Source organism: Erithacus rubecula, assembly GCF_903797595.1.
Source record: "Erithacus rubecula genome assembly, chromosome: 3".
Lineage (NCBI taxonomy): Eukaryota > Metazoa > Chordata > Aves > Passeriformes > Muscicapidae > Erithacus > Erithacus rubecula.
Genome location: NC_136689.1, coordinates 30,930,524 through 31,052,419, shown reverse-complemented (window position 1 = coordinate 31,052,419; position 121,896 = coordinate 30,930,524). Strand labels below are relative to the sequence as shown.

At 37.0% G+C, this 121,896-nt stretch overlaps 1 protein-coding gene across 1 annotated transcript; it reads right to left on the bottom strand.

Moving 5' to 3' along the window:
* Window positions 1–268: 268 nt before the first annotated feature.
* MEOX2 (mesenchyme homeobox 2) lies at window positions 269–53,417 on the bottom strand. The gene is made up of 3 exons (XM_079302921.1): window positions 52,453–53,417; window positions 13,576–13,748; window positions 269–1,580 (listed from the first exon to the last, which is right to left on the bottom strand). Exons 1-3 carry the CDS (start codon window positions 52,961–52,963, stop codon window positions 1,356–1,358), a joined length of 909 nt encoding a protein of 302 aa, XP_079159047.1. The 5' UTR covers window positions 52,964–53,417; the 3' UTR covers window positions 269–1,355.
* Window positions 53,418–121,896: the final 68,479 nt, after the last annotated feature.

The window sequence follows — 121,896 nt, the reverse complement described above, 5'->3', positions numbered from 1 at the left end:
TTTGCTCTAAATCTGGAAACATGGTTGAACAGACTCCTGTTGGTTTTGGCTGAAAACATCATTAGCTGCTAGTTAAACTTTTCCTGCTAAAAGAAAGAGTTTCCCAAATGGATCAAGGTAGAAGGTTTATCCAAGATTAAAAGCCTAAATCTGAAAACAGCTTTGTGTTGTCCCCAGACGAAGTTCCAAAAGACTTTAAAAGAGACGGAGCTGCTTAGGCAAAAAATCACTTTGAGAGTCCTATGAAATCACTGTAGAGAGACCAGAGTTATTTAAAAAGGATTATTTATTAAACATATTTCTTTACAAAGTACAATCAATAGTTTGCATTAAATTTTGGGGTTTGGTATTTGCCTGTATGTACAGAAAAGCTTAAAACAGAAAATGTGTCTTGATTTTACACATGGGACACAATATAGAGTTTCCTTCATATTTTGATTCCTACCAACATAAGCAGTTGGTAATAACTTTCAGTTTATCTGCTGGTTTTTTCAAACTGAACATGAAGCAACAACATTTCTGCAGAGTGTCAGCATTTATCTATGTACTCAATTATGACAAAATAGAAATGAATAATCTTTGGAAAGTTTCCACTGAGCGTGAGTGAAACATGACATTTTTGGCAGGTTACTGGACTAGCCTTATGATCATAAAAATCCCTTTTTGCAGTTATAAGATAGGAAGAATTTAGGAGCTAGGTAAATTTAATAATACCCTATTAGCAGCAGTTGATAGTAAATGCAACATAAGGTTTGTTTTGTCTGTCATACAAGGATGTGTCCTAGCAGACACTATTGTATTGTTCTCTACTCGAACAAAAGTATCTGCATGTATTGTATGTCTTTGGAAAAACAAAACAAAGATATAGAGACAAAAAGCCATTTATTGTCATGAGTGACTATTGCCATCAGCTAATATGAATGCATTGCTAAAAATTAGTGAAGACAGGAAAATGCTGTAAGGTAAATATATACAGAGTTAAAATACATTTCTTATCCACTAGATAGTGATTTTGTGGCACTGTGGTTTTCAGAATATAATGTCTTTTGAGAGCAATGTAATTTTCAGTGCAAGCTTAAGCAAAAATACCTGCCCGCTGTCATAAAAAACGACAAACAAATCTGGAATGTTCAAAGTAAGTTTGTCTTCCACTTTTCCACTCTTGAGGCACCTTTAAGACATGGCACTTACTGTAAACCATCTAAGGATCGAGAAAAGCAGACACATTAAGCCTGAATTTTCCACAACAACTTTAAAGATCACTGCCAGAGTCACTTGCATAAGTAAACGATGCCTGTGTAAGGCTTGCCAGCAAAGCATCTTTCCTGAGAAGGGAGCCGGGCGCTCTGCGGGTATCATAAGTGTGCGTGCTCGGAGCTGTGGTCGCTGTCGTGGCTGTCGTCGTTGGCTAGCGAGTCCCCCGTGTGCTGCAGCCCGGCGGCGCCGATGCCGGACAGCTCGGAGGGCAGCAGCGTGCCCTTTTTCACATTCACCAGTTCCTTCTCCCGGGCTGCTGCCCCTTGCTGGCCCCCTTTTACACGCTTCCACTTCATCCGTCTGTTCTGGAACCAAACTTTTACCTTCGCGGAGGAAAGACAAAACAAGAAAATAAAGATGGGGTCACTGAAGGTAAAAATGAACTTTCTACCTGTAGTGCAGCACTTGGGGATTGTATTTTTCTATTGTGCCTCTCTGTCTGGATGGAAAAAAGCTTAGCAAGCTTTCCCCGAAGATCAGGAAATTCAGTTTTGAATAAGATGTGAACACTGGGAATAATGCAAAGGAGGAAACAGGGTTACTCTAAGACAGCTGGGCTATCTGCTACAGACAGTACCATAGGAACATCTCCAAGCCCTTTAGAAAACATTAAAAAGATCACACACTCCTGAAAAACATATTAATGCCATTTGTCAGGGTGAGAAACAAAGGCAAAATGTTTCCCATCAAGGGACTGTGCAAAAGAACATACATTTAGAGTAATAGAGAATCCTTCATCAGAGGGTAGTTACTCTGCAAAGCAACTTGCCTGGAAAGTTGGAATTGCTTTCTGCTTTTTCTGTAAGCTGGTGATGAACTTCAGGTGCAATGTTTTAAAGGTGCCTTTCTTATAATTTGCTGAAGTATCTGAAAGACCATTTCTTACTATAAGAGCTTAAGACTTCCCTGTCTATTTCACAAATGTATTTAAATTATTCTAGTCAGCTGATCCTTTAGTCTACTACACTTAATCATAGACTCTCATCAAAATTTTTAGACAAATAAATACCCCCAAAGTCAGAAGGCAAGGCATTTATAAATTTGAGTCCAAATTAGCAAATAATTTCAGATAAGAGTGAAAAAGAAATTCATAACATGGAAGACTAAAATCGTATCTGTGTTTAAGTCACATTAAACCCCAAGATTTTATTCCAGCTGAAACTCATTTCCCCTCCTCCCCATCTCTGTATGGAAATATATGAGGGAAAAGTAAACCTAAATTATTTGCACTGCAAACCACAATATTTTTCAATAGCCAAAAGAAAAGTAAAGAAAAAAAATATGTGCATAGCAGCTGTCAAATATATTAGACCAGATTAAAGGCTGATTTCAGATCAGCTTCAAGTACTGTCACTGAGAAGAGTATGAATAGAATATTGTTCAGTTTGATTCATTTAGAGTTAATGTTGCTGAGAAGTCTCGTGTGTGTGTGTGTGTTTGTGCAGCTCTTCAGATGAAGGTTCCACAGAAAAATAAACAATGCCTGCAACATGTCACTGGGGAAAAAAAGCAAGAAAGTTTGCAATGCTGGTATATCCTCTGCTGTGTTTAGCAGAATGTGTTTCAGAGTTTTAAAAGAATCAGCAAGCAACAGGCACAGCAGGATATATTGTACAACATGAGTAATAGAGCCACAAAAATGCTGTTTTGCTGAATCTGTCATACACATCCAGGAAACCTCACGGTTTTTAACCTTTACTATCGCTTTTGAATGTTACATTACAATTTTACTACAATTGAACTGATAGAACGCATCACTATCTTTGTATATGCATATAGGAAGTAAGAGAGGTTATTTATTTTTTTAAAATAGTCTATACTCCTTTTAAAGCCAAAATAAGCTGTTAAAGCAGATCACTTGGGAACAGAGCAAAATAATTCCAGGTTAGTTAAGAGCTGTTAAAGCACAGCACATCTTTTCCTCTAGTGAACTCATCACAGCCAAAAATTCTAGCTTGCAAAGTGAAATAAGTGTAAAAGGGAAGGTATTTATTACTGGCTGCTGTGATGTTGGAAATTAAAATACTCAGGACTGGTATCAGAGGTGTCTGTGGAAACGATGTCTTCAAAAGGGTACAGCATTGGCAGCTTTCTGGGAGAAGTGATAATGTTACTTCATTTCAGTTCTTGGGGTTTTTTTAAACAGTGAAGTTTCCCTTGCAAAAGGCACTGTTCTGCTTGTGCCAGATAGTACTGTAGATACAACTGCAATCATTACCTAAGCATCAAAAATAATACAATTTGGATTGGACCCATTATCATAGGATATTATCATACTTCTTATGAAATAAGGGCCAAGAGAATTTTCTGTGGTAAGAAGAAATTACAGGATTGGAGTAATTGTTAAAAGGTCCAAGCAATTGTCTGGATATTTTTTATGTCCTTGAACATTCACAGAATAATTTACAGCACTCAGAGCATAGAACAGAGTAACAATGTATAGAAAATGTGGTTTCAAGAAAAAAAATGACAATGATGTATCTGAAGTAAAAGTTTCAGTGCACAGCCTGTATGCAGGCTGGAACAGGAGGCATCCAGGCCTTCTGGATGTGGTCAGTTCATTTGTGGATACTTGAGAAACTGAAGCTAATATTCCTATGACCAGTCAGAAACTGTTCTGGATGGGACTGAGTGAGCAAGAAGATCACTGCCTGGCTTCTGTTAAAGGTGCTCATTTCTGTTCTCTCACAGACAAAACCACTTCTCATATCTGCTGAGCTGACATTTTTTTACCTTTCTCTACTGTAATATAATAAATTATTCCAGTTTTCATTTTTTGTCGCAATACACTTTGGTCTGCTTGTTGTAATTCAGGCCACTTCACAACAGCAGAGTTGAGAGGAGTTTGTTTCCTTGAGCTTTAAACCCAAAAGATTGACACCAGGTTCCAGGTAATGAGTAGCTGAATCCAGGCTGGGAAGTGCTTCTTCACTCAGATCATCAACCCTCAGATCAGCTCATAAGATGATGCCTTAAAATGCCTCCACCAGGTGTTAGTGGAGCTCTGCATCTGCATACTATATAAATATATAAATCAGTTGATATAAATCAGTTAAGGGATAATGACTTCCCTTTTCAATAATAAGCACAAGATACATTTGCATATTCCTCCAAGGACCCAGCATGCAACGCTGTGAATGCATGTGACCCATTGTAAGGGAAACATGGCATTTGGGGAAAGTTGGGCTGAAATTACTCCAGCTACCTTTGCATGCACTCTCTTGAGTGTAGAAGGAAGAGAGCAATCCTGACAATCTTGTAGAAGGAAATATACTACTGATGGACATATAGCCTTCCCATAAAGATAATATGGTAACAATAGTAAAAAAGGGGGGGAAAAAGGCTTTTTTGTTCATTACTTTAAATAAACTGTATCTGATTTACTTATAGAATATAAAATAAGCAATTGCCTTTTTGTTATGTTTTGATTATTCTCAGAAGCCAGAAGTCATTTATAATGAAGTTTATAATTGAAAATATTGTTAGTTTATTTTGATGCCATTTGTGTTAATGTACAGCAGGGGTCTTATATAAGCAAATACATTACACATATGCAAAGTATTTTTAGTATATATTTCTTCATCTCCTCCATTACGAAGTACTGAAGTCCTCTTTTGATTTGATCCAAAGTACACTAATGTCAATATGATTTTTTTTTATAAATCTCAATAGACTCTAAATGAAGACTTTAATGCTCATGTGCTAATAATATGAGACAGGTACTTCACTTGTTATTTCCTCTAGAGATCAAATTTAGATATTGGAATTCTGAACTTCCTTTGGAGCTGAAGGGTGAGTTGTAGAGGGTGTAATTGTTACTGATATGTGATCCATCGGTATTTTAGTAATGGAGAGGAAGTGAAGCAAACTTTGTGTGATGCAATTCAGAGCATCAGTTTATCTTGGTTCATGGAAAAATATGCTTTTTAAACACAAAACTCATTTAAATCTTTCAGGTCTTGCATAAAACATGAATCAAAACAAAACACCCTAAGAAAAATAATGGAGAGAGGACAAAGAAATAAGATAGAAAATAAAAGAAGTAGAATAGAATAGAATAGAATAGAATAGAATAGAATAGAATAGAATAGAATAGAATAGAATAGAATAGAATAGAATAGAATAGATCAAGAGTGATGGAGAGTGACTGAATGAATAAAACAAAAATAAAGAAAAATTAAAATAGAAATGAAGGAGAGAGAAAAAATCCTTACTGAAGTAAACTTGAAATTTTTTTTTTAAATATCCCCAGCAAAAGAACTAATAGTGACATTTACAACTTTGGCAAAATTTATATCCTTTAAAGAAGCTTAAAGATCTGCTGTGACAAACTTAATAAGATTTACAAAACTTTCAAAGCTATTTTTCAAGGCTCAGTTAGCTCCAAAAGGGTCTGAGCATGCTCACCACCTCCCAGAATCAGGTCCTGATTGCCTACTGTTTACTGAAATGCACTCCCTCTTCTCCACCCTTTGACTAGCACAACTTGACTGTACAGAGCAAGCATATGCACGCACAGAAAACAAAGGAAGTGGCGGGAAATGAGCCATATTAAAGATGATGGTAGCATTAACAGCTGTTTCTAAATCAGCGCTTATGAGCCAGTCTATTGAGCACATCTGCTTACTGGCACGAAAGCCCTGCTTCTTTTCCCTTAGTCAACAAGTTGTTTAGCATCTGCATCTCCACATCTGATGATTAGACTGTTACTTAAGATACGAGTAAACTATTTCTCCTCGCGTATCTCGTGATGTACAAGATAAATGCTTTTGCTGTGACCAATTTATTTTAAGGTCTGCTCTGTAGGAATCATAGGAGGGGAGTCAAAACAAGGAGGTTGACATTGTTAGTGTCTACATTGCCAAAATAATTATTTCATACTTATGGTATATAAGCCCTTAGTAGTCTTAAGGGCCACACAATGTGCTGTGTTGTATGTGTACCTTTAATATAACTTCCTGATGTGGACATCAGCAATCCTTTTGATTCAAAATGTAAATATTTCCTAAACTTCTGATTTAGTGCTCCTTCTTCAACAGAGCCTTTCAGTCATGCTAGCTTTAAGAATAATTGACTGAATTCAAAGTACCTTAGTTGCACTATCCGCTCCCTTTCTTCTTTTAATAAGAAATACTTTCTCTTTATAAAAACTATTTTCTAGAAATGAAAAATTATTTTTTAAAATCAGGTTTTCTACTTCAGCTTTTAGTGGTCTGAGTCCCAAACAAGATTAAAATTTGAGGCCTGATATCTAGAGAGCCTTAAAAATTAGAAACAAGAGTACTGCTCCAGCTGCAACTGGTCTTTTGTTTTAAGGGGTCTATATTTCCAAAAAAGAGTCTTTGCAGTCAGTATCCTGAATTCCATGTTTTAGTATACCTAAAGGATATGTCATGAAGACCAAAGCATCAAGCCTTTAAAGCATTCTGCCTTGGTCAGCCACTCTCCATTTCCTTTTGTTTTTATTATTTTTAAATATTCCAATTTACTTTCTTCTAATACAGAAAAACATGTGAATAACAACAAATAATTCTGCGTTTTTGAAATTAGAAAAAAAAAAAGAGGTTTACTTCTAAACTTTCTTTGGCCTTGAAAACATTCCTGCTGTTTTTAGATAGTATGGTTATGCTGCCAAGTTTTAAGGAAAGTCAAACTCCTGAAATTTACAGAAATACCTGGCATTATACAGTTGAAGCTTACCTTTTATTTGCATGTATAGAGATAGTTTTTAATGATAATTTATTCAGAAACTTATAGAAGTAAATAAAAATGTACAACCTATTAATAAATATAAGTGTTCATGGAATATGGCTGAAAGGAATTCCATTTTCTATTCCAAAGAAATTCTCATGAAAATCTCAAATATATTTTAGAGATTAAAACTAGTTTAAATAAATTGTAGTATTAAATGTCTTAGTTGTTATAAATTATTTCCAAAATCCATCACTTGAAGAAAATTAACTTATCTTTGGAAATTAATAAGTGGTTCAAGAACCTTGTTATTAAAATTACTTAAGTCACCTGCTCCCTTATTTAAAATGATCAGCTCTGTGTTACATTACGGAACTTTGCACTGAATGTGTACAAGTACTTTGCAGCAGCTGTTGAGAAAAAGGGGAGCTTTTGGCAGGTGCACAAAGGACAGCTGGAGCTTTTGGCACCCAGGAAGGTGTAGGAGTTCTGGTTTATCGTTACATAAAAGTCAGTTGAGATTTTGGTACTGCTTAGGTGATACATTCTCCTTTCTACCTCCCACGTTTAAACAGGGATGGAATAGACATTATATTTCAGAGGACAGCAGTACTTCATTCCAGTTCCAGGAATCTTTGGGGGCACTCAGTTTACCTCCCTCTACTCCATCCAAAGAACAGTTGCCTTCTCCACTGATGGTCTTCAAAATTGAATTAATGATCAAACAGCTAATCCTCCTGAATCAAAACCTCTCTAAAGCAGATTTCACAGTTAACATATCTTAAGGAGAAGTATGTACACTATTTCAGGTACCTTCTTCCTACTGACCTGTTTTATATAAAACCTTTTTTTTTTTTTTTTTTTTTTGGTATAATTAGTCTTTCTTTTTTTTTGTTAAAGACAAAAAAAGGTAATCATGGGGCTGCTGGTCAAACTCATTCTACCTACCTTCTACCTATGACTGTGTGATTCCAAATCTACAAAACACGCAAATGGTGGAAAACTTATTTGTGGGGACGATGACTTTTAGTTAAACTTTCTTCTTATTGTAGGCATTTACCTCCATTAATTACTCACATATTGAGTATTTTACTTTGTGATAAAATGTTATGTGCATCACTTTGCACCATTTTGCACAGATCAACATTTCTCAATGACCTGCATTTAAAAAAATCTCCTTTATTCTACATGTTAATTTTTAACTCTCCAAAATAATTTGTTCTCTGCTGATTTCTTCTGTTTCATAAAGTGACTACAAATGACAAATATAATAGCTCCTCTCTCCCTAAACAGGTGACTGAAGAAGACACATCTTTCCAACTTGAGTCTAAGAAAGAGCAGGAGTTGGTAATGGCAGTGCCTCCCACACTTTGTAAATGCAGCTGTAGGAGCTGCTAATATTCCTGTCTATATCATATATGCTTCTTGGCACAGGTAGAGGTTTCTCTCCACCCAGAACCTCAAAGGGTTTCTCTGCAGGTGTAGGGTCCATTCACAACTAACAGCTTGAAGTTCTTGGATATTTGCATATGAATTGTTTGTTTGAATTCAATCAATACTGCAAATTAAACATGCTGATTGAATTTTTGCCATGTGATTTTTAAAAGACTTATTGCACAAATCAAAATTATACACTAATTATAACCTAAGTTTTCTAGCTGCATTCTTTCCTGAGAAAGAACAGGAGGTAGCACAGTAACTCTTACTGCTCGTATTTATACTGCTCAAGACAAATATCAAAGCTTTATTTTAATAAGAGTGTTACTTTAAATAAACAAAATATCTAAAGGATTTCAAGCCACACAGACTCATTATTATAGTGTGGATCGAGTGTGCTTAACACATGGAAGTGTGGAATGAGCAGCTGCCTTTCAAGGATGTGACAGCATGACAGACAGATATGGCCAAGTCTGTCCTATCAATACAGTTTGATTTTTTTTATTTTTGTTTGAAAATATTCACCACCTAACCTCAGAAAATTAGCTTCTTAAAGTAGAAAACCAGCTATGCCATGTAATGCATGAAGAGACATTTACACTTCCAGAGGCTGTACAGAACAAACACATGACGGTGGAATATTGGACTCCCTGTTTTCTTGGGTGATCAAGTGAAACCACTCTTACCTTACCAGTAAAATCTAAAAATGCAGTAGTTAGCCTCCCTAGACCTTTGTAATGCTGAGAAGTGTTTTAATCAAGTCACTTGTGATGAAACTTAAGGGAACCAGGTCTGGAGAAAAATTTTCTAATGGTAAACTTCATGTAGTATTTGCACGGTCTTAACAATGCAGTGCTACAGTGTGGGTTATGGTACTATAACAAAGTATAATTTAAATCATTGTGCTGCTTGTTTCATTTTCTGGCAGAAAAAGGCATCACAAAGCTTCTTTCTTTGTGACTCACTCCATGTTGGTACCACATGCATGGAAGTCAAATACTGGATACAAAAGCATTCTTCACTTGAACAAAATTTTGTCCTTTGCCTATGCAAAATCAATGGTTTTAGGCCTTTTATAAATGATTGCTAACTTCTAGGCAGATATTGGAAATTAAAGTTGAGAATAAATGAACTTCTCATTGCCATCAGCAGAATGTAATCTGACTAGGTGGGATTTTCTGTTTATGTTGGCAAACTGCAGCATTACATATTTGGACTGTTTATTCCGGTAACCTTAGCTAGCCTGAAGAGCTGCAACATTATTCTTTTGATTAGCTCCATGCTAAAAGAACTTGTGAGATGGAAAGATCTCCTACTCTTTCTATATTTGGCAGGATCAGCTCCATAAAAATGTCCATTTTGCCACTCCTCTGATACCCCACTGCAGCTGCTTCCTCCCCTCATCCCACAGTGAGATATTAAAAAGTCTGCATGGAACCTTCTCCAAGTTTATCTGGAGGTACAAAAAAGCCAAGAATGCGCTTGTCAAGTTTACAAATATCTGGGGAGCTCAGATAATTTTTAGTCTAACTAGCTCTTCAGAATATAATAGAGGCCTGCCAGCTGAAAATTATTAACTGCTGCCTGATCTGGGATTGTGAGTGCACTCTATAGGAGAGGGAGCAAGAATTATATATACCTATATTTCTGGAATTCTTACAATACCATAATAGAGCCATCCTACCACCAGATGTGCTTATAATGCTCTCAAAGTGCACTCTTAATATCTAGGCAATTGAGGCACTTATTTAATTTCATCCTCCTGTCTTGTAACTCAGGTTTCCTTTTTAGGGAGTGATGGGATTACTTCCTTCTCCTGAGCCATATGTTGTTAAGGGTTTTTTTTTTCATTATTATTTTTTGTGAAATGGCATTCCATGAGTCATTTATGTTTGAACTGATCTTGTAAGTTATTTCAAAAGTTGAAGGAAGCCTTACTTTGATGACTGCAGAAAACTTTAATACCCTTATATAGCTTTTAAAATATGGTTAGACATATGTTATTTTCTGCAGCTTGTTTAAATGCCAGAAAGGTAATTATGAAGTGTTAGTTGGTCAGTGCCTCTTTTAATCTGTGGTGTATGGTAGAAATTATCACTATAGTCAAGAGGAAGATAGAGATTTTTAAAGATAATAGGCTCCATGATTGATCACACATCTTGGGAAATAACTGAAAGTTGTAGCTTTAGGATGACCCAACAATACTTTCACCAGATTATATTGTTGTTCTTCTGTGTCTGAGTAATACATTTGTCATTTTTAAAAATTTCTAGTGAAAAAATAATGCTAAATAATTCCATGAGGTCTGCTCTCAAACTTATTTTCCAAGCAGATGCATTAGTTCACCCTACAGCCACTGCTACTTTTTTGCCATTGTACTATCTAAAGAAAGTTTCAATACTCTGTATGCAAACTCAGTGTTTCATGACAGATCAAGAAATCTTCCAACACCAAGAGGTCTACAGCATGTGATGAGATGAAGGCTATCACTTGTGTGTTCACTTATTTCAAACAAAGGAGCTACTACTACTTTGAAATGAAGGAACTATCAACTATTGCATTTTCTGCAATGCAGCTTTGGGGAAAAATACTAAAGAAAAACAGTATCACAAAAAGTGATTTTCTCAAAATGCTACCTCATGGAAAAGGGAAGGCATGGTGCATAATTCCATCAGTGTATTTTAGATAATTTTTTGCACCTGTTTAAGGCAAGTATCAAATATGATCTCATCTGCAGGGGCAACTAGTTTTAAAAAAGTAACATCATTAGTAAGAATGAAAATAAGTGCTGTTATCTCACTCAAGAGTAATGATTCATTTTGGTAATTACAGAAAGACAGGTCCTTAAGGAGAGTTCTCTCTCTTAACTGAGAGAAAAGAAATATTAGTGTCACACCATGCTCACCCTGAAGTACATTTTTAAGTCACTGGAGGAATACTGAAGTAAAACAAGTATGCAAAAAGAGCCAAGTCTTTTGATTTATGACATTCAGCTTCTGAAGTCTGCCATATACCATGGAAACCCATACCTAGGTCCATGCTATTTACACCATTTTTCTATCACAGCATTGGTTTAAAACAGACAATTTTACTTTACAACATTACTTAGTTTAGTATGATTCAGAAACTGAAAAATATGTCCAGAATTTCCCTCAGTTTTCATTTTTTGATTAACAATACATTTTTTATGCTTCTTTTTTGTTTTTTCTTTTTTCAGACCATTTCATTGTGGTAAGATACAGAACTGGATTCTATAAAACTAAAAATATGAGTGCTTTCCTTTTCTGAGGTGGTGTTAAACAGGAAGGCAGGAAGGAAGGAAGGAAGGGAGTTATCTCTAGGAGCTCAGTTGTCACTTTGTGGTAATCTGGGGAAGCAGAGAAGGATTAGATTACATAATTAAATAGACTAATGACAATTCTATAGAAATTATCACATTAATCAGCAGAATGCTTAAAACTGATGCTGTGTGACAGCTGGAGAACAGTAAGTACTGCCATGACTTAAATAAATTATCTGTACCTATGTACAAAAACGGGCAGCCTTTTCTCCTTCAGAAACAGTATTCAATATTTATCTGTCCCTTTTCAGTATGCTTAAGGCTTTTATATTAACTATTTCCTTTATGATAGTGAACTGTCTCTTCATTGATCAACATGATCTTTGATGAAAAGAATACAGAATTTATGGGGGAGAACACTCAAATTCTAGGCCAAATTCACTGCTGTTAAATGCAGGGATATATCCAGGTGACTGATTCCTGTCAGATTGACCAACAGATCATTTTTAAAATTTATTTATCATTGTTCAGTTTCATGATGACTGCACCTTTGTCACCAAGACAAAAATTCATTCCTTCTGCACTTAGCTGTCAAATTCAGGTGTGAATCTAAATAAAATAGGCAGTGGAAATGAAAAAAGGCTAAATTTTATCCACTGTTTGATACAAAATGGTGTGCTTCACAAACATAACTACCATACTTAAGTAACTGAAAATTACCCCAATGAAATCTGGAAATGTAGTCAAATCAAACAAGATATTGCTGGGTTTTTCTTGAGAAGCTCAAAGGTAAAGCCATTCTGTAGAAGCTTTCAAAGCAAAAAGCACTTGCATTTGCTTTTGTGAGCAAACATGCCCTTTTTTTTAGAAAAGGCTGGATTTTTGCTGGATTTGATATATGCACCTATGGCAGGTGTTGATGAAACTCAAGAAAATTGCAAATCATTATGCTATTTTGATATCTACTTTTGACTATATTATCATCTTACTGATTGCAGCTAAAGCAATCCCTCAATCTCGTACTGATTCCTGAAAAAAAAAAAATGACTGTCTATCAGTGGCAAAAAGCTTTCCTTTTTAATATTAAAACTGTAGGAAATATTACATCAGATTTTGTGTACTTGAGGCCAGTATTCTAAACTTCTTTACTAAAACACATTTTCAAAATGTGTACATTGATGTAATTATTATTTGAAATATGACTTCATTACCTATTTAGTGTATAGAGATGAGATCCTGAAACACTTGAAACACTTTAATACATGTGTAACATGGATATTTCCATTAGAAATCAATGTGACAACATGCATGATGAAACTTAAGCACATGCAGAAGTGTTTCCTGGACCAGGGTTTGGTGAGCAGGAAACCAATAATAGTGATAAGAAATTCCATCATCTCCTCTCCTTTCTCAGAGCAGGGTAAGATAAAGGGGTTTAAAATGCCTGTATCCCAGTTTTGCTGGCGTTCCCATTTTTGCTGCCATCTGGAAACAGGATGTTCAGAAACTCTGCATTAATGGCCCCTGCATATACTTAATAGACAAGATGCTTGTATTTGTTGCAAGCAGGCAAACTAGCAACTTGTGTATACAGTGTTTGGGACCTACCCCCTCTTCATTGTCATCAGTGTGGACAGATTAGAAAAGGCATGCACACATCTAACAGATCTGTTATTCATGCTTTTATCTTCCATCTCTGCCTGATAGATGAAATTAATCTGTAAGTGGTGCATATGAACATATAACTCACTTTCATACAAGAGAAATAATAATATGCATATAATTTTGCTGAAAACATTAAATCTGATGTATCAACATAAATATTATAAACAGGAACTTTACTGTGAGGAGCTACTAATCAGTGGTACATAATGGGCAGGCATTTAAGGTCCATTATTTTTCATCAGTACCTGTCTTTCAGTGAGGTCAAGATTTACTGCTATCTCATATCGTCTCAGCCTGGTCAAATAGTTATGATGAGCAAATTCTGCTTCTAGCTCTCTGATCTGCTCCTTGGTGAAAGCTGTTCTTTCCTTCCTGGGTTTACTGTTGACCTCTGTCTTGTAGTTTCCTTCTTGAGAATCTGAAAAAAAAAAAAAAAAAAAAAAAAAAAAGATGTAATGACAAGTGTATAGCTAAATAGGAAACAAGCCCAAAGACAGCAACAACCTAAAGTTACATTTTTGAAACTTTCTTCTCTCTGAAACACACCCTTGCCTTCATTCCTATGGATCCTTTGCTGGAAATCAGGAAAGCAGAAGTAATTCTGACAGACTTCAGCTGCTGCTTCCATTCACGCACATCAAACTTTAGCTTAAAACATTGCAGTGTGTCATTTTCTTACAATTCTCTGAAGAATTTCTGCAAAGCTTCAATTCCTTCCCACTGTTGGCAACTCTCAGTGCATCCAACCAGTACAGGATATGTATCATTTGATTACTATATAATGAGTAATACTTCAAGAATCTCTCCTATCATTTCACTAATACCTTAAGCCAAAGCTGTTTTACAGCAGATACTTTAAGGTTTTGTCCAGCTACACTTTCAGGGAAAGCTAACAAAGCATAGGTCAAAAAAAAGTTGGTGAGCATGTCCCATGGGATCTTCTCCTACTCATGCTATGGTGCAGGTAGGAATTTGTTGCCACAGCTGGTGTCAGTATAGGAAATTTGCTAGCACTGAAGCTCATTACCTAAGGAATACTTTGGCCACAATCAGAGGAGCTTTACTGAAAGTTTCATTATCACCCTTATAATTCATTTTACTCTCAGAAACAGGTATATTTGGTCCTGACCCAAAGTACTGAGCTCAGTAACTCAGTGACAGCCATTCTATTGCTGTCAGTGAAGTCAGTTTAAATACATGAATGTTCAAACTATAAGGGGGAAAAAAAAAGAGAGAGAGAGCATAAAGAAAAAAAGAAGGAAAAAAGAAGAAGATGAAAAAAAGACCAGACATTTGTAAGTTTGGGTATGATACAACACCTATAAATCCAAAATTAGCAGGAGATCAGTATGAGTATCATTAGTCAAATTCTGGCCTCACGAACCATCTTAAAAATGTCACAGATTAATTCACACTTCAGCTGCTGATTTAAATAGAAATGTGCATCAACATCCAAATGAACTGGCTCACAAAAAAAATCACTCCCTGGGACTCTGTGTCAGATGAATCATCAGCATGCCTGAGCCTGTCCAACTGGCCAGTGTGTCTGGTTTCAAATCTACATTTTATAAAGGTATAAGACTGTTTTCACTTTTTATCAAGCACTCTGTTACTTGGAACGGAACTTTGGGGATTTTTTTAATAAGCACTGTTGATGCTTGACTCAATGCTGTAGTCATTAATTTAAAATATTTTAAAGCTAATGGCTACATATCACTAAACCTCTACTTTTGCTGACATGACACACAGAACTTCACTTCAAATGTGAAGTGCAGTCCTGGCTGCACTGAGGGTATCCACCAAAGTTGTTGAGTGGATTTGGGAGCTGTTCAACCAAAAGTGGAGTAGGGATTTCCTAGGGTAGGACCACATTAGATGGTAGGCCCATTGACAATAGTGTGGGGCCAGGATCCATTTCCAAACTCAACATGGAAAACTTTATGTTTGAAAACCACCTTACACCTAGAAATGCACATTTCTTCCTTTATACTAGTAGAAAAACTAATGTTACTGTAACTTCTCTCCATGTTTTTCTGCTTCAGAAACATGAACATCATTTTTTTTTCCTTTAGATTTCCTTGTCTGCCATCCCATTATAAGGTCCAAATGCTAGTAGATCACCTGAATTTAAATACTTAAACCCCTGTATCCCCATTCCATTGAATCATTGAAGAGAAATATCTAAATCATTATTCTTGCCATTTTGGCTTACCATTCTTATAGTGCCAGATGTGTTTCCTATAGGTTTGAAAGCAGATGGGTGTGCATAGTCCTTATCTGCACCATGACACAGAAATTAATTTCATGCAAGTAATGTCTAAAGTCCTCTTATAACTGTTCTGGTCATGTGTGGCTGTGTGAAGCTGTGAGCCAGGAAGTCTTCCCATGTCAGTACTGTAAGAAAGAGCCATGGCTCACTGCCTTCCAGACTAGAGGTTTTGTCCTTAAATAAAATAATGTGTCTACATATGACACTGATACCATATTGAAAATTAAATACCAGAAATGAAGACATGTCTAGATTCACAACAGAAAGATGGGTCAAGGCTACAAAACCTTGGTAGCTACTTCTGTTGAGAATATTTGAAAGGAAAAACTTGAGAAGTACCCATTCAAACATCTCCCAGGAAGACATTGATGTCTTTAAGTGGCTGAGACTTGTAGCATGAGCAATTTGTGCAAGCAGATGTTTCCATGCTTTCCATGCTTTCCATGCTTTGCTGTACAGCAGCAAAAGGGTTTTCATAACATTCAGAGCTAATGATACTTGGGATACTGAAAAGGGAAGGGATACTGGGATAAGGAAAGAGAAATGTAACTGCATGAGTAGCATATGTCTATCATCTTTGCCAACAGAGAGGATTCAGAACCCAGTGTTAGCCCACACTGACCCCGTGCAAAATATAAGCATTCTTGGACAACTGATTATTCAGACACTGAATTGCTAGATATTACCTTTAATTCAATGCTGGATTCTAAATGCCTGACAGCCATAGTTTTGCCAGCAGTAAGATTCCACCAGCAGACTGACTGTGGAAAAGTTGCAGGGTTTTATTTGTTTTTGAGAATATCATTGCTTTGATTTGTAATAGTTGAAATACACTAAAGACCACATAGTATATTCAAACACTGCTGAAAGCAGAAGTTGGAGAGGTACACAGAAACCTGGGACAGGTACAGAAATCTGACTCCCTCTCAATACTGAGGTTAATGCAACAGAGCAACTGGAGTCTCAGGAAATGTGTTTCAACAAAAATATGGCCAGCAAGTCAATGGTATTTTGCTTAATGCATTTGAGATACTGAAAATATATCTTAAAAGAGACTTAAATGGATACTAGTTAGGTGATCCTGCATCTCTTGCTGTTATCTGACCTGCTTTCTGCAGTGTTTCTGTGGTTCATGTACACGTTGCCTTTTATGTCCTATCAATGTTGCACTGCTTGGAACTTTAGTTTTAAAATTTGGGATTGTTTTAATGTCCAAGGAGAAAGAATCTAGGTTTACTAATCAGTTGTTTTTTTAACAGTCTTATAAAGCCAAGATTGGGAACTCCCATCTCTTTCTGACCTTCAGGACTCTGTTCATATCACCTGACTAGCTTCTCTTTGGTGGAAAATGGGTGGGAGACTTGGAAGAGATTCTTGGCAGAACTCACTACATCTGTTTCGCAGCTGTTGCAACTAAGGCAAGAAAAAGGTCCCAAGAACCTTAGCTTTCTTCTACTGGCTACATCTTATGCCAAGTGGTAGGTGTAGAGGCAGAGAACAAAGCCTAGGGGGAACTCAGTTAGACTACTTGCCTCTCAAAAGGCACACATAAAATACATACAGATGGTACAAACCACTTGATGAAAAATACAGTAATCTATATTGTCTGTCTTCCGCCTCCTGCCAGACAAATTCTGGCCCACTTTCAGAAGATGTAGCCTACATGCAGGTATTTGTACCTTATCAGTCTCTCTTCTGGAAACCTTTGTTCTTTGGATGTCAAGTAATGTAGGCAGTTAAACACTACTTTGAGGGATGCAGGTCATGCCTTTTTCTTAGAACTGTTTTTATCACTTTTCAAAAACTCCAGGCAGCATCTTTAATATCTCCTGTTAGACAAAAATGCTTGTTGGTAACTGATGTAAGAAGGTACCGTTTGAAAAGACATTCAGATTTATAAATGGCAGTTCTACAAATCTTTGAAGACTTAGATTTTTGCCAAGTTTAATAACAGCTCAAGATTTATTTTTAAAAAATCATTTCTAATCACACTATACCCCACCCTTCAAAGCTACTTCTGCTTTACTTTAGGGAAAGGTTTCTTCTTAATCCCAACATTTGTATTATTACACCAGAGTTCCTATTTCCTTGTCTCTACATTTAGAGCTGAAGCATGCCAAGCAAACCCAGGATCTAACCCCTGTGTATAGAATATGAACAATGATAATTTTGATATTTTTACTTCTGATACATGCCTAGGGGAAAAAAAAGACTGACCACAGAATATGGAAAGAGACTGGTGGGGATATCTATGGTATAAAGATCTGCTAGTAACCAGGTAAAGTCATAATCAAAGGTAAAATGTGCTATTTTTTTCTTGGATTAGTTCAAGAGGCTGACATAACTTCATTTCTCAGACAGAAATGTACATTCAACTAATACCAGTAATGTAAATCCCCAGACAAAATTATTCAAAAATAAATCAGCTTGCTAGTGTTCTATTGGTAGTTACAGAAGGTTTTCATATCCTGACATCCACACTGTGAGTGAGTAGTGACAATAACTGCTAAAGATTTGTATCAAAAAGGCCATAAGAATTTCACCTTTATTGTTCAATATTCAGGTTTTCAACTTTCACTAAGTTTCTGACACTTGCCCTTGAAAAGCCCCTAGCATTAGCAAGCTATTTCTAAACTTGTTTCACTATTAATTTATAGTGAAGTTGGAAAAATCAAATAGTTTTAATTGTATATCTTCCTATAAATGATGACCGAGTGTTTGCAGAAAACTACTACACAGACATCTACTTTAAAATGAAGCAATCTATGCAAAGTTATAAAAGCAAAAATCTTACTACTTCTGAATAGTTTTACATGAAAGAATATTGCTTTCAAACAAGTCTTTGACATTTGTTTGAATAACTAATATGCAACAAAAGCTTCTAGAAATCAATAGAACACACTAATGATATATGATTCAACTCAAAATGCTTGTTTATTTTTCTTTTTTCTTTTAAGATATGAGCAACATGAAGTAAGAGAAAAGTAGCAAGGAGATGGCTCAAAGGTCTCCACATGGTTCCTATTTTTTGCCAGAAACTACATGTGAGAGCAAGATTTACCCAGGAATAGTCGCTTTCAGATATTTTTCACATTTAATATGCAACATTATGAAGTTTTTATATGACTTTTCTTAAATTTCAGTTCAAAGTTACTCAGAAAACTTATGCTCATATGAAAACTTATCCTGTATCCAAAGCACAGCTCTTTGCTTTGCAGGATCATAAGTTAAATCCTTACTCCCTACTTTTGTGTATAATCTTTGTACAAAAGAAAAAAAACATGACGCTACATATTTATGTTTACTTTGATTCACCTACTCTTATTTGCATGAAATCTTGAAGACTTTATTAATCTATTTTTTTCATAATTTTCCTTCTCTTCACGGTCATTTAAATAATGTTCTTAGAAGATTTTTCCTAGTGAAAAAATATACTTCCAAATCACTGAGCACCTTCAGTCTGAGTGCTTCTTATGAGAATGTCATTAAAAATATTTCTCGAGCTGCAATTCACTAAATATTGGAACAAACAACATCATCATCTCCAATTCACAACTCTGCATGTGCAAGTGGGCAAAACTGCACAGTAGCACAGGTACAATGTCAAAGCTACATGAATCCTTCTTTTCAGTCTAATGAAAGCAAATTTTTGTTTGCTTATTGAGTTAATGCTTTCTAACAGTCTGTGACAATTAACAATTTAAAACAGCCTCATATCCGCACCCAACAAAAACACTGACCTGGCACAGCAAAACCTGTGAGTATTCTGAAACACACTATACACTGTCCTAAACCATTACCTACTAGCTGCTGCTGCCAACATTTTGTTATTATTGCCTTCTGAAAGTAAAAGTCTAGGAATTCTACTGCAATATCGGAAACATTGATTCATAATACTGTAGCAGCTAATGGTGCAGGTTCTTGAAGAGACTTCTGCTTAAAAGGATATTCTTGTACCTTCTAGCTATATATCATGTGCAGGTCACTGCTTCTTCAAACCATGCAGATATGGAAGACAACTTATGTATTCTCTTTAATATGACTAATTATCCTAGTTCTTCACATGGCAGACACTACTCTCTGTCCAAAGTGTGTGTATAATCACAGCTTATTATAGGGAAGGAGACACAGGGTTTCTCTGAAAATAACTACAGGCTGCATTGTAATATAACATTTTATCTACTGGGATTGACAATTCCCATTTGCAAATACATTCTGCAGATCCATCTCTTACATGCAGCATCAAATAACACATGTGCTTTTTTTTTTTTTTTTTTTTTAACCAAACGAGTTTTATAACTTGCTTTCATGTAGAGGAGTTTCATTAAAGGTGTTGAGACCTGCTCCCCAGTGATTAGGAGTGAATCTTCCAGGGTAAAAGATAACCCATAAAATTAAACTAAAAGATTTTCCATACAGAAGCCTCTTAGAACAAAGATCGAAAAGTTAAGAAAACACTAGTTGAAATACAAGTTTATATAATTTCTATTTTTTTTTTTTGAGTTTCACCTCCTAGACATCTCCCACAGAGACTCTTTCCAACAAGAGGAAGAGAATGAAAAAAAGAGCAACTAAACGCATTCCAAGCACTGTTCATACCTCAGTCATTATTGCTCCCATGATTCTGATGGAAGTTCTTCCCTGGAAAGGAGCTGAGAACTCCAAGTAGGCACTAAAGTATTCTTTTTGGAGCTATGTTATCACATTAAAATGCTTAAGAAGATGGTATTTGAAAGATCTAAAGCACTACAAACTGTAGGGAAGTGGTTGCTTGAGAAATGAAGAATGTAAGACACATAGAACTTACTTAGATAATCCCCTCTCAACAAGTCATACCTCCCTAAAATGATAGGTTGTTTTTCACTTTAGCTTTGCAAATCAGAGACCCTTGTCCTGCCAAAATTACTAAGCAGTGTCTTGGGACTCAAAAAGCCATATATAACTCATATCTAAAAAAAAAATAAAATTTTATATATATATATAAAGGAAACCTAAAATACTTAAGTGATAAAAAATGTACCGTGGATCATTTTTGAGAAAATGCTTTCTCTCAAGTATGTGTAGATTTGCCTCTTTAGGCAAAATATAGTTGTGGTCGCTCTGCTCCACTTTATATGACATAAAATCCTATAGATCTAGCTTAAGATATTGCCAGCAAGAATTGAGATGTGGGTAAAGAATTGAAAAAAAGTTTGCAGTGACTTGCTCCTAAGAAAGTCAGCAGTAATATGCCAAAATATACCAGGTATGCTTCCTGCATGTGCTACCTAGAATTTAAACATCATGAAAATAGTTTTTTTTTTTTTTATGGGTAAAGCCAGACAGGCACTGTTAGTGTATTAGAGTCCAAGTCACAGCAGGATGGGAACATACATCAAGTGATGCATTTTACAAACCTTTTTCTATATATTGACTTCTTTATATAAATGGCCATTAGTTTTATATGCTTTCACACTGACATTAAAAGTCTCTTATATTTAAGCAGCAGTACATTCCAATGCAAAACTAGCCATGTTTGCTTCCCAAATGGCAGTCAGTGCTTGATAATAATTCTGTTGCTTGCAAAGTGCAGATCTTGTGGATACTATTCTTTGAATCAGTGAGTGAAACATTTTTAATGTGGTTATTTACTTACTCCATGGAAATATGTCAATTATTTAATTTTCTGCTACCACTATAATAAATCTGCATTGTGAAATTCAAATTATACTTTTAATAAAAAATTGTGTTCTACCTATAAGCAAATAGGCTTTGATTTTTTTTTACACTTTATTCACATTATCTATAATTTGCAGAAATCAAGGTGTAATTTGATTACAAATTTCACCAAGTGTATAGCCTAGAGCTTTCTTCCATAGTTGGTGTGCTGGAAACAGGCAATGCCATTGCCTCCACTTCTCCCTCATACACAAGACCTTACATTAGAGAAAAGTAAAAACCAGAATCTACAATAATCCTTGCAGGTCTTGCAACAGACCCCATCCTTGTGCCTTGATATATACCTTCACTAGAGCAAATGGCCTAGAGGGAGTGTGCCATCTGGGCCAGTTTCTGAGGATGGGCCAAGTTCTTCCCTATGTCACAGTGAGCAAACTGGAGAAGCTCAAGAATTTCAGTGGAATCTCTTCTCAACCGCAAAGGTATCAGAGCTGATTTTGCTCCCATTATAAGTACCAGTTTACTTTGTGTAGGATCATGAAAAGTCTTGAGTTGAGTAAAGAAGAGTATTTTCTTAGGCTCTTTCATATACATTTTTTCAAAATATACAGGCAGAACTTACAGTCAAAAAATGCTGACTTCCAAGTTTGCTTTCTAAATAAAGTTTATTGCAATTGCATAACCTCCTGCCTGAACAAAAAAATAAATACTTTGCACATAAGCCAAAGAATCAAGGATTTTTAGTTTTCCATACTTAGCAATAAAAGTTGAAACACTTTACAGCAGTTTAATACAGTTTCTTGAGGGCTCCATATTGCTTAACTCACTCATCTCTTTAAAGCTTCAGGATACAGTTACACAAAGGAAAATATAAATGGGTACCAACAATTCCACTTTAACTCTTTCTAAGAATTATTTTGCTGCTACAGGAAACAGGAAGCCATTTCACAGTGGTATTTTTAATGTAATTCTTCCACGTGTGTTACACTAGCTAATTTTTTTTCCCATTCATCACAAAACAGATTTATTTGGGACCCCTTAGTGATGTAGTGAAAATTTTATATATGTTGAACATATGACAGAAAAAAGCCGTGTCTGGAGAAAATCTAACATTCAGTACTTCTGTTTAATCCTATGTTAGTGTGCCCTTTCTCAATTTTTTATTTTTTAATTCGGTCTGCTTGAAATGCTTTTACTCTTTCTAAAACCTGTCCTTTTCAAACACCCATAACTGGCCTCTAAAGTGTATGTAGCACCTTGCAGAGCTGCAGGATCACAAATCACTTTCCATTACACAGTCTTGATGAGTGTCACAACCCCCACAAGCAATTCCATGTGGTCATTCTCTGCCTTAGTGGCTGTCCCTAGTGGACATGGCTCAGCTAGTGTGGCATTGCAGCTTTCAGCATGAGGCACAAATGTAATCTCTGTCTGGGTCTTTAAGAAATATAGATTTCTGTGCAAATGTATTTGCCTGCACATGTTTTAGTGACATGTTTTGTAAATCTTATTATCCCTCAGAAAGCATTAAAACGAAGCAAACAGGCCCAGCTGTGCTCATAACTTACCTGAGCAGATATCCAGACTTTTTTCAAAACAGAAAAACACACACACAACACGCTCTCTCTTGTACCCAACAGGGTTGCTTTTGGGGATGTCTTCTATTATTTCATTCACAGTTTACTTTACAACACTGTACTGAAGTGTATCACTAACTATAAAACTGGAAAAAACAGTGAAAAGTACTTTCCCACATACAATTAAATGGAGTTACCTGTCTTTCAGGGAAAGCCAGAATAAAAAAGGTTGTAAAATAATATTTTTCAGATGTTTTAACTATTTATACCATTGGCTTTCAGGCCAATGAAAGTTTCATTTTTAACTTAAAACTATTACTGTCTGTTAATATGAGATAGAAACCCTACTAATGACTGCTTTGGAAGTTCTGAATATCAGCTGGTTTTGACTTACCCTAATAGCTCCCCTGTTCAGCACCATGCCTTTTCCTTTATTTTTGTTTTCTCGAATAATTATCGTAAGTGGCATAATCCATTAAAAATACCCATAGGATTTGTCATGTTTGACACTAACAAAATTTCTTTTCCAACCTATAGTACAATTGTAAAGGGTGGAAAAATGCTCACATAATTAAACTGAAAACCCAAAATGCTTCTCTAAATAGTATATTGGGTGAAGGAAATAAATCTGTAAAAGAAATTCTAGCTAAGAATGCAGGTTTAAGTTTTTTTCTAGATATATTTTACTATATACTTTACAGTCTGGGAGGGCTTTTTGATGACTAATTTTTCTTGATTGCTAACAATCAACTTACATCATTAAAGTCTGTGATTCATAAATTAAAGCTTTGGCAGAGTACAATTAAAAAACACTTCAACTTTCATGTGAGCAAAAAGATGTAGCACAATTTTTTGAGACCTTCCTATATTTTAAGATTAGTGTGCAAGAAAATGTTATATATCCAAAAGGGGAAGTTACTTCAAGTATGGGGTCTAGTACAGCTTTTGAGATGGCAAACTTTGATGCCATGCTTGTATACTGTTCCCTTTTTTATAATATAGTGAGACTAAAGCTACAGTAAATGAAAATTATAAACCTTCTTTTAACTTTTAAAATGGACTGCTACTTCCAAAAGAAAGGATATTCACTACAAAGTCTTAATTTTTTATTTAGAAAATACAGAACAAGGGACTGGTTGTGCAAACATGTCAGTGTGTACATAAAGTTCTGGTCTCAAATGAGCCTACTGAGAAGAAATATGCTTAAAAAAACTAAAAAAAAACTTAAAAAAAAAAAAAAAAAAAAAACTAAAAAAAATTTAAAAAGAGAAAAAGAAAAGAAACTTCCACAACCCAAAAGCACCAATAACTAAACCTAATGTCCAAAGTATTTTAGTTGAATGAAAAGGTAATTTTTTCTCCAGCTTTATTTCTAACTCCTAGTCAGTAATGCTAAGTTTTTCTGTGATCACCAAACTCATACAAAAGTAAAAACTATTGAAACTTTAGTTTTCTCCAATCAGGGAGACCATTTGGCAAACAAATGTTAAATAATAGGGCCTGACTCTTCTATCACTCACCTCTCACAGCTTGCTGCCTACAAGCTGGAGAATAAAAGCCTTCCTGGTAAAGTACTGTGCTAATGAAATATTCTGACAGTGTATGTCAAAGCCATGTAAATTCTACATATTTTTTACAACTCTAGACAGCATTTGTTTTACTCTTTTTAAAAAAGCTAATTTAAAATACCTACCTCTATTGGGATAAAAAAATTTAAAAAACATTAATGAGTATTGAAGATAAAAGCTGGATAGTTATAAGTTATTTTCTTCATCCTAGATGTTGGAATACCAAAAACAAATTAAGAGATTATTGAATTGTACAATTAAACCATTTCAAATCAGTACCCAAATTCTCTCAGGTGATCAGTTGTCACCTCCAGTAACAATTGGCAGCTGGAGGTAACACATTGTCCCACCTTTTGTCTTTGATAAGTGTTGAACTAAATCTTTCTAGGAAATTAAAACTGGTGTTACATTTCTTTGCTCTTCTTCCCATCCATATAATATAGGGTTGTATCTATGCAGTAAGAGTAGACACAATATTTGAGATAATCAGATCCCAGAAACGGGGGGAAAATGTCAATAAAATTATTAGTGTACCTACTTGAAGGATGTAGCAGCAATGAAATCCCAGTATGTATACTGGTAACCAGCAATTCCAGAGAGGGACTTCATGCAACAGTAATGCATGCTGCATTTGCCCATGCTAACAGTGTGAGGAAGGGAGGTAGAAAAATCTGCCTCTAAACATCAAAAGGTACCTCCTGAACTCTGATCAGGCAGATTTGAAAAAAATAACAAAAAAGGTAGCAGCTTTCAAATTCAAGAGGAATAAAGTCAGAAGCCTTTACAAACAAACAAACAAACAAACAAATAAAAAACCAAGTTATAGCAGTTAGGCACCAGCCCTGGGGCATTACTCCTTTCAACAAAAAACTTTATTTCATCTATTTTTACACTACTCAGTCACTGAAAATCCACCCAACTGAATAAAATTATTAGATATTACACTATTTTTATAGAGGGTATCTTTGCACATCTTTGAAAGACCATTTCCAATCTCTTTTTACACATTGATAACCACCCTCAATATGAGCCTCTTGCTTTTGCTGCTCAGATCTGGAGGTGAAGGGGACACCTACAAACAAGGGACTGTTTGCTTCTCATACTCACCCCTGCAATGTACTGGCTGATAGTTTCTATTGATACAAAACAAAACTTGAACCATCTGATCTCAACTGTCTGCTGCATGACAAAGTGTCAAGAGGCAGCTGTAAAATGTTCAACAGCTTCATTCCCTCTCTTACCCACTGTTCTGCTTAGAGCTCCTTAGCAGCACAGCACGTTTAGGATTCATCTGCTTGCTGTCTGGCTATTTAAAGTGCTCAGCTAGCATGACTTGCATCTCCCTTCCTTTCTGCATTCCCTAGTGACTCTAGTCAGTAGAACAAATGTCACCAAGGCTTGGAGTTATTGCATAGGCTGGACTGAGCATGTTCTGGTACAGCACAGCCCCACAAAAATGGCTCTTGCTGAATAACTGCACTGGGTTGTTTCACATTGCTGTGATGTTTTTCAGGGGATTTATAGGCCTCCAGGGCACTGAAAACATGGAGCAATATCTACTTTCACAGATACAACATCGGTTTGAGTAAATAGATAATTTTTTCGGGTGTTAGAGCATTTGGCAGATGTTCCTAGTAATAAACAAGAAGTCTCCATCTTTCAAAACAGAAAGAGAAACTGGGTATTGACTTTCTTTATCATCCAAAAATCTAGCCTTCTCCTTAAACAAAATTGGATCCAGTTCAGTTCACAAATCCAAGTCAAAAATCAAAAGGAAAGGAAGTTAAAATGTTGGTCTGTTATGGTTATAACTATGCTAAACTCATATGAAAAATCAAAGACCATAACATGCTGATACATCTGATGTTTTTATGCAAGACTGCCTTGTTTCCATTAAACAGCAAAAAGACAGCTACTGTTTAACTGATGAAAACTGATGGAAAATCCTCATTACTGTATAAACAATGGTATAAGCATAAAAAGTGTTTAGTTTATGCATCTGTGCATTTAGCTGAACATTAAGCTTTTTCTAAACACAACTTGGTGCCTTCCTACTCTCATATATTTTCACTTTCTTTTTGAAAGCAGGAAATCTGTGTCTTCTCATGCCTTGAAATATAAACAAACTAAAACATTTCAATTATTTTTGTATTATGTATCATTTTATATTAAAAAAAAAGTATGTGCATTACTTCTAGAATTGTAGGTTTACTTTAAAGGTTTTTTTGTTTCATTTGTTTCTTTTGTTTCTTTGCTTGTTTTTTTGTTTGTTTGTTTGTTTGTTTGCTTTTGTTCTTGGTTTTGTATTGGTTTTGGCGGGTTTTTGTGGCAGGGGGGTGTTTGTTTTTTGTTTCTTTGTTTTTTCCTTTATTTCTAAGGGAAACTTGGGTCTACTGTCACCCTAAACAGCTTCATTGGCTACATCATTTAGTTACTCTGCTTCGGGGTTTGAACTGCCTACTTATTTGGTGTTATTAAAAAACGCACAAATGAAACCATTTTTCAATTGTGGCTTCCATTCCTGGTTTACCTCTTTAAAACTGATCTAGTCCTTATTAAAAATCGCAGTATCAACTCCTTTCTTTCTTCATTCATTTTTGTGATATCAGCCCAGTAAGTCTTTGACATAATAAAACTTCTCTTGAGTAACTGTTATGCAAGCTAATCTTCACTTTCACAGACAAAATGAGAAGATATCTATACAGACAAGGCTGAGAACACCAAAAAATCACCTTCATTCCCCCTTGGATTGCATCAATAAGGACCAGATAAAAAACTAAAATTAAATATCCTTCAACAGAATATTGATTCACTCATAATTTAACATGCAGGCCAAATAGGATTATTTATGTGGATGGTGTCCTGTTTGTAAATGGCACCTGCCCCTCACAAACTACTGAATAGATCCACATTTTCTTTTGAGTATCTTAATATGTGAAAGGCCTTGTAATCAGTTAAGAACTAATTCTGATTAGGTTTGATTTAACTTACTTTAATTTGCACTGACAGGTCTGAAATGTCGTTTCAGGCAGTTATTACTTGAAAATATTCATCATTAATTCTCAGAGAAAAGGCAGTATCAGGACACTCATGCATGACCCTTCTAAGACTTAAATGGAAGTAAATTAATAAATATATTTTTGTGCGATGACTTGGAAAATACAGCAATTCAATCAAAGACTGAAGCTAGAAATGCTACTATCCTAGGTAGGAAGACATTTTTTTTGTTTCAAAAAATGTAGAAAGAGCCCAGAAGATCTTTTTTTTTTTTTTTTTTTTTAATAAAGTTGTGTGCCTATAAAGAATGAGACAAAGAAAGTTCCAAATGCATTATTCTTTTGCATTAGTGCAGCAGTGGTGCTTAAAGGGCTTCCTCATTGTACTGGACACTGTGTGCTATCAGAGGGAAGTCCCTGTTCCCAAGAGCTGACAAGGCATTTATCATACTGCACCCCACTTCTCCATGGTGGTAACAAACAAGTGAAAATGTTCATCACTGCATCCTAGCTCTTATCCTCCTGGACATTATACCAGAGCAGGTTTTAAGGAAAGATGGGGAAAATCTCACAACCTCCTTCAACATGGTCTCACAGTTCATCTACGATAGTTACCATCTTAGAAAAGACTTTGATCCTTGTTCAAGTAAGGTGTGGCAAGAATGACCAATTTTTTTTAATTACAGACTGTTTTACATATAAATAGTATTGGACAAATTTCACATTTTAAATAACAATTCAGAGGTAAAAGAAGGGCCAAGAAGATTCAGATTTTCCATGATGTAGTCAAAGATGTACAGGGCATAAGATAATGTTCATGTCCCTTCCCACCAAGGCAAAAGTACAGAATCAACAGCAGCACAGTCAGTTTCTGCAAGTCAAAATAGTTTTCTTAAGTGATCTGATTCTGAAATTTCTTATAGAATGATTATGACCAAAAAGACCACGTATTTTTTTTCAAAAGTTGAGGGAAATCAAGGAATCATAGATAAAGGTCAAAATATGCAATATCCTCAGAGTTAGGTTTAGCAAAACCTAAGGAAAGGAATGCTAGGGTCTAAACCAAGAATAAAAGAGGGCAAAAGCAACATGAACACTATATATAGTCCTTAGCAAGCCTTTGTAGGCATCTCTGAGAAGGTGTGCAAACCTTTTGTGAGAGCTATGTCAATAGATACACAGATCTGCTGAGTTACACAGAAATTTAACAGCTGAAAGCAGCAGTTTTTGTATGTATAATCAGAGTATCTTCTACATCACAAATTGCTAATATGCAATGTGGGTATGATCCATTCCATTCATGAACCCTAAGAATTTAAACACATGAAGAGATCATTATAGATTGAAATCTGATTTAAAAATACCAGAAATGTATTTAGGAAGCAAAAATAACAATTATCCAGAAATGGTTCCAGGGTGGCAGCCATTTCTGAAATTATACAGATGTAATTGCAAATGCAAGATATCTATTTGTCAATAAGATAACTAAGAAAATCAGACTTTTTTTTTTTTTTAGGTAATTCATATGACAAGTTGCAAAGGAGTAAGATCACTGATCAATTTTTAGATTTTTATCTTCCTAAGTATATTGAGAAGACAGACATTTTGAAATTTGCTTTTCACGCAGGAGATGTTTAAGGGATTCAAAATAATTTTTAAACTTGGCATAAAAACACACATAGTGTATGAAATTCATTAGCTCAAATCCAGTTCTGAAAACCTGTTTACAAGTCACAATCCCACAGAGGACACATACAGGATATGAACAGTAAATTGTTCCACAACTCCCAGTGTGTGAGAAAAGAAAGTAGTAGAGTGTGCTCAGAAAAGTACATTGCCTTTTGTACCCATTTTTCTAAAGAAAATTACTTTTGATGAAACAAAATGCTGTTCCATTTAGTAATTTCTCTACATCTTCTGCTGCTATTGATCATAAAATATACCTATCCCATTTTTGGATTACGAACTTTTCTTTCAGATACAGAACCTTGTGAATCATTCTGAGTACAATGTCCTGGGCTGTCTGTACCATTCCTTTCTCAAAGCATTCAGTAGTTTAAAAAAAAAAAGAAGCAGTAAAGCAATAATATTGAAGCAGCAAGAATTATGTTCAGCTCCTCTTTTGCTCTAAATCAATATTAAGAAAAATGTAGGAAATGGCAGCGTTGAATCCGGTGCAAGTCATCACTGGGACAAAGCAGAGCTGACTCTAGACAGGACCAAAGAACTTGTCTGAAGTGCATCCTTCTCTCTGAATGCCTTCCCCCTCGCTCCCCCTCCTCCTGATGTTAAGATGTGCAGGCAGATGCCCTTGTCACTGTCTAGCCCCTGTGTATTTGCTTGGATTGATGCTCACTGTGCTTGTCTCTCTCTCCAGATGATGGAGATTATACCCTGTCCTACCCGAAACAAAGCAGGCACCAATGAGCAGAATTTGCTCACTGATGTAATGCATATGCAGGTATTAAGTCACGCATCCTCCTAAAAAATTCAAGTTGCTACATAAACACTCAAGTAGTCTGCTTAACATGAAGATTCACATGACCACTTTCTCTTCCTGCTCTGCACACCAGCTCCCCTTTGAAGTAAGGAGTCTGCCTCAAGGTCTCTCTCCAGCTGTTTAAAGACCCCAGCAGAAATAGAACAAGCAACCTGGCAGCTTTTTTCTCTCCGAGATAAGACTTTTCCAAGACAATCCTAACAACTCTAACAATTCTAAAACTTAAAAGTGTGAGAGGCTCATAAATGCGGAGCCATGTCTTTTTTCCCACCAGCACTGAATCTCCATTGCCATAAAAGTGAGGCTTCAGAATCCATACTTTATAGCAGCAGACCAAAAGCTCTCTTAACCCGAAGTTAATAAGTTGTGCACATATACACAACACAAACAAAAATCTATGTATTACATACAGGAAGGAGCCAATTACTTTCTACCATATTAGTATATAGAATTCATGAACATGACATCTTTCAATTGTCATAAAGCATCTTAAAAACTGTTTAGTATTTCAGTTCATCTCATTCTAAGAGTACTCAACCATGATAAATATATACAGTGAACAAGCCTTGGAAAACCAACTGCAGTTTTTGTTCTGAGCACCTGAACATTTTTGATGTTTACATGGAGCTCATCCAGTCATTTCAAACTTATGTTCTCTGACTGGAGTAATTCTTAGAAAAGAATCACAGAATCACAGAATAATCTGAGGTGGAAGAGACCCACAAGGATCATAGAGTCCAACTTTAAATGAATGTGGTTTTTTGACTGCATTTATGTTTTCTGCACAGTAGTTTTTTTCAGGTCAGTTTTTTTTGGAAGACAAAGTAAACAGGAAATTCACAAACATTTAACTGTTACAAAACTAGCTATCAAAATAAAAACAGAATTTTCAAACTTTTGAGCTCTGTATTACTTAAAATGGCTTGAAGATCAAATTTTTGCAGTACTTCATCCAACTATTTTTGATCTGGAAAAAAATCTGTTTCTTCACTCCATTTATTACAACTTCAGAGACATTAAATGAATCAATGGGAAAAGTGTTTCCTTATTTGCTCAGTAAAATGCAGAAACACTTTACACTTTACACTTGTCATATAACTAACATTCCTTAAAGTGCCTTTAATGTAGAGCTAAATGTTTGTGGCCCTCAAATTTTCTTTCTTCCTGTAACAAGGTGCTTTAGCAGTAAGACAAATAAATAATCTAAGGACATAATCAGAGACTCCTTATACAACTTTATTCACATCTCCTTTAGCTATACCTGAGTTTATTTAATCTTGTGGGGGTTTTCCCCTCTTTCATAGTTCAGCTTGAAGTGACAAAACCAAGATTCCCATTCATGCAGAAAGCTATGTGCTACCTGACTGATATAAAGATACAGATGTGCAGATGCTTCCTCGTGTGAGCAACCATCAGCCTTTATTGGTAATGAAACCTCTGGGAAATAAACAAATAAAAACTAGACTTAAAATGTAGTATTTTCCCCAAGATTAGCTTCTATTATCTTTCTTGCTGTCTTTGATTATTCCTACCATTTCTTTATTTGCTCATGTTGATCATACATTTTTATCTGTGATACATCAAGACCTGAACAGTTCAGTAGTTTCAGCAAAAGGGTCTTTCCAGGACTTAAAGCTAACCCAAATCACTTTGGAAAAATCATCTGTAAGCACATTTTCAGTTTGCACATGGATTCATTTCAGAATATTTTGGCAATTGCAATTTGGATAGCAATTCTATTTTTTTAAACAAGTAGTATATTTTTTAGGAATTGAACTGTCATACAAATGGCAGACATATACATGCCTTTCTTTTCCTTGCTTTTGTTTTGTTACTGACAAAAAGACCCACATAGGATTAAACATGAGCTAGAAAATATATATGCTCAAATGGAGTCTCAATCGTTTTCCAAAATCAGATCTAGTATCTGCCACTATAGCAAATGTCTGTACTCCTTTTGGTGCAGGTTTACACAATTTTACTATGTGTCTGGTTTATATCTCCCCATCATTAATGCACTCTGTTCTAAATACAGACAAAAAGAAAGAAAAGAGGAAGGGAAGCCACATCCCACTCTCACATGAGGTTTTGTGATGGGGTAAGATTCTGGGTCAGGACAGGATGTGGTGCCACACATCTCACTGGTTCCACACAGCATTTTCTCTTTGATTCCTTTCAATACTCCAGTGTACTACCACTAATGAAGATAGAGACACTTCAGCACTGTGCTGGGAGCATGCAAACTCTTGGTCCATGGCATGAAAGGGACAGATACTGGAATGTCTCCTTCAGTCACTTTTCTGTAACTTTTTTTAAAAGTCCATATTAACTTACAAAAATCACTATATATTAAGAACATCAGAAGACAATCTGAATACAGGGATTAGAATAAGTTTTGGACAGGATACAAGTGAAGCCTGTGGTTACACTTGCAGTAATTACAAGACTAGTTTCTACTAGTCTTGAGTTCAAAATGTGAAATATTAAGTTTGCTAGTAATAAAACAATAGAGGGGAATGTCAGCACGAGTCTGAAAATAAGTGGTTTAAAAGGATTTGTTCATATAAGAACAAATTTAATATTTTATTTATGGGACTAACAGAAAAAAAAATTACTGGCTGTGAATTCAAATCCAAGATAGAACTTTTACTGAACATGTAATAACACTGCTTTCCAACAATAACAGTATTCCAAAAGTGAAAAAAAAAAAAAATGGAAATACTGATCTCAAAACTCTTACCCAGATTTAAATTATTTAGAAGCAAGCATAAAAATGGAATGGATAAAGAAACGTGAAAGGTTTTTCAACTCGATTAATAAACTACATTGTAAAACTGTCCCTTTTAAAGATTCTCAGCTTCTGCTTTGCCAGGGGTCCACTCCTTACAAAGATTCATTAGATTTTCCTAAAAATGCTGGCTTTCTTCTATTAGTGATTTTCCTTCAATGACTTCACCTTAAATTAGAAGTTTCTTTCAGTTTTTATAGTCACAGACATTTGTACAAGTAAAGAGTCAGGTTTTTTTGTTGAGAAGAAATCTTAATGCTACTTTGATGAAAGTAACTGCAAAGTTTTAGCAACAGCTTTTACCTTCAGTTTTATAAAGATTAAAGTGTACTAGTTAGGCTAACCTAAAAATGAGTTACAGAAGCAAAAATCAATTTTTTTTTCTTCAAAACGACCACACTGCCAGAACTTTACATCCACAGCAGAAATAGACGATCAGCAAACAACTAGAAAGAGTTAAAGATTTCTGAGACTAATTTTTCACATTGAAAACACTTAAGCTGTAAGTTGTATGGAATAGAGACTGCAATGAAATAAATTCCAGCTCAAAAGTAAAGAAAAAGCAGATGCAAACTTACACACGAGAACACTTGGAACTAAAGGCAGTCAAGGCCCAGAGGGGTGACCTGTGGAATGAAACACAGTGCAGCAAGCAGAGGACCATCCAGTTGAAAAATGGAGCCCGAGAAGTGTGGAAGTCAGAAATATGGACCAGGAAAACAACAGCTAATGCAATGGATATCACAGACCTAGAAGAGTTTCCTGGACTCTTTCAAATTTCCTCTGTCCCTGTGAAACTGGCTTGCTTTAAGTAGTTTCCAAGGGCCTGCAATTCATTTCTTGGCTAGGCAAGCTTACTTTCACTGAATACAGTGATCTGAGGTTTGTTTGAATTCCTGCTCTGTGGAAATCTACTGTACTTTCTAGCAGGTGTGAGAACACTGAGACTCCTTCAGTTGCAGCTCATTTCCACTTTCTAACTACTTTATCTCCGTGGATGAAGCAAAAGTGACTTTTGTGTTTCCTGGCAGTCTGCTGCTTCAAAGAACCTTATAGTGATTTGTTTATTTCAGAGGAAATGGAGACCAGTCAGTGATGACAGATTTATTGGTTAAATGGACATCACAAAAAAAAAATTTCATGAAGCACAGGCTGGCTCTAACCACACTGTGAGAACTCATAGTAAGGGGTGATGTACATTCCAGGAGTCCAGTCCTATTTAATCCACTCCACTCTAATCTGTACATTTATATAACACCTTTCACACAATTTCCGAGAGCTCTGTACAGAAATGTAATAACCACTGTACTGAAACATATCCAGGTATATTGATGGTCTACATTTAGGCTTGAAAATGCAGCTAAAGGAACCAGACTGTTGAATATCTCCTGGCAACAAGTCAGACAGTGACAGGCAAGAAAAAAATGGGTGCCCAACCTCTTCCAATTAATTCTCTGATAGAAGAGAATTTATTATTTCTGGAGAGACAATTTACAATATGCCAATTCATAAAAGCTCCTAGTGGGTGAAAAATTTACATTGGAGCAATTAAATATGAAATTTGATATGAAAGTTATTAAGAGTCAATATAAATTGTACTGTATAGTTGATCGAACACAATACAAGAGGAAACGGAGTTTCAGCAGTTGGCTTGCAATGGATGGATTATCCTGAGGATTGCATAATTTCCATGTGAGAACAAAAAGAAATTAAAATATTAAAAATAAATTTAAATATTGTAAAGAAAGACTTATGTTGCTATAGTCTTCCAATAGTAACTGGTTGTCATAATTGCATCTGTCAAATAAGGTAAAACGTAATTATGAATAATATAGAGGAGCCTGTTTTGAAAATCCCAGATAAGCAGACAAATGCTGGCTCTCTGTTAGGGTGAAGAACACTGGTCAAAGAACTGAGATGCAACCAGCAGGGCATTCCACTTGATCTGGATTCAATTTCAGAAAAATAGCTGGTTAAGGTTGTGCATTAGCCAAACAAACATACCATTTGGAAAGAAGCTGGAATATTTGTTGAGGCAGAGAAATATATCTGTACATCACCTCAAGACATATGGTTGGCTAAAGCACATCTGCCAATAATTGGCTCAAAAAAATCATCAAAATGTTAAAAATGCCTCTATTTAAGATGGTAAAATAAAGCGTGCTATTTATTCTTTGGAGACACATAGCTGCTCAAAAATAGCTTGATAGGTAAATTACCCAGCTTTTAGTAACTGGAATTGTCATTGCATTTTGACTCTTCCTATTCCCCAGTCTAGTTTGACATCCTGAGTGTTTTATCTCTGTTTATAAATAAGGAACTGTAGCCTGGTTTTGTCCTCTATACAGACTGAAGATCTGAAGTATGGAGTAACTACAGAACTGTGTCAAGATTATTGAAGGAAATGAAACTAGAAGAACTACACAGGGATTCCTGTAGGGAGCACAGTCATGGAGATTTGCCCGAAGTAATGTACTTGCTTCTCTGCAGGGGCAATTTGCCTGGCAAAACCATAATGCTAAGTTTTTAAAGGCTAAATTTTTTTCTCCTTAATTTCCTGCCATTGTCTTAATTCAAAGCAACCTATCTTCTCTATTTTTGGTTTGCAGGGTGTCGTAAGGGCTTTTTTATTAAAATTTAGTCTTAATCTTTTAAGCCTACTATCAGCCTCAACCTTTCAGTAATTATATAAATTTTTTTAATGTATGATCCAAGAATGAAGCCCAAAGCTGCTTTTGAATCATATACAACATCTTAAATACCGTGCAAGATAGAAAAATTTCAAGTGGTATTTTATTGTATTTGCGCCTGAGTGTGTGTGTGTCTTTGTGTCTGTGTGTGTGTGAATACAGAACTTAGGTGAAAATAAGAGCTAATCTCTACTATCATTTTCTTAACTATAAGAAGGCACAGTAAATGCTTTGTTTGATCTTGATTTAACTCAATCCTGCTATTATTTACTTCATGATCATCTGTATATTATCAACCCTAAAATATAAGCACACTGATATGCAACCATCTACAACCATCTACACACTAGGCTCAGCTGAGAAGTTTTCTGGGACTGGAAGTTTACTTCATGGAAGAAAGTGCACAGCCCCACTTCCTCTAGAATATTTTGTATTATACAGGATAGGCAGCCTAAAGCAAACAAAGGCATATGAATGTATAGCATTTTAAGAGCCCACACTCTGCTTGAGCTCATTGCAAATGTGTTACTAAAGCATTAGATGTAAGAATTCATGTCTCCAGGATGAAAGAAACGTAAGAGCCATGGTTTTTTAAAACAGTGCTGAAGGGGTTGCAGCCTTGCAATATTAACAATAGATTTCCTAACAATAAGCAAATGCTTAAGGGATACAGATGAGGGACAATTCTGGAATAAAATTTTTACAGTGAATTTCTATAGCCAGGAAGAGATAGGCTAAAACCTAAAAGCTGCCTCAACACAAAAGGATCAGCTTTCAAGAAAGCTGCACACCCAACTGTTACCATTTAGGCACCTAAATGAAGAACAATGGGGGCTTCTGGGTTCTGAGCTCTTTCAAGCATCTGGTGCAAATTCTTTTCCTCCATATGAATCAAAACAAATGTTTAGGCTACCAACTTTCCATTGCCCTTTAAGTTTAATGCCAGCATTTCCAGCTTTTAAATTCCTTAGTATAGTTAGATGAATAAAACACTAACTTTGCAAAACACCCAGTTAGGGACTATTTGCCGTGCTTTATTTTTATTTGTAGCAGGCATAAATTTTGTATAGAGTCTGTATGTTTCAAAACTATATCTTTTAGAACAAAATTTTTTGGTTCATTTGGTACACTTAAAAAACTCTGAATCCATCTTACTTGGCTATCCAAAGTGGGACGAAGATTAACTCAGGGTTTGAAGATGCAACAGACTGAAAATCAGCATAAAGCAAAGCACAGCAGCAGAAACAGTGAAAAAGAATACCAAGTAAATTATACAAGAAAATGAAAAGGAGATCATATCACAGTGTGGAAATAGAATATAAGTCAATGTGTGCATCAGCCCACCCTTCTAAAGGAAGTTTTAAATATGCAAAATTCCTGCTGCTCAAGACAGCTACGTCCAACCTACAGTGGCATGAATCCTGATACAGGAGCTGCAATGCTCTACAAGATTCCAGGATACATCATTGTGCCTGGATGCTGAGACATCCTAGGATGCTTAAAATCCATATTAAATAATCATAAGGCAATGTATTTAAATGTTTGAGAACAACTGTGAAGACAGATAGGAATTATGGTAGTACCACACCTCTGAACTCAAACAGATCACACAGGAAATGCACAGCATTACCTGATACTAACCCTGGGGGAGTAATACTCCATTTCCAGTCCTCTTCCCACTGTGGGAAACCTGGTCTGCAGAAAAGTGTGAATTCAAACATATTAAGAAAATCTCTGATTAAAAAAATAGAAATTTTACTGTCTTGTTACAGAGAATACTGAAATATTCAACACTTCATGACTGGACACAAGGAAACTGCAACTGAGTATCTCACTTTATTTTTACACCACAAACAGCAGCAAAGGACAGAACAACTAGTGAATACACAAAAAGATGAATGGAAATCTGGATTTTCTTCTGACATGAAGGAAGAAGAATTTTTCTTCAAAAGTACATAAACAGAGTTAGCAGGAAGTATCTTTGCTAATTTACATGAGCTAATTTAATAAATCATGAGGGGTGGAAAGAAATATTTATTTCTATAAAGAAGTTTCTACTACTCTGTTATTCTTACAAAAATTATATCCTCTAAATGATACTATGCTAAATGGCCTTTATGCCAAAGTTAACTCTGAGTTAGAAAAGGAGTTTTTGTTCAGAAAAATAAACAGAAAATTTGGAATGAATGGCTTGAAGAATAGAACAAATACTCCTCCTCAAACTGTCTTGCTCCTGTCTATAAGGATGTATGAGAACTGCCTTTTAAATCTGGATAACAAAGAGAAGGAATAAGTTATGAGGACTGTAGTAGAGTATGAGACAAGGCTCAGAAAAAGAAAATTCGGAGTTTTATAAGATGAGTAGCAGGCCAAAATTCCTGCAGCTGAGATTTATTACACCATGGAGTCAGATTCCCAAGATGGCTAATGAAGGCAAGCTATTTTTTAAAATCCAAATGAGCATTTAATAAATGAGTACCACACTCAAAAACCATATATATAACCCATTTTGTCATACTGAATTGAAAGGAATCAACCCACACTCAAGCTTTTTAGTCATCAGTATTTCACTCCATCTGTCATTCGTCTAATAAAAGAATATTAATATGGATTGCTGTTTGGCAGGGGGTACCTTTTTCCCTATACATAGGATTCCTCTAGATAAATCAGCTGTACAGAAATGTAATTAATTATCTTATAATTAATTCTCTCAGGGGGGTTGTTCAACCACTGTCCACTGTATTATCTGACCATCACCCACACTCATTACACTGGAAATAACGTCATCCCTAATGGACACTGCAGAGTCTGTAATTCTTCTTTGGAACCAGAGTAAGCTTAGCCTGGCATAGAGCAGCATGGAGAAAAGAGGAAAAGAGAGGGGAAGAGACAGAGAGAAGGAGTTTTTCTCTTTTGTGTAGATTGGAAGTGAGGTGAGGTGAAGGGCGATGAGTCAGTATGATTATGACCAAAATACTTTTCAACTGTGGTAGTTTTCCTGCATTTCCTGAAGAGGAGCAGCCTCTTGATCCTTTTTAATATCCTTATTAGACTCTAGTTCAAGAAGCGTGTGCGAGGACGTATTTAACTCTCATTGAAGTCAATGGCTCTTAAGCATGTGCTCAATTTTTTTCACAAATCAGGACTTTAATCTGTTCCTTATGCACATTTAGGATTACAGAGTTGTCTTCTGTTTTTGAAGTTGCTGGAAACATCAGCTTGCTGATGAGAGGTGGGGGAAGGGGGAAGGACTCCATCACTGTCAAAAGTCTGTAACTTTTCTATTTTTTTTTCTAAGTTTTGATCATCTGTCTACCTTGTTTTTAAAAAAGTCCTTTCAAATAGCTAGATTCTTATGTGTGCTCCAGAAATGTGAGTTACTGACACACTTACAGGTTTTTGTTAGCATCATTTCCTTTCCTCCTCTGTAAAGTTGATAGAGCTTTTACCAAAAAAACAAAAATATTTACTCCTAGTGAAGGGAGAGAAGAGTTGAGACAAAAGCTGTAAAATTGTCTTCACCCTAATCTGCAAATGCACCTCAATTCTGACTTCTACTGGTTATCTCTATTTTAGTCCTGGAATAAAACCCTCTTCGCTGTGCCTGAAGGTTGTGCCAAACTGTATGGTGATTTTTTTGAAATGGAAAAAATCCCACTGGAGGCTAGCCATAAATCAGCCAATCATATGAGCTGATCCTCATGTGAATTTATGTCTCCAGAATTCAGATTTGATATTCTGTAATTTTACCATGCATTCTATTTGCTGATATTACACTGAAAAACTCTAGAAATTGAAAATAACTGAAAAATTGCCAAGCCCAAGCATTCAAAAGGTATAATCAGAACTTTGCTTTTTTCTTCCTTCCTGAAGCTTCCTCATCCTTCCCAAACTGTTTTTAAAACATGTTCAGGAATAAAATAACACAGTATAACTGAGTGCTGCTGCAGTCAAATCACATGGGCTATCCAGGTCCCTATCTACTGTCTTTTCAGATGTTATATATATGCATACACATACATACATACCCCAAATATATGTTCATGTCTATTATATCAGTGAAATAGAATCACATAAAAACATTTTCATGTTTTCAAAATTCTTCTTACAGAAAACTGGAATAAAAGAACAATTTGCCAATGCTATTTAAAGAGTTTACAGGCCCTTTCAAAATGAGACTTTACTGTCTTTGAACCACATTCCTTCTGCCACAAGTAATTACCTAAATTCTTAGAGTTAAAAGAGTGCATTTTAAGAAAGTTAATTTTTTTCTTTTTTTCACACATTTGGCTTAGTTTCAAGTACTTTGTTTTTACACACAGCTCTGCTTAATGCTGGGTACATTACTGTTATTAGATACTAAATATCAGTATTGTCCCATCTGGGTCATGCTTGATTTTTGTTTACAGAATCTGCTCTGTGGTGCACACACTTTTGGAGTTAAAACCTCTAGAGAAGAGAGGACATATGAAGGACCTTTTTTTTTCTTTCATTCTTTCTTTTTTCCCCTGTTCACTTCCTGACTTGCACACTTTTCTTACAGACCATAAGTGCAGAGAAGCCATGATGGACTTACAGTTACCAAAAAAAAAGTTCACAGTAGAAGAGATGACAGCTTGGGGACAATGAGTAATGACAGAATATTGTTTTTATATGTTTCTTGCATGTATGTGAGCCATCCTGAAGATAGAGGAAAGTGTGAATGGAAAAAGGAAGAACATCCTTAAGACAGCACAGAGAAAATGTTGGGGGTAGATAAGAAGCAGGATGCAAAGCATTGGCTAAGGCACTGGGCAACATGCCTTGCAGTGAAATTAGTTTAACTCTGAGAATATAAGGTGAAACTAGAAGAATGATTCTAGGAAGGAAATTTCAGAAGGATATGATTGAAAGGTATGATCATGTCATCAGCTTTAGTTTTGGCCGGCTTAAAGTAAGAGCCAGGAGAGAGCTTGGGCAGAAAAACAGGATTCAATTTCTGCTAAGTGGTGTAAAAGTCATTTACAAAACATTCTGAAAACATGCTGGAGAGAGAGAAGGTAAAAAAAAAGCAACTTGCAAAGTCTCACAGCAAAATAAGTTCTTCTAAATTGTAGTACTCCACCTGGTCAGAAAAGGCAGTAGCCCATGGACTTGCACTGGGGAAACCAGGGACAAAGTTGTTTTATGCCTGTAAAAGATGCTTTGTCTCACCCTAGGTCTCTTTTGTGAGCATTTTTTTTTTCCTACATCTCTGCATTCTTACTCTGCAAGAAAAGGAAACGCTGTCTGCTTTGGTAAAGAAACCAACCTTTACCACAATAAGTTTGGCTTTATGGAGAGCAGAGATGTATGAGCCATTAAATGACATGGCAGGGAAGGTGCAAAGGCAGACTTGTGAGACCTTCTTTTTTGTGCTTGTTGTGCAACAGGATACACATATTCCCTGGACTTGTTTCATTCCAAACTCTCAGAAATACTCTTCCAGAGGTATCTAGGGAATATGTACTCTCCCCCCAAATATCTTCTGAACTAGAAAGGCTCCATGTAGGTTTGTACTAACACCTAGGGGCAGTACTTCCTGCATTTCAACCTCATTGTAGAATTCAGGTCTGCTTTTGGTAATAAGACTCTGCTCTTAGGTTAACAAAGTCCTTTCAATTAACATGCCAGCAATTAGATATATGAGTAACACCAAGATTTCCAGTTATTTACATAAGAAACCCAACCAAATGTTCCCCAGTTAACACGAATGCATCTTTCAGTTTGTGTGTAAATTAAGACTATCAATTAGCTGTGGAAACATGCTTGAAATTTAAAAGATAAGCCAGAGCCTCCATAAACAATATTTTCATGGAATCTAGCCATATGTGGTGGAACTACCAACATTTCTTAGCTGCATAGCATCAAGCTGAGGGAATCAACAACAGGGTAGTAACTGGTGTGCTTGTGCTTAATTTTGCCAACATTATACTGTTAATTCCAGAAGCATTATACACAGTAACCTAAGCTGTGACAGAATTAGAGCAACAGACTGGCAAAGCTGTGACTATTGCAGGAGGAAAGGAAATTACTTTCCCAAGAATTTTGAAGGACTGGGTCATTATCCAAGTTATATTTCACCAAACATACTTTAAAATCGCTGGACACTTTTAGCCACTGTACTTGGAACACACAACCTCTATCCAAAAAAAGAGGGGTTTTGGGTATCATGTCTGGCAAAGCATTCCCAGTATGTTTGCAAATAGAAAAATCTAAAATCTCTGATACTTCTCATGCCTGCAAACTGTAAACTCAATTGGCACCTTCTGTCTTTGTCTGCATTTCAATTTGGAATCAGTGAAATAAAGATAGATTTATGGGGTTTGAATACAGTTAAATTTCTGTATATACCCTCATATTAAAGTAATAAAGATGCTTGCCTCATAAAGTTGTAGCAATGAATTGAAGTGTAAAAGCAAAGGAGTCAGAATGAGTGGAATAAAATTTAAAATGCAAAACTAATGGCAGAATATTTCTTCATAATATGGAGCAATCAAAATTGTTTGCACTCGTCTCCAGCCTTTCCTCTTGTGCATGTTCACATCATTTTTTTTAATTTAGAATTTAAGATGGGGCATTTGCCACTTTTAATAGCAACATGTTATTTCATAAAAACAAATAATACAGACAGAATTTTCATACTCTTTATTGACTCAATAGGCTATTAAAAAATCATGTAAATTAAAGTGCTAGTAATACCAAAAAAAAAAGAGATAATTCTGCAATTCAAGATGCCCCATGAACACCTGCTAATGAAGCCTTCTATTTTTATCTGACTCATAACTGTTTCATCTTTCATTGCCTAATAGAACTAATATTACCTTACCTTATTTAGCAGATCACTGCCGTTCTTAAGTTATTGTAGGTTACATCTAATGGAAATCTGATTAAGATAAAAGGTCGTATTTTTTGTTTTGAAATTAAGAGATGAATGGAAATTCAAAGGATATATAGTCACACACTCCTTCAGAAATAGACTTGTGTAAAAAAAGAAATAGGGGGAGAGAGAGGGAGGGAGGGAGAGAGGGAGCCAGGAGACCATTAGTGTGTATTGTTCTAATGTCCTCAGGAACGCAAAGACTTAAGACACAGCTGCAGCTTGAGGTCATTGTGGTACTCCCAAAACAAGAATATAGAAACAGGGGGAAAAAATAGCTTAATATTACTATGTCAATTCTGAGTCAATCAAACCAAACTGCAAAGAACTTGTTACATTCTCAGCTCTTTCTAAGCCCTACGTAAGGCGGGTATGAATTGCAGACTTTTACTAGGTTTTAATGTCTAGCTCTGAAAATATAGCTTTGGAAGGCATGAATGTGCTTCAGCCCCTATTATACTGCCTCTTTCTTCTGGCAGAAAATACTATTTGGCATTCTAAGCACAGTTTTACAAGAAATCTTTGAGTGGTCAACATCGCTGTAGCTGCCCAGGCTTCCACTCACACCATTTTTAGCAATTCAGCGTACCAAAGCCTCACAAAATATGTTGTTGTTTAGTTTATCAATACATCTGACTTAAATTCCTTTTTCTTCACTAAACCAAACCAATATTTCCACAAATTTAGGTGACACGTAGTCACTGTTCCTACCATTGTTTTTACAGTAATAAGCACATTACAATAACTACTTTTTACTTGTCCGTATATTCTATGAAGCCTACAGCGTTCTGGTATTCTCCACCAGATGAAAGAAAATGAAGGGTTTGAACAGCTACTGAGACCAATGTGCCTGAGGAGCCTCACTCACCCTGCCAAAACATCCACTTCCAAAGAAGCCCCCATGCACACTCAGGTTATATTGTATGCATCTAAAATATACCATTTTTTGCTTGGCAGGTAGAAAATCCCACAGTTCATTCAACTCTCTTCAGAGTTATATTGCTGGTCCACATATGTCCGACAGATTTTTTTAGTATCTATTTTTAGAACGACCAAAGTGGGAAACAGTTTTTTCCGCTTGGTAAATTTAAGTGACTAATGCCCTCAATTCACCAAAATGTGTAAACATACACTTAACTTCAGTGATGTTCATATCAAAGTACTATGACTACTTCAGCTGTGAAGTGCTGGCTCCACTCAATAGCTAGTTTTGACTTCAGCTTCCCATGATTTCATTCATCTCCCAACATACAAAATTAAATGCACACTACAATCATCGTAAGATCACAGTCTAAGAATTAAAACACAAAATAGTGGCAAAAGATACTGAAGTGCATCTAACACAGTTTATGTAAGGCAGCATTTGTCCAGACTTACTTGCTAAAAATAAGAAATAACTATTAGAGATCTGAGAGAATGCAGAAAGAAGGACATTTAAAAGGTTGCAGTAATCTGTTTCAGTTTTAGTTTTTCATATCCTATTTTCTATAAAATCATGTTAAATCAACTAGTTTTTCTTTAGTCTGAGAAGCAGCAATGGAGAGGAAAACAGGAGGGATAGAGGGAGAGGAGAGGAGAGGAGAGGAGAGGAGAGGAGAGGAGAGGAGAGGAGAGGAAGGAAGGAGAGGAGAGGAGAGGAAGGAGAGGAGAGGAGAGGAGAGGAGAGGAGATGAGAGGAAGAGGAGAGGAGAGGAGAGGGAGAGGAGAGAGAGGAGAGGAGGCAGGAGAGGAAGAAGGATGAGGAAGGAGAGGAGTAGAGAGGAGAGGAAGAGGAGAGGAGAGGAGGAAGAGAAGGAGAGGAGAGTAAGAGGAAGGAGGAGAGATGAGAGGAGAGGAGGAGAGGAGAAGGAGGAGGAGAGGAGAGGAGAGAGAGTGAGAGGAGAGGAGTAAGGAGAGTAGGGGAGGAGAGGAAAAGTAAGGAATAGGAGAGGAGAGAGGATGAAGGAGAGGAGAGGAGAGGAGAGGAGAGGAAGAGGAGGAGAAGGAGAGGAGGAGGAGAGTAGAGGAAGTAGGAGGAAGGAGAGGAGAGGAGAGGAGAGGAGAGGAGAGGAGAGGAGAAAGAGATGAAGAAAGGAAGAAAGAGGGAAGAGAGAAAGACGAAGACGGACAGAGAAAGAGAGAGAAATAAAGAGAAATAAAAAAAAAGAGAGAGAAAGAGAGAAAGAAAGAAAGAGAAAGAAAGAGAAAGAGAAAGAGAGAAAGAGAGAGAGAAAAAGAAAGAAAGAAAGAAAGAAAGAAAGAAAGAAAGAAAGAAAGAAGAAAGAAAAGAAAGAAAGAAAGAAAGAACTGAAAAAAGAAAGAAAGAAAAAAGAAAGAAGAAAGAAAGAAAGAAAGAAAGAAAGAAAGAAAGAAGAAAGAAAGAAAGAAGAAAGAAAGAAAAGAAAGAGAAGAAAGAAGAAAGAAAAAGAAAGAAAGAAAGAAAGAAATAAGAAAGAAAGAAAAGAAAGAAAGAAAGAAAGAAAGAAAGAAAGAAAGAAAGAAAGAAAGAGAAAAATAAATTAAATCACTTGGCTTCCAGTTAGAGTTTCATAATCCACTGGATTTTATTGGTTTAGTAAAACTATTCTCCTCTATCATAAATTAAAGATTTGACTCATTGCTTTGAGACTTGCTTCTTTGCTTTTGTCAATGATTTTGTTTCATTTGTTGAAGAAAAACAACAGAAAACATAGAATCAAGTACAATATGACTTTCTTTCACATGAACATTAACTTCTCATGGATGTTTTCTTGTGAGGTTTGTTCAGCACAGGTAGTTTTCATAACAAAGTTCAGGCTGCTTTTTCCATTGCATTGAGTAAGAAGCTCAAGGAATTTCAGAATGCACAGCACTCAGTGACAACAACTATCATTAAAAAATAAAGTATTCAGCAGCAAATTTCAAATTATTATTCCAGATTTCTCTTTCGGTTTATAATCATATGTCTATTGATTAATATGTACAAATATAGTGCCCTATGTACAGTAAAGTGACCTATCCCCAAAACTATTTGTAAAATTTTACAATTCCACATAGAAAATCAACACACATTTTGAATAGGAAATGCCTTAGTATCTCCTGTAGGTCCAAGATCTCGCAAAAAAAGAACATCCTTTCTAATCTACAGTGAACATAACACCTTTAATACCACTGATGTTAACAAGTACAATTTCGAAAACCTAAGTAGTCTATTTCTACAATCAAAGACTTCAGAAGAAAATTTTCATGTATTACAGTGCACTGTCTACTACTATATCCCATTGTTTTGGTTTTTTTTTCATTTTGCATTAATCACTGAATATTAGGATGCAGCATTGCAACTCTGCACTAGTGAAGTTACAGATACACATATAAAATTTGCAGGGTAAAATGAAAAACACCATTGTGATTTCTACTATTGTCTATTAAATATTATTTTAAATGGATATTGTTTAGGTAAATTTACCAAAGGACATAGATTTTGTAATACGTACTAACAAATAAAAAAGAGAACACATTCCAGAAAGCCAAGCCCAATGGCAGCAGTGTTTTTTTAAACAAGCATTCCTTTGCTGTATTTGCCGCTGGAAGAATTCAAGACAGCATGTAACAAAAACACTTAAGTGCTACCATGGCTGACTGGTCTATCTCCTTCTCCCAAGCTAAGTTACATTTATAGTAAGAACTCACAACTTAAAATCTGGTCCTAACAAAAATCAGTAGGAGTTTTGTCATCAGTATATTCCTGGTGAAATTTCCCCAAGCATCTCTTTTCATAAACCATTTATTTCAATAACTTTATTTTTACTGATTCAAGTACTTAAAATATAAGACAACACTGCATGTATCGAGCACAATTACATCAGGCTATTTTGAATTCAGGTTTTCATTAAACACAATAGAAAAGCATCTACATGTGCATGGAAGAGCCCAGACACCCCAGAAGTCAAATGACTTCTGACTATGTACGCAGTCATACAGCTCATGCTGGTGAAGGTGATGCAATTGCCCTGCTGGGTAGCAGGAGGAAGGCTTTTTCTGCAGGGTGGCTGTGCACCATCTTGCTCATACTCTGTAACTCTCAGTACTAGAGAAATTGTGATGCGGATCTGTAAGTCTTTAAAGCCTACTAAAAATAAAAAGCATGTACGCACACACACGCACACAAAGCTTTTAGTTTCATAAAAGTTTACAGTATTGCCCAAATGGAAGGAAAGCACTGGTATGGCCATTATATAAGTTGGGCAAACGGTCATAAAAGGACAGGGCACAGGCTTGAGACAGATCATAGGACTGGGTTCAGTGCCCAGCTGTGCATTGATGTAATGAAGTAGCCTCAAGCACTGTTTATCAAAATTCTCTAACACCACACTATTTCAGTTAGAAACCTTATTAGCGACATATGCAAGTATTTATATTTAAAAAATATGACTTTCCTTTCGTATCCTTTCAAGTTGCATTCTTAAGTATATTAGAACAAGGACACAGGGTAGCATAGCAAAAATAAGGGTTGACTCCTACCCCACCATAACTACATTTTACTGATGGGCTTAAACTTTGCTCAGTCTAGCAGATGAAACCAGATTTATTTTGCTTCTTTTCCGAAGACTTACAAAACTGCTTGGTAGAGTACATTTTGCTACTGAGAGAAACGTGCTACAGTGACTATTCATACTGCCAAGTAACAGTGTCTTTGAAGGCAATAATCCAGTGAGCAATATTAGGGTATCAGCAGACAGAAACAAAGATAATGTACCTGCTCTTGAATATCAAGCTCAATCCTACTCTTGAGGAATTGAGATAGCATATATCAAGTCATTGCATCACAAAAGAACAAGTATTTCCATCACTGCAAATGATACGCAGATTAATAGGCTCAATTAAAAAATATTTAGCAAACAATTGGCATGCCTAAAAATGGCAAAAAGACAAAAGTAATACTCATCATATGATTTACTTACATTAGAAAATACTACAGAAGTCAGAGGGATGTTAAAACTAATGCAGTTAGAATTCAATGTGTATATAAAATGCTCAATTGGCAATTTTCAAACAATCAGGCAATCCGAACATTTTATCAATAAATATCTACAAGAATTGTAAAGCATTTTTCTTTCACTACCTTGTAACAGAAGTCTAAAAATCCTAAAATGTATCTACAACTATGATTTTTTTTTTTTATTTTTTAGTGAAATTTTACCAAGATATTGCCAGAATATCTGAATCTTTAATGCCTGTGTAAAAGAATTGAACTCTGATTGTTTAAAAACCTTGAGCACTTCAGTGGTTTCCCTGGAGTCAATGGACCTTCTCACAAAAACATTTGTGATCCCGTGAAGGTCTGGATCGGCTCTCCCATGTTCCTAAAAGGTTGGGTAGATGAGGAGGAGGAGAGAGAGAAGTATAATTCTACTGAATCATGCATACAAACAGACAGAAATGCATAGCTAGAAGCCATACACTGTTTGGGTTTTTTTAGGTTGTTTTCCACTTCTTGGGTTAGGGGCAAAGAATCCTGAAAAGCTATCAGCAAAATAGTCTGTCAAAATTTTAGCCTTAGAAAATTTCCTGATTATATTTCCAGAGAACAAAAGTTAATTTCTTGCAAGTTTTCATCTATTAAAACAATTCAGCAAGTAGCTCACTAGTAAGCCCATTATTTGATAAGCAATAAGCCTTGAAAGTTTTCTCCTGAAAGTGTATATCATTCATCGGATTTTGAAATTTTCATATATAAAATCTACAGAGTTTTGGTGGTTGTTGCTGTTTTTCTTATGGGTAAGTGATGCTTTTGTGTGAGATACCAAGCGAATTAACTCTTTCCAGAAAAACAATGCCTTATTATGTATTTTTTCTTGTTTCCGTTTACAACCACACTGAAAAGCACAGACATATTGATGAATCAGTTACACAGTGCTTTTTGACTGGAAGCATGCAGCTCATTTTTCTTACTGACATGTTTCAGAAACCAATCAGAAGTCCTCAAAACTCATGATTTCACAGTATTTATAATCATTTATCAAAATGACCTGCTTTTTAGAGACCATTTCAAACAAGTTCATATGATTTATGATATTTAGATGTGTTTAAAATAAATTCCCTGGAGATATAACTTTTTACTACTTGCATGTTGAGAATAGGTAGGTTATAAAATATTAAAACTCAGGGGGGGAAAAAATATTGATATTTTTATGTGATTTATCAATGAACAAAACTCATCAGAGCAGGTATTGAAACGCTTGACCGAACTGTTGAAACAGTTCCTGAAATGCTTTTTCAGAAGTATTTCTAAATGATATTGTAAATACAGTTAAAAATATGAATAATTTTTATTACCTGCTAGCCTTTTCTTGGAAACCTGTGCCACACAGAAAGCATTTTCCCATGGCAAAATTTAGTTTCTTTTTTTTTTTAAAAAAAGTTTTCCATGCCTGAGGGGAAGCGCCTAATTACATTAGACTTTAACAGGAATGCATATTCCTTATATATTTATCTCTTGCAATTTAATGTTTGAGTAGCTGTATTGCTTAGAAGAACTCCTTCAACTGTATTCAGCCTCCCCCATGTCTTTTCAGCATAGTACAGATTTTTTTTTCACCATAGCATTTTAGACTTCCTTAAGGCTACCAGATTCACTCTTTTTTCATATTTCTCAGCAAATCTAGGTAGCACTTCCAATACAGGCATTAATATGCTTTTTTCCTGACTGAAGTCTTAAGAAAACTTGTACGTAAGTAACATAACTTAAGAAATCACAGAAGTAACTTCGCATCTGGTGTGTTCTGCATTATCTGAGAATCAAAACCTACTCTATAATAAACAGAAATAAAATGGCACTGAAACTTACAGGCAAGTAATGAGAAAAGGAGGCATTAGAAAAACCCAAAATATCCCATATAGAACAACTCATGCCACAAAGCAACAAAGCACTCCCAGAATATGTTTTCTATACACTCAGCATGGTTTTCATCCGCACCTCATTAGCACACAGATAATTCTGACCATTAGGGCACTTAAAAATAAGCGATTTTATTTGTAACCAACCCTCAAATTTAGTATCATCTCTCTGCTCCTACATCCCTGAAATGAGAAGAGCTGAGCTACAAAGGTGAAGATTCAGATGCCATTATTCACCGCAAAATACTAACATATAAAAGATTTGTATGCATCACTCAATTCACAGGCAACTTTACAGACCCACTTCTGGGCCTACGCAGGTTGGAAGGAATGTTCTGCAGATAGTGAGAGAGCAACTACGAAACCTGGACACACTGACAGCAAGCAGGGGTTGATGACTACGTAAGCAGTATTTCCCAGTCCTTTACAATGAGAGCTGCTGAAAATTTCGCCCTGTTTTGTAGCAGTCTTTTCAATATCTTCAAAGGAAACTTCCAAAACTTCTCAAAACCTGGGTTAGGGCTCAAGGAAACTGTGAGTCAGTTTATGTAACTATCACGAGAGCACATTCCACCTTGTTTTCTCGATCCCAAATGAAACTGCAACAGATTAGGGAAGAATATTTCTATATCCCCCCATTCCCTTGCAATATGTGAATTCCAGGGGAAAATAGAGTCCATCATACTCAATTCTGCTTGTCTCTGGATTATTGTTTATCATTTCAAAGTATCGTACTTCCATCATCATAACAAATAATTAAAATGGGGTGTCCCTTCTGGGAAATTTTCAGAGTAGCTGTATGGCTAAGAAACATTTACTTGTTTGGAAGATAAACTATACAAGGAATGATCATGTTTTACATTCTTTAAACTATCTACAAACTCAGCTTTGTGATCTTAAACATACAGAAATAAAAACTAAGTACTGCAAGAAAGGGGTAGCCTAAGGTTAATTCAGCTCTGAAATGCGGAACAGATTCAGTGCTCAAGAAAACGCTGAGCATTCTGTGGCTTGAAGTGATATGCTTAAGAAGAGGAAATATATGTGTAAATAAGCAAGAGCATTAATAATTGTCTCAGAACACTGGCACTGAAACTTAAAGCAGTCTCTCTTCACCTCTTAGTTATTTACTATTAGGATTTTTTACAAATGTCTATTGAAGTAGTTCCAAGTATGATGAAGGCATGGAAGAAATTCTTTCAAGCACAGTCATTTGTTTAAAAAAAGATTAATGAGAAATAAAGGAGATGATTTTTAATCAAATGAGGGGCAATTATGAGTGACAAATATAGAAACACAGCAAATTAAAATTATTCTTGCTGCCGTATATGAGAATGGCATTAAATATCTAGCACCAGAGTTCAGGATTAATAAAGGGGTGGGGTTAAATATTCCGTCCAAAACACAGGCTTTTCCTGAAGAAAAACCAAACATACAACAGCTATGCAGTTGTTGTCAAAAGATGTCTATTTTCAGTTTGAGAGATTCACAACTGTGTGAACGATCATAATTTTTTTTGTAGCGGAAGGGAGGAGGAAATAGTTACCTGCCTTGATCTCCAGAAAGTCTTAGAAAGTGAGGATCGAAGTACATTGCAAGATAAACGTAACAGTGGCTAAAGGCTCGAACTCCTGTCCACTAATCCAGTGGAAGACTCCAGTCATTTCAGGCTAAGGTTTAGGACATTCCCTACTCTTGTTTTTTTAGTTTGTATTGCAGAATGAAATAAACAGAAAGTGATTCAGATACTTCCCTGACAGTGAAAGGGACCGATTTCCTTTTTTCCTTTAGCTTTAAATAGACCGACAAATACAATAAATCCTTACACCAGCAGGCATCCAGTTATTTTCTCAGTTATGACAGGGACTGTTCATACACCTCACAAAATCAGATAATTCATTTTCTCATTGAAAGTAAAGACGACAAAACAAAAGATTTTACCAGCAGTGTTTGAACTAAATACAGCTCTTTTAAGAAGAGTTTTTAGCAACTATACCAGCTACTTAAGATGAAATTCAGATAAATGCATTCTGAATTATTCTAACTGTAAACATTGCTAATGTAAAGGACAGTGAAGCAAGTGATGGTATTATTGAGGGTTATTTTTTAAATCCTTTGTTGCTTACACTCTACCAAGCTTACGATATTTTGAGTGAAAGAGGTTACGAACTCATATAAGTTGTGAACTTCATACATATCTGGAAAAGCCTTTCACTTTCTCTTCCGTGATAACAAATGATTTGCTACGCCAGCTCTTGAGTTTTCAGTCTGTTGAGCCCTCTCTCCTTCAAATGCCTCCTGCCTTTCTCACTGTATTTTTGGTGACCCCCTGGTTCATGTGTGCCCTAACAGAAGTCCCATCAGTGGTGTTGCCTTCGCAAAGTGGATTTTGTCAGAGCAGGACTTTGACAGGCTTTGCTATTTTAGAAAGCAGAGATAATGTCAATTTTTTTTTGCACATTCATTGATGCCGAATCATTGCTCTGTAAAGACTGCGGGTCTGCATATTTTTATGCTCGCCTTTAAGCAAGAATTACTGTAATTTTAAGTCAGACTGCTCCTTCCTTTCCTCTGTCACCGCCACCAGCAAACTGAAGTGAAGCAGCTTTCTGAAACTCCCATTTGCTTCACAGAGTCCAGATTTTGCCCCTTCACGCTGAGGATTTTGATGCAGGCTCACTCAGATCCTACAGGGTAGCAAGGCATCAGCTCCTCTCCCGAATCCCCGCTTCCCAGGCAGAGCTTCCAAGCGTTGTGCAATCGCCTCGGAGCCGCAGTCAGCTCCAGGGCGAAGGGGCGGAGGGGAAGAAGCGCGCTGGATTCTGAATTTTTGGAGCAGAGGTGCCGTATCGGGCAGGGGGGAGGGGGCCGCGGGAACAGATGCTGTAAACCGCACCAAAACTGCAAATCTTTCTCTCCTTGCCTGTAGGAAAACTCTCCCCCCCCCCACCACCTTGATTTCATACTCTTATCACGTGCTGAATTTTTACTTTTTATTTCTCCCCCCCGTAGCCTTAATAAAGCTTGCGTTAGTGATGGAGATCCCGAGAGCGCGTTGGAGGGAAGGAGCAAGCCGGCAGCCGGTGTCGGCCGGCGGCGGGAGCACGGCGGCGGCTGCTGCGGCCGGGCCAGCCGAGCCGACCCGAACCGAGCCTAGCCGAGCCGGGCCGGGCCGGGCCCAGCCGAGCCGAGCCGAGCCGAGCCGAACAGAGCCGAACGAGCCCAGCCGAGCGGCGGCAGGTCCGCGGGGCCCGAGCGCTCCGCTTCCCCCGACACCCGCCGCCCGGGGATCCCGCCCCGCTGGGGAACGCGCGAGCCTTTACCTGAGCTGTCGCTTTTCCTTTTGCCGGACCTCTTCTCTGTTTCCACCGGGGACAGAGCCTGCCTGCCATAGTCCCCTGGCGCACACGCTGCCCCCGTGGGGGTGTTGGTGCCCAGGCTGGAAGAGTTCGAACACAGGACAGGGGGGCTGCTGCCCAGCTCCGGGGGTCCTCCTGAGTCAGGCTGAAGGCAGAGGCTGTGCCTGGCCGCGGCGGGAGGAGACGACATCTGAGGAATGTGCCAGTTCGTCTGCAAAGCCTGGTGCTGCTGTTGCTGGTGGTGATGGTGGTGGTGATGGTGATGGTGATGGTGCCCCCTATGATGTTGGCTGGCAAACATGCCCTCCTCATTGGGGTATCCCGCTATTATGCAAGAGGAAGAAGAAGAAGACAGATCAGGGTAGGACATGTGGTCAGATCTTCCATGCAGGGCGAGAGAAGACTGGGAGAAAGGGTGCAAGCTCTGCGCAGTGGCATGGGGGCTGCGCAGGCAGCCAAAGAGTGTGTGATCCATGGCATGCAAGTCTCAGGTTCCAGGCAGGAGAGTTTAGGAAAGATCCAACTTCACCACCCTTTGTCAACTTTCACTGTAAACAGATCGGGGCTGGGATTTTTTTTTTCCAAAACGGCACCGACAGACTCTGCAGCAGGCAGCTGAGCTCAGATAATCCAGGTCTTTAGCCCTAGTGGCCAGTCTCCGCTGCATAAACACTCGGACCTAGATGAGCCGTTCTCAGAGCTGCTCAGATGTCAAGAAGTGGGAGAGGTTGAAGCCAATAGAAGGTGGTCCCAGAGAACTGCTTGAAGGGGGAAACAGCTTCGAGAGGTTATAAATACAGTAGTGTGTAATGTGAGCTGGGGGCTGGCTCAGCAGCACAGCACTGACCACATGCGAACTCCCTCCAAAACGCCAGCGCCGTCCCCGCGCCGAGCCGCTCCGTCAGCGGGCGGCAGCGCTGCGCGCCCGCGCCCCGGGCGCCCGCGGCCCGGCGGGGGGGCGGCTCGGCGGGGGCCCGGCCCGCCCGTCCCTGCCCCCGGCCCGCCCGCGCCGCCCGCCGCCGGGCCCGGGCCCCCCCGCCCCGGGCGGGCCGAGCCCCCGGCCCACAGCCCCCCCCAGGGCCTCCACCGCCCTGTCGGGGCTGACGGGCCGCTCGGGGTCCCGCCGCCCGCGAGGTGCGCAATAAAGACGTGAGGCGACGTGCGGGGGGTGACTGCGGCCCGAGGGGTGACGGCGGCCCGAGGGGTGGGCGCCACGGCAGCCGCGTTTCCCCGGGGGCTGAAGCGCTCTCGCCAGCGCCTCACCTGCGCGCCCAGGTGCGAGGGCACAGCATGTGTGAGGGGCTGCTCGGGCCGGGGCCGCGCTCCCCGCGCCGAGGGTCCCGGTGCGGGCATCACCCGCACCCACCGCCCCGGCACCGCCCCGGCCGCGGCGCTGCCCCGCTGCCCTCGGGAGCCTCCCCTGTGCCCCGGCATCGACGGCTGTTCTGCAAGGAGCCCACCGGCGCCCACTGCGCCGGCAGCTGGCTGCAGAGAGAGAAGTTTCCCCTCTTGCCATCTGCCCCTCCAAAACAAGAAGTCGCATAATGTTTATTTCCTGGATCTTCATTTGCTTCGTTGCAACTGTCTTTAGTGCTTTGGGGGGGACAACCTGGACAGTCTGTGCCTGCCTTTTTTTTTTTTTTTTCTTTTTAAAATTATGTTTTTAATATGAGTGTAGTGGAATTACCGTAGCCACGAAAGCGGCTCTTGAACTGATTTAAATCAGGATAACTCATTTAGTGACCAATGACCAAAGAGATGCCCACTGCGCAAAGATTTTATTCTTCAGCTCTTCCTGCTCGATGTACCTTGTTCCTCCTCCCCCCAAATAAAAAATAATTAAAAAAAAATTAAAAAAAAAAAAAAAAGGAAAGGAAAGGAAAATCATTTCTCTCAGGTCTAAATTCTTAGGTCCATGTGCTAAAGATAAAATGAATTTCAATTGCTAGTGGAAAAAATCAGCAATTGTATGACTTTTGCAAGAGCTAGTTTCTTAAACGGAAATTGAGTCCTATTTTGTGGGAAATTAGTTTTGCAGACTTTCTTTAAAAAAAAAAAATCTAAAACTTTTGTTCAGCAGCTGCTCCCCTTTTCACTGCAGTTTCAGACTGAGCTGGAACCTGTAGCAGTCTTTCGACGGTAAGATTTCCCCCCTTTTCTGACATCTAACTCTTTTTAATAACTGTCTTTAGATTTAACTCTGACAACGCGGTCTTTACAAAGAGACGGCGTCCAAAGCAGAAGTCGCTGCCTCTGTGCACCGTTCAAAACTTGATATTTCTTCAGAATAAAGGAAATATACAGTTACAACACTGATGAAATATTTTGTGCTTTTCATTGTGTTTATCGTTTCAATATGTGTTCTAATATTAGAAGAGAGCAATACAGAGAAATCTCGATGGCTGAACCCCTCTGGAGCCTGGGAGCACGCCGGGCTGCCAGCGCAGGGGTGCTGCTGTCCGGCACAGACAGGCGAGGCAGCGACAGGCGCGGAGCATCGCGGCCCCGGCGGCGGCGGGGGCGGCCCCAGGTGGGAGCGGGGCAGCGCCGGGCCGGCCCCGGGCACGGCTCGGCACGGCTCGGCACGGCACCGCTCCGCACTCCAACCTGCCGCCCGCCCGCCCCGGCCACCGGGGCCAGTCGCCGTCGGGGGGGCAGGAATGCCAGCACCCTTCCTTCCAGGGCCGCCGCCGCTGGAGCCCTCGCACAGCCGCATCTGTGAAGGGGTCAGGGAAGTCCAGCAGCCAAGGCGCTGTAAAAATTCCTTTTCTTAATTGTACAGGATGGCCTTGCAGGATTTCTCGCACATGACCAAAAAAAAAAAAAAAAAAAAAAAAAAAAAAAAAAAAAAAAAAAAAAGTGAAGCACAATGAAGAAAGTGAGCGGGTTGCAAGGGAGAGGGAGAAAGATAAGGATTCCGAGAGAAATAAGAGACAAGCCAAATAGGACTTTTTCGGGTGAGGTAGGAGAGATTCCTAAAGGTGAAGAACAAGAAAAAGAAGAATGCAACAGCTATTATGGCACAGCTCCGTGTTTGTCAATAGCTTCATGCCCAAATCTGACTATTCAGGAATGTGCTGGGCTTCCGAGTTCCCAAATAAGTTCGCGAGTCCTGCATCAAGTGTTCTTATTACTTCTTTAAAAATCAGTTTTAAGCATGCAAAGACTGGAAATGCAATTCGCTGCACGGCTTTATGCTTTCATTTTAAACTATATAAGGAGAATGCAAATACAGGCAACTAATGTTAAGGCAAATAAGCAGCTTCAAACACTTATTGAGAAAGTTTCTGTACAGTTACCGAATACCTATGGCTATATGACAGCATCCTTTGTAAAAAAACCCCACAACTTTTTAGTTATAGCTTCAATGCAAAGCTTTTCAGTAATAACAGAATAATTACTGGAAAAATTGTAAGCAGTTGCTACTCTCAATATTAATGATTCAATTCTTGCTCGCATTCTACCTTTTCAGAATGTGTGTTTAACCTACATGTGGTACAAAAGCATAACTTAAATCAATGCCAGCAAGTTTGCCCTAAGCTTATAAACATCAAGTGAAAAAAATAGAATGTTTTAAATATGTGAAAACAGTAAACTGTTTAACTCATAAAAACATCTGGAGCCAACACAGTTTGGAACATCCTTTATATTTTCATGTATGGGCTACTATTTGCATTCACTTTGTGTTTCTTGGTTTTGCTAGTGGGTCGTTTTTCATTTTTTAACTTACCATTTATGGGGAAGGAGATCATGTAAAATTGACCTGAACAAACCAGTGTACAATTCCTCCTCTTCAGGACTTTTGTAGTCTTTCTGATTTTTTACGTTGGATATTGAAAGAACCACCTTCCTGAATATTTATCAGAATGTAAGTAGGATTCTTGTCAGTTCTTTCCAGTGTATGGTTTGCATATTTGCAATATCTGTATTACAGTAAAATCAGATAAGTCATACTTGGGGATCACCATTTGAATGATATAAATTGTCATAACTTTGCTAAAATCAGCAAAAGAATGGCAATTTAAACCACTTAAGAATATTTTCCTTGCTTTCGAAGGGAAAGCTTACAAATATGAATTCAGTTTCTTTTAGCCAAAGTTTTTATTGTACTCAAGAGCCTACCAAAACAAGAGGACAAAGTTTTATTCTACTGTAATTATGATCACTTCGTATTTTTCCATGGCAATTTGGTCAATGCAGGCATCATTTAACCTTAGAGTCAATCCAGATTCACAACAGATGTATATTTATTTTCAGCCTTTTCCTTTTTCCTTAATTTTTGCCAGTTTAACTCCCTCTGAAGCAATATAATTCATTTCTCTTGGTACCTGTGCTGCAATACAAACCCACAGATATAAGCAGTAACAAAGCCTGGGGATTATGCATCATTTCAGAGATGCTTGAATGCCTTAAATGAAAGTCCTAGCTCAGAAAACGAATAATTGTTCACTGACCAGTCAAAAATACTGAATCCCTGACTAGTTAAAATTGACAATAATCTCATTTACCATTCAATACCTATGGTATACCATCATCTTTACAATACTTTGTCATAAAACCTTTTTTTTTTTTCTGAGAAATTGCACTACCACAATGTGTACCACATAATTTTAATGTTGCATTTCTGTGGTGTACTTCCATTTCATTCACTATAGTGCTTACATGTGCCATGGTTTAACACTTATCAGACATAATTTTTGCTTTAAAGGCAACTACAGATCTGTAAAAACTTTTAAGCCTGAATTCGTATTTTCAGCTACTTCTCTCACATACATATGGCTTCTGTTCTTATTTTCATGATCTCCAAGCATTACAAATTTTAAAGTTATGCCAGCAATTTAGTATATTACAGAAAAGTTGTGCTGAGCCATGAGGCCCTCACTGAAAATGATTTACAAGTTTGCATTACATCATTAAAAGTTATTTGAATTGCCAGCCACTGTAACCAGTAAAATATCTTATGCCTACTATTTAATTTAAATAAACTGATGAAATATTAAAATTCTGAATGCACTTGAGGCTTCACACCTGAACTATGATGTTTCAAGAATGCTTTTAGAATTTAGGAAACTCTGCATTTTACATGCTATGGGAAACTTGCATTTAACATTAGATACGCAAAGGTCCCAAAAGTCATATTCAAAACTTTGGGATGCATTTGTTTGAAATAAATAATCTATTTGCAAATTGAACCCTCTTGCACAATGCTACTTGTTTTCCAGTCCACGTGTTGCATTGCAATTTAACATTTCTTTTATTCTTTCTAGTATTATCTCCACTTAAGAATACTTGTACTAGATAACAGCTATGGCTAGCTTTGTAGGGCACTTTAATAAAACATATCTTTCATTTCTATTGAGAAATGTGCTCAAAATGCATATGCAGGCGAGTCAATAATGCCTGAAAAATATGTTTTCCATTTTGTTGTCTCCAGATCTTGACAATTACACGCTACACTCAGTCCATTTTCCTCCTAAAATTACTAATCACAGAGGAAGAAATAGGCTTCTATTTTACACTTTAAAAATTTCATTGTTTGAAACAATTCACATTGTGGATCTTGATTGGTATATGTATTTAAAAGACATTTCACTGGAGTCCCCATTGAAAATACACACTGTTGTGATTGGAAGAAAGGTGAAGGGCATTTTGCATTTTTATAATTCTGTATTTTTAGCAATGCTTACTTCTAACAATGCTGCAAAATTAATACTGCACTGATTATACTTCAAGTCTGAGTCACACAGAATTAAAAATTACAAATGATTGAAAACTTTGTGCATCAAAGAATTTACACCATGACTTACATCCATTTACCAGTCAAATACACAGTATGCTTACAGTAAAAAGACTGAAATAGAGACAAAAACATAGTGTTATGTGAAATATTTATTGTCTCCTGGCTGATATTTTGAAGCACTTGCAGGACCAGCAGCAGGGGGCATATTTCATAATTCTGCCTCCATCACTGGGAGAGAGATAAGTCACTATTTTTTGCCATTTTTTTTTGCATGTTAATGTATACAATACTACTACAGTGTGTGTTTATAGTCGTTCCTAATTTTCTTTGCTCTGGAGGGAGAAAAAGACACATAGGTATGTATCTAGGCAGCAAGAATAAATAATTACAAAATCTTTAGGTTTTAATAGCTGCTGGGATTATGTTATTTACTTTGCAGGTGTGTTTGCTATGATTTATAGTGTGATGAGCTCTAGATTTGGAGCAGAAACCCCTAACTAGCTAGTATTCAGAATAGCAAGATATTCACTGCCCCGCAGAGCTCAGGGTCTATTCATTTTGCCAGTTTCACATGGGAGTAATCCTGTGTTTTCACAGAGTCCTATTTGTCTTCATGGTGATTTGCTCGACTAGAAATATTTTCAGGATTGCAACATTAATTAATAATAGGTGTAGGAAAAAAAGACCTAAAAATTGCTAATGCATAGCAGCATCATGCACCCCAAAATCTAGTATCAGATATTGCTAACAGATACTTGATAGGAGAAATTAAATACAAAATAACATTAGTTTGGAATTATTATTTAGGACTACACTGAGCACATTTTAGATGCAGACATTCTGTCTTGTGAAAGAATGAGAAATATTTGTAGAAAAAAAAAAAAAAAAAAAAAAAAGAAAGAAAACTAGACTTCCCTAAAAAATATATGCCAAGAACTTGCAGATAAAGTCTCAAATATTCATTAAACTATTGTAAGGTATCAGTGACACTAAAAAAACATCAGTAAGTTTTTAAATATCGTGAAGAAACATGTGAGTGACATACCTTGAGAATAACACCTTCCAAGGCCGTGTTTGCATAAACTAATTTTTATTTCATTTCTCCAAAAGGGAATGCAGCTCTACTGATGAGCTGTGAATATATGATACTGCTTGTTGAAATAAAGCTTTCCTAGATATTTGTACTTGTCAAGCTTTATTGAGCAACCTACTCACATGTCCTTTGATACAATGTGATCGTTCTCAGGTTGAGTTCAAGAAAGTATTCCAGTAAGGCACTATCTGAGGAACTTTCACATCAACTAAGTTTGCATTTTGGACTCTGGTGCACCGAATCACTTTAAGTAGACACCTTCCTCTCTTCTTTGATGCATTTTCATATATTTCATTTAAATTAGATACCCATAACAAAAGTGTGGTCCATTTATTCGCATCCTTTTTTTTTTTTTTCAAATGAAAAATGTCTAGCACTGTGAGCTTGGGGAAGGTCAGCTGTAAAAAGAGGTGTATTATTTGGCATACTTTTCAGCTGACTGAGACACATGCAATGTACAGCACGTGGGGACAGTCTGGATTTGTGTAATTCCCTCATAGGTAATTTGTCCATTTTAAGCATTTGTTTAAGCATTTGTTTAAGCATTTGTACATTTGAGCTGTAGAACGTATCACTTAGGGATTTTGATTTTATTTAATAATCCAAGTATATTTCAATACAAGATGGTAAACTAAAAATATTTTCCGTTTAACTGTTTCAAAAAAGCCATGTGCAAAAGCACACAACAAAACGAAATTAACTCATAACATATGCAACTCTTACTTGTGCAAGAGCGGTATATGCCCCTAAATCCAGACTGCAGCATCTGGAGGCATAGCATGTCTCTAATGGAAGAGAAAGGCACGAGACATGTCAGCTTCTTGGCTGTGTTACGCTAAGAGTCGTGCCTTCCTTCTCAATACCAAATGCAACTGCGATTAAAACTAACAAAACAGACTCTGTCCAGGTAAACTGCCTTTGAAGCATTTTGCTTGTTTTGTCTCACTAATTGTAGACAATAGGTTTAAGCTGAGATAGATATTTATTATATAAAAGAAAAAATCTCTTAAAGAAACCTCTTTCGCTTGAAACAATGAAGTTTGAATCAAAACTAATATCCCACGGTATGAGTCATGTGTTCTTAGTACATCCAAATCTAGACATTCCCACTTGTAGAAACAAGTTTTTCTGTTGCTAAGATGACTTGAACTGCCTCTTTATTATTACTGCATTTTACCCCAGCAGTATTACTGTATTCCTCATATACTTTTACTATTGTAATCAGCTTGGTAGACTTTGAAAACATTTTAAAGAAACAATTCACCCTTTAACTCTTTTTCAACAAGAACTGTCTTCATACCTGACTTTGAGGAGTGCTGAGTCTTTTCTTTTCCCCAACGACCTCACAGGATCAACTTCATTGTTAGAGTGCAATAGCAATTTTTAAAAGTGCAGGGAAACTTAGATACTATTCCTTGTGATTACAAAAAAAACTTATTTAAACAACCAACACTACTGAAAATTGTACTTTGAAACAAGCCTGGTAGAGAAAATATTTTACTAATGCATTTTCAATTTTTTATTGCACTAAAACTGTTAAATGATCTGCTACAAAAGTTGAAACATCTAATTTTAAATGCTCTTTCCTCCTTATTTTTATCAGCTAATCTCCTCCATTACATTCATAGCAATCACGGTGGAAGGCATGTCGGTCTATTGCAGTTACTCTTGTCTGCAAAAATTACAAGTACAAACTGCAAAACTGTGTTATACAAAGGTACTAAACTTGAAAATCCCATCACGATTGTATAAATACACATAGTGTATGCAGAAAGAGGGTGTTCAGCTGTGCAAAAGTGCAAACTTACCTCCAGGCTCAAACTCTTACTGTACGATTAAAACAATTTTAGGTTAGTGCCCACTGTCTTTTAATAGCAGGAAAAGTTCTTAGATGCATTATATTAAAATAGAAGCCACACATTACATCAAATGAATGAGCTGAAAAAAGCTCTTTGCACAGATTACCAGAGAAAGTTCTGACTTTGCTTCCTAGCAGAGAAAAATGTTTGGGAACTTATCTAATATAACACACCTTATAAAACTGTACAGTAGTCCCTAGTACAACAGTGAGATACATGGAAGACAGAATCACATCCCAGAGCAAAATTCCGAGATTCCTGTTATCCAAAACTGCCTGTTTAATTTCTAAGTTGTGAAGCTATATATCTGTTTTGGTAAGTTGGTAGGTAGACTTCTCTTATACATGTACATTAATTTCATTACGTATGACCCCCTGCAGCTGTGGTAATGAAGCTTTTTTAAAAACATACCTTGACTTGATGCTGAGAATCTTTGGATCTAAAAATAAGTCATATATTTAACTTCTAATATGGAAGGCATTGTGTGTATCCAGAGGTTCTGGCAATAAGTTTATACTGTATAATTTGGAGTCAATCAGAGTTTCCCAAATGAAGTTCCATAAATATGAACATACATTGCCCGTTTGTTTTCTTTTCTGCCTTTTTTTTTAAGTTTCCTTTATTGGTATCATAATAGTATGACCCAAATATAAGGAAAAAAGCCCATATAGTATTAAACACAGGAATATGCTTTCACAGTCGTTTATTGTGCATAGCTAGTAAACATTTCCTGGCAAACAATTTAGAGAGTCCATAAATTCCACCCTAACGCTACTTCCGTAGCTAGATGCAGTGCACCATACACGAGGGTATTAGCTCAGTCTCTCTCATCCGGAATGGGTGGATTGGAATTGAAAAATCCCCACCCCCCCATTATAGCACCATATGTCTCGAAATCTATCCTCTCTCAGGGCAAACGGCTCCTCTCAGATCCGCCTGATGGATCACGACTGAAACGCTGCTGTCCCTCGCTATTTAATCCAACAGCATTTCTGAAGTAGCTATCGGGAGAGCGCAGCGAGCCAAGCATCCCTTTGGCATTAGTGGCAGCTCCCTACGCAGAGGATATCAAGGATATGGAATAGCAGAGGGAAAATCTACCACACCATGCCAATTTGTATGGAAAATTTGATCCTCAAGCTAGAGGCAGAGAAAAGAAGAAAGCCTCTCATTCCAGCAAATTGAGCAGTGCTTATGACTCCCAGGTTCCTTATGGAGCTAGTTAACCAGTGTTAGCAGACCAGCTTTGCAGCATCTTCAGAGGAGCAGAGTCTATAAGAATTTCAAACAATTTTCTCTAGATGTCTTATTGAGGTGTTTATAGATTGAGGGATTACTAGAGGAACAATTTATCCACAAAGATTTTTGGTGGATTAGATTTCTGCTCGATATTTTTCAGATCTCCTACTGTGTGCGCCTCAATTTATAACAGGAAAAAATACCTTTAAATAATACGCAAACGTTTGAAAGGATTTGCGTGAGGTGATCATGTTAAGTAGAATTTCATATTGTTATTTGAGAAGACTAAGCAGACATATTTCCACTAGTTTATGTACTTCTTACAGGTATACATTAATATCATTCATGTTACAGGTATTATTTCCAGATTATTTTGGATTGAAAACAAAGATTTAGCAAAAATCTGGACTCCTTCCAAGTTTCCAAAATCATCTCAAAAGCTCAAAGGAGTTCAGTCACTCTGTTGAAGTCCTGCTTTGTGATTTTTAATTTTACAGGATATAGTGTTTAAATCTCTCCCTTGTACACCTTGAATCAGAATCTGAGGAATAATAGTATTATAATGAAAGGCAGAAAGGTTTAATTTCATTGGGCATGCGAGTCTTTTTGGATTTTAGCTCCCTAGTTTTAAAATCCTCTCATCAATTCCAATTGAATGGAACCACTATTAAACAAATGGTTCTCTTCTCAGTTAACAGCTTCATTATATATCTTTGATAATCCATGCAAACCCCTTTGGGGTATTATTCTGTGAACAAAGAAAAATTTTGGAAAAAAAAGTATGATGGATTTTTGCAGTTTTTGAAATGAATTAAAATTACCGGGACTTCAAGGCTCTAGAATTTTAGACTTTTTCATGTGTTCTTTTCCCAGTGCTCAACAGTAGACATTGCACAACCATCCCTCATTGTCTGGCTACTCATCTTTACAACCTCCCTGTACTTCCTTCTTTTAGCTCTAAGGCACGGAGTTCAGACACGAGTCCTTCAGGGGTACTCTTAAGAGAAGTAGTTTGTGGTCTGCAATTTGCTCAACTTATTGTCTGATGATAAAGCCCCTAATTCTTTTCCTGGGCCAGGACCTCCGCCAGCTTCCTTTCATTGTGCATATGGGCAAACAGAGCTAGAAGAAAGATAACGCTGAGCTTGTTCAGCAGAACTCCAGCAATCATTTTCTCTTTTATGTTTTCAGTGAATCTGATTGCTTGCAAAAGCTGCCAGAAAAAGACAAATCTGATCAGAAAGAGCATGAGCAGAGAAAGTCCAGTTTCCCAGATCACAGCCTCAAGGATTCTTCTGTAGTGGTGGTAGGGTGTATTAGCCCCCAGGCCTAGTCAGCCTTGGCCTCCCCCAAATCAGTGTGATTGTACCCTAATAGCCCTTTTGGTGTGAATTCTTATCTGATTGGTACAATATGCTATTTTCTCATATTTAATGGTACACTCATGCATGGCTGTATGGATTTTTCTTGACTCTCCTCATGGTAAAGAATACCAATAACAAAATAAATTCATGAGTTTTATATACATTAAATAGTAGGAAATAAATCTGTGTAGAAAATACAGCTAGTTCCTGTGTTTGCAGAGCCTCTCTGGATTTATTGCATTGAAGCCAAATCTATTGTTAATCCATTTAATACTGATTTTATTCTCCAAATATGTTTGGTGCTTCCTTTCCGTACTGACATATTGTGGCTGAAAAAGTCAGTATTGTACATTCATTAGGTACTGGCAAAAAAAATGCTGAGAAGAGGTAATATATTATTATAAGAGGCAATATATTTTCTTGCTGATAAAATATGTAAAACCCCACCAAATAAGTTTAGAGGGTGACTGGTTGAATTACTAGTCATATTTTAATAGGATTTCTGTAGAGATCTTTGCCCTTTTGTGTCAGGTGCAGTGCAGTGAACAGGAGAGCTTTCCATCTAAATAGACAAGATAAAGGGCCAAAGAAATTAAAGCAGATAATTATAAGGCAGCTATACTTAAAATTAGAAATGTCTGCTGTAGACATTCATTTCAGGTCTGCCGTTAAGAATAATGTGCTTGCGACACAAATAGAAATGCAGTATTACCTGTTAGAAAGTTTTCTGTGGAATCACGTAGACAGAATTAGGATATGCATCCCCTGAAAGCATTCTTATTTAATACCATTTTTAATAGGTTTCACCCTCTTTAAGAATGGGATTAAATCAGGGTGAGGTAATTGGGCGTTGTGGTCCAGTTAACGATCTTTAGCATGAGGCTAGTAGCAAGTTAAATCTTTATAATATGGAACAGCGTTTTATGAAGAAAACTACTGGAAGTGTAACAGTGTGAACGCTACTGACTTCAAAGAGCCTGGAACCTCGGACCCGATTTCCAGAATTTTGTAATTTGCTATAATTGTAGCTGCATTTTCAGTATGTTTTGTATTTCTTCCTAAAGCATTGAAGTGAGCAATCTGCATATGTTACTGTAAATAAATAGAGGCTGTGAGAGAATACTGTGACTCCAAGTTAGCACTTTACTCCTAACAAAAAAACCCAAACGGCTTCTTTGTGTTAAATGTTTCGCACCTTGCAGTAACTGTGTCAAATTTTTTAAAAACTCACTTTATTTTTAAGCAATAATCCAAATTGTAGCTGAATCAGGCTGACATTTTATATATCACTTTATATGTCTCATTTTAAAGATTCTTGTTGCTGTCAAAATTAAATAATAATTTTAAAAGTCTGGTTTTCTTTCATACTGGTCATGAAACATCTTAACAAGGAAAAATGCCTACGAGGTATGGAATAGTATTAACATAAAATGGAAACTTCAGAATGTCCATAACAAAATAGTAGCTACATTAAATAATCAAAAATTACTATTTCTCTAACTGCATCCAGAGGAATTCTCTACTAGACCTCAGTTAAGTGACAGACGAAACAGAGGATAAAAATTAATTGCTGATGTGCACATAGCTAAAAATTGATTATATTTTTATGAGAAAATTGACTAAAATCTAATATTTATAAATCAGCTTTCACAAATTTGACAATGAGGATGAAACAGTTATTTGAAGAAAGTATTAAAGGAATACTTGACTGACAACTTGAGTCTGCTAAATGCAGCATAAAGGACATGTCATAAAGAGTCACAATGGAGGATAAACCTGCTTTTTTGTTGAAAAAAACAAAATGAGATTGTATTTGAATGCAGCTACTAAAAAACCCCAAAAACAAAAGGGAGGTTCAGGGGAAACGTAGCAAGTAATGTAAATTAGAAGCTGGGAATTATAAGGCATTTTAAGTCAAATATTACAGTGAAAAACCAGAGACAAGGACAATATGAAGACATTTTGAAATTTTACTCTGAACTAAAAACCCTAAAAATTGTTTTGCTCTATTACTAAGTGGAAATTACTAGGACTTTTTGTAAGAACATTAAAAAAAAAAAAAAAAAGAAAGAAAAAAAAAAGCATGTTCAAATACTTTTCTTCTGTATTTTGGGGAAAAGTCAAATGATGTATTCATGTCAGATGAGTATGATGCTCAGCTTCGGTAGGTGCACAGGAGAACGTTAAATAGCAGCTAATAAAACTAGACATTTTTAAAATCAGTAGACCTGAATAATTTTCATGGAGGTATTTTAATACATTTGGCAGAGAAGTCTGCATGGTTAGTGAGGATTTTTAGTATGTCTTGGAGAACTAGGGAGGTTCAAGAGAACTATGCAAAAATTTTTGTGAATAGTTAAATAAAATAAATGTGATGACCTAAATGTCTGTAAGCATTTTAACCATACATTGATCTCAAGCAAAATAAGGAACAGTTTCTAGGAATATTAGTTCATTTTAATCAAAGCAGTGAGAACAGAATTTTCTGGAAAATCATCTTGCCAAAACTAACTTGATATCATTTAATAGGAGTATAAAGTTGGTGGTATAAAGGTAATTGCAATATTATTAAATATGTAGAGGAATATCGGAAATTGTTTTACTTTTTAATCATAATATTTTGATAAAAATATTTAAATCAACATTGTACTTTCTAAATAGAATCAAATCTCAGTCTCAAGCAAGTACCGAGTAGGGAAAAGTAATCAGTGGTAGTTATTTTAACAGTGGTCCACAGATGCATGAACCTATCTTGTTTTTTTTTCTATTGATGATTCTTCTATCAGTTAGAAAAAAAAATATTTAGAAAGTTTGCATTTGAAATTATTGGAAGATTAGAAAATAGAGTGAGCCAAGTCACTGCGAACTCAGATTGTTCAGGAAACTGGCAACATTTAAATAAATGGTATATTTCGATCCAGAGAAACATAAGACAACTGCTCTATTAACAAAGACTGTGCTACTGCTACAAGGTAAAGACCCTGCTCAAAGACTGAAGGCAGCCTGAAAAAGCCTGGAGAGCAGATAATCAGTGCCAAGAGCTGTGAGTACAAGAGAGTAGAGACGAATCTGAAACAACAGAAGAACACATCACCAGAGAAACCTACAATATGGTTGTGTTACCTCTGTCCTTGGCATGGATGAAACCTGTTCTGGAAACACTGTGTCCACAATTCAAGAGAGGTTGTTGAAAAATTGGAAAAGGTTCAGAGGAAAGCAACAAGAATGATGAAAGGAGTGGAAAACATTCCTTGTAATGAAAGACGCAAGGAGCTCAATCTATTTAGGTTATCAGAGGGACGTTTAAAAGGCTACTTGATCACAGCTTATAAATAACTCTGTGAGAAACAGAAATTTGATAACACTAGAGTTTTCAGTCTGGTGACAAAGGTGTAACAGAAGTCAGTGGTAAGAAGATGCAGTTGGAGACACACACTGGAAGACTTTAATAAAGATGTATGATTTTTTATGTTAAAATCACACACACGCACACACAAAAAAGAGTAATTCCGAAAAGTTCTGGTGCCCGTTTCACAGGGGGGCAGACTGAGTAGATGACCATAATAGCCTTTTAGTTTTATAGGCCATGAATCTACAGCTTCAATTGCAGGCTTCTCTGCTTCGTATTTTCTTACGCCATCACTGGGCAGATCCAACCAGTGCAAACTTAATGGGAACCAGGTGGAGCCTGCTTTTTGCAGCACAAGGGAGCTTCCCCCTGAAGCTACAATGGATAAGACCAGGATTTGACTGGACCAAAGGAATTAATACAGTATGAAGAGTGTGTGTCTATCATATTGGCACTTATCCTTTCTAGCCACCGCAAAAAATATTGATATTTGAGTGAGTATAAAACGCAGTCTTAGGAGGTGATTTATGGTAAATTTTATGACAAGTGAATTTAACACATACACACACCTTTTCGACTCCAAAGAAATAAAAGGAAATAGAAAATTACATGCAGTGCACTGTTTAAGAAAGGCAGACTATGGGAAAGAGAGCAAACTCATTTTGCCTGGTATTTGTTCTTTTGAGAGCAGTGCAGGTCCCAAAACTTTCCTTCAACCGCAGAAGTTTTTGAATTAACTTTGTTGTTGGGAGAGACTGCAGGAGGAGGTGGAGCAACAAAGGAAAGAGAAATGCTAACGGAAAAAACACATATAAACAACATACCATATGTAGGACACTCACCATATGCCAGCCTCACTTTTTTTCTCTGTCTCTAATGTGGTCTAATAATTCCAGTCATCTAGAGGGTTATTCACACTGTCTACTTCAGACATCTGATTTAGGTCCTTTGAATTGCAGCAGTTCCCCCCTCTCCTGCAGCCCCCCGGCACCTCTGTTTCCCTGCCAGCTACACAGGGCAGTACAAACACCTAGGTTAAGTTCTTAAAACTCTGCCTAAGTTAGATATCTAAGTTAGCCTAAAGCTGTTGTATAAATATCCTATTAAATTTAAAAAGAAAAAAAGAAAAGGAAAAAATTATTGCTATGGAAAAAATTACTTGTTTAAAGTACAGGGATATAAAAGCACAGGAAAGTTTACAAATTCAAGGCCAGCTCCTTAGCTGGTACGACTCATATACCAGCATTCAAATAAACAGGCTGACTCCCATTTGCCCTGGCAAAAGTGCAACCTTCAAGCTGGTTTTGCAAACCGAGTCAGCCACCTGATTCTGTTGGGCAAAGAACATTCATTTTCATAAAATACAAAAAAGAAAGTTTTACAATGTAAGTCCATTAAAAAAATCCAAAAACCCTCAAAGGGAAAAAAAACTAAAAAGAAAGCCTTGTGTAGGAAATGGCAGCTACTGCAGGCTGCAGAAAGCACTTCGCTTATGAAAGCAGAGAAAAAGTGGTGAGAGACCAGCATCAGACTCAATGATTTTAAATAATAATACTTTTCTGAAAAAATATCTTACTACCCTTCCTAAAGAAAATCACGTTTTATTTACAAAACTCCCAAACACTCTAAATGCTTCGCTGCCCCATATTAGCTTTACAATTACTTTGCTTTTATCGTGGGGTACTGCAGCAAGCCGAAGTAAGCAAAGCATGTGGATCTCAACTCCACACAAAGCTAGACAATTCACAACAGGAGAAAGGCAACTTTGCCTAAATGTTGTTGAAAGACAGTGAAGAGAGAAGAGGAAATTCTGCATCTTTAATGCAAGATTTTTAGTGCTTATATATATATCAAACTGCTCTGTATACTCCTGGAACCTTTCTGTTAAAATGTCTCTAACTCTAGGGACACATTCTACGAGGCAGTTATGCACCATTTAAATGTGAAAAATGCACACTTTACTTGGAAAAAGATGTGTGATGTGAAGTGTTTTTAAGAATAATTGAATGATTTTGTGATTCATTAAATGCTTTTTCCTCAGCAAGCAAGTAATGGCTTTTCCACTAAGCACCCAAAAGGTGAAAAGTCAAACTGTTAGAAGGAGTAAAGCGTCCTTAGGAAGATGATCATTTGCAGTGTTTTTTGTTTTATTTCTTATCTTTTTTTTTTATTATTCCAAGAGGAACAGAACAAAGATTGAGCGGGGAGAAACTGAATAACTAAATGTGGGAAATTTAAAAGATTGAATGATGGGAACAAAACTATAGGTGACAGTTGTCTATTCTTCAGTTTAAAAGAAGACAAAAACTGTGACACCTAAGGTTTATTGAATATGGCTTCACGTACAGATTCCTGCTGAGACCATGGGATCTGTTCTTTTATGGCAGTGAAAAAAAGAGCTGTTTTCATATACCCAGTATATCTTTAAGCCAAAGTGTAAATCTTCAGTTTCTTCCCCTTCCTATTTTTTTTTTTCCTTTAAAAAATAATAAAAATCTAGGGAAACAATACACACCTTGACTCCTGCAAAAAAGATCTCTGGCACAATCACAAGACGCCTGCTTAAGTAATACCCAAAAGGTAACTCCATGCATTCCACTGGCCAGAAATAATTCACAGCATGATGAATCCACAAGAAAGTCAATAGCATATTATAACACTCTTAGGGGAGCTATAGCTGTAAGAGCAATGTGAGGCAATGCCTTAGCATGAACTATCACTTTATATATGTGCTGTATACATGAGTATGAATTATATTACAACATTTGACACACTGTGGCTTTTGATCTACTGTGACTCGTGACCTCTGTCCTGTTGTGACCTTTATGCCTAAACCTGTAGGGAATAGTTCAAACAATAGAACATACATGATAGATAACCTTTAGATAGGATAAAAGTGTATAATGATTATGAGCACTCATGGTTAGGGCAATGGTTAGACAAAAACTGCCAAAGATTAGGAAGATACTTCCTCTGGAAATGATATTATGAATTTTCCTCCACCTTCCTCTGGGGCATCTGGAGCCAAGGATGGACCACAGGTTTGTTTAGGTATGGCAGTTCTACTGTTTCTGTGAACATATGATAGTGTAGAAAAACACAGCTTTTACAGCTATAGAAAATTCTGCATTAGACAGTAAGGAGGCTTTGACCTCCTTGTGAGCTTTCAGCTGAAAAGCCAGTTGAACTTTGTGTGGATTCTGTTTCCACCTAAATCAACTGTGATTTCCTGCTGATTTCAGTAGGAGCAAAAGAAAAACTGCAAAGAAGCCCCACATTTCTGTCTTGTGTGGGGAAGCACTCAGATGTTCCAAGCAACTATATTTTATTTTTAATTAAAAAAATAAAATCCCTGTAGGTATGGGGTCTCATAAGATTTTCCAGAAAGCAAGGGTTGCACTTACTTCCTTCTACAGGAGGGAGAATTTGGATCTTTTTACAGCTCATGTGTATCAGCCTCTGCTGTATTTTTTAGCAGCTCCTATTCGTTTAGTCTGTTCCAGCAGCTCCCAGCTGCAATCTTGGACTCCAAAGACTGGCTTCCTGATCTTCAGCTACCTGGCTCCACAGAGCAGTCCAGGGACCAGGCATTCAAATGCAATTAAATTGCTCTCCAAGAGAAAGCTGGAGGGAAGAAATGGTGTTGGCATGCTGCAGAAAAGCAGGAAGACAAAGAATCAACTGACAGCCTATATAGCATGAGGCTGGAGTCTTTGGCTAAAATGTGGAATTATACTATATCTTGGAAAAAAGCATGGTCAAAAAGAGCAGACATGGAATGAAGGTATACTTAAGGCCTTGGCATACAAAGTTTTCAGCATTTCTCAACATCTGGCTGTAGAAATATTGGTAAATTTTAACCATAAATTGTATTTTTAATATTATTGTCATAACCTTAAGACAAGTATTTACTTTATATTTACAAAATATAGAAGTTATAGCTTTCCTTTATCAGGTGTAAATTATTTAATTAAACTCATTTTAAACCAAAAAAACCCCAGAAAACAGTTTTTTTTATATATTTTGAGTTTTGCTAAAACCTCATTTATTTCAGTATAGCCCTCATTAATTAGTTTAAGCAAAACAGCTCACTGAAACTGCATACAGTCTCCACAGAAGAGGATTTATATTCCTTTGATAGAAATCTATTTAAAAATCAAGGACATGCAAGCATAGGGCAAGGTCCTGTCAGCCCAGCTGGACTGAACCTGGACTGAGGGAACTCTTCTCACTGTGTCCAAAGGGCTGGAACAGTGGTCACTGATCAACAGGTGACTTCTGCAGCTGCCACTTGCCTCTCTGCCTGCTTGCCTGGCTGTAAATGGGGAGGTGCTTCTGGGGGCAGCACAAAGAATTGACAGTGGGGATAAAAGCATTGTGGGACAGAAAGATAATGTATTAAACAAGGCCTAGAGATTGGCTATCAGCCCTTTATGGCAGAAAATGCACACATGCACAAGCTATTAGTAGTATCTCCATATAGAGAGATGTATGATCCAGTGCACCCAAGTCTCAGATGACACCTGTTACCCACTCCTGCCCTTGTATGTGGATATTCCTGATGTGCCATTCTTCATATGCTGGGGGAGTGGTCTGCAATGGTGTTTGAAAGTGAGACACAGCACATGACAAGTTGGATGGACCAGTTTTGCTGTTGTCCTCTTCTGATAACCATTGTTACAGGGGTTAATACAAAGCTTGCCAACTTTCTCTGCCTTAAAATTAATTAAAACAATATTACAGAAGCTAGACAAACTGTAAATAAATTTTTAGTTATTTTAGCCTGAAATATTTCTGTTTCCAGAAGCAGAACTGGATATTGTGCTGGCTAAGTAATACAGCAGCATTAGTGGTAAAAACATTCAGCATCCTGAACTGAGATTCACCTGTAACTTAAACCCTTTGTAGCCTAAAGACAAAATGAAAACTTATAGTTGGAAGAAGCAAGTATTTCCAAGTACAGCTCATCTGCCTTATTGCAGATGCCTACTTTGCATAAGACTGAGCCATTGTCTAAGCTCTTGTGACAATCCCCAAACAGCTCTTAGTAGCTGAAGGAGAGGACAACTACGACACCAGTTCTCTCCACTCCATTAGGGGAATCACCAGAGCCCTCAGAAAAAAAATCAAACTTCTCTTACTGTTACACTACAATAAACCAAATCTATAAATATGTGGATTGTCATTATGCCCTATTGATAGTCTAGCTAAGGGACTAAAGTGTACTATTATCTATATATATATTTAAAAAACACATGGCTTGTAAAATAATAGGCTGTCAGCAGTACATGCCAATCTATTTAGCACGAAATGAGACAGAGATGCATTATGGAGAGAAAGCTGACACCAGCAGAGTTTCTATTTCCCCTATGACACTGAGCACGAACCTTGCCTCCAGACCCTTTGTCTTCACACTTCTCTGACACTGTTCCTTTCCCTGTGCTCCTTTTGTCTCTCTGCTTGTCAAACTGTTGCTCAGACACCTGCATTTTTTTATACATTTCCTACCCAGTGCTTTGGAACAGTGCATTTTTGATCTCACAGATGTATGAACTGAGACACTGTATTGAGTTTACAGGAAAAAAAGTCAAATGCATATTCAGAACAAAATAAAATAACATAAACTGTTTCCTGGAAAGTATCTGTTCTGTGCAAATAGCGATTGTATTTTTTCAAGACAAAGCAGAAAATTACCCCACACCTGAAAAATACAATTTATTCTATTTGAATCAAAATACTTTTTTTCTTTTTTTTTCATGCAAAGCAATGCACATAGTACTAAAGCAAAATAGCATGTTTTCATGGATGTGTGAAGGAAAGCTAAAGAAACAGGGGGTAGGATTCACAAAATTGAAGGTGGACCCATACTCTTATACAGAATCAGGTCTGCAATTCCTACTAAGTGAGAAGTGTGTTCAACTCCTTTTTCTTCATGTTAATAGGACATAAACCTGTATTAGCCCAGTTCAATTCCTCCTTTTAAAAATTATTTTGTACTGATGGACTACAAAGCAGATAAACTGATACCAAATAAGAGACCTATGGATCTGTGCATGTCAATACATTGGTTCTGCAGAAAAATGAGTAAAAGCTAAAATAAACAGGAATGTTAGTGGAAAAACAAACTGAAATGACAGAGGGGATTCCTTAAATATAAGGAAAAAGTTAGAGCTTGTTTCTTTACAAGATCTTTCACTAAACTTCTTAAAAACCCCTAAACAGCTTGTGATAAGAAATAAGGTCTTCAGATCTTAATTAGTTGAAGAGACAGGGCAGTTAAATGGCTAATTCCAAAAACTAAAGGGAAGTCCCAGAACAAAGCAGTATAATAAATGCCTGAGGAACAATGGGAGGTGTGATAAGGGTAAATAAGGAATGACATTTTCTCTTCCAGTTTAGGAACTAGTGAGAATGAAATAAAGGGAGTAGGTACCAGCTTCCAAATGACCTGAGAGTGGTAGCTCTTGATGCAAATGGAACAACAGTAGCTGTTAGATGCTAGAAGTTTGCCAAGGTCACCAGCTAAACTCATGTCTATAATCTATTAAATATGAAACAACACTGTGAATGAAAGAGTCCCTGAGCCACACTGTTGGAATCCAAGCAATTATTTTTGAAATACCAAATGTGCTCATTTAGTCTTTTTTCCTCCCTTATTCTTGAACTTCTGTCTCTTGCTGTCCATTTGTTGTGGTGTGTTATTGATCTGAGAATCTCTGCTAGGATCCAGTACTGTTTCTCTCAGGGCAGAAATAGTACTGAATATCTCTCAGAAAGAGTTAAGTAATTAGTCCAGGCACATCACAGGTGAACACTGATATGGTAGAGTAGGGGTAAGCTCAGTTTTTTAGAGTGTGGTGCTTATAAATCCAAGGTTGCAAATTCAATCCCTGTATGGGCTGTTCACTGAAGAGTTAGATTTTGTAATCCTTGTGGCTCCTTCTAACTCAGAATATTCTGCGATCTGTATCCCTTCTATAGCTGCTTTAAACCCAGAAGGAATGTGAGCTCATTTCCACAATGCTGCACCTCCAGAGCTAGTCTGACCCAGCTCAGATGGCTCAAAGGTATATCTGTTATTCTGAATGATACTTATAAACTATTAAAAGGAAGTGCATATGCAGTGAGTCTAGCTGTCATTGCAGAGGAGAGAGCAGTGCTGTAAGACTGAAGGCCTTGAAGGCTCCACTTGCAAATACTGACACTGCACATAGCAAGGAATACCCAGGGCTGGTGCTCTAACCCAGACTAGGGACTGCCCTTAGCAATACAGGACACTGGGAAAAGCTTCCCAGGAGGAACTTCAATCTCAGGCTCTGTTTCCATAACTCAAAGCTGGTCAAGGTGTGTTTGGGCTGGTTTCACCACTATCCTGTCAATCTTGGGCATTACATGATTCCCAATATTAATTTATATATTTGTAAATGATTTTGAATATTTCAGACCTTTTGGTGTGAGATTATAAGAAGTTGCTGACTTAGATTTCTTATTTTTCCTGGTCCCATTTGCCTTTGAAGGCTGATAATCCAGAAGTTGTTTCAACACTTTAGAAGTAATTTTATATGTGGGAGGAAGGAACAAACTCTTTTCACAAAGGTATTTCTAAGAGCAGTTGAGACAGAATTTTACTTAAATTTTTTTTTTACGAGCAGTTCTGCTTGTCTGACCAGCAAAGCTGATTCTAAGCTCATATGTGGGGAAATAGCAGAGTGCCACAAGCACCACATTTTATGCTATGTAAATGCTCCCAAAATGGAGGAAGTGGAAGTGATTAATTAAGTGAGAAGCTTTTGTTATGATTCTTTTAGGTTTTAAGGGTAAAAAATTGAGAATGGATCTCCTTAGAGAGGAAGGAGAGAGAATGGCACATCTAAAGGATGCAATCTATCATCCTAAACATTGGTAAGTGACATTTCCTTAGGCAGCTGACAGCTAAATATGTCTAGGTTTTTCAGCTTGTGTTGGTAGTAGAAAGAAGGACTCTTATTCCTTCATTTCTTAAAAGAATATCCACAATTCAGTGAGCATAATCTGATCCACTAGTTTCTGGTAGAATTTTGCTAGCATGCATAGCTACATAGCATTTTCCTGTGTGGATATTTTGAGAGGAAAGTATTTTTTGTTTGTTTGTTTCATATATGTTTTTAATAGCCTTTTTTTTAGAAGTCTGTGATGTATTAGAAAGCATCATATGCACAGAGGAACTGCAGCCCTTCCTGTAAATTCAACAAACTGGTATATGCTGAAAGCAACCCCGGAATGATTTACCCTTTTCACAAAGAGAGGTGAAGAGAAGGAGAGGGCTGGGAAAACAACAGGTTTTTTAAATTATATTAACACTCACTACCTGCAAAAGCATTTGTAGAGAGTTACCCAAATCTCCTGTGGGCATTTCAGCACAAGTCCAATACAGAAATATACCAGAAAGGAATGACTAGTTGATTGGGCTACAGGCCAATCTCAGCTACAACTGTATGGTATCATAAAACACCTTGGCCCCTTCCACAAGAAGAAATAATCAAGTCTCCATGATACTGTATTCCTGAGGAATGTGGTTTTTCCAGATAAATTTCACTTTCTGAGTCACTGTTAATTTTCCTCAGGCCTACATACAGTTCACATTCCTGTTAAGGCAACACCTTAAGAAAGTATTGAGATGGTCAGAAAGCAATAGGAAAAGAATGCTAACAGCAATTACTTCCTCTAAAAGACACCCACAGTTGCTTGGGTGTTTTAAAAATATGACAGGTTAGATTCAGCCAGGAGGCTCAGCGAGCCAACCAACATTTTCCTTGGTTTCCTCTGCAGAGCAGAGCCAGGAGATCCCCAGACATGTCCCGCCAGCAGCTCACACCACTGCCTCACTGTCCTCTTCAAAACTCTGTCCAACTGGGAATGAATACTGTGTCTTGTTACTGGAGTTATTGCTTTAAGACTCACCACTATTGACAAGTCAGTAAAAATCCCTTCACATGACTTATTCTAAAAACAAAAATTTATAAATAACACCCCAAATAACTATTTATTGCTTTGTAAAGCTGTTGCAGAAATTATTTTAATTAAGTTATTAAGAATGGGCACAATATTATCTTCCATATGTTATTAGAATGCACAGCAGTAGTTCAATGCTTGCAAAGATTTACATTTGTTTTGGAATATTATTCATGAATAGGGAATTTAAAATACCACTCAAACGTGCCTTCACACAGTTGGCCAAATAAAGCAAAGTTGTTCAACAAGGGACTTCTGTGTTAGAGACCTTGAAAATAATGGCTTAACAGTAAGCTAACTTGTTGAAAAGAATCTCATCAGAGGTCTGTCCAGCTATGACATGTTATGGATTTACTTTGGACTGAACCAATGGGCTGAGCTATGCCACCGAGATGAAGGAATACAGCTTGAAAGATATATATGTCTGTTTTAAGTAGGAATGTTCATTCATTAGATCACTACTTCATTCACTAAGCTGTGTGCAAACTGCTGCACCAATGAATGATTCAATACAGATGCCTTTAAAGCACCATGCAGAGGAACAAGTAAGATACTTGCCATCATGACTGTCCTGGTGAGACAGAGAAGAAATTTCTTCATGGCTGTGCTGGGAGCCTTGAAATGGAAGAATACAGGCTATGCTGCAAAAAGTAATCTTTAACCAACACATTAATCTGCTCCCAATCCTCCCTCATGTGTCCAATGTTTCGAGTTTATTCTGGGGGAGTAAGGGATAGAAGAGGCGAGTCTTTTTGAGGTGCAGGCTGAGCAAAACTGTCCAGAACAGCAGCTCCAGGGGCCATTGAAATAATATACAAGCTTTCACAGTGCAAAGTATGCTAAAGTGGGTCATACAGTTTATTTCCAGATGTTCTCACCCCCAGTATTTTCTAATGATTTAGATGAAATCCATAAAGGCTTCCTGTATGAGGCTGAAACAGTGTAAAAAATGAACAAAACCTGTGCAGAAAAATTTATAAGGATATAAAAACAGAACAAGTAAACAAATAAACAAAATAACGTAGTCTCTGTATTTAGAACTGAAATTAGTAAATTTTCAGTATTAATAAAATAATTTATCAAAGCTCACAGAATGCCTTTCTTTCAATCTGGAAAATTTCCAAGCTCAAAAATATTCTGACTAGAAGAGAAAGTTTAACAAATAGAACTCAGAAGAAGCAAAAGAGGAAACAAAGACCAAGGAACATAAATGGTAAAAGCTCTCAGGTAAAGTATTGTGAAATGACTGCCTACTTGAAGAAGCCTTCAATTTGTTATTGTTGAAGTCATAAAGTGTCTGTAATGAAGATTGTCAAGCAGTCAGTTTTGTAATCAGTCCAAGAAGCACATATGTGTTTTAATAAGTGGGCTTGAAATATAAACAGGGGCGTTTTCCCAAAATGAAGCAGAGCATAAAACCATAGTTTTGGTCACTGGAGAGAAGCCTGCCTGTTTCAGTAGAGATGAAGACAATGCATCAGATAACATTATATACAGATCTGAGCCAATAGAGTTCATTTTGGCCCATGTGTATGGAGCACAAAATATAATACACATTTGAATCTATGGGCCTTCCCAAAGATTGGTAGATGACACTAGAGGATTTATGTTTCTTAAATGAATACATGTGCCATTGCTGCTATAAGGCACTTTCTCATCACAGACCTAAATACTTTCTGTTTAGGAAAAACCAAACCAAACCAAACCAAACCAAACCAAACCAAATCAAAACAACAAATCAAAACCAACCAACCAAAAATCCAAAACCGAAACCTAAAACCAAGCAACCAACCTAAATAAGAAAAACAAACCTCAGAGTCATAGTACCTGTAGTCTTTCCTTGCTCTGCTGAAGCTGTTAATATACCCATTTAGCAGTGGAGTAGACTGTGGAGAACCCGTGTTAAGAAGGACAGAAGACCATAAACACATATGTGATACATTTGTACAAGTAAGTTTTTTTTTTCTGTCAGACTCATCTGCGCTCCAGCTCTTTTTAGAATAGCTGAAGAAAAAAATCTCTGTGCCTCCTTGGTGCATATAACCATTTATAAAATTCCAAATTTTGCAGTGTTCTTTGTGTTTGATTTACTTACTGTAAACCTAATTCAAACACACTTGCTAGTAAAAATTGTAAAGCAAATTAGACAGTACAGTACTTAGCAAAAATTACTTGAATTGTGCAGAGCAAGCAAGTTAAGGGCAGGCTAACTATCAGAATACGGTCTTTTAATTGTTAGCAAAGCATTAAAACCAGTGATACTTTCTTCTGTTATTTAAAACAATTTTCCCATTCCATCATGTTCTTTATTGTGATACTGGTATTTATAGCACGAGTGTTTTCTTTTTCACCCCCATGTGTACCCAAGTTACTTTTTCCTGGCTGATTTTATACCCATAAGATACTTTTTGGTCTTCTAACTTGACTTGCTGTACAAAGTATAGACCAAGACACAGCAATTGCTGCATCAGCAGTACTACCTGTTCTGTGCTGGGTGTCTTTCTGGGAGATATGTGACAGCTCACTTAAAGAACTGCAACAGATGGAAAATTCAGCACATTGGTATGTAAGAATTTCCAAACATTGCCTACTATCACTTGATATTTGTGTTCTGTTTCCAGCTCAGAATTGTCAAAATTAAATTTCCACTAGTTCCATCTGTAACATTAATTGTATTATGATCAAGTTGCAACAATAACTAAAAAAAAAAAAAAAAAAAAAAAAAAAAAAATTAAAATACCTTATCAGTCTTCATTTGTAACAAAACTCATCAAGAACATAATTTCCATGAATGGCCTCACAAATAATGATGAAGTCTCCTTCTAGCCCAGAGTAAACTGGGCTTCTTCAGTGTCTCAGGATGAAGCAGAACTCATAACTTTCTTGTAGTTTTCCTTCTGAGCCCCTTCTAGTTTTCAAAAGTCTTTGACAAAGCACAAATGCTAGAACTGGACAAAGTATTCCAGGAATGTTCTCACTAATGACATACACAGATGGAATATCACCATCTCCATCAGTATGCCATTGGTTAGACAGAAAAGGAATGCATCTGACATTTTAATCACAGCTTTATTCTTGTAGCTCACCTTCAAACTAGTATTTAAGTCTTTTCTAGAGGATGCAGTTTCCCAATAATAATTGCTATGTAAATTCTTTTTCCTTTAGCCTGTTTTGGCTGCACAAAAATATTGTGTTTTAATGAATTTATTGCCATGAGCTCTCCAGATTAGCTCATAATCCTTTCATCTTCATTAATTTTTCATCAAATGATTTTGTCACTTGTAAGTTTTTCTATTGATAATCTCACATTTTCCACACATTGCTAAAGATGCTGCATGGCATTGGAGAAAGAACAGATCTTCACAGGACCATGCTAGAAATATTTCCTCTCCATGACTATGCCTCATCTATACTTATTTCTTTACTATGTTCATTTTAGTCAGTATTTTGTATGATTTTTAACAGATTTTTAATTTAAAATATTGGCATTAATTATTTTTTCTGCAATTAAAAATATTAGTACACTGAAATAAACTACCTTAGCTTACATGAAATCTATTGTCTGATCCTGCCCATAAAAAAAAAAAATGTTCAGCATTATTTCTAGCTATTGAATGGGATATAAAATACTTCACATTAGCTTTAAGGTAGAAATAGATCTTCCTGCCTTTTCTGACAAAAGAGATATTAATGGACAAATCTGTCTTTTGCACATTGTAATCATGTTTTTACTATCCTTGCTGAGAACAGGATATAAACCATTACTAAGATCTCACTTTTTCTTTATATACTTCATGTATTGTTTCTTATTTCCCTCCATCCTCTACAGAGTTTTTCAAAGATATTTTCAGCTTCCTGTATCAATTGTCCATATTTCCCCAGAGTCAGTTTTAAATTCATTGCTATTACGCTTGTTTTTAGTTGTGTGAATTTTTATTTCTGCCTCCATTTTCCCCTCAAACAAGAGTATTTTTAGGTTAAAGATGTCTGTTAAGAATTGCTAAGTGGCATGTCTTTTCGCACTGAATTTATCAAATCTGAATTGTATTTCATATTTTCTTATTTAAATGTTTCCTGACACATAATTTTGCTCACAGTTTTTCTCAGCCTTGGGAAAACAGTTTTCTAAAATGAAAAAATATATACATTACTAGTAAAGTACTGCCAAGGCAGATATTGGCAAAGTACACAGATGTTTCTGATGGGAAAAAAATAACAATATTGCTCTTCCTTTTCACAAAATACACATGAAAATAAAGTTAATTCCAGAAATACTCTGGGTTGCTGAGGTTTCTTTTATTCACCAAATTAAATTAATAATGTTTGGCTTGATTTTCAAATAAACATTTAGCAATTTAATTCATTGTTGGGAATGATTTACCCGAAGGAAAGCTTTAGAAGTTAACCATAAATTCTAGATCTTTTAGCCTGCTCTAACTCATGTCCTGTAAGATCTGGGAAAATTCTCTTAGTCTCTCTGTGCCTCAATTTCCCATCAGGAACACTGAAACAACAGTTTTCTAGTATAGACAGATATTATGTACATATGCACAAAATTATGTGATGTCCAGGAAGGCATGCTGAGAAAAGCATATAAGTATCTCTGATTAAAAAACAAAACCACTTTATGGATCCATTATTAGAATAAGTGCAGAACCATCCTAAAACTGTATCTAGTGTTCTTTCACTATTTACATTTTGGAAAGTACAATTTGGAAAGGAAAATTGTGTCTATGTTGCCCTTCAGAAGTTCTGAACTTCTTAATTTTGAAAATAATTATTGCATACACACACATATAAAGCCAATAGTACTAAGTATTTTTTATTTCCTTTTTTTTTTTTTTCTGTATGAAAAACCTCAAATTAGGAAAAAAAAAGATTAGTACTTTCTATGTTTTTTAAAGATTGCATTAGTAGCATGGTAATTAATTTAGGTATCTTTAGACTTTTTGTCTTTTCAGTGAATGGCACCAAAACAAGCTTAGTGTGTGTTGTCTGAATCTTTAGCTGAAGCATGTGTCAGGGTGTTAGTACAGGTAATAGGTGACAACCTTGCCAAATAGGCTGAAGAACAGAACTTATTTCTTTCAAAAGTAATAGTGAACAGAGCATAGATTCACTCAGAAATAACAGCCCCGTAATTTATATGCTTAGACAAAAAAGTCTGATCACTGGAGGCTGTACTGATACTGTCTCTTGGGGATTTACTAGTGGAACTGGAGAGAAAATAGAGAACTTTACAGAGTCACAGAAAAATAGTTACTGCAAATGTGAAACGTGAAGGCTGCTACGAGCCTTCAATATCCCCATTTTGTAGCTGATCTGACAAGCAATTTGGTCTTTACACGTTTGACTAAAAAGGACAATGATTAATTGTTTTGCTCAGGCCAGCAAAGATGTTTCCTCCACTGCTGCTTCAGAAGTGACTTGCTCACATTTAGGTCTTACATCATGATCTCTAAATGTTTTTTCCTTTAGAAAGAGAGAACATTTATGGATACATCTGATATACAAGCATTTCAGTTTTGAAAGGAAAAATTTTATTTCCTATCAATTATAATTTATTTCAATTCAGATCAGAATATGTATAATCTACTTCTAAAGTACACAAGCATCTTAGACCTTAGCAGCTGATCCAGATTTTTAATGCTGCAGTGCTAGAGTTTCTGTTCCAGCTTCAGGTTATGGGCAACAAAGTACTCAAAGCTTCAGTTCACAGGCAGTTTTTGTGTATGTATATGTGTGTACACCTAATTTTCACAAGTTAAATATAAATTAACTTAGAGAATCGGGAACTTGATTACAAATATGTACACTTACAGATTTTCCTGCTTGGCTAAAAACACCTTATTAATTTTTGTTCACTAAAACACAACCCAGCTGTAATTTGACCTATTTTGAGTAGCTATGCTTAAAACCAGTGTTATGCTTTCAGTAGTAAAGACTGATAACTTGATAGCTCCCCAGGGTTTGTTGGTTACAGTTTAAGTACAGAGTTGACATTACATGCTATTTTTCTGAAAATCCCAGCAGCGATATTACAACTGAGATACTGGTAATTGAAGATATAGTCAAAGATTGTTAGAGTGTGGGTATCTTCAAACATACTGTATCATTCACTAACCTGCAATTTCATTCATTTTCAGGTCCCTTCAATCCTATGAAAATGGAACTGTAAAACCAAATGAAAACAGCAGTTCAGAAGTATTCTCTGGGCCAAGACAAAACCAGCCTGGGTTTTCTCACCCTTACTCACAGTGAACAGTAAATAGTTCTCATTATTTCAATATGAATAAAGGTCACCCAATCTGGTGCTTAGGGATTGCATAATAATTTTTCATCTGTATTTCCTCAACATTTTAGAAAATGTACACAACTCTCTCATTCTTTTTTCACAGTTGAGAAGCTGGTGCAGAGCTAGATCAAATGAGTTGTCCTATACTCCAACAAGGCAAAGGAAGCCAAAAATAGAACCTCATTTATTTTTCTGAATGGGTTTCAATAGAACAGGGTAGCATTCTATTAGACTTTATTTCTGTTTCTGCTCCATTTCCAGAAAGATCTGTTTCTAAGAAAAGATGACTACTGTATCTGTTTTTATTAGTCATTTCTTAGACCATCAGTGGATGCAAGCAATGATGCTGTCTGATCCCAACAAACTCTTATTCCAAATGCAGAAGAAAAAAATTACCACAGGTAGCAATTCTATGAATCTGAATGATTTAAAGCTTTCATGCAGATTAATGGAGTGTTTTATTCTATTTCCCAGAATTTATGTGTTTGTTTTCTCATAATAGAGGAAGTTTCGAGCTTCTGGTTGTGAAGATAGCCTTGACAATGTAAACCAACATGCTTTCATCTTGAGTCCTCATCCTCACCAGCTAAAACAATAGCATCAAGCAAGTTAACTTCCCCCATTCATCTTGCCAGGGTGTCAGCCTTGAAGCAAAACATGCACACTTAAGTACCAACACTGTTAACCAATTCACTGCTTATTATCAGATTAGAAATTACTAGTCAGCACAATTAGACAGCAGGCAGACACTTGTGATGTTCTTGACATGCAATCACTTGAGAATGTTGAACATACTATTGGTAGGAAAACAGAGAACAGTCCACTAATTTTAAAATGCATTTTTCTAAAATGAGTATCTGTGTAAAGTTGCAGCCTTAAGTTTTGGAATGCTTTCTAAACATCTTCTTCTGCATATCTAAACCTCTCCCAAATGGTGGCTCTTAAGATTTCGACTCCCTACCTCTAATTTTGGTACTCTATGACCAATTACTGCCTGCCTGCCAAATTCCTCTGCCATGACAGGGACTTCAAGTTCTTTGAGAGAATATTAAGACAGAAGCATTCTAAATTGGCCCAAGAGGACATAGATGCAGGTTTATTAATTGATTGAAACAGTCAAGCAGAAATTATTTAAAAAACTATACTAACACCATCCTTCTAGTATCACAAGGATGAAAGAAGACAGTGGGATCACACCTGCTCTCTCTTCTAAAGCATCCCAGATAAAAGCAATTTCCAGTTACCACATTTTCTGTCTAGAAAGAAAAATACATTACTGATTGCTTCTGCAATCCTTACTGTTTCCATATCCAACAGAATAAGAAACACTAGGCTAGAAATGTGATTCAGCAGGAAAGCAGTGGCAGAGATGGGAAAAGATGGAAAGTCCCAGAGCAACTCTCTGTTTATTAAGTCGCTCCACCTCTGCTCAGGTAGCATCTTAAGCAGACATTGCAAACCCTGTTAACAGCTGCTTGAAAAAAAGCTTATCTGCCCTCTGGCCCCCACATCTTGAATGACTGAATTAAAGCATGAACCCAGAGCATCAAACACAGAGGTTGCATCCCAGGAACATTTTTGTTCTTTCTTCTTGCTTTTGTTCTTTGCTACAAAACAGGACCAGGAACAAATGGATGTAATCAGTACACACAGCAAGTACCTGATTCCTGAAGTTTCCCTCTTGTCTTCTTACCTACATTCTTTTGCTGGACATAACTTTACTGGCAGCTTTTATCAAAACTTTTTTTTCTGCCTACATCTTCCAGTCTTCAAGTCTGTTTTGAGGCCTCTTTCAGCTCAATATTTTTTACACTGGAAATGCAGATAAACACCTAATAACTTTTTAAAAATTCCATAGTATGAGGATAGGGGATGTATTCTTTGCATAATGAAAGTGAAAACACTTGGAGTCGATTTTTTCAGGATAAAATTGTATTTTCTGACACAGTTCTGAAATAACAGTTATGATGTGGTGTTTATTGTCATTCATTTACTAGCCATAATGACAGCACTTAGTTGAAGTCCATGTGGCTTTAAATTATGGGAAGTTTATTAAAAAACCCTAAAACTTAAAAACTGCATTAATTTGCTTGGCAAACATTTAGCTGTTGCACAGAGATTCTTTTGAACTGTTCCATTAGAAGGTGTTTTCATTTTCAAAGCAGTTAACAAAGGTCCTGCCAATTGCCCAGTTATTTTGTGAATGCATTTACATTTCTGTACCTAGGGGAGTGTGCAGAAGCTGCAGTTGGAATGAAGAGCTTTAACAAAGGCAGAAGAAGAAGATACCAGAGTGTCAGTGATCACAAGCCGCTCACACACTGATGTTCAGGACACACATGTGGGTGCCACATGAGCAGGTGAAGCTGTGATTCTAGCTGTGTGGAAAGGCAGATAATAATTAAACAATCAGATGTGCTAAGTGCATCACGCTGGGACATCTCTTCGTTTCAGATGGGTTGAGAGGTTGGAAACTGAAGGCAGTAAGTGAGGAAGTGGCCAAGTTACAGCTGTAATCCTTAGGTTTTCCTCGTGATCCCTGGAGCACCGCTGTGCCAGTCTTGTCCTGACACACTCCGGGAGCGTGCCAAACGCTTTTCAGCCTAAGGAGCGCATTTGACATCTTTCAGCTGCTAAGACTCGAGGATTTGGGCTCTGGATATATTCCAATGCTCCTCTCCTATATGCATGCACTCAGTGCAGCCCTCCTAACCACCCCCTCCTGCGGGATTCCCAGCTGCCGCCTGCTCCCGGGGATGTTGCTCATCCCTCCAGCTCGGGCTCCCGGACCGGGACCGGGACCAGGACCGGGATCGGGACCGAGCTCTGCCCCTCCCGCCCGGGCACCGCTCGAATTGGAGCTTCACACGGGGATAAGAAGGCTCATCATGGAGCCCGAAGACCTAAAACCTTGCCGGTTTTATGAGCCATGATCCCGCGCATCAGTACACGCTTCTGCATCCTGGCTTGTCCTTCCCTCATCATTTCTGCTGACAATCTTTTCCTGCTCATAGTTTTTTCTAATAATGTGAAAATTAAACAAGTACTATTATTATTATTATTATTATTATTATTATCATTTTTGTTGTTGTTGTTGTTGTTTGCATTGTTCTTAATGCTATTTCTTTTGAGGTAGAGTCTATATGATCTGGAGATCTTTGCACTGTAGGTGAACTATTAACCTGAACTGCACGGAAATGTTACACCAAACAGCCATAGATTTGTTCAGCTGGCTCTGGCCCTTTTTAAAGCCAAACCGAGGCGGTTTCTCAAGGAGAGCTGGGGCAGGGGGTCACAGAGGGCAGTGGCCCCTGAGCATTCCCGAGGGGCCCTGTCCCGTTCCTGTCCCATTCCCGCCCCGTTCCTGCCGGACACGCAGGGAGCTGCCGCGGGGACCCGGTGTGCAGGGCACAGCAGGGCGGGCTCTGCGCTCCCGTACGGGCTGAAGGGAGAAGGAACCAATGTACCCCCCTGTGGAACGTCCCAGCTCGCACCGAGGGGCTCAGCCTCTGGGAACGCTCCTCCTTTCGCTGCTGCCACTGGCAGCTTGCGGCTGTATAAATTGCTTCTCTTAAACGTCTGCTTCTCTTTCCATCAGGTCTGAGACATCTGTGTTTTAAACCGTAAGTTCTTCTGGGTGAGGATGATGTCTGTCTACATGCTTGCAGAGTGTTTGGCATTTAGTGATGTCTTGCATCACTTCTAAGACCTGCAGTCGTACACCACTAGCAGTAAATGCACATCGGGGAGTGCATTTGCACCACTGGCTCCAGCTGAACACAAAGTAACTCAGAGTTTTGCCCCTCCTGATAGAAGTCTTGCATAGCACCAGCTCATGCTACTGCCCAAACCACCTGCCCTTTCTTAGCCACTGTAGAACTGACTACTAGGAATCCCAATGTGTTTTATATGTTATTAATAAAGTTAATGTTTTTATGAAATATTACTTCGGTCTGGGATTCTCACACAATCTCAAGACCAATAATCAAGAAAAATACTTTCTGTAACATTATTAAAAGTTCAGTTGCAACAGTACAGAAGACTCTGGTAGCAAAATGCCATGTTGACATCTTTCCAGCATGGGAAATTTTTTCCAGCTTTTTTTTCATTTCAACTTATTGCAAAACAGTTGCTTTCTGTAATATCACAGATTTATGCAGAGTTTACAATGCAATCATTGCTCCTTGCTATTGAAAAAGATTTATTTAACCAGTTTTGGCCTTCATTCCAAAAGGCTGAATGCCAAATCATTACAGTGTATCTGGTGTTTTGCTGTCAGAAAATATGATCTAGCATTAAGATACTATTCAGAGACTCTAAAAGCCAGAGAAAATAATTGTGGTAAATCAAAACCTCATAAATACTTTATAAAGTTGTTTTTAATCTCTGTCCTCATGTGTGACAAAAAAGTACCAGTTTACATGCAGCCAGAATACATGAATTTTGAGGCTTCATTTCCTATACTGTCTAAGTTTTAAAACAACATTAAAATCTATTCCGTATAGATGCAAAAGTCAGGCAGTAGTTGTCACATTATATTTTCTAGTACTACTGCAGTTTAATAAACCAAAAGACAGCAAACCACTTCTCTAGACTTAACTCCAAATGACGTATTTTCTTTTTCTTTTTTTTTTAAAGACACTTAGAGGCTAAGAAACATATATATGGCTCTGAAGCTGAAGCCACAACTGTGCAAGCAGATACAGACAGGCAACGCTCTATGTGGTTAAAGAAAAGCACATGCCAGAGACTTGGGAGCAGCTGGCCCCGAATTTTGGCCTCAACACACCATGTAAAATTGAACATATGCGTGGACTAGGTTTGACTCCCTTCAGATGCTTCTGAAACACAATAATATCTCACTGGGTAAGAAAGCTGCTCTGGCTTCCAAACTACCTATGCCAATAACTTTTTATTTCTCCACCAAAAAAATGCAGAACAATTTTCCTGTGCAGCACATCAGTGTGACAGATAACAGCGACTGCCAGAAACTTGGAGATGGCAGTATATCTGGGATGGATATTAAACTGAGTCTGGAGGCATGGGAAACTTGGGGGAGCAACAGGCAGAATAATAAACTCAAGCAAAGATCATGTCCAGATCTTACTTTGTAAAAATTCCACTTATTTTTGCAGCACCAGAAATTTATCACTAATTTACCTTTAAAGTTGTAAATTGCATAATCTGTGGGCCAGAGAATCTGCTACCTTACATCGTATTGCATACAAATTCAGAAGCACTTAACCAATGCAGTATGGAGAGGTGCTTTTTGCAAAGAGGAAACCACAGAGGCCAGAAGGGAGCACTGGTTTGAGGAAAGGGGATTAGCTTGGAGGTAGCACTCAGCCTGATCTGACTCACTTGCCTCTGAGCACTTTAAACCATGGCCATATTCCAAAGAAGGACAGAACTTACTAAATCACTGTTATGAAATGCTGGTAGAGGAAACTGAAGGTAGTGAAATCATGCCAAGCTCTGATATTCATGGTAAATTATAGAAGCAGTATTAGTTTTGCCCAGATTAGGGTTTTTTTACTAGTGGGGAAGGAAGCTGATCAATATGTTCTGAGGTGACCAATACTTTACAGGCCTAGCTCAAAGAAACAGCTGTTCCAAAGAGAGGTGTCAATCAGCATCTGAATATTAGGGGATTTTAACAAGGTTTCATGTAGAGCACTTAGAAGTTGATGAAATTCAGAACCTTCAATCAACTTGGAATAGTGTCTCCATCATATGGACTTGTCTCTAGTAAGAACAGAAAGGGCATATCACCAAGAAGAGGGCACCAGAGTCTATACAAAAAGATATAAAGTCTGTTTACTTATACCCTCCCTTCAGAGTGTTTAATCAATTCTAGGTCCCATTGTTGTGCTTTTTGTTGTAGTCAGCCCTCTGCTGATGACTTTGCTGATGACTCTGGTGACTTTGCAATCACAACCTTGTTTTTTAAAACTTCCCAGAGCCTTAACAAAGCTAGAATAAAAAATTTAAAGTTTTGAAAGAGCTTTGTTTTGAGCTGGATGTTTCAGTTTACCACACTGCAGGTGTGATTATAAATGGATTCCTCCCATTTTACTAGTACTATGGAATGAGGAATCCTTATTTGGACACTGCCTTTGACAGTCTTTAAATGTCCTCATAGTTTGACAATAAAGCTGAAATGTCAAAGAAAACTGAGCATTGAAAATGGGAAAAGATGCAACAAAGAAGAAACAAAGTGTATTTCAGTTAAATTCAGCTTCTAAGAAACATAAATAAAGGTTGGTTTCGACACAATAATTTTTTTATTGAAACATCCTAGTCAGCATATTACTTACAAGCGCTTAAATACTTACAGTGAAAGCACAATGAGGTTTCATAACAAAATAGTCAAAATACTCAACTTCTAATATTGCTGCCTTGACAATGTTAATTCAGTCCTGTTGTAGACATATAAAAATAAAAATTCTTGACTTTCACTAGGTGTTTCACTGGGGATGTTCTTAGTAAGCATCTACTAATTCCATTTTATCTGTTCAGTTCGAAATGTGAAAGCAGGTAACATTGTGGTACACAGAAAGAAATAATGTTGATTGCCCCAGATTTCATAACAACATTAATTTTTATAGTACTTCAATCAGCTACAAAGTACAATAATACCCATACACATTATTTCACACCCATAGGAATGATTTTTTTTTTTTTTAAATCTATCACAGCAAGTATCCTATATCTTTTGAAATCACAGTTCCCACTTCATTTAGCTGCAATTGTGAGTGTTAAGTAATTTTGTATCTTGGTCCTCCAGAGCTTCTGCCACCAGACACCCAGAAGTAATGGCACAGAGTTTCTGGAAGCCTTCAAGAAGTGAGTTTTAATAGTCATCTGGAACCACCTCCAAGGAAGCAGAGGTCGGAGGAGAAGCTAGATCATCAGGATACCCGGGGCTGCTGTGCAAGATGGTCTTTCTACCTTCTGCAGTCCCAGACTTATTCAGCACTCCCAGCCTCTGGAACAAACAAGAATGATTCCCACCACTACAAAATCCTGTTTTACCCCTTTATGAGCCCATGTTATATGCTGAATTTTTCTCCTGCTAAATAGTAGATGAACATGTAAAAAAAAGCCTTTTATGATTAGAAATGCCAAAAGAATCCAGGTTATCTCTTTGTGTTCTGTAACAAATTCTATAGCTAGGAAACTTCTAACACACCCACAAATCTGTGAAAAAAAAGAAAAATAAAAATCTCTGAATGGTCTTCTTGTATTGATTTCAATTTTTAAGTCTAATTTTTAATATTGTATTTAATTTAAAATGAAAATCAAGAAATATCTAAGTACTGAATCCTGGTGTTGGGGAAGCAAAACCTTGCAGCAGCATCAGTGCCTCTTTTCCTTCCCCAATACAAGACTTTCTTTCCCTTAATGTTTCATTCCTTCATCTTGCTGCTTTGTCATGCTGCTCATGTTCCTTCACCTGAGTTGTCTTCCTGAAGTACCTCTGGCATCCTACCCAGTGACAGTGGAAGATAGACAGTGGCTGGGGCAATTGCTCTTCCTGGTGAGCAGGAATACAATATCATACCTAAAAACACCCCATTCTCTTGTCTCTACCAAAAGAAGACCTTGGGTGAAGGCTGGGTCTGTATTTACACTGATATATTTTCAGAGGGAATATAATGAAATCAGAGAGTTCAATTATGCCAGTTTAATTTTGTTAGTAGTGTTAACACTAAGAATATTGTTATCATCCCTGTCACAACAGTTCCTAAAATTGAAACCTTGGCAAAATAAATTAGGTTTTCTATTTTATTTGCCAGGAGCCCAAGTTAGTTTGGACCAACACTAATTCTTGGAACTTCTAGATAATACCATCCTATAAGTCAAGTTCCAAGCCCCAAAGTTTTCATAACATCTGCAAAAGGTCACAATATATTTTCATAAACTCTATTTCTTTTAGAAACTATGACCAAAAATCATTAATTATCCTCTATTTCCTCTTCTTTCATCTACTCCAGTCAGTGTGAAACCTCTGGATCCATAGGGACTTTCACATTATCAGAGCCTACAGTTATTCCTACTGGGTTGTGATTTCTTGCTGATACCTTCAGAATGTGCTTTCCTTGTGACTTTCCCTTAAAATGTTACTTGACTTAAGAACAGTTTTGTGTTTATGAAGAATCAACATCAAGTTCAATGAATGCACTGTGGACTGAATATTTGTGACTGTATATGAAGCTCTACTCCACTGTACCCTCTCTGGCATAGCATGCTGACAGCAACTGGGCTCCAAGAGTAAAAGAAAATGTGCCTTTCACATCCTCTGTGAAAAACTTACTTACAGCTGTGAATATCTTACCCAACAGTCACTTCCAAAAAGTTCCTTCTTCTAATGCTGTGAAGGCTTCTAGGCTTTGAAAAACCTCTTTCCATGTTAAAACTCTAGGTGCTAGAATTTAGAAAACAATTAGAACCCTCTCAACCTGCATTCAAAGATCACAAAAATATTATTCATACTTTAGCCATGAGGAAGGCTATATCTATATAGTCTGTCCAGACTTATTACAATTTATTTCTGCTATATCTGCTTGTAATCCAGTTTTGGGTTTGAGACTTTCATGATAAATTCCTATGTTTGGTGAATAATTTTATTTTTTATAAAGCATATTAGGGGGGACATGACAAAAATCTCTCTTAAATGAGATTTTTTGTGTTGCATTGCAATGGTAACTCAGCACTTTGGGAGGCAATAGAGTACACACACTACTGAGACATGGTAAAGATGCTCCACTTGTCACAGTGCCCCTGGCCCAAGGTTTTCAGGCAGCATGTTTATTACCTGCTCCCCTTCCTGCTCCACCAAAAATCTATGGGGTAACCAGGAATCCTAGCCCAGAGAGGGTAATTAATGGGCATATGGAATGTGATTATATCTGTCAGTGAAATAATGCAAAGCAGATTACATTTTAATATTTTATTTGTTCTATGCTGCAAAAGGGAATAATAAGATAAAGACCAAATTACAAATTCTCAACTGAGGAAATTCCTAGTTTCTTTTGCAGTCATGCCTCTTTGAGTTTTGAATGTTTTACAAAAGCTTACAGGAAATGCTCTTGAAGATATAAATTGGCTTTAGTTTTTAGTTATCAATGAATACTTCACAGAGAGGGTGGGTAGATGCTGAGTAAAAAGAGACTGAAAAAAAAGATAAAAATATATTTTCAATTAATATTTTTTTGATTTCGGCTGGCAATATTTGAACCATTTCTGTACTCTTATGCAGCATGCTACAGAATTATTCTGATGTTCTGAAATACTTAATTTTGGTCAGGTTCTTTATTTTTAACTTCAGAATAAAACCCAGCAACATCTTTCCAAACACAATGATCTCAATCCAGAAGAAAAATGAGTACTAACACAGTAGGTGGTCTTCCCACTGAATTGCTATCAATGCCTGCACCATCTGGGTTTTCCTTGGAGGCCTTGTATCCAAGAACTGACAAGACTCAACTTTTCTTAATTTATGAGACAAGATCATAGCCAGTGATGATGTGAGTGCAAGCTTGTATAGCAACATTTCTACGTTACTATCTGCACTTGCAATTGTATAAGTATTGCAAACAAAAGGTAATTTGGATGAGGTTTACAAATATTGTATGAAACAATATATAAGGAGGATTTATAACAATGTATAAGGAGGATTTTAGGGTCATTTTAACACTATTGTAGAGTCCTGTGTCACTGAACTTTCGTGATCTGATCAGTTTACATTATATGTAACTGGGGAAGGTATCTAGTAAGGAAAGCAAGATTTCTTTTTTTTTTTTTTTTTGCTGGAAATAATACAAAAGTTTTCTTTACTACATATGGATTATTTTCTGAAGCTCTAGTATATGCCCAATGTTTTTTTCTCCTCCAGGACATCCAAAAGCAACAGTCAAGTTGCCTACAAAAAATAAGATAAAGGATGAAACAGAGTTCATGCAGAATTAAACTATATTTTTATGTCAAAAACCTTACATTTTTACTAATTTAGTTTCATCTTATTTAGAATTTTACAGATGAAACATCATGCTTAAAGGAATCAAAACAAGACTTTTTTTTAAACACTGAAACAATACATATAGAAGAACATAAATTACAAACAGAAGTATGCATTTATAAAGAACTATAAAAGATAACCAGGAGCAGCAAGCTTTCCAAATCTCTGAACTGTATATCTGAGTTGTCAATATCACATATAACAGAAAGAAACTGAAATATTTCATTATTAATAATTTCTTAACAAATAACTCAAACTAGAAAAGTTCTGGAAAACCTAGTTCAGAAGTTTATATCCATGTTTAATACAAGCAGAACTGAATTACAAGTCACTGTAGTCCTGATCTCCTACTTACAAATTTTTCATATTACCAAAAGTTTTGTTTCTACCCTTTTATAGTTAGCAATTTGGCTACTTACTCAAAGAAACATTTTTCTATTAACCTAGATATCACCAGGTTTGGTTTTTTTTTCTTTGTTATTTTCTCATTTTAATTATTTTTATTTCTTTTTCCCTCTTTTTTTTTTTTTTTTAGTAAAAAGATCCACTGTGCAGACTTTCACAGCTCCCTAGAATATGTAATAAAGAGACAAGATATAAAACTTTGCAGCCAATATCCAGCAACAATGGGCACGTTTTCACTTAATTTCCTCTTAAAATCAGAAATACATCTGGCCTGTCTAGACAAAGGCATAGGATTAAGATTTCAGACACCCAACTTAGGAGCAATGTCCTCATAAAAAGAGGATAGAGGAAGGACAGGTTCTGAAATATCTGCAGTTTCATGGTGGGATGACTTCCCTACTACTGACCCATGCTTCCAGCTGTGAGAAACAGCTGCAACACCTACTAATTCACTGGTGTTAGAGATAATGTTGATGGCAATGTAGGAACTGGGAATGCCCACGAGAAGCACACTGCTCCTGGCATGCACTCTGAGGGCAGCTGCCCAGCCATGGGTTTAGGAAAGGCAGGTCCTACCTTATGAACCTCATCTCCTTCTGTGACATGACCCACCTAGTGGATGAGGTGGGTCTGTGGATGTGTCAGCCTGAATTTTTATAAAGCCCTTCTCACCATCTCCCACAGCATTCTGGAGTAACTGGCTGCTCATATTTAAGATGGGAACCCTTTGCTGGGTAGAAAACTGGCTGGATGGCTGGTCCCAGAGAGTGGTGGTGGGTGGAGTTACATCCAGGTGGCAGCTGATCTCTAGTGCTCCCCAGGACCAGTGTTGGGACCAGCACTGTTTAATATCCTTATCAATGATCTGGATGAGTGATTGAATGCCCACTCAGTCAGTCTGAAGAAATCACCCAGTGGGTAGGGATTTTGATCTGTTGGAGGGTGGAAAGACTCTGCAGAGGGATCTGGACAGGTGTGATCAATGGGCTGAGGTCAATTGTATGAAGTTCTACAAAGTCGGGCCAGTTACTGGACTTGGGTCCCCACAAACCCAGGTAGTGCTACAGACTGGGGGCACAGTTGCTGGAAAGCTGCCTAATGAAATAGGACCTGGGGTGCTGCTCAATCTGCACTCTTTAAAGGTCATTGGGATAAAAAAGCAAAGCTCTTCCTCTCACATATTTACTTTACTTAAGAATTAATAATCAAATGTAAATTTTTTAACCATTTTGAAGTCAATACAAGCCCACATCCAAAGACCATACAAATTTAATCATACATTTTCAGGAAGAGATCTGAACAGGAAGGCTGTTCTGCCAATCAGAGAAGAAAGCAATACATAAACATGGTGTTCACCTTTCCATGTGCAGGTACACAACAGGGTAAGGAAAGAGCATTTTGAAAAATGCAGGGTTGTTTTAACAAGAAAGTCAAATGCAGTTCCCATTACTGAAAATACATCTGTGCATGATGGTTATCATATCTATGTTGCAGAGAGAGTTGCATTATGTAAATTCATATTCCTTCCTTTTGCTTCAGTCCCAGACTGATTCAGACATATGGTTTGCAGAATGCTTGCAACTGTCTCATTTTTGGCACTTCAAATACAGGAAGCAATATGTTATTTGTATATTCTGTTAGGGACTAATACAATACAAAGCCCACTGAAACAGCTCAACTTTGGATCATACCCTTCAATTCTCTCCTGACTAGTCTACACTGTTTCCTGAAAAGGCATCACAGAGTTTTTTGCAAAGGTAGTTTGACAGCTGCTCTACTGGTTATTACTAGTCTTTTCCTGCATTGTTCTGCACTTACCCTGCAAATTTTTTCCATTGCCTCCGTGCTAGGCTCCAGACCTGATCTCAGTGTAGACAACAGTAATCTTTCCATTACTTCATTACAAACCAAGTCTGCTCTCCAGGGTGAGAAGCAAATTGCGTGACATCCAACTAGAGAGACTCCACTCTCCATCAGGACACTTGGCTATCCCACCACACCCTGTTTTCTGAGTACTTGTAGGAAAGCAATGGATGTGCTGTGTCAGCATGTTAGGCAGCAGCACTTGTAAAGACAAGACATAAAATATGTTTCTGTGATTCAGTGTCAACAATGCTTATATGTCATTTCCAGTTACATTTTGTTCTAATATGGCTTACATTAGTGTCATTTAATCACAATTTTATTTTTGCTCTCCTTGAACATCAGTCCCAGTGAAGCTGCCTTTCTAATAATCTGATTGATCACTGAGAATACAATGATACTGAATATTACACTTTAATCTTTTTAGGAAGTACACATGGTCATTAATTTACTCATTGTGAAAGGACACTTTTTCAGTTCTGTCTCCCAAGATCTACAGTAAGGTCTTTTCTTCTAGGAAGAAAACAGGTTCATAAATAATCCAGAGTCTGAGGTTTATTGGCCTTTTTTGTCATTCACCTCCAGTGGGAATTATAGCAAGGAACAGTTGCCCTTGTTAACCTGCAAACATTTTTCACTCAGTTAGGTCATTGCCTCTGGCTCAAGGGTCCAATTTTCCTTTCATTCATTAAGCACATTGGGAAGCGGAGTTCCTAACCCTTTCCAGTCTAAATGTGGAACAATCACATCCCCTCACAATCAAGTGCCAATGTGCTGGGACCTTTACGTTTCACTGTGATCTCTCAGTGACGCAAGTTTTTAACAATTGAAGGATATTAAGTCAAAAAGTTGTTTTCCAATTGGAGGAGCTCAGGGGATTTCAAATAATGAACTCTTATAAACTGTAAGCTGGTACATGTGCCTTTCCAATTATTTTTCTTCCAAATCAGGCAAGAGGGCACTGCTAATCTCAGAAAGCAGATTTCAGAAGTTCTACCTAGAAATTAAGGCCACGAAGCACAACAGTTGAGTGAGCATAAACCATTAATGCTTTGGGGAGATGAAATTACACAGTATCATGAGTCATTTTACTGGATGGTGTAATAGGGACAATGTAATTCCAGATTTTAAAGTGTGTTTGATATAGCTAATTCACTCCTATGAAGACAGGCCGAGAGGGCTGATGCCTCTGGGGAGACCTAGAGCAGCATTCCAGTACCCAAAGGAGGCCAACAGGAGAGCTGGAGAGGAACTTTTACAAGAGATTCCACTGACGGAATGAGGGGTAATGGTCTCAAACTGAAAGAGAGTAGGTCTTGATATTGAGAAATAATTTTTTACTGACAGTGTGAGACACTGGCACATGTTGCCCAGAGAAGCTGCAGATGCTCCATTCCTGGAAGATTTCAAGGCCAGGCTGGATGGAACTTTGAGCAACCTGGTCTAGTGGAAGATGTCCCTTCCCATGGCAGGGGAGTGGAACTAGAGGATCTTTAACATCCCTTCCAACCCAAAGCATTCTGTGATGATTTTATGGTTTTCTTTGGAGCATTCATCAAGAAAGAAGGGAGAATGAGTGTTTCCTATTGATAAAAGACTTTGCTACAGAGAATCTTTGGATGATTGAATGGTGGTTGTTGCAGTCTTGTAACGAAGAGCCAAACATTTGAGTTCTTTATATACAGATGTTTCTATACACATCACTGGCTTTGCCAAAATATAATAAAAATATCTCTCTGCAATAAGTTAGCAGCAGTGTCCATACAAGGCCAGCTCTAAAAGATAAGCAGAAAAATCACTTTACAGTGGTATAGTTGGAGATTTTGTGAAGTAAGATGCTTTAAAATGGGAATGAAATAACAGGGAACATCTGTACAACTACTCAGAAGAAGCTTTGAGACATAGCAAAGGAGAAGATACCTGAGTAGAAGAAAAGCAGAATATTTTGAATTTCATATCATCTGATTTCTCCTCCTGCTGAGTGGTCAGAAAAGAAGTATAGGAAGGATTTTTTGGGAGCTCTATGCAACAGTTGCAAGGCATAGTGGAGAGAAGTAAACTGGAAAAGTGTAGTTAGGACATGAGATAAACACTGTATGAACTATAATCCTGACAACAGAGGATGAAGGGAAAGGGATGCAGGCTGAACACTGAGCAGAGGGAAATAATACACAAGGGTCTGATATGTGGGATGTATATAACAGCTCAGCTGCAGATGAAGGAATAGAAAGGCTGACATTAACATTGGCATTAAACAGGAAAAGGAAAAAGAAAAGAGCTGATGGTTAGAGGCTGGCAAGAGAAAAGCTGCTGTGGGTTTTCATCTTGAAAATATTGAGCTTATTGTGGTCTGTACAGAGATTCCCAGAAAAGTTAGCAGGCATGTCAGGGGAAGTAGAATATTGTTCAGTGGAGAGATGGAAAGGGAAATTTGGGAAATATGTCTTGGCCAATTGTTGAAGAAATTGGAACTAAGTCAAATTTTTGGGGAGGTTCCCAAAGAGAGGGAGAAGAAAAACTGGTGTTTTTCAAAGCTCATTCAGCTTCCTTGTTACTTGTACAACTGATGTGTCAAATGTCAACATTTTGTTCTTTCTAAAAAGGAGAGAATAAATATGTTTTGTTTGAACCCTGTGACTGCCTACATGCAGACAGAATAAGTGAAGACTTCAGCTGGAAGGGTGTAGGGTAATTAGACACACATTTTTGGGGTCTTTCCTGATTAAATTACCCATGCAGGCAGGCTGTTTAGCACTTTTTACACTCTCAAAGGCTCAGAGCTGAGTAAGGCCAGAAAATGTTCAGCAAGAAAGCTAGTCACAAAAATTCAGAAGCAATTTTTATTTCTACTGGAATTTTTCAAAATTAAATTTTTAAAGTTTGTATGCATAAATACCTATAAGTACATATGCAGAGAGAGAAATTGAGAGAAATCTACATCAGTGTACTTGCAGAGATAAAATTCCCATCTGTCAGTATTGTGTCAGATACCAGGAGAGCAGGCTCCCATTCTGCAGTGTTTGCATCAGAGCAGCTGAAGTTCCCCTGGGTTTATCAGGAGCCAGAAGGGGTAGCTGGAGAATCACTACCCCACTTCCTGTCCCACAGGGTCCAGGGCAGGCAGACTGCCCCATGAGCTGGAGCTTCCCAAGGCTTTCAGACTACTGCTGACTCCAGAAAACTTACTATTTTTTAATTTATTTTTTTTTTAATGAAACGTGAAAAACTTCCATACTGGAATGAAAACAAAGCTCTTTAAATTTGTATGTGTGTGGCAGATTTATGCTGGAGGAATCCAACTGTCTCTCAGATGGTGGTTGTTACAAATGCTTGGAACACCAAAAATTTAATTTCTTAAAAGAATAGCTCTTTTTCCATACAACAACAACAAAAAAAAAATGCTGAGTGGGGCCTACCTCTTTTTTTTTACCTGGACCACAAATACTTTTCTCTTATGTGTTGCCTCTCAAAAGAAACCAAACAAACCTAATTTATTGCTAAAAGTTTCCATTTGGACAAAGCACCATATTCTTTGGAAACTCCAGTGAAATATAGCTTTTTTTACTTTTGTACTCAAACATTTTTTTGAGAGTTTGAAGGATGCCATGAGGCCAATGCAATTTTCCAAGGTTTTTCCTCTGAGTATGGACTTCAAGCAAAGCAGTCTGAAGACAGCTTTATTTCAAAGGGGATATTTAAATTTCATTTTGTTTGAAAGCAACTAAATTTAGAAATATCAAAACACCTTGTGGAGTGGGATTGCTGCTTTCTGCCCAGTTCTGGTTGCACACACAGGTGTTACTGGAAGCTCAAGGGTCTTGGCTGGAGGATGAGCTGAATGATAGAGAAGGAATAATGTTACTACCATGTCTCATCACAAAACCTGCAATGTTGCTGCTACAGAGTACACACTTTCAATGTCAGCAGTTTTACTGGAAGTCTATTGTTTTGTGGTGGTGTTTCCAAAGGCCCAGCTTCTGGAAAGTTGCAAAGACTTGAATTTAAGTGCCATTTTCCTGTTTAAAATAGATTCAGGTTTGTATTGGCCACAGAGAAAAGTTTAAAATTGTGAATCAAAATGCCCAAGAATCACAGAGCAGGCAGAAAGACCCTTCTCTTCACTATATTCTTTTTAAGTCCATAAATTTTAAGAAGATTTCTGAATTTCTGGAGCCAAATTCATAATGTTTGAGTGCTCAAGTTTGGCATAATTGATTTTTTTCTGCCTCCCACACAAGCTGATGCAAGCAAGTCATTAAAAAGGGCTGAATATGTCTTGTTATAAGGCTCTGCCAAACCTCTGTTTGCTGACAAAAGAAGCATTTTTGAAAGTCACAAGAAACACAGAAAATCTTTTTGTCAGCTTTAAAAAAAATCTAAGTTGCACCTCTGTATTCCAGGCCACACAGACTGAAATAATTTCTGAAATGGAGATTGCACAGGAAACAATGTCCTTATATATACATTTGTTAAAGCACTGAAATCCAAATGCAGTGTTGATTCTTTACATTATAAGTCAATGTTACAAGACAAACTTTAATTCTGGGGGTGCATCTGATAATAACAGATTGTAACAGCCTGTTCAGGAAGAAACACTTGTAGGTTAACTTCTTGATCACATTGAGAAATTATTTAAGAAACACTGCAAAAGCTGTTTACACTTTCCATGTATTATACATAAATATTTGTTTATGGAGCAACTGTGTGGTGCTTTGCCTTTGTCAGCAACTGGAAATTGTTACTAATAACAACATTTAGGGTTATGAATTCCATAACCCCTATCTGACTCCAAGCTGTGCTTTCCAAGAAATTGCAAAGTGAGAACTCTGGCCTGGGCTTCAAGGAAGAGTTACGCTGAGATGCACAAAATTGTTCTGTGAGAAACCTCAGAGCTTTCTGCACAGCCATGCAGAGGACACTGGAACCTTACACAGAGGTGTGTTTAGAGTGTCAGTTAGCCAGAAGTTTGAGACCATTTTTAAAACCAGACCTAACCTCTGCCATGTACTACATGATCACAGAACCACAGAATCATTTATGTTAGCAAAGACCTCCAAGACCATCAAGTCCAACCTGTGACTCTTCACCATCTTGCCAACTAGACCACGACCCTAAGTGCCACATCCAGTTGATTTTTGAACACCTCCACAGATGGAGATTCCATCACCTCCCTGAGAAGACATTTCCAGTTTTTAAAATCCTTTCCACAAAAAAAGTTCTTCTTCATGCCCACGATTATTTCTAATGTCCAAATCATGACATTTCATCATTTTTCTCTACCATCTGGTTCAAACTTCTCCCTCACTAAGGATCCAAGCCCATGAGCTAACAAGCTCTGTGGGCATTACTGTCATATGAACACTCTCACAAGGCAAAAAATTTCTCCTCCACTCATATTTTGATGTTTGACCATCAGTTCACTGTGTTGGAAGGTTTAATTTCAATTAACACATCCCACAATAAAGAGCATAAAGTCTGAAGTATGTATTTGGGACATGTTAACAGTCAGTTTAAAGAATTTAGTGTAAGCCAAAATTGAGCATAAACACCAAAATTCCTTCCTTGTATTCCAGATAACATTATCAGACATTGGCCACATACTTGGGTACTAAGAGAAGAACTTAGAGAACTAGCATTTTTGTAATTTTGTAAGATATCTAGTCTTACTGTGCTACCTTGCCAGGTGAAAGGCAGGTGGCATCTTATACCATAGGATTGACAAATGAGCTCAGGAAAGTATTCTGGGTGTTCTGCTCTATGGCAAGGTTCTCTCCTTCAATGACCACAAATCTCAAATCCAAAAGTTATTCCAGAGAAATAAGCACAGTATTTGGCCCATTGTTAGCATACTATGCTTAGCAATCTAAAACACAGAACAATACCCAGTGGATTTTAATAGTTCAGCTTTCTTCAAAACTATTTCTTTCCTTCACACAAAAAAGAAGAAAACACAGAAGCATGGGAAAGTAAGTTGGGCAGGAAACAAGTCTGTATTCACATTTGTTACCCAGAAGAAAAGTAGATTTAAAAAAAATAGATATATATTTTAAAAGCTGAACATTTTAGCTTAATTTTAATTAGTATTTATTCAGAGTCCTGTGGGAAAAGAATGAATGCCATATAACATATCTGATGCTGGAAAGCCCTGAATATCTTCAAATTCATGTTGATTAAAGTAAGGAACATGGGAACAGAAGGTCCTATTTTATATTTTTTATTTACAATCTAGGCCATAGTTTGATAATAGTTAAGTAAAACATTAGAGATTTTTTTTTATCATGTAAGAATTCCTAAGAGAAGGATCTTGTGAAGATTTATGTTTAAGGCTTTTTAAGAGATGAACCTCATGTGCTTTAACTGGTTGTGTGTGTGGTCAGTATGCCTAAAGTCATCCCTTTTGTAACAATTTTGCTGTAAGATTTTCCTTGTTCACCTCTACAAGACCAATAAATGCAAATGCAGGGACAGTAGTAAATGTGTCTCAGTTAATTTTACCTGTCATTGAAAAAGCAGTTTCAGATTAGTTCTGTCTTCAATAATATCACAAAAAAATCAAGAAACAAAAGGCAGTTCATAGAGTTATAGTGCAAAGTAACTCAATCCATTGATGTCTATCTTGTGCTCGTTGTATTTCATGGGAACAAATAGTAGTCTGCATTCTCATAAATCAAAAACCAAATGGCATGTGGACTGAAAATACATAATAATAAAAGTAAAAAAATCACTACTGTTAGTCATCCATATTTTTTACTACTTTCTTGTTAGTAGGTACATCAAGTCCTAAAACTTTAGAAAGTCCTCCAATGACAAATCATTCAGTCTTTTCCTCACTACAATATAATTCCCCATAAGATTTCTCATTCTAGTGTCAGAAATCACATCTGCTGGCCACTGCCCTCAAAGAAAAGGAGAATAAATTCTTCACAGTATTCCCTCCCTAAAATTTCCTTTGAGAAGAGAGGTTATCTCAATAGAAGGCATCATCCCCAGTTCTCTTCAATGTCTTCATTAACAACCAGGACACAGGACTCAAAGGAACACTAAGTTTGCTGACAGCACTAAAAGGGAGGAGCTGTCAACTCCCCCAGGAGCAGGGACAGGCTCCCCAGGGAAGTGGTCACAGTGTTAGACCTGTCTGAGTTCAAGAAATGTTTGGACAACACTCCCAGGCACATGGTGTGATTCTTGTCCTGCACAGCCCCAGATGTTGGACTTAATGAACCTGGAAGGTCCCTTCCAGCTCAGCTTTTTCTATGACTCTATGGTCTCTATTGGTAAAATCCTCCTATTATTAAAATCTTACTTGCAGCACCATATGTCATGTTTCTCTTAAGAGTGATTGCTGCCATTCCTCAATTTTTTTCTTTCTTTACCTTGTACCACATGGGAGGATGTTGCCCAATGGTGGGTGTGCTTTGGAGAATCACTACCAGACACTGAAACTCTGGCTTGAACTTCCAGAATTCAGTGTGGTCTATAAAGTCCAATGCTGATAATGTGCAAACCAATTTCTATTCTTTTTGGGCAATCCAAAGTGTGGAAGGAGATTAAATACTATGACTTGATCTAATACAGTGGAGGAAGAGTGCTATGCACACACACTTCAAACACATTGTTATATTTTTTAGCAGTCTGCACAGTAGATTTTGCCTGGGAGAGGTTACAGCACAGATCCTACTGCATTGTTCATGAAAAGACTGCAACTAAATGAAATAATTTATTCTGTATCAGTATATATCTAAAAAGAAAGAAAGAAGAGTTCCAGTGAAACTTGCTTTATGAAATCATGGCAGAGCTAACAAGGCATTATTAAAAAAGTGTGTTTGGGACATCTTTTACTAGAGGGATTGTAGTTAAATCTAAACTAAAGGGGTTCTATGAGAACTGGCAATTGTTGATGCTTAGTTGGAAACATTCTGGTTTTCTAGGATGGGTTCATCACTTGGAGGATGGAACCATAAAGGTCAAAATATTATTTGAAACACTTTAAAAGTCTTAAAAATTAAAGTCAATTTCAGTAAAAAGGAAACTATTTGAAAATATTTGATAAATATTTTCATTAAAGCATACTTTGGCTTAGAAAACAAAATAACTATCAGCCTACAGATCCATTCTCCCAAACTTTATAAGGGTAAAAGGGTAGAGATTGTGAGTTTTTGTGGGTTTTTTTGTTGCTCAAAATTAAGTTCTTCACCTAATTCTGGACAAGTGGGAGAAGATTTTTCAAATCAAATTTCCTTCAAATAGGAAAAAAATAACAAACAGTTGCAAATATCTTTTTACATATGGCCCATCAAATTCTGTATTTTGGCTCTCAGATATGTTCTCTATTTAAAAGAGGAGATATGTTCTTCATTTAAATCTGCCTAAATCACTTGTAGTGAGTCTGCTGTGTAGCAAAATCATCTTTGCCCTGTCCTAGACAGGATGCTTAATTGACTCTAAGTTCCAAAAATTTGCTGAACTCACCTAGAATTCACACAGAAGACAAGCCCCCAAATGCCTATCTCAATTACATTGAAAGTTAATTAGGTTTTAAATCAACACAAATTGTACACTCACCAGGTTTTTCAAGATCAGCTGCTTCGGGATTTCTCTCAAGACATCTCTTTTATTACAGTGATTCATATCATTCCAAAGGTCTGCATGTTTCCTTATCCTATTTCCCTTTCCAGCAGCTGTTAGCTACCTTTGATCTGGGAACATAATTTGATAGACTAGGGTGCTGTGTTCTGGCTCCTCTCTCCCAGTACCAGAGGGGTCAGCCATCCACATGTGCTTGCTTTTTATATGCCCAGAGGTAAATAGTCACACTCAGTCTCTCTTTGTGTTATCTTTCAGCTTTCCCACCATTGGTAAAGCATTCAGGTATTTTTTTAAATCAGGGAACATTTTCCCATTGATGTCCAAAATTTTCTAAAATGCTGTCACTGTCTATACTTCACACTGGGTGTCCAGATCTCCTTGAACACAGGAGAGGGAAATGTAAAGATGTGGGAAAAGAGCATAAGTGTCAAACTTCACTGTGACAATCTTACAAGACTGTCTTTTGGGAATCAATCAACCAATCCCAGCTGTGAAACACCAGAAGGACAGGTGCTTATTTTCTGGGTTTTGGAGCCTTCCTATCCTGGTCACATCTTCCCTTTTCCTTTCCATTCTTCACTAGGCTAAAACTGAAGTTACTGTTTCTCATTCCTATCCAGTTGCCTTTTGTACAATATATTTATTTCTTGTCTTTTGTGTTTGTATAAGAATCCTGTAGCACTCAAGTACACACACTGAAAAATAAAGATAAATCACATAAACTGAAAACTCGGAAGAAAAGAATCAACTGAGCAGAAAATGTTTAAAGTCCTGCAAGGGTTTAAAAGGTTACAAACTGAAAGGACAAAGGTTTTTGGAAGCAGACTTACGAGTAAACAACCTCACTGTGACCTCATGCTCATATAAGGAGTGAAGAGGAGGAGATGGACCCGTTAGGCAGGAAGTTATAAGAAATCTGCTGAGCATAAAAACAGCAGAGAAAATAATATATGAAGGTCTACAGTTGAATCTGAAGAGGGGGAATCTCCAAGGACTAACTGGAGAGAAGAAACTACATTACAACATTTTCCTGGCCTATAAGCCTAAGTTAGGAAGTAAGCAAAGTCCAGACCCAGTGCCAGATCGCTGGGATTCACTGGAGCTTACTTGTGCCAGAACATTCTCCAAATTGAACAAGAGGGAACAGAGACAACAATGACCCTGTTTTTCATAATCTTTCTTAACTAGGAGCTGTAAAGCAACAAAACCTAGGGACTGATCTGGAGATGATCCACATGAATCTGGTTAGCTGTCCACAGGAAGAAAACTCCCAGAACAATGCACAAGAGGGCTGAGACAAAAGAGATTTGGATGACTATCAAAACATAGAGAAAGAGGTTCATCTCTACTACCAGACAGGATGCTCAAGTAATGTTTTAAAGGAATTTCTGAAAACCAACCTTACTATTTTTCTGGTGTGAGAAAACAGTCCTGGTTACCTATCAAGTGAATAGACAACACCAGTTCAAAGAGCATCTGACCTTACTACAGCATGACACCAGAAGCAATGACTATAAAAAGAAGTTACTGGAATGGCAATCTGTACTTATTTATTTTCAACTTAACTGGAAAAGAGGCCAACAAAATGCTGAGGAAATGTGGTTAACTGACAAAGCACTATGCTACAGTCAAAAGGAAGTATGAAAGCCAGGTCAGGAAAGAATAGGAGCTGGAAGCAAGTAAAAAACCTACATGGAAAAAAAAATACTGCTGCAAGAACCCAAAACGTGTTTGTTTTAGAGAAAAAACAAGGAGCCAGGATCTGGAGATCCAGTAACAACTCCAGTTACTATTTTAAGATATAAAAAGTCTGAAGATGTATGAAATTGTAAATAATGAATATAATTATATTAATTTTGCGTCCAGATTTTTTCATGTGGTGATTCAGACACTGTACCAGGTTCTTCCTGGAGTAACCTATGGGGCTTAGGTAGCCATTCCTTCACAGTTACAGACAACTGTACAGCAGGCAATATACTAGAGGGGGCTCATCTAAAATACATTCAATGCCATATGCATCAGTTATTTCCAAGCTAAAAAAATCCAAAACTCTTTGCTCCATCTTCTTATCATTTAATTTGTTGCTAAAAAAGAAAAGGAACTGACAGTGTGGGACCACAGAAGCATTTCACATCACATTTCACACCATTTCATACCTTAGTGTACTGACTTAGGATCCTCTCTGTCTCCCTGATATTTCTACAGTGAGTAGAGAAGGACAGGCAGTTTTAGTCAGGCAGTTTTTTTCAGGCAGCTTTTCAGAAATGGTCCCAAGATGTCTCTGTATCATCCACAGAATACTTGTAAGGAGTTTGGAAAGGTTAATCTTCCATGATGGGTGGTTCAGGTGAGTGTCCACAGTCAAGACTGTGGCTAACCCTAAACTATCTATCCCTTACCCCAATGCCTCAGAGATTAAGGTAAAATAAGACTTTTTATACAAAGGAATTCCTTGACTCTAGTCTGTACTCTGTAATACTGCTTTCAGGAAGGTTTCTATACATAGAGACTACATAAGGTCAGCATTTATGTCCTGCAAATGAGTCCCTTAAAAATTCTCCTACGCTCTTGAACTGGTTTATAGAAATATTTGTTCCACATGAACATTTGCCTCACCACACTTGTCCCAGCTTGTTATATATTTCTTTGTTCAAAGACTTGGCTTCTCATTCCACAGAAATCATTAATATAAAATTTAAAGGATACAGGGTGCAGGATGTATAATTGTTTCCCATTCTTAAACTGCCAGGTTTCTCCCCCAACTCTACTCCCCACATAGTCATGGCACTTATGATAAAGAGAGAAATCATCTTCTTGGAACATTGTAAATGCCACTGAAGCAAGTCAAGCAAGTCAGAAGGACCAGGATGAGATAAGAGTGGAAACAATAATCTCCCAGAGGTGAAACGTAGAAGCTGAACAATGGACTTCTATAGGAGTGAGTTCAGTGAAGCTTTTTTGGCTGTGAGTGGATGAGGAGGTAGGTACAGCAAATAAAGGCAGTAATGTGTGTGTGTACACATACACATGTGTTTGTTTATTGTAGATGAAGGAACAGAGCGAATTCAAAATTCTATAACTCAAAATAAAATGAGCTGAATTCATAACACGTATTTGTGTGGCAGCCTTTACTGCACATGTCACATCTGGAATAATCTGGGGTCCAGATGGCTGAGTAATGAGAGCTCACTGGCCTGTCCTGGAGAAGGTTCCCAAGTCTCTTCCCACACATGTTGACTCAGGGAGCTGCAGCTGCTGTGCCAGTAGGCACACCACAGTGCAGGCTAGATCCATGTACATTGGAAACAAGTGCGACCTCTGTAACATAATTCATCCAGGGTGGGTAACCCTGGAATAACTCAGACTGGAGTAATCTTTGTGACAGTGGCATTATGAGGAGGGACTCTTCCAAAGGAAGTATTTCACTGTTAGACTACAGCAGTTCAGGAGAAGCCTACAATCTGAATTTCAATTGTTTTCTCTCTGTGCATTACCAATAGCTGACTGCTCAGCAGTCAAAACTACGGGGAACGGTCATCAAAACAATGTATCACTACTTGGGTCCTTTAACCCCATTCATTCTTTTTTAAAAGTGCTGTCAGGCTGTTGGCTCTGCTACAAAAATAGTATGAGCTAAGGAAAGACACGTGAACTCAAGCCTAAAGCAGCATTTAAAGGGAAACAGACTATACAAAGTATTAAGGCCTGTGGTGGTGAAGGAGAGTCATACACACAAATGCTGAGTCCATTGGCTGGTCACAGAGAAGGCATTTTCTGCAGGCAAAATAAACCCCAGCCCTGTTATTAATGTTATTAATGTTTTCTGGATCATCCTTTGTGCCAGCTCCACCTATCATTCACACTTCATGGATAGTACAATTAAAAGCACTAACAACTGCCAGCTTTATAATGTTAAAAGAAAACAGTTGTTATTAAAATAGAAAATAGCAGCAACCCATATCATCAGACCACCATAACATTGCACAGCTTGGCACAAGTCTCAAAATCTCTGCTCTACTGAGGCCCTGTCCAGACCACACACAGAGCCTGAAATAGAATATAAATCATAAAAATAAAAAAAAAGATGAAAATAAGATGTTATGTCTTAATCGGAATTTGCAATATAATCATCTGCTTTGCCTAATCTGTAAGTGGCATAGATGATAAAACTTTCCACCCTAGGGGATAGTCTGATATTCTGATACTTATTTTTATAGTTAACTGAGACAAAAGTTTAAAAATTATCCTTTTTCCTTTTCAGCTTTTTTTAGCTGAATTATTTTAATATCCTTGAATCAATGTATTTTATCTGATCTGACAATTCCAAAGTGAAATAAAAGGATCTATTCTCTCTGCTAGCATGCATCCCCAGGGACTGACTGCCATGCAGTATGGAAAACATAGTCCATATGCACAGCATCTTTTCTATAAGGACAAAAAGCATGAAAGATCCAAAGCAACAAATTTTGTATGTCATTTCTAAGCTTATGCTGAAACAGAAATTAAACACTGGCAGACCTGAAAAATTTTCATCTACTGTGGAATCTTCAGAAATGTAGAAGAAAAAAAATTTAAAAAGAGGATACTTTCTTATTACAACTTCTCTTTTGAGAAAGCCATATTTACTGACATAAAGAATCCTATTCAAGTTTAATCATCTCACACATTAAAATTACTGTCAACTCTATATGAATGTAAAGAACAGCCACTTCCAAATGTGTATACATATACCTTACCAAAAAAATCACAAAGCTACTAGAAAGCACCTATTCTGGTATTTTTGACATTTCACATACAGCCATTAAGAAATCCTCAATTCAAGAGTGTTTTTCCAATTGTACTAGAGCTCTCTTGTGCTTGTACATCATTATACAATCTTTAATTACACAAAATGCACACTATTTTTCCCACAGACCCCCCCCCCCCCCCCCCCACCTCTTCCCCCCTCTCCCCCTGTTTCATCCGCTGTGCAGAGTGAAAGGTGATGCAGAAATGAATCAGCTCTGCACTGAATGAGCCCATTGTCCTTCAGTCCCTCGCCTGGCCTGGCTCACTGCACGACTTAGAAGGTGTCCAGTAAATGAGGCAAAGGGCTGCAGGAAGAGATTGTTCATCCTATGCTCACTGTGCCTCCCCAAAGTGCTGTCTGCAGCCTTGCCATTCAACAAAATACTACTAGCAGTTCTCCTGTGCGGGGAGACCCAAGCTGATGTTATCTATAAAAGCATAGTGACAATTTTCTGTACTTTTGAATAGGAACATTTGCAATGTTCTTTTATGTACAGATTTGTAGGACTTCTGCTCTTGATATTAGTCTTCAGCTGGCCTGAATTTTCTGCAGCAAAAGAGAGCATTCACTAACAAATTTAATTCACAGGCACTTTAATACACATAAACAAACATACACAAAAATAGAGGGAGGATTTGAAATAACTCCTGTAATTCTTGAACAGATGTTATTCACCCATTAAAGAAAGTAAAATCCCGTTTATTCCACTGCTGCTGAAGGTTGGCCATTTATTTCAGTATCAGAAAGCTTGTTATGTTGTGTCAAGTTGATGCTGCTGAAGACTACTGAAGTGCTGATATGTGAACCTAATTTGGAGGATTTGCAAGCTGTGGAACTAGTAAGATCACAGATAACAAGAGGATAGATCTATTACACACTTTCTCTGGTTTCACCATGACATAATGCTCCAAAAATCAGAAAGTAAAATACAGAGTTGGCCCCAGTCCAAGCATCCCAATATGTTAACTACAAAGTTGGATTTGTGCATGCAGCATAATTAATTTATTTTTTCAAAATAATTTACTTTTAAAAAAAAGAGACATAATCATCAGTAGTGAAGGCTAGAAGTCTTTGTCAAACACACAAAGCAGTCTCCTTCCTAGGGGTAGGTTGGAGTGGAAACTCAGGAGGGATATAGTGCTGTCTCATTCCTTTTCCCCTCCAGTGAGCATCACTTAGCACACCGTGAACCCTGGGTCACACACAGTCATATGGTTTGCAGAGCTCCACTCCTCCTTCCTCTCTCCACACCACAACTTAGCTCAGCCTCTGCCTTCTGCTGCAACATACTTCTGCCCTGAAGAGAACAGGCAATCTCAACAATCAAGCAGAATATTCTGGCTCAAACTCCATTCTGGCTTTGGCTGCTTTAGTAAAACTGTCAAAAACTAATGGAAACGTGTTACATTTACTGTAATGGTTTTTGTGTTGTAAACACCTGGTCTTGATGGTTCAGATATTTTGTATAGGCTGTAGAATGATGATTTAGATCATTGCTGGCTTTGAACTTTGAACATGTTACTACCAGACTACTCAAGCATCTGTACTAGAAGCTGCGTGAGAAAGGACAGTTTCATAGAAAAAACAAAATAAAACAAACCAAAACAAAACAAAACAAACAACAAAACAAAACCCAACCGGAAGGTTTTTGCATGTGACGTTTGAATGAAACAGAAATCTCTTACAGTTTTGAGAGAAGACAGCCAGACAGTGTCACCAGAATAACCAGTGTCCCCAGATGATGAAAAAGAACCAGTTCAAAATCACCATCGTGAATCGATGCTACAGAGGTTGAGCCTTTTTTCCTAATCTGAGGGTAAGTACCCCAACAATTTAGCCATCATCACATCCATTGGTTTTGCCTTGGGTTTCTGTAACTAGAAAATCCATCTTGGACCTGCAAAGCATCTCTTGAGAAAAAAATTGGTTGAAAATAACATGCTTCCCTGTAAATTTGGCTTTTGCACTTTCCAATAAAAATAATCATACAAATGTAAGACTTGCATTATAATTTCTATCTCATTTATTATCTTGGCACCTGAATTACAAACAAACTTACTTGTGAGCCTAAGGATCTCTGAACAAAATTACTTGTTTCCTCAGAAGCCGAGTTCCTGAGTTTTGTCTGATTTTTAGTCTTGAATCTGATGTCTTGGACCAAAGATTTGAGAAATAAGACATTTGGCTTCAGGTTCCACTTCTACCACTGAGTCTCTGTTGTAACTTGGATAAGTCACTTAATATTGGTGTCCCACAGTTTCTTGATCTACTAAGTAGACACAGCAGTATGCAACCTGAGTGTGTTACAAAGCCAAATTAAAGGCCTTAGACAAAAGGTTCTAAGTGCAATTTCCCCTTTTTTTTTTTCTACTTATAAGATCAAAGAGTGAGAGAGGGTGTGTATTGTGTTTATAAGCAGTGAACATCTGATAAGTTTTATAGCCTATGCCAATATTGCTGTAATGCCCTTTTAAACCTACTGTCCCCAACTAGAAAAATAGGAATAAAAATATCTTTTAAACAAATGGTAGTGCAAAAGACATACCAAGGTGCAAAGGACAGTTATGCATATTCATATCCCATTAACTTCCATGTAACTGCACAGCAGGCCTTCCCCAAAGTTTTCTGATGATTAACATCATACAAGTTTTCAGTGTTTGAAGTATACCCCCCGTTATAGGTCAAAATCACTTTGCTCCATTTTTATGTTTCTTAGATTCATTAATCCCTCCCAAAACTTAAGTCAAAATGGCAGTCTTAAGTTCCAAATGTAATTGCTTGTGCCACGCTATGTTGATGCTGCAGTTGTGTATCAGATCTTGTAGCTTTACACACACAGATGGATAACAAGGAACACTATTACCAAATCTGCATGGAGTTATAGAGATGAAAATTGTTCCCATACACACTTCCATCTCTGATTTAAATGTTTGCCTTATGTCCTTAAAATGCATGTCAACAGAATATGGGATCATGTGCTTATTCACATTGTCATCAGACCACTATCATGTCAGAAATATTCATACTTCCAGTGAAACTACAGCACTAAATCACCTTAAATGTATTATTTGGCACATAATTTCAGTCTTATAGAGCACTGCTACCTGTTCTCAAAGCTTACATGGTTGCTTACTTTTGTAGGTACAGTGTATTGAACAATTTGATTAATCTTTACCTGAAGAATCCTTCTACAGTTTACTTTCCTGTTAATTTTCTATTCCCCTTGCAATTTACTTGCAATACAGATGCCCAGTGCACATATGGTATTTCCAAATTTTTTATGCAACCTATAAATTTGTGGGTTTTATCTAACTCCATTGATCAGTTTGGCTCTGGCTAAAGTGGATAATAATCACATGATTATCCACAGTTTCTGGGCTAATTACTGTGAGATTACAATCTGCTCAACACTTTTCACTGATGCTATTTTTCCAGAGTTTATCTGATTTATTTAAAATGTAGCCTTCCTTCTTTTTTTTTTTTTTTTTTTTTTTTTTTTTTGTCACAAATGCCAATATTTCTGTATTTATACATAAGAACCTCAAAGCTATCTTCAATCCAATGTGAATTTGGTTTGACAACCACTAATTTTCTTCCATTATGCCCCTGTATTTCCATTTCTTGTAAGAGTACTGGCTTCACCTTAACCCATTCATTGGACAACACAATCTATGATACCAACTAGACCTTGAGTTTTGATGATGTCAAATAAGAGAGATGGATATTCTTCCAGCTGAATTCATGATGACACCACACTCCTTTCCCTGTATTACAGTTCAATAAATTACAGTTCAAGAGTTGTCAATAAATGTAAAATGATAAATAAGAATCCAGACTTCAAACCTTTATCTCCTGTCCTACCCAGGAAAAAAAGAAATGCTGAAATCACTGCTGACTCATGAAATATGTGTTACCAGGAAACAGCCTATTGCTTTGGATATGAGATTTTTCCCTATAGACTGTATCATTGATGTTTGGAAACATGTTAAGAATCTAAATAGGCTTGACTAAAAAAATTGAATGTATATGATTGGAACAGGCTCAGAAAGAAGACAAAAAATTCCTTCATTTTCTCAAACATCAAAACAGTGTCTCAAAGATTATTATACTGTTCAGTCTGAATCTAAATATGCAATACAAATCCTGCCTTGGTTGGAGCATCAGCTTAAGGTAAACTTCAGGCACAGCATAGGAAGTAACTATGGAGAAACTGGTTACCACAAATCATTACATCAATCTCAGACTTGCTGTTCCAATGTCCATGTCTCAGAGCATTTATAAAACTGCTTCAACTCTGGAGTGAAGACTGTATTTAAAAGCTGTTTGGAACAGCACAGCACTCTACAGTAACAAAAGTGTTTATCTAGGCAAAAGACATGATTTTCTCACAGACCTTTCAAAACTGTGAAATGGGCCCACTCACCAAGTAATAAACTTTAGAAATCCCACCACCTTTTGCTCCAAGGTCAAAGAACATTTCTTTTAGATGGACTTGTAAAACCATAGCTGTAGCTTTGAACACAAAAGAACAAACCAAAAGAAGCTCTACAAAAACAAACCTAAACATAGTTTTCCCTATGGGAATGAGAGCTGAAAAAAAACAAACTTCTTGCTGTCGTTCATGGTTTTATTGAGGGTACCCAGATACTGAATTAAGGAATATGATAAAAGAACTACATCTGAAAAATACACATACAAGAAAAGCATCTCAAGGTGAAATATTCATAGACCAGAAATGCCCACCATTTAACCATATTTATTGTTTGACCTCTCACCCTTAGGTCAAAGTTCTGAACAGCAACAGATTTTAAAGTTTCCAAACAGAACAATTCAATATTATGTATAGAAATAACTTTTCAAATACTCTTATGTACTTTTGTATGAATGCACTATCAGTCATTTTACTGAGCAAATTATATGCCCTAGATTTCAGCTATGACCCATCCTTAAGAGCTTTTATTATCTAAAGAAGCATTGTGTGCCTTTTTTTACTGCACCTGAAATTGTCAGGGGCCAGACATATCTTTTATTATACAAACCCTACATATAAAATTATTGTGCCATTTTTATCTAAAGATTCATATCAACTCTCACTAATACCCTAAGTCCATCTGCTTCATTTGAATTTATGCCTTTGATTTGCTCTGATGGTGTTTTAAATCCCCTGTCATTTTTTTGTTTTCTGCCACATGTCTACCACATGTATTGTATAAAAACAAAGGTTATTTTTCTACCACCCACCTATAAAGATTATTCTGCTACCAAAATGTGCTGAAAATTCTTCTTGGGAATGTACTCTAAGCATAATATAATGGACCTGTGAAAAGCCAGTCTAAAATACACAGAAAGAATCTTAAAATTACCAAACAGAAAATAACCACTTGACCAAACAAGCACATTATTTATTACCTACCCTGGAATGAGAATCAGGTCTCCAGAGATGAAGGGCTAGGACACTAAGCCTTAATTCTAGGACTGGAAAAACTATTTGCTACTCCACATTGCTTGCTGAATTTAATCCATTCTCTGTTTCTTGGTTTTCCAAAATTCAATACACAGTTTGGCTATACCAAATGTCTAAAAACATTTGGCTTCAGCTGGAAAAATTCTACTTTATGCCACACTTTTTGGCAATGTCATGACTTGAGGCAGTGGATATCCTCATTCTACAGTGTTACTACAACAACCCAAGTTCAGATGACATAAAATCAACACTACCCCGATGTCTGATTTCCTCTTCATTCCTTCCCTGGAAAAGTCATACAAACATGGAATTCAATACTCTGTATAAATACAAATGCAAGTACAAATTTTGAGCTTTTTTTTCCTTAAAGGTGTTTATTGCTTATCGTAAATGCATTCAGAACATGCTACTAAAATGCATGATTTCTGTGAGCAAGCCACTAAAGAAATCTTTTCCTGGTTATGTCCTGCAGTACAAGCTCAGAAGTGTGCAAAATCACAAACAGAGCAAATTCTTTAAATAACAAATGTGTGTATTTTTTGTTTGTATGTAGCTCTTCATGTAAAAAAATAATCTTCTTGCTTTTACAAGATAAATTTGATGACACATGTCTTGAAATATATTTTTGTTCTATGCCACTTTTATCTCCTTTGTAACATTCTCTAACGTGACTGCCAGAATACTGTTCTAATTTGGGGGATAATTTTCTATATGAGAACTGACAGAATGAAAATAAATTCAAAGTTCCAGGAAATAATGAGTTCCCGATTATGTGTCTGATTACTGTCAGCTCAAGGAATGTACAGACTTCAGAAATGGAAGAGACCACTTTTCCTTTCACCAAACTGGGAGTCCTGTGTTGATTGCACAGGGAGAAGGCTTTCAAGAATTTTTAAATACTCCCTAGCTCTACATGAGAGTTATTTTGAGGTCATGTTCACGTTTTCCGACCGAATGCGATTCTCTGGTAGAGACATCTGAGTCTTATCTGCCTATTTCTGGCTCTGTTTGAGAATGTTTATATTATTCAATGTGGGAGACTTGAACTCATGACAAGGAACATGATAAATTTTCTTAATCAAACTGGGTATCAAGAGGTGGTCTGTCATCATTTCCCTTTTGTTGCACTGTGAAAGAAAGCAAATAAGGAGCATCCAGTGTGATCCCCACTTCTGTTTCAAGTCTCCCCACCAAGTCATTAAACATTCTCTGGCCTTTGTCAACAGCCTGGTAAACATCCAGAGAAAGAATCAGAATAAAATAGTTTATTTAACATTCCTCTCCTCCAACTGCTGATTAGGATAAATAGTTTGGATAAAAAGTCTATCTGTTCCAAAAATCACAAAAAGAAAGGATTCAGCTATCAGCAAAGTTTAGATTTGGTTTCAAATATTTTTAAACAGCAAAAGAGTTTTTTGTGCTCTTTGATATTTTCTCCATCCTCAGCACATCATGTTAGCACCGTGTCAAAGCAAAACATCAACATCAAATGATCACTGGGTAAACTCCAGTGAACTGGAGTGAAAGGCTGGAGGCTGAAATTCCAGGCACAATATAAAATTTGGAGAAATGCCAGAACAGAGTTCTTTTTAAACTGCCTAGAAGGCTAAGGAATTGATATCCAGCAAATCCCTTCATTGACCTAATAGTTTGGAAATTGCTAATTCTGGTCAGACTGATGAGTCCTTTGAGCCAGGATCATTTCCTCTGACAGGGAAAAGTGTCAAATGTTTCAAAGAAAAACAGACTCTTCTTCCTCTGACCACCATTGTGCTCATCCATAATGAAAACAAAGCAACACTATGCTTAGCAAAAAGCATGTACCTAGCACAGCTCAGGAAGTGAAACAGAAGAATTCAGGACTTTTTATTTTTATCCTGGACAAAGCAGTTTTATAATCCTAACTTACTTGCCTTAAATTACTGGGGGGCAGGATACTCTCCAATAATTAATTATGTGCTCTGAAAATGTTTTTTGTTTTTTTTATTTATAGTAATCTTGTTGCCATTTAAGTTTGCCAAGTGTCCCATTGCCCTTGTGCTACACTGCAGTAAACAGAAACAGCCCAATGATCTTAGCAGCATTCAGAACTCTTTGTCAGATGCTGAGCGGCACGGATTAGAATAACTCTACTGCATTCAACCATCATTTAAAATATTGAATGACTACAAAAATCACAAATGTCCATTCTGTATGCTTGCATTCTGTAAGAAACAGTCAATCAACAATTATTTTTATTGTACGTCTGATATGTTTAATATCCTTTAAATATTGGGTCAGATCATCAGTTAACATAAATCAGCAAAGCTGAATTCACTGGATCAGTTTACACAACTAAGAATGTTGCCTGTGGCTTTCCCACAGTAATAAAGTTAGACCACATACTCACTTTGGCTGAAATATCTGAAAACATCCAAAAGATCTGCATGCTTAGCTCCCTTGAACATGAATTGAGGATAATCTTATCCATCTATCTGATGGGTGATTTCTGACCCTCATGGTGCACACACCCCCCAGAATAATAGAAAGCAAAAAATTTCCACAAATGGGCTCCACAAAGGAATGGTTTATATTTGTATTTATATTATTTTATCAAGAAACTGTAACCACAGAATATGTTTACACTTCTCAAGTGAAAGCTGCTGCTGTAACAAAATGGTGAACTCACTTCTAATTCAAAAAAATATATGCCATTAAATTTCTCCTGAGAAAAAGTTACACAATATTGGCACATTATATAATGCATGGCTTTAGAGATCATTGTTATTATACAAGTAAAATAGAAATAATAGAATAACTTATAAATCAAGAAGCCATTAAAAATAGGCTTTTGTATGAAAAGAAAATTAACTTTTTCAAAACTACTGCTAAAAGGTGGCTATGTACTTGTACCACAGAAGAAAGAAGTTTATCCCCAAATTCACCACTGAAAATAATGTTCCCACAGTAACTCTGAGTGTGGAGTGTAAAATATTGAATATCCAACACCATAGAGGTTGAGGCACTCAAAAATCTTATTTTTTGAATAATGTACAAAATATTCAGGATTTTCCATGAAGGTACAATTGATTTCTCTGATTCTTCCAGTTTAGGAGAGCTGGTTGAAAAGATGATCAGAACAAATGGAACAAATGCTGGAACCAGAATGGGAAGCAGAGATGCCCTCCCCTGAACAGTGATATTTGGATGACAACCATCCTCACAGCACCACAGAGTGTCAAGGAGCATTCCACCAGCATGGAGGAAACAACACCTGTTGGATTCTTCATGGATGTAATTCTAAGTGGAGCCTGTGAAATACATGTGTGATGACAGTGTATTCTCTTGCAGTGAGAGCATGCATAAAAGCCAAATTCCATTATTTTGACATGATTTCTGAAACAGACTTTAAACAGAAGCATTATTCAAGAAATATGAAGTTTGTAACTGACTCATTTCAGAGTCATCCTCCCATACTTCAGCTTTTGATTTCATAACCTACTGCAAGACTGATGTAAGATAGCTCAGCCACAAGACCCCAACATATCACAGGTCTGATGGTCTGGGCTGGCAAAAGGAAAGTGAGGGAGCAGCAGCTCATCATTATAGATCATCCTTGCAAGTTGGAGAAATAAAAACTAAATAGATAAGAAAATCAAACAAACAAATCCAATTAATAAAGAAAAAAATAGTCAAATTACTTATCCCCTTCTTACAAAAAGGAAAAAAAAACTTTGACTCAAGTTCAACAAAAACATTTTGGTATTGATTCCTCATATTCACTTTCTTACAATTAAGAATAAATTTTCTGTTGAAATCAAAATAGGGCACAAAACTCCTGTGATAATGTAATTTGTCTATTTTCAGCTAGTACCTTTCACAATAGTGGAGCTCAGCAGAAAGAGAAGCAGCAGCTGTATGCTGCCACTGAAGGTGAAGAATACAATACTAGAGCATTAGCAGGCAGATAGCTGAAAAGAGAGGAAGCCAGACACTGTTTCTTATCTGCAGAAGTGAGCCTCAGACAGCATGAAAATAATCAAAAAATCAAGAAAAATTAATTTTTCTTGTATTTTTTCCTCAAAATATTCAATATGCTTTGAATGCAGAAAGATCACTGGAACAATGATACAGAAAATAATATTTAAATTTAGTTTGGAATGGATAGCTTGGAAATAGTTTGTTTCAAATTGTATGCCATCTGTAAAATGATTGCATATGCATAAAAAGACCTTGGGGGAAAAGGAAAAAGAGAGAAGAATTGACCAGTGGAATCCCTTGTGAAAGTATGTTTAAAAATACTGAGGTTTAACACAAACCAAAAGAAAAGCCAGGAAATTCTAACTTAAACCTAACAACTCCATCCTGAACCCATGCTGCTGAGAAAAATAAAAGGAACAATGCTGAGACTTCAGAACAGATCTGCAACTTTAACTTGAGCTTCCTGATTCCTCTCCTTTTGTTAAACACTTCTAATGTTAATATTTAAATAAATAGCTAACTGCATTTATCACTGGCCTTTATAAATAATAAGTTTTTCAGCCTGAGCATAGGGTAGGTCCATTTGCTGCAGCCGAAGCTCTGGGTTTAAGCACTTTTCATGATGTTTCTTGTGTAAACAAACATCAGTGAAGCTTTGTGAAGGTTCAGTTTTATGGCAACTTCTTAATATGGTTCCATACCAGAGTAAATGAAGATTTTTTTCAGGTTCTCCCCTTGGGATGATTTTTCATCTTGTAAAAACATATACAATTATTGAATAATCTTACATGTATGCCAAAATTAGAATTATTTCTACTGTGAAAATGATGTATTTTTATTATTTGTTGCCATTAGAAATTATTGAATGTTGGAATTTTCAGTTGTTAGTGATTTGCTTCTTGATCTTGGATATGCTACAGGCACATTTATTATTCTTCTGCAATGTGCTTATTTGGGATATATATATGAATATTTATAATAATACTATTTTGTGCAATATTTGTTTTCCTTTCTAATTTTATTACCATTCAGCACTCAGAAAAAAAAAAAAAGAAAACTAAAAGCTTGTTCAGTCAGATGAAATGTGTATTGTAAAAACGTTTTGTAAAAGGGTTTTGTGAAAGTGAGACTGTTCATGATTATATTCTGTTTTGCCAACAACTCCCACCCAGGTAGAAGATAGATATAAACCCATGCTACTTTCCTGCTACTCAACAAAAAGCAACACTGATATGCAGTATGAGTTTCTAAATTCCAGCAGCACACTATAGTTTCTATATTATTTTATCAACTTAATACATTTACATACATTTATCAAAATTCACATAATTTCTATCGGTAAACTGAAAGCAGGAAATAACCAAATAATATTAATCTATATTTTCTCATCAGTATTTTTCATACTGAGTTTTCCCCTCAGCATCACCAGTGTTCCTTCCCACAAGACATGGACTGCTTTGATGGCTCTTTCCTTAAGCACATATCCATATATACTAGTTTTTAACTACTCTTTGTCAACATTCAAGATCCTGAATATTTATTTGCTTCACTGGCTGATTTTTTTTAAAACTTGTTTTTCTTCTAATTTGACCACCTGTTTGCTATTACGCTGAGTTCAGCGTAGGTCTCACAAAAACATTTCTACTGTTGGCTGACCAAATGGACACTGGTTGTATAACAGCTGAAGTTTGATAGGTGTGCAAGATGAGCCTGTGGAAAATGTGGCAATGTGTTTTGCAGACTTCAAAAAGAAAAAAAATAAAAGACAAAGCAGTGCTTTGTTCAAAAGCAGGCATTCTGTCGGGATTAGTATTGTTATTTATAGTTTATTCTGATAGGTAATGTATGAATATTAAGCTTAAGACAAGCCCTTTACTGTAATCAAAGCAGAAGAGAGAGCCCAGAATGCAGCACTGGGGGCACACAGAGTTTCAGGTTTGGGAAGAACTGAGTAGTTAAGAATGAAGCTAAGTAGGGACATGGAATTGAGCATAGAAAACAGAGCAAATAAAAGATAAGGGCATATGTGAAAAGACTGTCAGAGGATGGGAGGAAACAGGAGAAATTTGAAGCTAACAGTCTATTTGCTTAGTGAGGAAATCTAGTCAAAACCATGAAAGATTCAGCCAAAATCATCATTGATTTTGTTTTATTAGGTTTTCTTTGTCAGTAAGCATGAGCAAATTTGCTAAACTTCCATACTGAACAACAATATTTTTGGATACAGAGGCCTCATATATATCTGTTATACCTCCAAGTGTGGGATAAATATGATCCAAGGGTGGAGGAAAGTTCCACAAAGAGAGAGGAGAAATTATACATTCCAGAAGTCTTTTAAAATATCGTAGTGGCATCTAGTGAGCAAAGCATCAGTTTCAATTGGGAAGAAATTCAAATGCGGTCTTGAGCACTGAATTAGCTAGAAAAACAACTCAGATAAGTTAAAAACACCTCCAGTAATTAAAGGATGATTCAGAGTTCTGACCAGAAACTACATCACATGAAAGATTAATGTGTATGTTTCACCATAATAAAGAATGTAAGAAATGGAAACAATCCTAGACCACATTACTTCTGCTCTGCCAGCAAATTAAACTAAAGGGAAAAAAAAAGAATAAAACAAACTCCATCTCCTCCAATTTCCAGTGGCTTATTTTAGTAACTTCTCTCTGCCTACATTGAGAAAAAGGATTATATTTTCACAGATGGAAATAAGTGACTCTTGTGCCAGGATTTGGCAACTGCTGCCCCATATTGGAAGATCTGGGAACTCTAACTGCAGCATGTTGTGCAAAATGTGTATTATATACAGCATAGTTTGTCTTGCTAAGCAGCAAAGTGTTCAAGTGAAAGAAATTATTCGCATAACAGAAAACAGAGAAAATTCTCCAACACCAGCAAATACTGATTCAGACCTTTTTCTCGAAACACCAACATGTCAGTACAGATATTTACATGATCTCAAAACTAAATATGAAAACAATGTAGTGAATCTGCAGTCTTCCTGAGAACTTTTATTGATCCCTGGACATTTGGAGTTCTGAAGCTGCAGACCCACCCAGTTCTACATGAATATATAGAATTATTCCTTTCTTATGTGTTACAGCACACTGAGTGAAAATGTGCTTTTCAGACCCACCATGCCATATTTATACATACGGGTGAATTAAAAAAAAAATGGTAAAGCAAAGGCAAAACAGGTGCTGCAAGACAGCCATGCTGCAAAGAAGTATAAAACTGATGATGGGTCTTAGGGCTTGCTTGAGGTTCAGCATGCAATTATATTCTTTTTGGCAATAAATTGGAAGGAAATATTAAAAATAAAGAAATACTGTTATGCTGTAGCAAAAAAGAAAATTTTGATGTGTTTTCTGTCAGTAATTCTCCTGGTATTTAACAAACAATTTATCAGCTGCCACTCACACACAATCTAAGATACACATCAGCTATTTCCTCAGGCTCATAACACGGAGTTTTGGCAAAGGTGGAATCAAGTCCCATTTCTGCTTTCTTTCTCCTTTTGTACTTAAGCATGACAGTGGTTGACCTGGCAGCTCATCCAAACTACCCCTATTGAGTTGTGATAATGATTATTTTTCTAGCTCTTAGTTTTATGTTTGTCTTGTATTTACTGGGTTTCATCTCTCTTTTCTTGGAGTGGAAGAAAGCAAAAGATTAATACAAGAGAAAAAAAAAAAAAAGGCGAGGAAATTCTAAACATATCAAGTTACCTTTCTGTTTTACATCACCAGATGTGTTATCATTTTGCTGAAGCCCTGCATGTGAAGAACCCCTTTTTCTTCCAGCCCTGGGGCAATGAGTGAAATATAGGGCACTTCTATGAGTAGAGTGCACCTTTGGAAAATTTGGGATAGGTATTCTGGAACTTCTCATTTCAATTCATTTTGAAGAGATTTCAAAATATAGTTAATGAGATTGTCTGTTCAAAGTAACAGAAGCTCCAACATTCCCCAGGTGAATGTGAGACTGTAAACCTGCAAAATTGCAGGCTTGCTAACAAATAAATACTAAGGATCAAGTCTGTGCCTTGGTGAGATCATTAGCAATTTTTGTTACCACAAAAGATATTCTGAAAAGCTTAGAGTCAGTGTTAGGCAATGGCAAAAAACCCCAACTTTCTTTGGATGTGTAAACCTGAGACTGCTAAGCAATGAGAAGGGAGTAATCCAACTGCTGTTATTCTCAACACTCACAAGACAAGTACTTGGCCATACTTGTGTCTGTACTTCGGGGAGGATATCAAGTCCTGGAGTTCAAAAGAGGGTCACAGAAACGATACAAGGCCTGGAAAACAAGTCTTCACAATCAAGGCTTAAGGAGAAGTGCTTATCAGATAAGCTCAAGCACAGATTACAGGCACAAGCAGGGA

Coding starts and splice junctions, on each gene's coding strand:
- MEOX2 (XM_079302921.1), bottom strand. CDS start 52,963: ATGGATCACACACTCTTTGGCTGCCTGCGCAGCCCCCATGCCACTGCG. Junction 13,749..52,452: donor AAGGAAAAGCGACAGCTCAG/GTAAAGGCTCGC, acceptor TTTTTTTTTCAG/ATTCTCAAGAAGGAAACTAC. Junction 1,581..13,575: donor TTGACCTCACTGAAAGACAG/GTACTGATGAAA, acceptor TCCTCCGCGAAG/GTAAAAGTTTGGTTCCAGAA.